Source organism: Eriocheir sinensis, chromosome 9 (genome assembly GCF_024679095.1).
Source record: "Eriocheir sinensis breed Jianghai 21 chromosome 9, ASM2467909v1, whole genome shotgun sequence".
Taxonomy (NCBI): Eukaryota; Metazoa; Arthropoda; class Malacostraca; order Decapoda; family Varunidae; genus Eriocheir; species Eriocheir sinensis.
In genome coordinates, this window is record NC_066517.1 from 15,365,639 (window position 1) to 15,506,222 (window position 140,584).

Here is a 140,584-nt window from a genome sequence, read left to right on the forward strand (position 1 = left end):
AGAAGAGTAGTTAGCATGAAAATATCGATAGATGATAGAAAGAGAAGCAACATGGCGGCGGAATTTAAGAGGGAGAAAGCTGTCAGTAAGAGGAGGAGAGCTGATGAGACGAAGAGCCTTAGACTCCACTCTGTCCAGAAGAGCTGTGTGAGTGGAGCCCCCCCACACGTGAGATGCATACTCCATACGAGGGCGGACAAGGCCCCTATATATGGAAAGCATCTGTGCGGGGTAGAAGAACTGGCGGAGACGATACAGAGCGCCCAACCTCGAGGAAGCTGATTTAGTAAGAGAGGAGATGTAAAGTTTCCAGCTGAGATAGGTGGAGAAACTGGGTTTTTGAGGCATTGAAGGACACAAGGTTTCCTTGGAAATGATAGCAAGGTCTGAGGTTAAGCGTTCTGCAGCCTCCAGTCTGGAGTCTTGTAATTCCTGTTGAGAGGGTCTTTTGTTGAAAGAAGTTGAATAATGCAGAGTGGAGTCATCATCGTATAAGTGGATAGGACAGTTTGGTATGGAAAGAAGATCATTGATGAATAACATGAAGAGAGTGGGTAATAGGACAGAGCCCTGTGGAACACCACTGTTGATAGGTTTAGGGGAAGAACATTGACCGTCTACCACAGCGGATATAGAACGGCCGGAAAGGAAACTGGAGATAAAGGAACAAAGAGAGGGATAGAATCCAAAAGAGGGCAGTTTAGAAAGCAAAGACTTGTGCCAGACTCTATCGAAAGCTTTCGATATGTCTAGCGCAACTGAGAAAGTTTCACTGAAACGGCTAAGAGAGGATGACCAAGAGTCAGTCAAGAGAGCAAGAAGATCGCCAGTAGAACGCCCCTTGCGGAACCCATACTGACGATCAGATAAAAGGTCAGAAGTGGATAGGTGCTTTTGAATCTTCCGGTTAAGGATTGATTCAAAAGCTTTAGATAAGCAGGAAAGTAAAGCTATAGGACGGTAGTTTGAGGGATTGGATCGGTCACCCTTTTTAGACACAGGCTGTATGAAGGCATACTTCCAGCAGGAAAGAAAGGTAGATGTTGACAGGCAGAGGCGACAGAGTTTGACCAGGCAGGGTGTCAGCACGGAGGCACAGTTTTTAAGTACAATAGGAGACACTCCATCAGGTCCTTAAGCCTTCTGAAAGTTGAGGCCAGAGAGGGCATAGATAACATCATTCTTAAGAATCTTAATAACAGGCATAAAGGAGTCAGAGGGGGGATGAGTAGGAGGAATATGCCCAGAATCGTCCAGAGTGGAGTTGTTACAGAAAGTTTGAGCGAAGAGTTCAGCCTTAGAGATAGATGAGACGGCGGTGCTGCCGTCAGGGTTAAGGAGAGGAGGGAAAGATGAAGAAGTGAAATTGGAGGAGATATTTTTGGCTAGGTGCCAGAAGTCACGGGAAGAATTAGAAAAAGCAAGGTTTTGACATTTTCTATTAATGAAAGATGTTTTGGTAAGTCGAAGAATAGATTTGGCACGATTCCGGGCTGAAATATAAAGATCATGGTTAGCAGGAGTGCGAAGACTCTGGTACCTTTTGTGAGCTGCCTCTCTATCTTTGACAGCACGAGAACAAGCAAGATTAAACCAAGGCTTTTTAGCATGAGTAGAGAAAGTACGTGGAATGTATGCCTCCATTCCAGAGACAATCACCTCTGTAATGCGCTGGGCACACACAGAGGGGTCTCTATCCTGGAAGCAGTAGTCATTCCACGGGAAATCGGAAAAGTACATCCTCAGGTCGTCCCACCGAGCTGAAGCAAAATGCCAGAAGCATCGCCTCTTCGGTGGGTCCAGAGGATGTACAGAAGCGATAGAAGAGGATACAGAAATAAAGTTGTGATCGGAGGAGCCCAACGGAGAGAACAGTTTGACAGAATAAGCAGAAGGGTTAGAGGTAAGAAAGGGGTCTAGTATTTTGGGCCGGTCTCCAAGGCGGTCGGGAATACGTGTAGGGTGGTGAACCAACCGCTCTCGGTCGTTGAGGAGAGCAAACTTGTAGGCTTGTTCGCCAGGCTGGTCAGTGAAAGAAGATGAAAGCCAAAGCTGGTGGTGAACATTGAAATGTTCCAAGATGGAGATTTCAGCGAAGGCAAAGTGGGTCAAGATGTGCTCCATTTTAGAGTTCAAGTAGTCAAAGAATTTTACATAGTTAGTAGAGTTAGGTGATAGGTAAACAGCACAGATGTATTTAGTAATAGGATGACAATGAAGTCTTAGCCAGATGGCGGAAAATTCTGGATAGTAAAGGTCGTGGGCACGAGACCAAGTGATGTCGGTGCGCACGTAGGCGCAACATCCAGCTTTGGATTGAAATTTAGGATAGAGATAGTAGGAGGGAACAGAGTAGAGATTGCTGTCAGTAGCCTCAGAGACCTGTGTTTCGGTGAGGAAGAGAAGTTGAGGTTTAGAGGAGGAGAGATGGTGTTCCACAGAATGAAAATTAGAACGAAGACCGTGAATGTTGCTACATTTGAGGGAAATTTTGAAGTATATCGCATAAAATGTACATTTTATATCACAGAGGTAATAAAATATCATTCTTCATGTAAAAAGGAAAAAAATCTAGACACTCAAGCTCCTGCAATGATTTGGCCCCTGAGTTATCTAACTACCTTCATCAGTGCGACTCTGTACGCAATTTTTAAGAATATGTTCTGCCTCGTACAGGCCTACCGGCCTCTTGCAGACTCCTATGTTCTCATGTTCTTATGTTACAGAAATAATAAAAAAAAATACTTTCAGAAATTCTATGGAAATTCACTGTTTGACATTTAATGGCCATAAGATGATAGTTCTATGTCTTTTGGTGCAAATTTGAAGACACAATAACTAGGGTTGCACCGATAAGCAATTTAGCCGATTACCGATTACCGATTAATCGGTAACCAATAATCGGCCGATTATTTAGAAATTGTAAATGTGATTAATCTTCATTAATTACTGGACACTGGTACCACAAAGTTAAAGAAATACCGTAACCCTCATATTTACAACTTTGTTTACTGCCCAACTGTCATTTCCTTTATGGAGAGCAAATACTTCTAGTAATTTGTTACTTATAATTTAGCCTTGCTTTGTGGAAACATCTTGGTTTTAATATGTTAGAATTTGCCAGTTTTCTCGTTCTTGTGGTGATCCTAGGTGCTACTAGAAATGGTAGTGTACAGAAAGTTTATCACTCTCTCAAGTCTTCTACTAATTTACTGTCTGTTACACTGTGTTTGCATGCTTCTATACTAAAAAAAAAACCCGCATGTTTTGATTTCTTTTATTAGTACAAAATATACAGTATGATTACTGCATATTAATGTAAAATAATAACTTTATGTAGCTACAGTGATGAAAAAGTTGAATAATGTCCCTCAATTAGGTAAAATTGAAAATGGTATAAGCGTACCGTACGATGTCTGTATCTGAACGTGTCCAGTACCATTACGGTGAGACTCGGTAAGAGTCCGTGAGACCCACGCCACAGGCTATCATTTGCCTGTCAGTAAGTCAGTGTGTTGCCTATGTTATGTAAGCTGGTGACGTTCCACATATTGTTTCTAAAAATTCATATAAGTTTTATGGGGACGATCTAGTGCTCAAGTAGTGACATAACAATGCGACACTTGCAGGATGGGTAAACGGAAAAACTCTTACAGCTGTGGAAAGTGTTCCAGTGCGAGGTGGGACACAGAAAGGCTAAATCACAGTGGCTTCAAATAAGTTTTGTGGGGACGATCTAGTGAGTACTGAGTAGTGACATAACAAAGGGACTTGTTTGAAATAAATGCTGTGGAAAGGTATCAGAGTTTTTTTTTTTTTTTTTAACATCAACATCCTTACATTAACATTATTAATATTGTGTTATGTACATTGTATTATAAAAGAGAAAAAAAATACTAATCGGCCCCGATTAATCGGTCAAAAAGCCGATTACCGATTAATCGACAAAGTGGCTGATTAGGCCGATTACCGATTACTTACCGATTAATCGGTGCAAGTCTAACAGGAACCATGCTTTAACATTTATTTATTTCAGCCAGGTTGCAGTGGGGAAAAAATCCCCCCAAAATTCGAGGTAAAAAAATGACACCAGCTTATTTCTATATATGTTTAAAGAGTTCAGTTCAACCATAGAATCAACACTGGCACCAAAATCGCACGGAATGACATCACAGACCCCACTATCACATGACTCCCCGCCAGAATGCAGATGTTCGCTAGTTTGTACGCTTCCTTCCAACTGGTACGCACATCGGGGAGAGAAAAGCCGGAAAGTTAAGGCAAACTGTATTAAATCGTAATCTAGGAGTTTAATTATTTCGTCGTTTGCTGCACATTAACGTCAAGATAACTCTGCTGTTCGATGTCTTGTTATCTAGGAACATGTTTAAGGGGTAGAAAAAGAAGATAAGGAGGAGATTGAGGCAGGAAGAGAGCATATTAAAAATAATGTGGCACATATACCGAGGCAGACAAGGACGGAAGGAAGGAGCGAGGAAAAGTTAAGACTGTCTTGCCATATCTGCAGCCCAACTCATGGGCTGTCACCCGACAAAGGTCCATGGTCCCGCGGAGGGACAAATGTAGGGATGGATGAATGATCGAATGGATGAGGAGGTCAGAAGATGAAAGAGGAGGGAGGTCTGCAATCCCCCGGCCGGGCTTCGGTGTTGCCATACCGCCCACACTTATCATATTCCTCTCAAAGTGTGCACATCTCATCATTTTATAAAGAAATGGATTGCCTCTACTCGCAAAGTTATAGTTCAATTTGAAAAACGCGATTTATAAGCATTTATACGTAAATATTATAATATATATATTTTTTTTACAACAAAGGAGGCAGCTCAAGGGCACACAAAAAAAGAAAAAAAAAAGAAAAAAAAGCCCGCTACTCGCTGCTCCTAAAGTAAAACAAAAGAGGTGGCCGAAAGGAAGATCAAATACAGGAGAAGAGGTGTCCTGATACCCTCCTCTTGAAAGAGTTCAAGTCGTAGGCAGGAGGAAATACAGATGAAGGAAGATTGTTCCAGAGTTTACCAGCGTGAGGGATGAAAGAGTGAAGATGCTGGTTAACTCTTGCATAAGGGGTTTGGACAGTATAGGGATGAGCATGAGTAGAAAGTCGAGTGCAGCGGGGCCGCGGGAGGGGGGGAGGCATGCAGTTAGCAAGTTCAGAAGAGCAGTCAGCGTGGAAATATCGATAGAAGATAGAAAGAGAGGCAACATTGCGGCGGACTTTAAGAGGTAGAAGACTATCAGTATGAGGAGGAGAGCTGATGAGACGAAGAGCCTTAGCCTCCACTCTGTCCAGAAGAGCTGTGTGAGTGGAGCCCCCCCACACATGAGATGCATACTCCATACGAGGGCGGACAAGGCCCCTGTATATGGACAGCAACTGTGCAGGGGAGAAGAACTGGCGGAGACGGTACAGAACGCCCAGCCTCGAGGAAGCTGATTTAGTAAGAGATGAGATATGAAGTTTCCAGTTGAGATTTTGAGTTAAGGATAGACCGAGGATGTTTAGTGTTGAGGAAGGTGATAGCTGGGTGTTGTCAAAGAATAGGGGATAGTTGTTTGGAAGATTGTGTCGAGTGGATAGGTGGAGAAACTGTGTTTTTGAGGCGTTGAAGGACACCAGGTTCTTCTTGCCCCAATCGGAAATAACAGTAAGGTCTGAGGCTAAGCGTTCTGCAGCCTCCAGCCTTGAGTCGTTAAGGTCCTGAAGGGTGGGTCTTCTATTAAAAGAAGTTGAGTAATGCAGAGTGGAATCATCGGCGTAGGAATGGATGGGACAGTTCGTTTTGGAAAGAAGATCATCAATGAACAACAGAAAAAGAGTGGGAGATAGGACAGAACCTTGTGGGACACCACTGTTAATAGATTTAGGGGAAGAACAGTGACCGTCTACCACGGCAGAAATAGAACGGTCAGAAAGGAAACTGGAGATAAAGGTACAGAGAGAAGGATAGAAACCGTAGGAGGGTAGTTTAGAAAGCAAAGATTTGTGCCAGACCCTATCAAAAGCTTTTGATATGTCCAGCGCAATAGCAAAAGTTTCACCGAAACGGCTAAGAGAGGATGACCAAGAGTCAGTTAAGAAGGCTAGGAGATCACCAGTAGAACGCCCCTTGCGGAACCCATACTGGCGATCAGATAGAAGGTCAGAAGTGGAAAAAAGCTTTTGAATCTTCCGGTTAAGGATTGATTCAAAAGCTTTAGATAGACAAGAAAGTAAAGCTATAGGGCGGTAGTTTGAGGGATTGGAGCGGTCACCCTTCTTAGGCACAGGCTGTATGAAGGCATACTTCCAGCAAGAAGGAAAGGTAGATGTTGACAGGCAGAGGCGAAAGAGTTTGACCAGGCAGGGTGACAGCAGTAGTTATTTCACAACAAATTTAGCGTCACACAGAGCGCGTTAAACCTTCAGCGCGCTAACCCGTGACGCCATCAATTAGTTGGTAGTTATTATCGTGCGAGCTTTGTGTATCACAATGTTCTCAAAACTACGCACTAAGCCTTTGTGAATCTAGCCCAGTCCTCCATTCCCTGATGTGAGAACTAAATTATTAGACTGGTGCTTTCTGCGAGGTGGCGAACGTCATTACCGAGGCCTCTCACGCCCCACCACCATCACCATTACCATCACCACCAGCACCATTCGGATCACCACCAACAACACCGCTACCGCCGCCGCCGCCACCACCGTCACTCGCAGCCATATATTTTCCACCTGGTCCCGTCGCCCTTTTTCCGCTTATCTTCTTCCTCGTGTTGTCCTTGTGAACCAGCGTCTTCTTCAGGTTCTCCAAGTCCTTTTCGCTGACCTTCCCGTCTTGGCCGATCGCTAAGGGAATGGCGTCCAGGGGCGGTCCCGGCTGCATCCCGAACCTGCCAAAAACGACGACGATAAAGTAATAATAATAATAATAATAATAATAATAATAGAACGACAACAACAACACTGTGACTTAACTATGAAGAATTTCAATTTGTCCTGTACTATGCAGAAGGTGATGACGGACAGACAGACAGAAACAGAGACAGACTGACCTCTTTATAACTTCCTTCATCTGTTTCTTCCTCAGCTTCTCAATGAACCGCAGCTCCGGCAGGATGTAGAGGCTGCATCCACTTCCTCCATCATCCGCGAAACCGTCCACCTGCAATCAGTCCCGCAGGTAAAGGACGCTACTAACACACTTAAAATGAAACTCTTTACCATCATCACTTTAGTTTTTCAAATCAATATTATCATTATCTCAAATTTGCCACGAAAATAATAACATTCGAGTGATTAGAATTAGGTAAAAGTGACAAGCTACTCATCTGCGCGCGCACACACACACACACACACACACACACACACACACACACACACACACACACACACACACACACACACACACATGGCGTCAAGGTGCTCATATATGTTTGTACATAATGACACACACACACACACACACACACACACACACCAGGTTAGACCACGGCCTCAGCGCGTTGTTTAGCTTGGTCGCTTCCGTCCTGACGAAGCCGCAGGTGTCCGAGAGCAGTGCCTTCATCTCCCGCAGCCGCGTCACCGCCGCCGCCATCCTCGCCCGCCCGAACGCCTCCACTTGCCGCTCGAACCTCTCCACGAAGTGTCGGTACACCAGGTAGTCCGGGGCGAGCTTCTGCTGCAGCAGCTGCCGCGTCGCCGGCGACAGCGGCTGCTTTAGCTGCACGCACGGGGAGAAGAGGAGTAATATGTAGAAACATCAGAAAAAGAGACAAAATTCTGTAACGAGTATTTGTGTTAAACATTCTCCATAATAGTAATCTAAAGAATAACAGAAAGGAACGAGAAGATAGAACAGGAAAGAACGAAGAAAGGGAATTATTGTGGAATATACAGAAGAGAGAGATTTAGGAGAGCGACAAAGAACACTGGTGCACTGCCTGAAGAAGGGTGACTAGGAAACACCTGCAGATTAATATAAAGAAAACTCCTCACCTCGTCCCTGAGGGAGTTGAGGCGCAGCACCACCATGTCGCTCAGCTCCCAGCACAGGTACTTGGCCAGCAGCACCAGCGACTCCTCCATCCTCTCAGCCACCACCACCAGCCCGAACTGGTCCTCCGCGCGCGCCACCTGCAGGCCACGAATAGAGACAACACACATTACAGCAATGGATCTCGGTAGCACTTTTTCACTTACGTCGAGTGGCTGGCTATCACCTGTTAGAATTAGATAGATGTCACCTGTTACTTGCCAACCTTACCTCTGACTGCAGCTCAAATACCGGAGCCTATAGCAGAAGACTGAGCCAAGAAGTCAAAATTAAAATCTGCTTTTGTCATGCGGTTTACCAGTGCAACAATGAAAGAAGGTAAACTTAAAACTAATATGGATTTGGAATTATACCTTGAAGGATTCATAAGTTACCGACCACCTAACGAACAATGGAAGAGCAAATGAGCGAAAACTACACATAAGATGAACGCTGATGACTATAAATGGCGTATGACTTTTGCAGATTTCAAATGACTTCACGTTGAGAGGTTGGATTCACTTTCCTAGCTAGCTGTGTACCATTTCACGGACGGCAGTGATGTTGTTGAGGTTCTTCTTCGGCATCCCAAAGTCCCACGTCATTTGGTTGTAGCCGATGTAGTGGGAGACTCTCTCTGCGTCCACCGCCACCTCCCTCACGAACTCGTCTATCGTCATGCCTTTCTTCTTCTGTCGGGAAGGAAATAACATCAGGGCTACCACTCCTGCCTCGGTCACTGTGCGGGTCTTCTAAAGGTACTTGTTTTGTTATTACCGATGCTATTGTTTTTAATGGCTATAAGTGTTGTTGCTGTTGCTGCCATGCTATTGAGGATGGATAGATAATTGGATTGATAATAGTGATAATAAGGAAGAAGAAGGAGGAGGAGAAGAAGAAGAAAAGAAAGAGGAAGAGAAGAAGAAAAAGGAAGAGAAGAAGAAAAGGGAGGAGAAGAGGAAAAGGGAGGAGAAGAAAAGGGAGGAGTAGAAGAAAGGAGAGGAAAAGAAGAAGAAGAAGAGAAGAAAAAGATAAAGAAGAAGAAGAAGAATACTACCTCAAAATCCGAGTAGACAAAGAGCGACTGGAAAAGCGCCGAGGGTTCCCTGACGATGGTGAAGTAGACGGTGTCCTCAGGCATCACCTTCCTCACCTGGCAAGGAGAGGACAGGTGACTCACATGATCACACAAACCAGTAAACATTTCATCCGACGCAGCGAATGTTTACACATCCGAAGATCAAGCCGAAGCACCACAACTCATTCTCTTAACTTTGAACGCCGACGCACCGAAGTAATTTGAGTGCATGGCCCCTTATACCAAGCCGTTTGAAGATGTTCCGGTAGGTGGGATTGAGACGGGGGCTGGAGTTCACCGCCTGGGGAGTACTCTTATAGCCTTAGGCCCATATCCTCAGACGCTTCCGGCTTTCACACCGATTATTTCCAAAGGCCATAAAGAAGATTATTCGGGTTTTAATGATATTTTTTTTAGTTTATGGTACAGAAGAATGGCCAAACAACCACCAGAGTCATAATACTATACCCATGGAAACGCTCAAAACTCAAACGAAAGCCTTGTTAAAATGTGTGAGCTTGGGCTCCGAAATGTTTAAGAATATGACCCTGACCCCTTGCCTTGACCTCCAGCCTTCGACTCCTCTGATTTTGCGAGGTTCTCTGCCTCCTAATGTTCATTTCTGTACCTCGTACCTCTTCTCCAAGTCCTTCAGAATCCCCTACCAATACTTACACAGTATTCCTTATCTTCATATAACCTTACACGTTACATTTTCAGATATCTGGTTTACACTGCATGCTCACCATTACCTAGTGCTAGGATAATGTACATTTATTTATGTTAATGCAAGAGTCGGACACTCATTAATCAGATAACAGGTGCGCCTGATGTGGCAGCGGCACGCACCTCGTCGTGGTCCCACTTGGTGTGTATGGCGAAGATGTTCGGCTCCATCTTGTTGAGGACCGACAACCTCACCATCTCGGCCTTGAAGTTTTGTCGTCCGCCGCCGAAGTAGTTCCCTCTGTCCGGCAGAGCGAAGTAGAGGTTGTGCTTGAGGCCGTAGCGGAAGAGGATGTTCTGGCGGGGAAGAAAGTCGAGCTATGTAAAGCTAGTCAAGAGTTTCTCAACCTAGGATACTATAGTTAATTTTATGGTGTGGCGGCTGCTATCAAGCACAATGCAATGTTTGAACGGCTAGGCTACATCACTGACGTTCCTGCATGTAGCTCACTACCACCCAACAGCCATATTTTAATGGTTTGCCTTCTAGTGACAATTTTGATTCCTTGTTTAGGGGAATTAGCACAATAAATCACAAAACATAATTTCCTAATACTTAATGGCACTGTAGCAAGTGCACAGTCATTGTAACAAAGTATAGGATGCTGAGCATCCTACGGCAAGGGATGCTGGACTGCCTATGTACAGGGGTGCCAGTGTCAGAAAAGCCTAAAAACAATCCAGTCTGCATGCCTGTAGATCATAACAGTGGCTGTGACATATCTGTATCAACTCGCTCAGGTGTAGTGACGGAACTATACCTGGATAGCGGAGGAAGCACACTTGTGGCTCTTGAGGAAGGCAATGTTGGTCCGCGGCGTGCAGTTCCCGGCCGCCATCCACACCGGCCTGCGGGACAGACAAAGGGATTGGCCACTGGGGAGAGAGAGAGAGAGAGAGAGAGAGAGAGAGAGAGAGAGAGAGAGAGAGAGAGAGAGAGAATGCGGCGGCACTCACCTTGTGGCAACGTCAGGACGCTTCCCGTCCATGAGCAGGGCGCCGAACAGCAGCGCCGCCGTGACCATCACAGCCAACAGCGCCCTGCAGCGCCACGCCCGCAGCCTCAGGAACTGTCCCACACGCATCATCCTGGCCCCGGCAGTACGTACACAGCAGCCGCCGCAGCCTTCCTCTCCTGCCGCCGATCTGGTGCCAGAGTGAAAAGAAAATGAGGTTAAAGCTAAGCTCACACTATAATCATTTGCATCCCTGGGCAGGGCAGTTTCGACTGGGCTGCCCACTCAGAGGAGCTGATTACAATGCAGTAAGAGCCAACCGCCCAGCCCAGGGCAGACCCGCCGCCATCATCAAAACAACAACAAACAGACGAGACCAAGGAACCGACTCTGGCTGCAGTAGCGCTTGCAACACATCAAGCTTCCGAACAATTACAACCAAGAAAAAACAATGACAGGAGTGGATGAGGCCGTGGATGGCCAGAAAGTCAAGGAATGTGCTCAATAACCTACTGAAGCCAGAACATCCAAACAAACCTTTGTGAAGCTGCTGAGCCTGGTGTCATTCCCCCCCTCCTCCCAGGAGCAAGACGCCCCCCTCTAGATGGCCTTGGTTTCACCCGCTCCACACCTTCCCATAACACTACGGGATTCGGCCATATGCAGGTATGTTACCGGAATAACGCTCCCATTGCATGGTACTTCACTCTTAGGTAACATAGCAAAATTATGTGTTGTCTTAAAACTCAACAATACCCAAGCTTGATGATGTTTACCTCTCAGGGTTAATATGTCGCTCAACAAACCGAATTATTACCAGTGGACCCACCAACCTGAGCCTAGCTTGCAAATTGGCATATTGTAAGCTGCTTTAGGACATCTGAAAACAGCGATTAATTGACTGATTTTATTTGATTCATACAATCTACTGATGCATATAAACGCTTCCATTGTGGGTGGCCCTTTGTGGTCAACATGCAAAAAACAAAATAATGGCACATATCAACATAATATCCATACAATATTTTACGAAAATTAATCACAATACAGTAGTGAAGAGCCTACACCTCCCCTTGTACAATACAGTAGTGAAGAGCCTACACCTCCCCTTGTACAATACAGTAGTGAAGAGCCTACACCTCCCCTTGTACACGTCGTGCCTCCACGCCGCTCCTCCATGATTACACACGCCGCTTCCCTCCCGTCATGACCCCTCACTCCTCAGTCTTGCCTTTCTCCCATGGTGTGCATCGGAATATAACGAACACATAATTACATCACACACACGGTGTGACGGTGACACACACACACACACACACACACACACAAGCCATCACGTTCTTCATCGTGACTTGACGTCGCTGAAGAGTGTTAAGCAAAATTATCCAAGCCTCCTCCTCCCTACCACCAGCCTCACCACACGGGGTAAGCTTGCCTAATAGCCACGATCGGCTGATGGCAGAAAAAAAAAAAGCGGGGTAAGCCACTCGAACTAATGGTTCTCGGAGGCGCACTAAACCACCTGCCTTGCATTCATCATTACCTTGGAGAATGACCTTCGCCTGGTAGGTGTGTGGCTATCGTCAATATCTGCTTGGGGGAGGGAGGGACAAGGAGTGGGTGACCGGCGGGGGTTTCGCTATCCTTGAATGTCTTGCTTCTCTAGTACACCTTTACCTTTACCACTTAAGAACACATACCTGAGCCGCTTTTAAATTCTCTTGCACGCGAAGCTTTGGGTCGTGTCTGTAATTTGCGCACACACTTTTTTGCTTCTCTAGTACACATTTTTGACGTATTCTCGCTAACCTTTACCTTTACCACTTGAACATATACCTGAACCGCTTTTAGATTATCTCGCATGTGAAGCTTTGGGTCGTGTCTGTAATCAGCGTTTTCACACATCCCTCCCTGTACACTCCATTCCACCTTTCCATCGGTTTTCTGCCATTAACACAGTACACAGCGCTCTTTAGTGGCCTTTGTTTCTTAGCAGAGGCTCACAGTGTGCCGTTATACCTTGGGAAACGAAAGTGACACCAGCGCCCACCACAGCCACCCAGCCGTGTTTATTGTCAACTGCGGACGTATACGTGGAGAGGTGTTTGTGGGGGTGCATTTAATTTCACTTCACTTCACTTAACTACTCAGAGTCTAGTCACGTCGCCTGATTTACAGGTCCAGTCGGTGTAATTTTTTTAGATTAATTATAACGGCCAAGAGTTATAAAAAAATCAAACACTTCACTGCTCAAGGTCTAACCACATCGCTTGATTGATAGGCCAAGTCGGTGTATTTTTTTTTTATTTTTTATTTTTTTTTTTTAGAATAAGGATTTTTATTTTATTATTATTTTTTTTTTTTACAGCAGAGGAGTCAGTTCAAGGGCATAAAAAAAGGTAACAAATGTGAAAAAAAAGCCCGCTACTCAAATAGGCTACAGACCAAGGGCAATGCAAAAAATCAATTAAGAAATGCCAATATTCTGCTACGACAACGAAAGCACATGCCACAAAAAAGAAAATAAATACTAATCCAGGGGTCAGTTTTTTTTTCTGTACCCTTCATGACTTATAGGGTCTGGTTAGTTAGGTTGGTGGGTAGCCGAGTAGGGATTTTGTACAGTAAAGGAAGCAGCTCAAGGGAAGAAAAAACACACACTGCTCCTATAAGAGAAGATAGAGAACAGTGCCCAAAAGAGAGGTCAATTTCGGATGGAGGGGTGTCTTGAGAGAATTTGCTACATTACCGTAGAAACATTGTCATGATCAGCGTCTGTGGAGTTTAGTGGTGTTATTCCCGATAGCTTCAGCAAGGTAACGCGTTCAGACCGTAATAACCAGACTGGGGGTACTGAGAGCGAGGCATCTGTTGACCAGTGCTTAAAACATCCTCTCATCCCAAAACAGATAGCTGGATAGAGTTCCCGAATGTCCCAGCAGCAAGGGTCGTGATTATGCAGCATCGTTTACTAGACTTTATGTTTATAGGGTGGGAAAGTACTTCTATCATAATATAAATTGTCAGCCCTTGTCCAGAGCTCTTCAGTTTCATACATGGCCGCTATTAGAAACATGCAATATCAGCAATGCCAGCACTTTAGATAACCGTAGAAGAAAGAAGGTGACGAGATTCTGCGGAGTCATGTTACCGCGTGATTAAGTCTAGGGACGAAAAAGATGAAAAGATAGCAAACACACGCTCCCAAAACGAACAAGAAGAATAGGAGCTTAAAATATAAACATCCATTGACAAATTTAAGTTGTAAAACACGTTGTCAAAATCAATAATGAGAATACGAACAAAACAGAAGAGAAAAACTGTAAACAATTCCATGGAGTTACCAACGTGGCCATGATTAGCATAGAGAAAGTAAAGAAGTAAAGCGATGAGACGCGGAGGGAGAAAGTATACGGAAGAGAGAGAGAGAGGAAGAGAGACTCACTTTCACTTCACTTATTTTTCCTCCTCCTCCTCCTCCTCCTCCGCCTCCTCCTGAAGCCATACTGGTCCAGGAATACAAGGATCCACGCACTACCATCGCCGGCTGGGGTTGTTTCCTCGGTCGGTGCACCACATCCTCCTCACAGACATAACCACCACTCCCGCTGCTGATTTATGTGTACGTACAACACCATCACGAAGGTTACCTCACGCCATCATCTCCTGGCTTCCCCCATAGATTTCATTTGCTCACAACAATCCTGAGCGAAGGTCTATGATATATATTTAAAAAAAAGTTTCTCTCTCGCTCATAAGCCTGATGCGAACATGGATGTTTAAAAGGTTATTTCATTCTTTCATACCAATCCTGATGTGAAGATCAACGATGCATATACAAAAAAAAAATGGTTGCTTCACTCGCTTACAATCCTGATGCAAAGATCGATATATTAAAAAGGTCTATTTCACTCACTCATAATCCCAATGCGAAGATTTGCGATATTACAGAGAGGGATTTTTCACTTGCTCACGATCCTGACGCGAAGGTTATGATATAAAAAAAAAATAATCGTCTTTTTTTTTTTCGTATTCCAGTGTCGAGTGCATCCGTTCCGTCTCTCAGGATCCCACTAACCCCCCCCCCCCCCCACACACACACACACACACTTGCACTCCCTTTAATTAGAACCCCTTCTGGTCCTGTGGTAAAGCAGTACGAAAGGAAGGTTATTCGCAAACACCCTTCACGTTATCTTACATCCCAATAACACCGTCATTAACACTCCTCACCTCAATGTTTGCAGATATTTAAGAACAAAACAGAAATCACAATCTTCCTCGTATCCGAAGAGCAGCGTTCACCCTCGGCAGGGACAGCAGGAGGATCACCATGAGTCACTGAGATGATTTTTCTGGATACCTCAGGCACATAAACGGAGCCCCAGTCGTGCACATGTACATGCCAACACTCTCCCCTTCCTTCTGAACTTCCCAACGAGGCACAGACACACGTTATCTAGACATTAAAACCTCTGCAGCTGTGTGAAGTTTGAGAGTGGCTCTGCCTCGCGTTTCGCTCCTCCCCTCTTGCAGGCTGAGTAACCTGTCTCTCCCAGGCCCCATGCACCTACCTCCCCAGTCCTCCTACCGCGTTACATTGTTTATCGTACGTCAGGCAGCGGAGCAGACGGTATCATGAGAGCAGCAGTCTTATCTACCTGCACTACGTTCGGCTGCAACTGATGTCGTACAGATCGGAGCACGGAGGCAGGCTTTTAACCCAACACGAAGGATTCTCACTCTTCGAAAGCGAGAGGATAAGACCGACAGCTCCTCCGTGTTTGTCATGCATCAGAAGCCATAATGACCTTACGTGGCGCATCTGCAGCGTTATTCTGTCACTGTGCTTTGTGTTAGACCGTTCCGTTGAGTGGCAGGAACTTGATGGGAAAGTTCGCCACTCGTGCCCTTAAATTAGTGGTTCCCATGGGACCAGGGGTCCATGGAAGAATTTCAAGGGGTCTTTAGAGATTCTAATTATTTTTAAATTTATTATACTGGAATTAAAGAGACATGTGGTTTGGAATAAAATTCATACTACTGAACACAATCCTTAAAACTGAATGCATTAGCTAACGATACCAGGTGTGTCCAACTCACTGCCCATTTGACAAATTTGGCCATTGGGATGGTCATGAATGGCCTGTGAGAGGACAGGAAGATGTAGGGGTCCACAGGTGACAAGGTGACTGGAAAAGGGGGAACGGGACGAAAAAGGTTGGGAACCATGCCTTAAATAGAGTTCTTCGCGCCTCCAGTTTCATTTAGCCACGAACCTTATGATTTTATCCTTACACAATATACATGACAAAAAGATGTAATTACTCTACACGTTTCAATAACTCGGGTGTGATAGTCAAGCCATTAGAATTTTGGGGAGTCGAATTTTGTTACAGACGTTTTAATCTTTTTATGCAAAGACGGCTTCAGAATCTACAATACTGCATATACATGATGATAAATCTGCAATGATAAGCAAAAAAACTGTATAATGTGAACAAAAAATGTCATGGAATATCTGCATGCAGTTTTGTTCACATTTGCATGAACATGATTACGCATGCTCTTCATGCTCTAAACAAGCATACACAGCATGCTCTGCATGCTGTGTATGCTTGCAATAACTCATTGTTAACATTTTCTTCATGCGACATAATTTTCCTTTCCCAATCTTGTCTGCAAAGATGCTCCACCCCATCTCCCCTCTTTTACGGCTTCTGTTGCTGTACTTTTTGGAGCACCTGAGCACCATCTCCCCATATTGTTCTATATTGTTTCCAGTTTCCTGATGTCCTCTTTTCTATATTTGGTTATCTCTGCCCCGTACAAGCATTGGGGTACTGTCATCCCTTTCCAAAGGCTTCTTCCTCCACTCATAATTATCACTCCCATCCGTTTCATGCCTTTGCTTCATTTATTTTACTCTGAGAGCTGCCTCCTATTCCTTATTTGCTTACTTCCATTCCTAGATAAATTTATCGACTTCTTCTTTAATGGCATTGCCCAGTCTTCTAGCGTGTTGAACTCCATCATTTTACATTTTTCTTTTGCCAAAAATTCACTTCCCACTACGTCCCATACTCACTAACGATCTGCAGTAACCTTTCCATTTCCTACTTTGATTCTGCCATGAACGCCACATCTTCTTTATTTTCTTTTTCTTTTGTCTTGTATCGCTTCGTAGCTCCTCCTTTTGATCCCCTCTTCTGTTTATCGTACTCGTGGATACAGTACGAATTGTAAACAAAGCGGCCCCGTTGGCATGTGTGAATCACAATGTAGGTACACGGGACTTATAATAATAACGTCCTTCGACGTGCAATATGATTAACTAATGTTACTTAGAATAATAGAGTGAATTATATATATATATATATATATATATATATATATATATATATATATATATATATATATATATATATATATATATATATATATATATATATATATATACATATATATCCTGTATGTTTTTGTTTCTTTTTCACAGGAGCTGTGCGTTACAAATTAAGGCCTGAGAAATCCAGTCACCTATGATATCAAGATCAAGATCAAAATTGCAAATAGAGCCTACCTCAGCCAGCTTGCTGACTTAATCCAGGATCCCTTTGTAAGTACAGGCCGTAGTGTAGGAGAGACCAATGAATTACAGACACTTGTTTGTTCCATAGCGAAGGTTGTGTTTTGTGTTATGCTGCGTCACAAACTTTATGCTCCAATTTTGAAGGTTGCTTTACATTTTTCCATCTTTTTGACAGCCTGCTCTTGGCATTTTCAATCCACTTGATAAACCTCTTGCTTTTCTGACCCATCTCGAGGCCATTGTCAATCGCGTCGCGACGACAAGTCACAGACAACATATGTGGGCGAGATGACTCGCTGTCTCATGACTCCTGTGATAGTCCGGCCTCATAACTTTCTAGTGTCAGTACCACAGTCACTCACTACTATGACCAAACTCTCTTACAATGACCATGCATCAGAGAACATGAATAGGATCCATAAAATATTCAATATTGCAATAAAATTAGAATTAAAGGTGTTTATCAATCACCCGCCTAAAGTGGGTGTGGCAGGGGGTGGATGACATTTAATTTTTAAATGACAGATCAGCAGCGCTTCATGACAGCGTAGTGCATCGGATGCACTTACCCAACACGAATGCTCAGGAATATTATCGTAAAATTGATTATTTTTCTCCCTTAAGTCGGCTGGCGTTGCGTCACTGGAAGAGAAAGCAGCGGAGCAGCGGAGCAGCGGCTGTAAAGAGTTGAATATTTAACCTCCGGCCGACCTATAGTCACGTGTAGAAGCTCAGGGGGAAGGAGGTAACCACGGTGGGGGCTCTTCTTCTTATTATTATTATTATTCTGCTGCTGCTGCTGCTGCTTTCTTCCCTACTTCTTTTTCTTCTTCTTCGGTTTCTTCATTTTCTTCTTCTTCTTCTTCTTCTTTTCTTTTTTCTTCTTCTATGGGGAAAAAGGAGAGTCTGGAAAAGGGTAGGATGGAGCCGTGAAGGAATGGTGTAGCCTCAAGTATTTTGTATCGGAAAACTGGTTAGGGGTGTTCGCGTGCCCGCGCGCGTACACACACACACACACACACACACACACACACACACACATATGGCTATACTTCTTTCCCATGTATTCAGTATACACACACTTTAGATCATTTCATTTTCCATGGAGCCAGTGAATTTATTGTGATTTCCCGCTATGTGTGTGTGTGTGTGTGTGTGTGTGTGTGTGTGTGTGTGTGTAATTAACCACGGCCTGATCACGAGTTGGACTCGCTTTAGCCAGCAGGTCCTCCCGACACGAGCAAGTGCATGCTCATTATCGTCGATCTCTGGGTACTGCCAGGACCTCACACACCACACACCCCATCCAAGGCCTTGCCCCATCTCCCTTGCTCAAGGGGGGACAGTAACCACTCCTAGTCAACGGAAAGAATCAGGCCTGAGCGGGACTCGAACCGCCGCCTGTTTGGCCGTGAAGCCTTGCAACGCGGCGCTCTAACCGATTGATTGATTGTGTGTGTGTGTGTGTGTGTGTGTGTGTGTGTTTTACCTATTTATATTTACGTATACAGGGATGAGCTCAAGCTCGGAAAGTCCTGTCTCCCAATCTATATACTGTCCAACTTTTCCTTCATTATGTGGATCCTGTGTGTGTGTGTGTGTGTGTGTGTGTGTGTTTACAGAAGAAAAGGTGGAGACTGGAGACCATCAATCCCTCTCGGAAAAAAAGTACTTTCATTATTGAGTTTCTTGGTTATTTTTACTCTCGAAACGGTGTGATGAGATTTTTTTGTTTTGCTTTTGTTCACCCAACATTAGTTTTAGCCAACTGAGCCAAAGCTGTAACGTTCGTATATACACACACACACACACACACACACGACTTTGAACAATGCCTTTCATTTTTGGAAAACAAGTATGGGTACCATTATTACTGCTTATATATAATTAAATATTACTGGTAAGTTTTATATGTTCATATATGCATTGGTCCACACTACTTAAAACCACGCAGTAATCTTTTAAGTCCACTCCGCTGCTCCCCATGACATTAGACCTTATGTGCTGCCAAAGGCGGTGGCCGAGTGTATAGCGTGACGGCGCCGCGTTCAGGACGATGCGAGTTCGATCCCACTCGGTGCCACATGCTGGGATTTTTCAGCCGCCGCCGAGTGGCCTCCCACATGCTGTCCATCAACCCGGACTCTAGATTCTAGGATTAAAGATGAGCTCCGGGGGGCAGCATGAGCCAATGCAAGATGGTGCCACTATAAACACTTGCTTGAGCCACAACGGGCTGAGCCATACCATCAGGTCCTGATACGAAGGAAAGCCTACCGGCGCAACAGGCGAAGACGTAAAAAAAAAAAAAAAAAAAAAAAAAAAAGGCCATTTTGATTATATAAGAAAATAAAGTTCCCACAAAGTGATCAACCTCGTCCAACCAATAACACCAATAAGATAACCGGTTGGCTAACTCGAACCGCATCTTACGTCTCGAGTCTTCCTCTCCCTGCCCAATACTTGTACGAGACAGGTTACCTGATGGTCACTCACACGTCCAACAGGCCAGGACCTGCCTGGTAACCCTGACCCCAAAGCACTGTCCTCACACTGAAAGCTCGTGACTTTAATATTTGATATTAACCCGCAGAGCACTATGTAGATCGACAACACTATAGGTAACGTCAAGGTCTGTATAATTATGTACAGAGGTCTTTGGCTACGTTTGTATCTAGTAAGACAAGTGTTACCACAGTATTTTTCACGAACCTCATGCTTAAGTAAAGCCCACTGTCTACTTCACTATTATGTCATTGATTAGGGTAAGGTGGGGTAAGTTGCCCCCCGTAAGGAAGATTGCCTGTTGTAGCCACATTTTTTGCAATAGAATTTTGAAAAAAAGTTATGTTGAAAGCTTAGGCTAAGGCCTATTTATGGTATATATTATATCTACTCATTATGATTTTGACTTTACTATAATGACAATTTTAAAAAATAATAAAGGGGGCTTCTTACCCCGCATGTGGGGTAGAACGCCCACTGGGTGGGCCTTTTACCCCACTCTGGCGTACAATAATGAATCTCGCAGAAACATTAGGAAAATATTTTTTTCATATTATAAAAATATAAAATGTATTCCCTTTTTTAATGACATCGTTCGCTGTACCAACAAGCTAAAATTTTTACTCTATGCCGATGACACCACTATTTTTCTCCAAGGAATGAATCTGGAAAATGTTTCACACACATTAAATAATGAATTAAATAAAGTTTACAATTGGATCACAAGCAACAGATTAACTTTAAATACCTACAAGACTCACCTCATGATATCTAGTCCTTTAATGACTCTGCCAATACGTACAACAGTTAAAATCAACAATCTTGAAATTAATGAAGTTCATGAATTTAATTTTTTAGGAATTATCATCGATAGTAAATTAAAATGGAAAGAACATCTGAATCTTATAAGATCGAAGGTATCGGTACTAACAGGCATAGTAAATAGAATAAGAAACTGTTTAAACGCAAATTGTATTCGGCAAATTTATCTAACATTAATATATCCACACTTTTTGTATTGCTGTGCTATATGGGGAGGAGCATACAAGACTTACATTGACAGCCTCTTTACCAATCAAAAAAAACTGCTACGAATAATGTCTTTTAAAAAACGCTATGAACACACCAATCATATTTTCAGAGATTTAAGACTTCTTAAAGTTCCAGACATTACATATTTACAGAGCTGCTTGTTTGTATGCAAATCTTTAAATTCCTGTGATATTGAGCCTGGCTACACTGTAATCACTAACACCACCACTAGAAGACAATGTATTTTACGTGTACCGTTATGTAGAACAACTCACGCCCACCAAAGTGTCATGTCAAGAGGAGTCAACATTTGGAATAATTTATCAGAAGAGTTTTTAAATTGTAATAATATAAATTATTTAAATGTAAACTAACAAAAGCATTGTTTGATAAGTATCAATAATTCTCAGAATATTTCGAAATGTTATATTTTTTTCTATTTTTTTGTGAGAATTACTTGGATTTCTTTTGTCCTAACAGTATGACAAAACTATACTGTGTCCAGTGTAAATAATAGTATATGTAGTGAATAGGTATGTCTGTGTATACTTGTATGTATTTTAACTATAATTTGTGTTGTATTCAATCATGAAATTCTATACATTCTCGGGTGGCCTAACATAGTCCCTTGCTATGTTTATTATATGTAAATAATTTTCAGGTCCTATTTAAAGCTTCGGCCTACATGGACCGAGCCTATCAACAATGTTTATATTGTATGCAATTTCTCAAACCTTATGGCCAATAAAGATATCAATATCTCTCTCTCTCTCTCTCTCTCTCTCTCTCTCTCTCTCTGAATGAAGTGAATATTTATTTTTTCGATAAAAAAATAGCATGTATAATTATTATGGATGTACTCGGTCATAGTCTAATAACAATAACAATATTTATTAGCAACCTAAAAAAAAAATCGGACATGAAGAATTATCAATAAATCCAATAAATAAATCCAAGCAATCTGGTACCGGTACCGAGCAATCTGGTACCGGTACCGTACCGTTTAGCTGGTACCGTTAGTACCGGTACTGGTACCGGTACCTGCCCACCCCCAGGGAGTGGCAGTTGAGGGTGGCGAGCGGAAGCGAGTGTGAGCAAGTCACCCCTGCTTAACACGTCCGCGTACAGGGCCAGGGTGTGGCGCATCTTCTCCGTCTGCGCCTCCATCAGGTTAGCGGCGCTCCAGTGCGCCAAATCCTCCAGGAAGTCGGGCAGCGGCCCCACAGCGGCCGACTCCTCGCTGCCCGACGTCTCCTCTGGGCGCTCCACCTCCTCACAGGTGCCCAACTTGGCACCAGCGGGTACCTTCCGGGCCTCGTCGGAGAAGTTAGCTACCAGCACCGTAACTAACTCCTCCCCCGCCCCAACGAGGCTCCGTCCGACTGCCACGCCGTCAGCCAGCCCCAAGTTTTCCGTGGGCTCCACCATGCCTTCCGCTCCACGAATCGCTCTGGACAGACGACACCGGACCCTGGCCTCCGTCTTAGGGGCAAGGTGCAGACGCTCAGCCGCGACTACCTCTGCACAGCCAACCTCCGGAAGCAAAGGCACGTCTTGACCGCGTACCCTCACCAGCTTCCGTCCGGGGTCGACGCAAGCCTTGCTCTGCGTCAGGTAGTCGAGGCCCAGCAAACACGGCTCGTTCAGATCGGCGACGTACACCGGCAGCCGCTCCACAGCGCTGCCCACGCCGATACGAACTTCCACTGGGCCCTTGAGCTGCACACAGTGCCCCGTGACGCCGCACAGCCTCTGTGGCGCGTCTGGGAGTCGCGTGGCGGCCAGCATATCAGGCCGCACCAAGGTCTTCTCAGCCCCGGTCCACTGTCAGGCGGCATGGCTTCCCGTCCACTGAGCCCTCCACCTGCATCGCACTGGTTATTCGGCGGCAGCTTACGCAAGTCGGGGCCCGGGGACTGGCGGCTGGGATTCGGCCCCCTTCTCCAGCTTGTCCGGGTTTCCCACCTGCGCTACCTCCTTTGGCTTGGGGCAGGCGCTCGAACGGTGGCCAGACTTGCCACAGTCCTTGCAGCAAGGCTGAAAGGCGTTTGAACTCAGTCGGTCAAGGGAACGTGTCCTTCGCCCCCTCGGACAACGACTGCGCATGTGCCCCTTCTCGCCACAGCCCCAACACGAGCCGAGAAAACCCTCCGGGCTCGCCTTCCTCGACGCCGCCTTCTCCACCTTCGCCTTCCGGCCCCGGAGGTCACGGCGGGGCTGGGCGGCCGCCCCTAGGCCGCTGGTCGTCTTCAGGAAGGCCTCGAATTCCAAGGCCCTCGCCAGCGCCACCTGCAGGTCCCCAGGGTGAGCCTGCTTAACGTAAATCTGCAGCTGCTGGTCGTGCAGAGCGTCCTAAGTCTATATATAACAAATCAAGTCAATTTTCTCCTTATTTTTTAAAGTAGCGCGCATGGGCGGAGCAACAGGCGGAGTCAGCAGTGACGTCACTTGGCCCAACAGTTGGCGCGCGGCACTGGTGGTGGGCTGACGTGCGTCATAGAGGGTGTTCGCCACACAGTACAGCAACTCTCAAGGGCACAGAGCAGTTAATCAGGCACACAGAGGAACGACAGACTCGCACACAGCTCACGAACGGGACATTCAGCTGAACCCCCGTCAGCCCAGACACGCGTCTTACATTCGCTTCCGCTCGCCACCCTCAACTGCCACTCCCCTGCCCGGCGGCCGGTGGCCCCGGGCTCCCCTCTGTCTCTCTTGTCCCAACACGTAGAGTTGCACCATGCTGAGCTAACATTGCATCATGCTACAATTTCATCACATTACACATACAATCATACACATACAGCACATTCGTAACAATATATTCTTTTTCATTCATTCATTCATTTATTAGGAACAAAAACACATTTATATATCCATTTGTTATTTGCAATATAATGAAATTAATGTTGGTTTCGCAACCTTATAAACACAAAATAAATAAGCAAAATTTGCTGTGTCTTAATGGTGAAACACTTCATATTTGCAATAATTTTAGTGTGGTTGAACTTTTTTTTTTTTTTTTTTTTTTTTTTTTTTTTTTTTTTTTTCGTTGGAGGAAGGCGGAGCATGCCGCGCAACCCCCCAGACGGCTGGTAGAGAGATACCCAATTCTTTCAAGGAGGAGGCCCAACAACGGTCGTAGTATTAATCTTCCCCATTCCCTTTCCGTTCCCATCCCCATACGCGGGTCTGGGGTATGAATAAACCGCCCCATCCCCTCCCCGTCCCCGGCGGGCCAGACAAGACCAACCCGCAGGTCATAATAATGTTGGCAGCACTTTCAAACCAATAATTACAGAAAACGAGATAAATAATGCATTTTTCGCACACTATTGTATTCATATACATTATATATCATAAAACAAAACAATAGCGTTGTTGATCTACAAGTCAATAACAGCTAACGCGGGTAAGTTAATTTATCAGACACTGGTTGGTATCCATGACTCGTCACACACCTGGGCAGCCACACCGGAGTTGCCAGGTCGTGTCATTTATGGCATTTTTGTCTTAAATCAAGGTGGTCGCCAAGAAATGCCCTTTTTTTATGGTATATGTTAAGTATTACTATAATAATGCCATATTTAGTTATCAATCTGCCGTCTTTTGCCATTCTTGGGGACAATTATAAATGAATCTTCAGGAATAACTGTACGTTTACAATCAAATGGAAACACCAGTGTCTTTACAAACTAAAAAATATATATTAACTTTAGCAAATTTTGCGATATAATATCAATCATACAAATATTCTGATGCTTTTCAATATATGGCCTTCTATAATAACAAATTGAACACTATTTACTCATGAAATATACGAAGGAAAAGCCGATGTCCTGCTCTCTACCCCGCGGAGTCAACACTTTTCCCACCCCATCCGCACCCTCACGGGGTAGCGTAAAACAACCCCAACCACATGGGGACGCTTTACACTACGGTTTATGGCCACGGGTAAGGGATGGGGATGGGATGGGAATGGGGAAGTCTAACACTATGGCTGTTTACCACGGGACCACGGGAGCCCCCCCCCCCAAAAAAAAAAAATATTGTATCACGTATATGTACTACCTTAGTCTTCATCGTCCGAATCTGGTAGGTTGCGAGAACACATGTCGCCAGCCTCATCTCATTTCACTGCCACAACACCTTAATTCACCGAAAGTATATGACGGTCGTGCCTTTATTGTATCTGTTTAACGATATATTTTTTTTACAACAAAGGAGGCAGCTCAAGGGCACAAAAAAAGAAAACAATAATAAAAAAAAAGCCCGCTACTCGCTGCTCCCAAAAAAGAATTAAAAGAGGTGGCCGAAAGAAAGTTCAATTTCGGGAGGAGAGGTGTCCTGATACCCTCCTCTTGAAAGAGTTCAAGTCGTAGGCAGGAGGAAATACAGATGACGGAAGATTGTTCCAGAGTTTACCAGCGCGAGGGATGAAAGAGTGAAGATGCTGGTTAACTCTTGCATAAGGAATTTGGACAGTGTAGGGATGAGCATGAGTAGAAAGTCGCGTGCAGCGGGGCCGCGGGAGGGAGGGAGGCATGCAGTTAGCAAGTTCAGAAGAGCAGTCAGCGTGGAAATATCGATAGAAGATAGAAACAGAGGCGACAACGCGGCGGAATTTAAGAGGTAGAAGGCTATCAGTAGGAGCGGGAAAGCTGATGAGACGAAGAGCCTTAGACTCCACTCTGTCCAGAAGAGCTGTGTGAGTGGAGCCCCCCCACACGTGAGATGCATACTCCATACGAGGGCGGACAAGGCCCCTGTATATGGATAGCAACTGCGCGGGGGAGAAGAACTGGCGGAGACGATACAGAACGCCCAACCTCGAGGAAGCTGATTTAGCAAGAGAGGAGATATGAAGTTTCCAGTTGAGATTTTGAGTTAAGGATAGACCGAGGATGTTTAGTGTTGAAGAAGGTGACAGCTGAGTGTTGTCGAAGAATAGGGGATAGGTGATAGGTGTATTCCAAGAACAAAAATCTCAGTTACCGCACCGCTTTGCGTGACCAACTTTGTGCACCACCAGAGTGACACTGATTACAGAAGGCCGGCGGGTGGAGGACTGCAGCAGCCTGCACTGCGGCAGGCAACCAAGAAGCTTAGCAACGCGAAAGCAGCCAGATAGCAACCGCCTGGCCAGAACTTGGTATCCAAAGCCGCGGAGGAGGGTGTTAGCGGGTTGCTAGCGCGGCGCTAAGTGCGTTAGCAACCGCCACCACTCAGTCTCCGCCATTCTCTTTGGATCGCGCCGAGGGAGGTTCGACGTTGGTTACCTTGCAACGGAAAAGCAACCGCAGTGCAGTTGCTTTCCCCCGCTTTCAAGGCAACCAACTAACAACCTCCGCTCGGCGCGATCCAAAGAGAATGGCGGGGACTGGATGGTGGAGGTTGCTAACGCACTTAGCACCGCGCTAACAACCTGCTAACGCCCTCCTCCGCGGCTTTGGATACCAAATTCTGGCCAGGCGGTTGCTATCTGGTTGCTTGCGGCCTTTCGCGTTATTAAGCTTCTTGGATGCCGGGCCCTGGGGGCCCGGGCCGGCCAACACATGTAAGCGGGTAGGCGGTGGCCGAACTGGTTGCGTACTGGCCCACATTCACCGCGTGATGGACGACGCGGGTTCGAATCCCCACGCTACCACTCGGATTTTTCAGTCACCGCCGAGTGGCTTAAAACTACCCACATGCTGTCCTGAAGACCACCCATCAACCCGGACTCTAGAGGAAGCCGTCCAAGCGAATCAAGAACGAGTTCCGGGGGGCAGCATGAGCCAATGCAAGATGGCGCCACTATAAACACTCGCCTGCGCCAGAACGGGCTGGGCCGACCATCAGGCCCCACCTGGAAGAAGCCTTGGGCCGACCATCAGGCCCCACCAGGAAGATGTAGTCTGTAATTCTTGGTCCAGTGTAACACGGTTGACTCCTTTAAAAACAAGCTCGACTGACACTTAATTCCTTCAACTAAATACTAACTAGAGTAGAATTGCAAAGTTTTGGAGCCATCTGATTAATGTAGAATCACTTAGGTGGACAGATCACCTAGTCTGGACCATGGAGTAAATTTTTTTAATTTCTTCTGCTAGTTAGTAAGACGATCGCCAACAGAGCGGACTTTGGCAAACTATGGCTAGCAAACAGCTGTTTGTTAAGTCTCGGTATCGGTAGCCTTAACAATTTCTGCTAGTTAGCAGTAAGACGCTAACAGAAAGCGGAACTTGGCAACTATTGGCTAGCAAACAGCTGTTTGTTAAGTTTCGGCTCAGAGGTGCCAACTGTACTATACTCTCGACAATCTCAAGTGTTTATATTCAATATTAATCTGCTGATTTCAGTGTCAATAATAATAAAAAAAAAACATAAAATATGTTCACTACCTGAGTCCTGTCATGAGTTTCCGTGGAATTACTGGCTGCAAAAGATGTTTTCACCTCGTTTTTATCTTAGGTATTCTTTTGTGTCTCCTAAAACTTCAACTTTCTCTCGCGCTGCCACAGAAGAAAACGGGAAATGTTAAACATTCACTAACATATTGTATCTATCCGCGAGGAACTATATCGTAATTTTCTTCGTAAATACAACAAGCACATCCATGTATCCGCGAAAGCCTTAATCTCCTATCATTCCCGATTAAAATGTTTTTTGGATGAAGAAAAAGGGTCAACAAATAAGGGAGGAGTTACAATAAGAACATATAAGCAATCATGCTAACAGCTGTTTGGGAAAAAGTGCTCCCTGCCGCTGTTACCCCCTTTGTTGTATTTTACAACAATAAATATTTCAATTCAATTCAATTCCTAACAGTGCTGTTAAGGCCTTAACAAGCTTTGTGAATATCTGTTAGCGCTTAACAGAAAAATGTTAAGGCTAACAGGAATATGTTAGTTCTAACAGCTGTTTGCTATAGTCTGTTCACTTAAGCTAGATTCCTGGGCGCCTTGGCAGGTTGGTAAGCTTGCAGTTGATTGGCTGCTCCGCTCTGAATCTAGCTTAAGTGAACAGATTATAGTGGTAACAAGTTTTATGTATATGGGCCCTGATTTTCTACGTAAATCTCTCTCTCTCTCTCTCTCTCTCTGGCAACACTGTTGGCGGACGTAAACAAACGCCGTGAACTTACAAAGTTCATATTTCGCCTTCCCCTGCGTCCCCTGCCTCAAGATACCCAGGGAACAGTGTGTTAAGAGTGTGCAGGCACCCGTGGTGGCCACCATGGGTAAACACCGCCCTCCTGTGCCCAGGAACACGCAGTTAGGAGTCGGCAAGGGCAAGCATCACCGCCGTTCCTCCACCTCGTCTGCCGCTTCCAGCGACCACCCCTCCCACTCCAGCCCCTCCAAAGGACTCCCTGCCGCCCCCCCTGCCCCAGGACGACCCAAGGCTGCACGTACCCACGAAGACATGGACGCCACAGGTGAGAAGGTTGCCTCTGTTAAGCCTGCCGCATGTAACGGTGCCCTTGCCTCTGGGTCCACCTTCACCGCTAGCGATCCCTCACCTGCACTCCCTCCCACCGCTTGTGATGCCGACCCTGCTTCCTCCACCGTTTGTGGTTCTGCCCTAGCACCCACTTCCACTGCTTGTGATGCCGGCCGTGCATCCACCTCCACCTCCACCGCTTGTGAAGCTGCCTCTGCATCCACCCCTGCCGCTACAGCCTCACCCCCTGTGACAACCCTTGCCCTCCCCCCTAACCCTACCCAGCATGACCTAAATAAGGAAGATGATGATGGTTTCACCCTAGTCTCACACAAAAACAAGCGGAAGGGAAACGCCTTCCACCCTGCATCTCGCTCCACTCCCCTTCCCCTTCCAACAGTGACAGTGGCCCCCTCAGCCCCACCAACATCCAACTATCCTGCTTTCAGGGTACCAGCACAGGCCGAGTTCCCCTGCAGCTACGACGCCGTGGCAGCCCTGGAGGACGAGGAACCCTCTCTCAAGACGCACAACCGCATGGGTCGAGACGGGAGCTCAGTCCTCATTCCGCTCGACGAAATCAGCTTTCGCTTCCTGGAGGAGACAGCCAACGATCCTGGGGCCTCCATCAGGGTGATCAAACTCGCTCCACAAACCCAGGTGACCAAAGGTATCGTCATGGGATACCCACTCCGTCTCCCTCTCTCCATCCTCCAGCGCCATCCCCAGGTAGAGGAAGCGGTGCGCTGCCAGACTTCACGCCACAAGGAGGACACAAGGCAAGTGCTGGTAACTCTGAGAGGCCCGCTAATCCCGTCTCTCACCCTAGGCAACTGGGGAACGTTCTACCTCCGCCCCTATGTGCCCGAACCCCTACGATGCCACCGCTGCCAGAAGTTTGGACACCACCGGGCGACTTGCAGCAGGAACCCGATATGCGGTGTATGCAGTGGGCAGCACGACACCCAGAGATGCCTCACCCGCTACAAAGCCAAGGAGGATGTGACGCACCGCTGCCCAAATTGTGGAGGCCCCCACCACGCCTGGAATCCTTCCTGTCCAGTAAGACTGTCACACATCCACCATGGCAGGGAACTCCAGGTCAACTGGGTAAAGGAGCAGCAGACTACTACTGTATCCCCAGCACCTCCAGGCACTTTTGTGTGGGGACAACAGCAGTCCTCAAATCGCCCATCACCACCACCTCCAACCCAGGCCGACTTCCCCCAACTACCGACTCCGACGCCTACGCCACCTCTGCCGCCTCCAAGACAACCCACACCATCGACACACACTCCAGCAACAACTCCAGCAACACCGTCTGCCACAGCACCCCTGCCTCTTCCACCTCAGGAGCCCCTGTTCACAACAGCAGACCTCAAAGAGTTTGGGAAGCAACTGGCCCTGGGAGTAGCCACCAGCATTGCCCAACTCTTAGGGAAAGATGTGGATCAGGACGCCCTGGAAAAGGCCATGGAGAAGACGGTGACGAACGCAATGGAGACGCTAATCTCCAAGCGCTCTCGACAGCCCCGGAAGCCATCACCTGTCCGGGTAATGAGAGTCCGCATAGAGTCATCCTCCCTTCCACGCACCTACAAGACACCTCACCGCCCACCCAGCCAGCCTGCACCAGGACCCAAGACCCCAACCCAAGGAACAAAACCCAAGGCATTACCATCCTTCAATGGAACTGCCTTGGAGCCTACTCCAAGCTACCAACACTGATGGAAACTGGGAAACTGGAAAACATCGATGTCTTCATGCTCCAGGAAACACTGCTCTTGCCCAAAACCCCCTTCAGAATTTCAGGCTACAAATCCTTTCTACTGCCCAGAATAAATGGGGCCTCACGTGGGTGTGCCATTCTTGTACGACACCACATTGCATGCCAGGAGCTAGCAGCACCACCTCACTGCGGCGACCGGGTGGAAGTCCAAGGCGTGATCATTCAGCTGCACTCAACTCCACTAACCCTCTTCAACATCTATGCGCCACCTCAGTCTACACCTGAATTGGGAGAATTCTTCACAGCAGCCAGCGAAGAACCAACCTTCATAGGGGGAGACTTCAACGGCCACCACCCTCACCTAGAGTCTCCCTCTCCTCCCAACACAGCAGGCCGACACATCGCAGAGCTGCTGGAAGAAGCACGAGGAGTAGCTCTACTGAACGACACCTCTCAGCCAACTCACATCAGGGGCGGGCGACTCGACCTCTCCTTCATCTCCACACCCTTACGACCTGTGGCCTCCTGGTCTGTCCACCCCACCATCACCAGCGATCACTTTGGTGTCACCACTCACCTAGCCTTGGACAACTTGCCCCAACCCCAGCTGCCTCCTCCTCGCTACAACATCAAGCGAGCTGACTGGAACGCCTTCACCTCTGCCTTGGATAGGGCACTCGCAACTCCACCTGCCACTACCGACCTGGAGGTGCTAGAGAGCCACGTAACGCACGCCTTCCAACAGGCTGCCAGCGAGGCCATACCACTAACGAGGCTCTCAGGCACCTTCCACAAAGATCACTGGATCTATGGTGAACGAGTGCGGGAGCTCAACTACCGCCTCAACACAGCCAGGAAAACCTACCGCAAACGCCCCACCTCCCCCAACAGGCGTTACTTGCAGGCTGTCGCCAAACACGCTTGCGTCACCAAGCGGCGATTACGAGAAGAGGCCTGGCTCCAGTGGTGCCAGGGTCTGGATGCACACTCCACCCTGGGGGAGATGTGGACCAAACTACGCTCTGTCTCTCGCCCTTGCCCCCCTTGTCCACCAACTCACCCTAACCCACAAGAAGAAGCTGAGCGACTATCAGCCAGCTTTGCAGACCGCACCTCGCCCCACCAACTCCCACACACCACCAGGGAGATGCAGGAACTTCTGGCAGCAGGGAGGGCAGCTCTTGTGGAGGAAGCCTGCACAACTCCTGATGCAGCTGATGTTCCCTTCACCATGCAGGAACTGAAGGGCTGCCTCAAACGTGGTGGCGACACAGCTCCAGGAGCAGATGGAATCTCCTATTCCATGCTTAGACATGCTGGCTCAAAGGGCGAGAGCACCATACTACACCTTATTAACCTCTCCTGGTCAGAAAGCCGCATTCCCCAAGCCTGGAAGACAGCAGTGATTCAGCCCATCCCAAAACCCAAAGATCCCGGCTCCTTGCGCCCAATCTCACTGCTCAGCTGTTTAGGGAAGACAGCAGAACGTATGGCACTCCATCGCCTACAGTGGCGAACAGCTGACCTCCACCCATCCCTCTTTGCATACCTTCCACAAAGAGGCGCCACTGACTGCGTAGTTACCCTCCTCACCCACATGCGAAGAGGCCGGGGTATTGCTGTCTTCCTGGACTTGGAGAAAGCATTTGAGCTAGCCTCCCCTCTGGCAATCCTCTCTGCCCTTGCTCGCAAGGGGATCGGGGGAAGACTCCTTGCATGGCTGAGAGAGTTTCTCCATGGCCGTGGAGGGCAAGTCCGCTTCCAGGGACATGTTTCGAGGCGCTTCGACCACATCAATGGCACACCTCAAGGCAGTATCCTCAGCCCCTTCCTCTTCAACGTTCTCATGGAGGAGCTGATGAGCGTTGACTACGGAGAGGGGGCTAAGCTCCTCTGCTATGCTGACGACCTTGCCCTAGTCCTGAACCACCGAACCTGTCTCCATCAAGTTCCACACGCCCTCAACCAGCTCAACAGGAAGTGCACAGAACTAGGGCTCAAGATCAACTTTGAGAAGTCCAAGGTCATGCCAGTTGGCATGCCTTCCCCTGAACGGCCCTTCCAAATAGCAAACCAGGACCTCGCCTACACTACCACCCACCAGTACCTGGGTGTCTGGCTGGACAGTCACCTTCGGTTCGGCACTCAGGTACGCTATCTAAGAGAGCGCGCAGCAACTCGCACCAACATCCTGCGAGCTCTGTCCAAACAAAACACGGGGGCATCCTATCGTGTCTTACGCGCCTTCTACACACACGCCATACGGTCTATCATAGACTACTGCGCTCCTTGCCTGTGTTCGCTCTCCCCTGCACTCACAAAGAAGTTAGAGGTGGCACAAAATGACGCTCTCCGGGTCATTCTAGGAGCCCCGCCATGGACCCACCTGACCAACCTTCGCCTGGAAAGTGGCTTCCCATCACTCCACCACCGCATCCTTGCCCGAACATCCACTGTAGTTGGGAAGTTCATGAAGCAGCAACTACACGGCACAGTCTCCACACAGCTGCTTCATGCCTTCCAGAGACCACCACAAGCCACTCCAGACGGGGACTGGATACATGATGCCGCCGACGCAGTCCGTCACTTGGAAGTGGAGAGGCTTGTCTGCAGTGGCTCAGACCTGCCACACCCTGGCTACCACTCCCCTCCACCCTGGGTTCCTGGTCCATTCCAGATGAGCCTCCCTACCACCTCAGCTCCTAGGGCCTCTCACCCCATCACCCTCCGCCAAGAGGCTTTGCAGCGCGTGGCTTCGATGGACAACAGGACTGCCAGCCACCACTACACCGATGGCTCGCTGGGCGCCGATGGGTCTGTGGGGGCTGCCTTCGTGTGCGGAACCCAGACAGGACTGTGGCGCCTGCCACCGCAAGTCTCCATCCTGCAGGCAGAACTGGCAGCCATCCTCTGTGCCCTGCGTCACGCCACTGCCGATATGAACACCACCATCATCATCCACCTGACTCGCTGTCAGCCCTCAAGGTCCTGCAGGCAATGAGCGTCAGAGACAACACTCGGCTCATAACCACCATCCTCCATGAAGCCAACACCCTTGTCTCACTGGGCAAGAACATCATCCTGGACTGGGTGCCAAGCCACGTTGGTCTGAGAGGGAACGAGAAGGCTGACCGTGCTGCTGCCACGGCTCGGTCCCTTCCACAGATCACCTTCCCTCTTGCCCCCAGCCTGTCCTACATTAAGAACAAAGCATCCCAGGCGGCCCTCTCACTCACCCGACTAGAACACGAGGCCGTCCTGGCTCAGGGCTCTGCCTCTGCCTCGTGGTACAGCACGGCCACCCACCACAAGCCTGTCATACAGCTCCCCAACACCACACCCAACACCATCCTCGCCTCCATCCGCCGCCTCAGACTCGGGTTTGCCTGCTACGAGGAGGTGGCAAACAAGGATACCCCACCCTGCCCCCACTGCTGGCAAGCCACCCGGAAACCTCTGCTGCACTACATCCTGGAGTGCCCCCTCACCACCCCGCTGCACCCGCCCGGCCCACAGCTCCACCCTGACGACGACACGGCTCCCCAGACAGCAGCAGAGCGAGTGAGCATCACCCAAGACTCCACCCTAGCAGAGGTGGTGGCAAAATTCCCACCTCCTCGATAAGCTGAAAACTGAAGACATCCTCTGACGGGCCCGCCGGCCCGTGCCCTCCCCTGGGAGGACAAATCAACAACAACATCTCTCTCTCTCTCTCTCTCTCTCTCCCCAACACGGATCAAACAACAGATAAACAGAACCTCTTCACAGACGCGGACAAGCACACATGCAGACTTAATTACACTTATGTACAAGATCACAAACACTCACATTGACATTGATTCACATACATACTTACACAACGCAAACAGTCAATTAACGTACTCGAAACACACACAACCAAAAATCCCAAATATATCACACTTTAACACTGACGCATACAAGCACTCATATTTGTATACTTAACACGCACCATACGTGACTGGAACAGCCTCCCCTAACAGATTTTAGACTGCGGTACAATAGACTCAGAAAACAAATACACGTCACTTGATTAATTGTCACCACAACACACACTTAATTCACTTCCCCCCTCTGCACATTCGGCTCCCCTGTACCCCAACAGCCAACACAAATATTCGCGTTATGCATCTGATAGGTGCCCCGCTCATTATTATCAAGATCAAGAAGAGAGAGAGAGAGAGAGAGAGAGAGAGAGAGAGAGAGAGAGAGAGAGAGAGAGAGAGAGAGAGAGAGAGATTCAACTGCAGGGATGAGGAAATTATGTGGAATATAAACTTAATAATGATAATGTGTTGGTGCAGGTGGTCGCTGTGTGCGGGGCCGCTTGCGAAATCGATGGTGATTATTCTACAAAAAAAAAATAGTGAACGAGATGATGGTGGTGGAGATGGTGATGGCGCGCCAATCTCGATGTGATGACGGTAATGGTGATAAGAATAGAGGTGCACCACTGAGGGGCAACTTTACCTAGTGATCACTCGTGTGTTCCAGATGAAGATGATGATGAGGAGGAGGAAGAATAGAAGGGGAAAGATGTTGAGGACTGAACCAAAACAAAACAAAATACACAACACGCTAGAGTTCTCAATTCTCATATGGAGTAGCCCACACCGAATTAAGAGGAGTAGCCCATTTAAGATAGGGTAATTATTATCATTATTATTGTTATTATTATTATTATTATTATTATTATTATTATTATTATTATTATTATTATTATTATTTTTATTATTAATTGTAGTAGTAGTAGTAATTAGCAATAGTAGTAGTAGTAGGAGTAGTACGTAGTAGTAGTAGTAGTAGTAGTAGTAGTAGTAGTAGTAGTAGTAGTGAATAGGTGTTAACGTGAGTTATGCATCATTATACATCTGTGTACCATAGTCTTGGCCCACTGCCTGACCTTCACATGGTAGTATATCACCGTTGGCTCAATCCGCCGCGTGCCATCTTTCCCGCCCACTAGGATATTAATCATACCATTTATCCATTGCTTCCTATAACTTTTTTAAGCCTCTATGTTTTCATCGTATTTTCTTTGTGTCTGGCGGAGCATTGCCTGGAGGTGTCATCATGCAGGCCCGGGTGGTGTTCTTGCCCTCGGAGATGACATGCACAAGCTGCAGAGTATAGGCGCCGTGCCCCCGTCAGGGACATGGAGTTTGAACCCACAACAAAACCTCCGCAAACCACTCTGCAGACGCACGGAGAGGCTTCGAAGGCAATAACGCGATGCTCTTCTGTTTTCTGTAGCCGCCGGTGTTTGTTGTGGGTTAATAAATGGACATTATAAATAAAAATCATCAAGTAACTATCATCATATCAAGCAGTCAGCAACCTATGAACTTCACTCGCAAAGATAAGTTGAGGGAAAATAAAACAAATTAACCATAAATATTTACCATGCATGAAAAGCACAAAATAATTGCAGGATTCCACGCCTCTGAAGGGAGAAAACACGGGGGCAGACAACGAAATATGACAAAGTATACCAAAAAATAGAACAAAACCACAATGGGAGAGCCCAGCATGTAGCAGCAACACAAAACTAAAGGAAATTATAGGTGTTTGTTATGGGTTCAGAGGGCCGAGATTGTCGTACTCGGCCTCTACTGTCTACCGATTTCCGACCCATAAACTGTCTCCTCTACCCTAATAACTGGCTTCGTATACAGCTATCGTTGAAATGGTTAATTATTGGTGTTTCCTGGCAATAGTAATGGCTCAGAAACCGGTAAATACGATGCTCTGAGTACGATAATCTGGCAACAGGGGTTCTGGCGTCTATGAATCCCGGACCGTGGACACAGACAGATCCCAACATTCGCTGCCATGGTGAGTATTTCGTCCATATTTCTCCTATTTAACCTCAACATTAGGACACTGGAGCCTTTAAATCATCAAAAGAGGGAAGCATGAGCAATTGAGAAGCACCAGAGCAGCCGTAGATATCTGGGAGCTGAGAATACTGAGTGGTTGACTTACGTGTCCTCTCAGTGTTATTTTTTTGTCTTTTCATGTGGAGTGTGTGTGTGTATGTGTGTGTCCTACATTTTGTTTATTTTTGTGTCCATTATTTCATGTCCTGTGTGTGGCATTTGTTTATTTATCCTGTGTCCTTTATTCTAAGGTGTCTTGTATTTGAAGTGTCATGCATTATTTATTTTTATTGTGTGTGTGTGTGTGTGTGTGTGTGTGTGTGTGTGAGAGGTCTCCTGGCGTGTCAGTGATAGGCGTGGGTGAAGTAGAAACAAGGAAAGAATATGTGAAAAGACTGGACTACCAGCAAAAGAAAAACAAGAACTTAGAAGTCATATCCAGGAAAAGGCAAAAAGAAAGAACAAAGGAACAGGAAACAAAGAATAAACATCTGCTCAACAAGGACTTCACAGGGGGAGCCTTGTGTAGGCTTGAAGCTGCCTTGTGTAGGACTTAAGCTGCCTTGTGTAGGACTGGAGCTGCCTTGTGTAGGCCTGGAGCTGCCTTGTGTAGGCCATTAGGCCTCTTGCAGTCTCCCTATGTTCTTATGTTAAAGGCTTATCCAACGCCTACTAAAGGGCTGGACTGTTTCCTTTGTTGGTTCCACTTCTGTTCCCTATTTAACCCTTGTGAGGATGCTGCCACCTCTCACATTATCAATTTGATAAATATGGAGAATCACTACGCACCTCCAATATTGCTCCCATGGCAATAATAACTTTCCAAGGTATCGCATACTGTCGTACTACTCTAGTTTTACCGGCGCATCAAACATATACTGTGTCTACAAGTGATGATAAGAAATAACAGATAATGGTTAAGATTCGTTTTAGTACCGTGCCAGTATTTCATTACCTACCTTATGAAACATCACTAGCTCGTTATATATCTTTTCTACAAACGTTCAACAATCATGGAATCACTTTCAAAATCCAATTCAAGGACTATTTATTGTTGAAAATAGGGGATAATATTCACGAAAGCGTAGCCTCCTCTGGCGGCAGCCGCGGATCGTAAAGTTCGGTTGGAGAAGTTTAAATATGCTCCCCCACCCTAATACCCCGACTTCCCGCAGGTCCCCCAAGATCGTTGGGGGAAGGGGATTAATTTTGCCTTTTTCTTTACTTTAAATACTTGCGCCTTCATGATATGATTAAGGGACATGTATTTAGTCCCTTAACCATAATATGGAGGCATAATATCGTATTTTAGAGGCGCAGAGTGATTCTCCAGAATTACTATCATTTTTTCTCACAGCAGCTTTCTCTTGTCAACTATTTCTCTCACATGAATTATATCTCTTGACAAATATTTCTTTCACATCACCTAAATATTTCTCAACTGTTTTTCTAACATCAACCCTTTCTCTCACATCTATTTCACACATCATCAATTTCTCTCTCAACAACTATTTCTCTCGTCAACAGTATCTCATCAAATATTTCTTTCACATCAATTCTATATTTCCCCACCATTTTTCTCACAGCAGTCCTTTCTCTCACATCTATTTATCTCACGCCAATTATTTCCCAAGGCCGATAAGGAAATGAATTAGGTCCTCATGATTGTTTTTCTCACATCCATGGTACAGGAGTTTTGTCAAACCACTACAAGTAACATTAAAGTACCCATGGAATTGCCCGTAACTCCTATGAAAGCCTTGTCAAACATGTGTCTTTAGGTCTAACCCCTGTTTTTGTCAGTAATTGCTAAACCATGGTCCAGAGAGAAACCTAAGATGTTTGTCAGGAAAAAAATGCACATTCACCCACTGCTCAGTAATTCCTGCATTGCAAAAGAGGAATGTCTCAGGAAAGGTTGCCCCATATTAAAAGGAACTAGATATTTCAGTTCTAGACAAGAGGCTACAACTGCTAGTACTGCATCTCTGAAGTAAGGAGGCTCTGCTAAATAGAGATTGCAGGGAAAACAGCTTGAGGGACCCCCAATGATTATAATCCATCTTTTTACCTCAATGATCCCTAATTGTAAGCTACACCCCAGTATGCATTGAGATAAACAAGACATCTTTTTATCCCAATCAACATTGGGTACAGTTGGCAATTAGGTAAAGGTAGGTAAAGTTGGAGGCATACGCTATAGCTGCACATGACCTTGGTGCGCACCTCTTGGCCCATGAACCTCTGGTGGGAGGGAGCCCATTACCCCGGGACACAGGGCCAGTGTGACATCAGGGTTGCCACAGTTTACTTTCCCCAGGTAGAAACCTAGTTACATGCGGCCTTCAAATTCCAGATAGCTTCTCGCTCTCCGGCGCTGTCGTCATGCTCGTTGCCCACGTTTGATAGAACTATATGACGGCAACGGCATCATCGTCATTAACCCTTTCATGCACCAAAAGTTTGATAAGTTTCTCTTTCCACTGCGACATCCGTCTGGGGCTCTCAGCCTCGCGGAATGGCCTGACCGTGCAGTGAAAAATTTTATCATGTTATCGATTTCACCCACGAGTATTCTTTATTCCTGGCATTATTATTTATCATTGGTTTGGGAAGAGATTATTCTGCCTTAGGAAAGAAAAAAAATGACAAGAAATGCAAATAAATAGCGAAGTTTACCGACAATTTAAAGGGATGACAGTCGCGCTCACAGGCTGCCTGCTGAGAGGCAACTAAACCACGGGCAATTATCGCTTCAAATCCAACGGCACGAGAGAGTCGACAATCAGTTTATTTTATAGGTCTAGCTTGGATCTTTGACACAAAAAAATTTGACGTGATTCTGAAAGATACTTTATTTTTGGCGAATTTTTTAAAGTTTTTGATGCGATTCGAGTCAAAAACTGATGTAGCCAATTCTGTTTTGCCGTGAATCACATCATGGTGTGTGAAAGGGTGAAGGGGATATTCTAACCTTTGAATGATATTTTTCATTCATACATTGATTCCTCTGGAAGAATATCATGTAAGAGTAATACACAGAAAAAAAAAAAATCAAAATGCATTGTTTTGTGTTCACAGGTTAGCGATATTAAATGAGTATTTTGATATATTACCTTGATCGAATATAAATAATTTCATTGTGCAGCTGGCCAGGTATACTCTCCAACTGTGTAGTATTGTAAGTGTTCTGTTTTGTGTTTGGCAGCTTGGTTTCTCACCTGGTTGGCTACCCCATGCACATAATAATCAGCCTCGATAGGCATGACCTTATACGTGGGCAGTCAAGAATTTCTGGCACGCCAGCCCATCAATGAAAGTTATTCCAGAGTCAAGTGCCTCAGGAAACATGTTTGTGGGTGTGCATGGACTAAATGATTGGCTTTGAGTGGCCATATATCTAAAGGTCAACATCTTTAAGGCCTTTGAGGCTACTGAGGGGTGATGGAAGGAACTTCTGCAGAGTGAAAAATTTATTTACTAAGCAGCTTAGCAAAGTCATGAAAAGCATTTACCTCCACTTCGTTCTTAAGATCTCATCATTAACTAACAGAACCCCACCTTTGCCTAAGAGATAGCAGCCTATCCCTATAAAATAGTGACAGCAGACCTAAAATGCTTTTTACTTGGTAAATATCCACTCAGATTTTGATATGTAGAATAAGGCATCTAGGATTACAAAAAAGGGTAGGAAATAAAAGTAGATAGATTTATTCTTAGCACATGCACAAGATCGAGCTTTCCTTTGTGTATCAGAATGGCAATTTACCAAGCAGAGTGCAGTATTGGCTTTGTCTTACTGTCACTTAACTCACAAGGTTACTATTTTTTTTTTTTTTTTATTGGTTGTTTTTTTTATTTTTATTTATTATTTGTTTTTAGTTTTAGTTCTTGACTGGTTAAGTAGTAATTGGTTAATATTTTTACAGATTCTGCTTAGCTCCTCAGTAAATAACTACAACAGTGACTGGTTTGCTTAGCTGATCGGTAAATAACTGTACAACATTCGATTGCAGTGAGTAAGTAAAGGGGAAAAAATTCGCACTAGTAAACAATTTTCAACAAATTATTACAGAGACGGACAGTACTATAAGACCACTCAGGTAAAAAAAAAAAAATAGTAGCAAACACTGTAGTGACGAGTCCTGTAATAGATAAATACCTTATTTGGGCAGGGGGTGAGGATCACTGCTCAGTTGCAGGACACTGTTGGGCCATTTTTCTCTGTTCATGCCATTATTCCTGTATTGCTACAAATACAGCTTATTAAAGCCGCAAGGGAACAATGACTCATGTCCTGTGAATTATTTCAGATCATTCGTGTGCAGTCAGCAGATGGCACCAAGAGAGTGGAGGTGAAGCCCACGGACACCACCAAGACCTTGTATGAGAAAGTCCATGAACTGTATGAACTTTCTTCCTTTGATTTTTCCCTGTCCACATCCCGAGACCTCAAGACAGAGATTGCATCATCCAACCGAAAGACCCTCAAGGGCTGCAAGTTGAACCATGGGGACATGCTCTTTTTGCACAAAATTGGCAGTGAAGGTGAGATTGTGGCTCTTGCTTTCATCCTTACTTCACTCAACCAAGAAACATTACTACTGTTTTTAGTTTATGCTGACAGACGGTAGTCCTGTCACAGGAACAGTGAGGTGAATAGGTTGATTCATGCATGCTGTGGTCATCCTGCTTCTTCCCCCATCCCTAACTAACCTAACTATAACCCAAACAGTTACCCTGTGTTTTCTCAGTAATTTCATATAGTACCCTTCCTCAGTAATGAGAATTTCTATCTGACAAAGTGCCTCTTTCTTTGTTGATTTATTCTATAAGTTGCAACCTATTAGTAGGGTTGTTATTTATTTATTTATTTTTTATTTATTTATTTATTTATTTTATTTATTTATTTATTTTTTATTATTATTATTATTATTATTTTTTTTTTTTTTTTTTTTTTTTTTTTTTTTTTTTTTTTTTCACCTACTGCCTATTGTGCTCATATGCTTTCTTGAGGGGCCTCTAGGGCAACCCCAGTCCATTGGTGGTGCAGGCAAATTTTATTTATAGTGGCTGCTGTGATATATGACACTTGCTTGTTACAAATTGTGAACACATTTCCATGAAATATAAGTTTCTGTTACATTCCAACCTTATTGCCATTTGCCATTTTGCTAAATAAGTACGTGCAAAAATGTGAGTGAGCACCATAGAGTAAGTCTGACAGTAAAAAACTTTCAAAGTGGTTTCTGAGCTTCATTTTTCACCATTTTTTTGCCAGGGAAAAGTACTACCAGCAACAGGAGTAAGGTGACAGAGGTATTTGGCCACCCATCCTCTAGCAGCAGTGTCAGCCTCCCCAGCACAAGCAGTGGCCTTCCCAGTACTAGCAGTAGCAGCAACAACAGCATTAGCAGCAGGAAGGATAAAGTGAAGAGCAGCTCTTCCTCAAGCAGCACACAGCAGGTAGCATCAAGCATCAAGAGTCAGGCGGTGGAGGATGAGGTGGACTGCATCCTGGCAAAGGAGGACGGCCGCATCCCCAGGAATATGAACTCACAGCTGTGAGTGTCATTGGGTTGGCTGATATCTGTGTATATTTTCCCCTGCAATGTTTATCACAGTGCATGATGTGTGCATGATGAAGAAAGACAGGGGTTATTAGGGACACCACTGGTAAGGAAGTGTGATAAGATTGAGATATGCATGAAGAAGAGAGGTGGAAGTAAATGAGAGATAACTGGAGACTGCCATGGCCACCCCTTAATGGCAGGGAGCAGGGTGTCAGAGCTATGGATAGATTGACAGGTAGAATTGTCTCGCTATCAGAGCATTAAGATGCTCAATAGCAGAATAATTCTAGTATGATAAAGTGCCAAAGTGATAAAGAATCATTAAGTGAAATTATCCAAAATAGGTAACAATACTTCAGCTCTTCGGTTGGATGACAGATATAAAGTAGGACCATACAAATGTTGTGTGGTTGAATGCAACTTGTTTATTAGCCAGATATTTTTTTTTTCCCCCCCCCCCCCTTAAGGTGTCGTCATGGGGCAAGCAACAAGTGTGTGCATTGCATCCCACTCGACCCCTGGGATGAGAATTACCTGAAGGAACAGAACATCAAGCACCTCTCCTTCAACTCTTACCTGCGCAAGTTGACCTCAGGTGTTGACAAGGTGGGTGAACGTGGATGCCTTTGTTTTGACATCTCGTATATTATCGAGGCCAGTCTGGCGTAGGCTCCCACGGGTCCTTTCCTCCCCTCTGCTCTGCCACACAGTCCCAACACCTATCTCTTCCTCTCATATATAAGCTATAGGTAACATATGAGAGGAAAAAAAAGGTGTTGGGACTGTGTGGCAGAGCAGAGGGGAGAAATGGATCCGCAGAAGCCAACGTCAAAACGGACTCGACAGTTTGGTTTCACTATAGTCTTCATTTATCCTCCTCTAAGATCTATATAAGCAGTGTGTTTTATGGCATTCGGATTATTGGACTTTTATTGTATTCCTTATTGAAATACTTTCACAAAATTGAATTTATGCTACTTTTTACCAACTTGTGTAAAACGTGAGTGGACTGGGATGAACAATTCTCTTCATGAATTATCAGTATCATAAGTTCAGTTTGTTACTTTTTTCAAACCCCAAGGTTTTTTGCTTATGAAATTTTTGTTTCTAGGCCTAGGATCTATGCTGAGTGTGCATTTACTCTGTATTGTTAAGGGCTATCATTGCATGGTGCAACATTTTCACAAAACTTAATAGTTTTTGTGCTAAGTGAAAAAATATGAGTGTCCAAAGTCACCCCATGTCTGGGGGTACTTCGGACAGTGGCTATACAGTAATCCCTCGTTTATCGCAGGGGTTAGGTTCCAGAACCCCCGCAATAGGCGAAAATCCGCGAAGTAGCGACCTTATACTTATTTTATTATTTATATAATTTATATATTATATTTTATATATATTTATATAAGCACACATATCTCTGTGAATCTCGCCTCAGCCCATGTGAATAAGGTCACCCAACCACTAGTTTCTCGAGAGATTCAAAGTCGTCTGCATTTCACGGGAAACTCATCGAAATTCTAGTCAAACATTGTCACCAACATGTCGGTTACTCATGTGGTCGTTAATTTGTGGTCACAAGAAGAAGAAAAGCGTATTAGCTGGTCGGTTCAGTAGCTCTCCACGTGTTTATTCCAGTACCGCAAAGAGTTCCACGAAACTAGATAAGCTTGGAGTAATCATTTTGAGCAAGTTTAGGACTTTAGTCTTGTTCAAGTGTAGTCATTGCCTCATCCTGTCTGGGTCCTCACTGCCAATTTCTCAAGCATTTAACGGTAGCAAGCTGTAACACACTCTCCCTTTGTCTCCGAGCTAACCACTGACGAACCAACAAATGCTACGGTCGCTGAGCCAATCAGCGCCCAGGATACAGAACACAGTGCTCTGGTTGGTCGCCTCCCATCCATCAGCCAATAGTGTGCCGTGTGCGATCACACGTGGACAAACTAGCTCAAGCGGAAGCGGCCGTAGCTGTGTTTTACATACGTGCGAGTCTTTGCCTACTCATCTGCTGTGAGCTACATATTTTATTTCAATTTAATATTATTTTAATATGTTCTTATTAATACTTTCTTAATTTTTTTTATATTGTTTACAATTTTTTTAGGCAGGAAAATGCTTCTTTTACTGTAAAATAATAAATATATCAAAATACCACGATATAGCGAAAAATCCGCGATACGAAACTAAATATTTACAATTTTAAAATCTGCGATACAGCGAGGCCGCAATAAGTGAATCGCGATATGGTGAGGGATTACTGTATTTCATTGGGTTTACGTATATGAGCCTGTTCGCACATTCCGGGGGTGACTTCGTACACTGTTGAACCGGGAAAATAAATTGGCAAAAATCTTGGGAAAGAAGTTCCCACATTTCAGGTCAGTAGTAGCTGGGAGTTGAAAAATGGTCAATAATTTTGAAAAAAAATATTATTACAAAAAAACGATTAAGATGTAGAGCACAGTTTTAGTTTTTTGGGGGGAAGCTTAATGATCACATAATCACCACAAGAAATTTTTATAATGTTAGGGCAACATTCAAGTGTTAGGGCTCTTTGAAGTGCACACTATTTTACATCTCATTTATCAGATTTTATTATGATGCATTTCACTAGAAATTTATTTGTATGCTTATTTATCTACTTTATATGATTGCTTAAATCAAAATATTTTTTTTAACCAAAGTGAATGATAAATAAACCAAAAAATGTATATATATAATTTTGCCTTCTTGGCTTTTTAAAAAATATGTGAAAATAAAACAGTATTACTTTCACATGTGAACAAAAACATTGTTTTATGAGAAGTACCTACAACTCCTATAGCCACTGATAGACTTTCAATTTAAACATCTTTTACTCCCTTTTATCTAACTGAGGTTCTTCTAAGAATTTGACTATGTCTTCTTCATCTATGTCCCACATATCATCTGCACTGTAATTTACAAACACATTTTTGGTGTCTTTTACATGTCCGAAGTCACCCCATTTTGAGCCATTTTTCAACATGCCTCCATTCAAGTGACATTTACAGGTGTAGGATATGTTAAGCACCCCTGAATCATTCTAACTGTTCTAGTTAAGCATGTTTCTGAGTGTTTTCTCTAGTTTTGATGTTGTGTGTAATACAGATCGTTCCAGTCAGAAGTTTTCCAAGGGGGGTAAATTTTTACGAAATTTCAAAAACACATATTGTGCTTGCTTTCAAAACAGCAACGTGTCTCAAGAAAACAACATTCCTATTCGAAAACTTGAAGGCAAAAGACAAATTCTGACACTAAAATCATCTACTTTCTTCCAACTACCTACCACTTACCAACATGTCAACTTTTTATCCACTTTTTGTCCGAAGTCACCCCGGTTGACAGTACCCATATCTTTGGTGAGGCTGAAGATGGTCATCCAGAACATATATCCCTTTCTCCTTAAATATTTAAGATATCATAAGAGTTGAACCCCATGAAATATTGTCACCATAATCATTTTCCTTCTCTTGACAGGGCAAGTTTGTCAGCCTGGACGACATCAACTGCCGGATCAAGGCTGGCTGTAAAGACCATCCACCGTGGCCCAGGGGTATATGCTCCAAGTGCCAGCCGTCAGCTATCACACTCAACCGCCAGTCCTACCGCCATGTTGATAATGTCATGTTTGAAAACCCCAACCTAGTTGAGCGCTTCCTCAACTACTGGCGAGTGACAGGCCACCAGAGGCTTGGGTTCCTGTATGGTCGCTATGAGACCCACCTCGACGTGCCGCTGGGCATTAAGGCGACTGTGACAGCCGTGTATGAGCCGCCGCAGGAAGGTTCCAGGGACCACGTCAAGCTGCTTCCTGACCCCAAGAAGGAGCTGATAGATGAGGTGCTGATCTACCCTGTTATAGGTTGTGGGTGGTGGTGGTTTTGGTGTTGAATGTTATTGTTGGTGGGTTTTGTTTGTTGTGGTGGTTGTGGTAGGGATGTTGCATTTGTGGTTGTTGTAGGTGTGGTGTTTCATTTTGTGGCTGGTAGTGGCAGTGGTGGTGGGTTTGTCGTTAGTGGATGTTTAAAGGTCTTGTCTTACTCTTCTTTTTTATTGACAGTCTTGAAAGAACTTGATCAAATTCTTAAGTATAAATTAGCATGTGGCATCAGTAATATTTTAAATGAATTAGAGATACAAGCTGAGTATAATTCTAATGTATGTCCTATCATCAAGCTTTAGCGGTGTCGGTGGAGGTAGTAGCATTCTTTATTAAAAACCAGAGTAGCTTGTGCAACTTTCTCCCCCCCCCCTTTATTACTTTTATTGTAAAAAATTAAGTGCAGTGACTCTCTGGAGGGTCAAGATGCTTACCTCTAATCATTTCCCCACAGATTGCCAAAGGGTTGGGACTGACATGTGTAGGGTGGATCTTCACTGACCTAGTTCCTTTGGATGCTAACAATGGTACGGTGAGGCACCTGAGGCATGCTGGCACCTACTTCCTCTCCGCCCACGAGGTGATCATGGCTGCTTACCTCCAGCACCTCCACCCTAACCCCTGCAGATTCTCGCCAGAGGGAAGGTTCGGGTCAAAGTTCGTCACAGTCATAGTCACCGGAGACCAGGACAACCAGGCAAGGGAAACATCTTTGTGTAGTTACTTGGCTTTACTCATGGTCCTTTTGATGAAACATGTACATTGTCTTCGCACATACACTGATGCTTATTTTATGAAGCTCTACATTTGCTTCTGCCCTTACCCAAAAATCTGTGTGCTTTTCTTTAACTTGTGAGGGCTTCTCAATTCCTTCCTTTATTACAACTATTATTATTATTAGTTATTATTACTGTAGAAACCTGAGCAAGATACAGGTAAATTTAATGGTCCATGTCCTCATATGACAGGTGCATATGGAGGGGTACCAGGTAAGCAACCAGTGCCAGTCTGTGGTGAGGGACAAGTGCCTCATACCCACCAAGGATGCCCCAGAGCTGGCCTACATCAGAGAGTCCACTGCAGAACACTATGTCCCAGATGTGTACTTTAAGGTAAGTCTGACAGCATCAAAATTCAAGGTTTTATGCATGTTCATATCGATATTGAAAAGTGAAATGTGATTTTATTTTATTTTTATTTATTTATTTAATTTTATTTATATATTTTTTCCAAGTACTATTTGCTGTATATCTGATTTCTGTTTTATTCTTCCACAGGAAAAAGACCAGTACAACAATGAAGTGATTCGTTTAGGAAGACCTTTACCTGTAGAATATCTGCTCTTAGACTGTCCTGTTTCCACGCCTAATGAACCTCTTTATACGTTTGCTGTGAATGAAGCCAGTTTTCCAGTGGCTAACAGGTAGGAGTGTGTTGCCATACAAAGGTTATTTTGAAAGTTATATGTTTAAACTTGGTCCATGATGAGTTAATTTGTTTAACCCCTTCACTTCGGCCGGGCGACAACAGTGCCCCGCACCATATGTGGTCAGCCTGCGTGCGCCAAATTTCAAACGTCGCTACTGAATATAATAAGTTTTAAGCCACAAACTCAACTTAATCATCATGTATTATATATTAAAATATGCAAGATTAAATGGTGCATATAGAGAATCATAAATTAATTGATAATTTTGAGATGTATGCATAAATATAGAGAAATTTGCATTATGCATAGATGACATGTATCTGCTGAATTGTATTTTCTGATGTTAGTTGCGATAAACAAATAGATTTGTGGAGGAGAGGGAAGGGAAGGACACAGACGTAAGAGCATGGAAAATATCCCACTGATTCACCAGCAATACACACAGATTTCACGGAGTAAAAGGCTGAAAGGCTGTCCTCCCGGAGGTGGGTCTTTTGTGTGTGTGGGGGGGGGGAGAGGGGGGGGGGTCAAAAGATTGACACCTCACTGATACGAAAGGAGAGTAAGATTTGACGCAACTGCAACTTTTCTTGAACCCATAGCTGTGGTAGCTCAGTCGGTATTATGCTCATTTCCACCTGGGAAGATCGTAGTTCGATCCCTTCCTGTTCAGTGTAGGTGGTTAGCAGGTACTCATGTGTCATGGCAGAGCACAATACATCACTGAGCTACAGCGGCTAATTTTCATATCACACAAGATATGAAGCTACATCAGTAATATTTTCCTTTCTATTCTCTCATTCTCTCTCACCCTGAAGGTGTGGATGACAAACCACAGAAAACGACTCAAGCCTGTTCCTTTGGTGGTAAGCTATTTTTTTTTCTCTCTCTCTCTCTCTCTCTCTCTCTCTCTCTCTCCATAAAAAAGAATAGACAGGCATCCACTGCCAGTTTTCATCAGTAGACGAGCTGCCTGATGTTCGATAATGCATCAGAAAATACTGTGCATACATGTGTGTGTGTGTGTGTGAGAAAAATTTTTTTTTACTATAAAATAAACAGGCTTGAGGCATTTTCTACGGTGGAGCAAAATAGGAACTCAAGGGCAATATACGGAGTTCCTAGGTACAGCCAGAACAGAATATGGGATCACTCAGCAACAACTAAAACAAAATGTAATTATGATGCCAACATAGGGGTTGTTGTATATGCCACTGGCACTTCATGACGTCGGTGTCACCGTACATTGCACTAGCGCTTCATGACGCCGATGTCAGCATCACCATATGGAAAGGGTTAATTAACAAGTCATACCCTTCTATAATCATAGTTAATATTTTCTTTGTCCTCAACAGAATGGTGGAGGGTCACCTACAGGACTTCAACACCTTAGCAACATATCTCAAGAAGTTCAAGGATGACCAGTTCTTGGAAGCCATGTCAGACTTCCACGTGCTTACCTACATTGCTTCGATGGACATGCTTCCCCTCAGGGTATGATGCATAAACCTTTTTCAATAGAGGAATGATTCCAAGTAAGACAGTAGTTTTGGGGAGTGCAATATTTCAAGGCTTAAGCCTACTTTGTAAATTTCGAAGATTTTATTCTTCATAACTTCTTTGTTATTTTAACAATTATCACAATTCTGCTTTCACATTTTCACACAGAGGCTATTTTTGTGATGATCTTGACCAATTCAATAACTATAAATTGCCTGGTTTGGAAATGATTTTGTTCAGTCTTCCAAATATGCTTACATAGTGGTTACATTTTAATCCCTGACTTCTATATTTGTGTCAGCTATACTGTGTGTGTGGGTGTATATATATATATATATATATATATATATATATATATATATATATATATATATATATATATATATATATATATATATATATATATATATATATATATATATATGAAGGGATAATCAGGAAGGCCTATATGTGGCTGGGGGGAATGTGTCTCTGGGGTTTGTCAACATACTGTGGGGATACATCCTGTGGGTTGGTGAGAGAGAGTGCATCCATTTTTATATTTTCTTATTTATTTTATTTTTTTATGTTCAGTCTATGGCACCAGTAGGCTTTCTAGGTGGGGCCTGATGGTCAGCCCCAGCCCGTTCTGGTGCAGGCAAGTGTTTATAGTGGTGCCATCTTGCTTGGCTCATGCTGTCCCCCGGAGTTCATCTTTTATCCTCTTTTTAGAGAGAGAGACACAATTCAGTCTCTTCATGCTTGTGGTTAGGACATCGAGGTCACCAAAAGTTTTACATACCTTGGTAGCGTAGTGCATAACAGTGGTGGGTCTTACCAGGAAATCACTCACAGATTGGCCTGGCCATGGTGTTATGGACTCACTCAGCAGGAGTCTATGGTGTCGATATCTATGCAGACGGACAAAAATTTGAATCTTTAAGTCACTCGTGCTCCCTGTCTTACTGTGTGGCTATGAGACATGGACACTGAATAGTTACTTGAAGAGGCATGTTGATGCCTTTGGTACTAAGTGCCTTCACAGGATCATGGGGTGTCGCTCATAGCTGGGCGTTATCGCGATAAGTTATCGTGATACTTTATCGCTGATAACAAAATCGGGTTATTGGCCATCCGCTACTCATTTAAATATATATCAGTATCTTCGTTACTTATCGCGAGCTAGTATGGGAATTGTGGATTTATATCGGGTATCGCTTATATTTATGTCTCCAGTTAACGAATATCGGTTATCACCGATAAGGTTTTCCATTATCAGTTATCGGTTATCAGGAATAAGGTTTTCTGTTATCGTGCCCAGCTATGGTGTCGCTGGTATGTCTTCATGTTGAAGCATGAAACTGAATCAAGACCTTCAACTTCCTTTCTTCAACACCAACTGCAGCCATATAGGCATATGGTACATTACCTCATAGTCAATTCTGCTTATTGGGTTGTTTTGTACCCTGAGTGGAGGAGACCATTGGGACTCCCATGTAACTCATGGCTGGGGCAAGTTGAGCAAATCTGCTAGGAGGGGGCTTGAAATGGATAGTGTAGCTGCATGGAAGCTTGCTGAAATGGACTATCCGGGGTGGAGGCGATGAGTTGCGGAAGTGACATGCCCCCTGGCATATCCTTCCCATTAGTTAGTAGTTGTTACTTTTGTATTAGAAATTTTGCTATGGCTCCTAGAAGTGAACCCACAGCCAGTTACTTCTGCAGTGATTGGTTTGTGAGTGGATAATGTTAGCCTTTATTTTGTAGTAGTAGATGCCTGTTACCCTGTGGAAACAACTAAATTTATTACTCAATTACATTGGTTAGTCTAAAAAGGTTTTATATAAAACATTTATTAAAAAAGTAACAGTGCAACAATAAACACTCCTCTCACTTTGGTGGTCATTGAGTCACAGTGCATGTGTTTGATGTTACCTTTCTCTTTCAGGAGTACATAGGGCCATTACTTGAGGCGGTGAAGACACACAACCGTGCGGCCGCACTGGAATGGAAGCAGTCCGGGCAGTGGGCAACAGTAGAGCAACTGGTAATGGCCTCAGGAGCAGAGGCCCTGACTGAGGGCCAGGGGGCCGACGTGGTGGGTGCGGGGGGGCCCAGCACACAGTCCGCAGCAGCTGCCACCTCCTGGACCTGCCAGCACTGTACTTTCATTAACCAGACAGCAAGTGAAAGCTGTGATATGTGCCATCTTCCTAAGTGAAGTGGCCACCATTAAACTAATATAACTTTCAGTGCTGATGCTGATATTCAGTATCATGTCTCTCCTAGACAAATTCCTGTAATTTGTTGGGTAAAAGCTCATGTTGTTCACTGAACAGCTGAAATATTTCAGATATATATAATATATTATACACAATGATTCGCTTGTATCTTATCAAGCACCGTAGTGCATCCTCAGATGAGGGTATTCAGGTATTAAACTAATTAAAATTGATGGAATTCTCAAACACTGCTGACGCAAGTAAACTATTCAGGAGGTTTTCACTTTGCTTTCAGGGACAAAATTTAAATGACATACAACTAAATGTGTGTGACATGATAGGAAAGTGTAAGGAATGGAGGAATCTGTAGCCCAGCTGCCTGTTTGCCTTCAAAATCTATTTTATGGCACACTTTGTAATATTTCTCTCGATTAAAATTTTTTTACATAAGTGAAATGTTGTTTAATTTCAAATTTTCAGGAACATTTTAAGAGTACTCTTGAGATAAAGGAAGTTTTTTCTGAATCTTTGAAACAGAGAAATTATTAAACATTGTGTGCCTCCCTTGTTTAAAGTATTGTTATTCAAGTGATACCAAATCATTATTTTTAATATGTACTTCATAAGAGTTATACCGTGGCTTGGTAATTTTTCACTACAATTTTGACATAAAAATCTTAGCACATACTCATTATATAAAGTTTAATTTGGCCTGAAGGTGTGAATGCTAAGAATGAATGACCCTACAAGAGAAAATATTCCTCAATCATTTAGCCTCCACGATATCAGCAACCATTTGTTAATGCAGATGGACAAATAAATATTCAACTTTTCAAGGGCATCAAGACAACGGACACGCTTTCAGGCTGAACCACAGGAACTGGAGACTAGAGGCACAAAGATCACCATAGATGGACATTCATTGAATATGGAAAACACTTGTATTTGAGCTTGAGTGAGGCCTAAGCACAGCTAATCTCAGGTCTCACAGAGCTTCCAAGGGGTCAGTTGGGTTTATGAATATAAAAAAAAGCAGGATTTCTTCTAATGAGTGTAACCTTCTTGTGTTGTGCAGAAGTTACAGGTTTTACTTTTTGTGCAAATGATCAACAGGTAACCCTATTTTTTTTATGCTTACTTTAGTTCTGAGGGTTACCTCCATTCATTGCAAAGAAAATTATGAGAAATATTTGCAGTGTGACATTAGAAACCACTTCCAGTGTTAGCCTTACTTAATGCCCCATTTTGCACCTGTTATTTCTAGTTTGTACAGAACCCACTATGGTTAAGTAGATTATTAATAAAAAAATCTTAAATGTTTTGCTTATCAATATATACATCCTGAATTAACCCTCTCACGCACCATAAGTTTCCAATAAGTTTCTTCTGTTCCACTCGCCATGCATTTCTCAGGCCTGACAGGCCTTGCTTGCCGCCACGATACTCTACATTCCCGGACGTATTTTACCCTCACAGATATATCGTACCCCAATATATTTGGTATCAGTGGCTTCACAAAGACTTATACTAGAACACGCGCAAATAAAAATAGAGGAAAATAAACAATTAAAACTCGTTTCAAGTCTTCGTATAGAGCAGTGTTTCTTAAACTTTTTTGTGCAGCGGACCCCTTTTATTAAAATTACTCATGTAGCGGACCCTTTATTATTATAATTTTCCTCTTGAGTTTGAAAGTGTTTGCAGGTCATAATATACTGAAATTACAACTGAATTATTTATTACTGGCTTATCTTCAATGTGACTTTGCCACTGTAAAAAGCCATCAGGATTTGGTGCTACAAAAATAGGAATTTATGACGTTTTGGCCGAAAATTTGACTGAAATCGATATTAAAAATTATCCTGCGGACCCCTTGGAACATTCCACGGACCCCTGGGGGTCCGCGGACCACACTTTAAGAAACACTGGTATAGAGTATTGTAGACAATAAATTCTAAGTATCAACTCTTCCCCACTTGCTAGCTCAAAATTTTGTGGGCCATCTTTTTTAGCCGAATATGTTTCGAAGCGGAATTTAGTGAGGATTCTTATGGTATCCTTAAAACCCTCATATGCCTATTAGTTTCCGAGTTACACCAAGAAAACTATATTTTTTCCTCTCCTGTTAGAGTAGGATAACTAAAATTCGCTCCACGGTCCTCATCTACGCTCCTTAGAAAGGTTGCCATTTGTTACCATTAAGAAACTTATCCTAACAAATGACGCTCCCAAATTTGATGAACTTTCACTGAAAACTTAATTTTTAATCAATTTTTAAAACTTTTATAATGTTTCGCATCATCGTGCGCCAGGACCCTTGATGACGCGAAACGTGTCATCGTGCGCGACAAGGTTAATATTATTATTTAACCTGGTAGCAGTGACGGGTCAAATTTGTGGCTTTACCGTGTATCAGTGACGGGTCAAATTTTTGCCATGATATAAACCCCCAAAAATAGATGATGCATAAACTGATCACAAATGCGTTGATATATATTATGAAATGGTTTGTGTGAGTGATGATTTCTTCTCATTTTTCTCGCTTAGAGGGGCCTTTAAGAAACATGATCCCCGCAGCTACCCGGTTAATCTCCTGATATACAAAACTACTCTCATCTTCTACAACAATTATTTATCTGATAATGAGAGAGTACTTAAGAGGAGAAACTGCCATGAAAATATGAAAATAATTTTCAAAAAATATGAAATTGAGATATGGTCTATGGCAACACCCTTTCAAATGGTAGAATTTTTTTCAGTCCGACAAATTTAAATGCCAGTAGCAAGGCGATTTAAATGGCTACTGCACGGGCGTGGCATGCTGACTGTGGCGCATTAGCTGGCATGCCAAAGTATGGAATAAATGTTGGAAAATCAAACATGCAGCAATCTTCACGGTGAAGTTCGTAACCCATGTAACAGTGTTGGAACACAATTATGGATATGATAGGTGCAACCTGCTCACAAAAATGTTTGGAACAAATGAAAAAGGATTAGAAATGAGAGAAAAGAGAAGATAAAGATGGAATGTCTAAACAGTGAAAACTAGATACTTCTGCCAAGGCCAACAGCTTGAAGGTTTGCCAAAGAGAATGCAGCTACAGATATACCAGTAAGAAAATCTACTGTCCTCCCTCGCTATATGGGTGGATTTTATTCCTCAAAATATGGGGACTATCATATTACGGGTAGGGAATGCTCTCCCCATGTGGTGTAATGATCACATGTTTAAACCACAAATCACAGACATTGTATATCATCATTCATGATCACAAATCACAAACATCGCATAGCTGGTTGTAATGAATTATATGTGTATTTTGGAAGAGAATATTCAAGAAAGTATAAGCAATTGATCCTATAGCTTTGGCTGCCTACACTCCTTTCAGCAGTTCTTAAAACCACCCTTATAGCTTTGCAGAAAGTGACATAAAACTGTACTTGGGGAAACAAAACTGACTCACCTCACACTCCCTTGAAACCAGACAAGTTGATGGCAGTGGTGGTTACTGGCTGGAGGTCAACACCAGAGAATAAGGTGTGGTAGGTGGAGGTGAAGGTGGTCAGCTGTCTCTGCAGAGTTGAATTCCTCAGCTGAATTTGGTCCACTTGCTCTTCCAACTTCTTGATTGTGGAACGCAGGGACTTCTCATTGTGTTCCTTCTCAGTGCGCAGAGCTGACATCTGAGCCTGGTAGCGGGATGCTTGTGCTTGTGCCTCCAAGAACTGCTTGTGAGAGGCAGTCTCCCTCTCACTCATTTGTGTTTGAATGCGGTCTGTGTCTTGGTTCTGCTGCAGCTTGTAACGTTCAGTGAGTGCAAAGAGACTTGCACATTCCCGAATCCTCTCTTCTAGTTGGGCCGATGTGTGTTCCAGGATGGCATCCTTGGTGGAGAGTTGTTCCCGCAGCTGACTCATCTCCCTGGTCACCTCCTCCAGCTGGTGTTGCAAGGAGGATGCAGACTCATGTGCCCCTGCCACCTCCCTCTCCCTGCTGATGCTCAGTTCACGCTCTGCCCTCAACTTGGACTCCTTCTTGCCCAGCTTCTCTTCCAGATGCTTCACTTGGCCCTGTAGTTCTTGGTTTTCTGCCTGAGCCTTGTATAGCAGCTCTTTTGTGTCTGACAGCTGCTGCTCTACCTCCTGCACCTTCTGGGGCAAACCACTCAGGATGCCCAACTGTTCTGTGGTTTGTGACGAGGCCATCTGTGCAACAAAACAGCTGTACTGAACTGGAAAATACTCATCTGACTTCAACCAATGCATATATAGATCCTAAACTCCCATAACAAGACCATAAACATTAAGAAAAACAAAAGGATAAAGAATATTCTAACCAACAAAACTTAATAAAAGTAAAATTACCAACACATTTTCGTAAACCTCCTACTTCTGTATGAACTGAACAATCTGCGGTAATCTCATTACCTTAAGAATAAATACAGGTCACATAACTAGTAGTTAATACCATTTTTTTTCTTACAGAAAGTTATCTTTGTTACATTCCAAACAGTTAGGCTACACCATCATGTAGTCATTATGGCCTCGGGAAAAATTTAACTAAAGAAACATAAAATAAATAAAGACATGGATTTGAGGAGAAAACAAAAAGTCAGAGAAGGAAAGCTCCCCAAGTGAAATTAGCCCCAATGCTGCATGCTGCTAGTAGAAGGTAAAAATATTATTTCAAACTAAATAAAAAAATAATTTCTGTAAAAATAATGTAAGATACAAAAGTCCTTGACCCTACCTCTTGATATTCAAACAATGGCAAGGCAGCAGGACTTCACTCACCCGGGACTCCAGGACAGAATGCTGGTGGAGCAACTGATCATTTTGTCGCTGGAGGTCCTGATTCTGCCTCTGCAGCGTCTCTATCTTCTTGTTCTTCCCCTTTAACTTTTTCTGTAGCTCCTCATTTTCTCCCTGAAGTTGTTTTTTTTCCTCATCTTGTGCTCTGGGTTGATGGAAGTTGTCTCTCCACTCTTGCAGGCAGGTGCTGATTGTCCCTCTGATAACCTCAACCATGCTCTCCACATCCTCTCCACCTACCTGGAGGTTCTCAAGCCTCCTCACAATGAGTTCCAAAGCTTCACCATACATCTTCTCTGTCCTTGTTGGTGGTGCTAATTCTGCTTCCCCTTCACCATCTCTGCTGTGACCTATTGTTGCTGTTGCTTGTGGGCAAGTGTCACCTCCCACATCCACTCTTGGACCCCTCTGAGATGCTTTGCCTCCACTGCCATTCATGTTCTTTGGGGAGCCATTCACAGATAACTCAGTCTTCTGATGCCTGGGACTTTCCTTAGGACTAACCTCATGGTAATGCCCCTCCAACTCTTCTTTGTCTCCCCCCATCTGTCTGGCATGGTCTTGTGTCTCTTCCATCACCCTCTTGTGTCTTTCTTCCAGCTCAGACTTCTCTTTTGCACTGACCTCGTCCTGGATCTTCCCCAACTGCTGCTTCAGTTCTTCCACCTGCCGAGCATGCTCCTGTTCCTCCTCCACCAACTTTCTCTGTGTCTGCTCCAGCTGATCTTTATAGCCCTGGATTGCTTCCTCGTACATCTCGCGCGTCTCAGTGAACCGCTTCATCCACTCCTCTTCCTGTACTGTTGTCTCTGGCCTCCTGCCTTCTCCGGTGCCTTGCCTCTTGCGGGACTCTTGAAGGGTGAGGTTGTTGTCCTTCAGTGTCCTCAAGTGCTGTTCATACTGCCTCAAGGAATCATCTTTTTCCATGAGCTGATGAAAGGGATGGTTCAAAAAATTAAGTAAAAAATCACGATAAGCAAAAATGAACAGTAAGTGTGAGGCATGATAATCTCACACCCACCAGAGTTGTTGGATTCAGAGACTTAAGAAAGAAATATAATAGTCAGAGTATGGAAAAAATTAATTTGAGTCACATCACCAACCCACACACACTCTGCCAGTTCAGCAACACACGTACATTCAAACAGCAAACCCTAGACAGGAACAGGTTTGGATTCCTAAAGTGACATTTTGGAAACAAGTTTGAGGGTCAAACAGAGTAGGAATCAGGGTCACCACTTTCCAATGCAGAAAAAAAGAAAGGCACATGAGTTCAAACAAAACAGTCTACGATGAAAAATCAGGATCAAAATCTATAAATAAAGCATCATTCCATATCAGTATCTGTGAGTGAATGGTTTGACAAGTTCACATGGTACCAACCTGTCCCCTTAGGGTCTGTATCTCCTTCTGAAGGTCCTTTATGGTCTGCCTGCTGGCCTCAGGGTCTGTGTCATTCAGTGAGCTCCGGCGCTCTCCAGAAGCACCAATCAGGCTGTTCATTTTCTGGTTTTCTGCCTCAACCTGTGGATACAAAGTGCAGCAGCATTATTCCCTCCCTTCCTTCTTCCTTCCCTCTTTCCCATCTTCAACACTTCAGAGCCAATTCCAGCTCATCTTTTTAATCTATATCTCTCCCCAGTGTTATATTGATATTAAATTTTACTCTCATCATTCTTTCCTTACTGAAGTTTCACCAGGCTTTCTCCACTTATGGTACATTTCATCTTTCTCTGTAACAGTCTTATAAACCTTTTCACAAGAACTAAGCAAAGTGACAGAAAACTCATGGTAATACTAAAGGCGGTGTCACACTTCACGAGCTTTTGCTGGTAGCTTTTGCTCGCAAGCAAGTCCCTGTTGTCCTCACACTGACGAGCGATGAGTGGCAAGTGACATTGTAAACAAAGCCTCAGCCATGGTGCCTACTACATCTACACTTCGGATTACGGCTAAGTGTGCAGCTGTGACGGCATTACTTGCCCATAACTCGGGATGGTCCCTGACTCTAGCTATTAAAGAGCTAGGAAGAGCAGAAGTGGCCATGGCGAGCGTTTATATTGGCTGGGCGGTCTTGGTCTTGGAAATAATAAAAAATAAAAAAACTACTTTTCACAATATTATAAAATATTACAAACACCATTAAACATAAAACGAGTATGTGAATAAGTTCTCTAAAATAATGGATATATGGATCCAATACACTAGGTAATATATATTATTCACATATCGGTGCACCAAAGAGCTCATTTGACTGCCTGCTCGCGGCTCGCCGAGCTGCTCCCCGTCCAAACAGCGGGCTAAACACAGGAGCAAAAGCTCGTGAGCAAGCCATCCCGCGAGCACAAGCTGCCAGCAAAAGCTCATGCTCGCCAGATTTGGTCCAGTGTGATGCCGGCTTAAGGGATGTATCAGTTTTCTCAAAACACAAAGTAAAGTGAATCTGACAACTTCCTAGAAATACACACAACCAATGCCAAAACTACCTTCAGAACATACTGCAGAAGGTCTTCATACTTCTTTTTGAGGGCAAGAATGACTTCATCCTCCCTTGGGGCTTCCACACTCTCCCTGCTGCCCCGGCCAACCTCCTCTTGCCGCTTGGCTCTCTGTCTCAGCTGCTGTACCTGGTGAAGCAAGGAATTACGAGCTCCCTCTTATGACTGACAATGATGACTCAGACTAGATGGTAAGGACATGAAGAATAACCCAGACTAACTTCATCTAAATGCCCATGTTCAAGTAAAATGATAACACAGTTCAGATGGAGAAGTATTTAAAATCTTTCAAAAATGAAAGAACTTGTGGGTTTCTCTCTAAAACCTCACATGCTGAAAACTGCAGCTATCAGGATGCAATAATTCCCAGACAGAAACATCACCATGGAAAAATACCAAAAATAGAGAATGTTGAAAATATTTAATGTTTGCGTTAATACAGGAGGTTCATGTTACCTTCCTCATGAGCCTCTTGTTCTCCTCCAGAAGGTAAATATTGCTCTGTGTCAACTCTCGCATATTTTTCAGCTCCTGACGCAGTTCTTCCTCTTCCTTCTTCAAATCTTGCTCACTTGCCTCTTTTTTATGTCCACTGTGACTTGTGGATTGCTTTTTTTCCCTCCTCTGCCCTCGTCCCTGAAAATAAAATACTCAGAGCATACTTTTTGATAAATATGTTTGGCATGGCTTGTCAGTACAATGATGTGGGGGGCAACTCACCCTAGACACATCCTCTGCCTTGGGTGACATGCTGCTCCATTTCATAACAGTGTTGTACATGTCCTTGGGCAAGGGATCACCTTTACAGACCCTCTTCTGTGCCTCCTCCATCAAAGAGAAAGGAACAGTTGAGTTTTCAGTCATCATAAGGTTATTTCCTACTGATGGAAGATAAATTAGAAGAAAATAATATCAGGAGGTGAAATCACTACTTTTTTATGCTTAATACAAGATTAGTAATGGCATAACATGTTCAGTTCAATTACTTAAAATCCCTACTTCAGGCTAATGTTCACTGAATTAGAATATAGTCAGAGAGGGACATAATCCTTGGAACAGAATTACAGTACAAATAGCAAAGTTACAGAAGTGACAGGAACAGTGTTATGCTGGCCAGTGACTCAGCAAACTGTAAACACCTACCTTGAGGACATCTTCCTCTCGGTGAAGTTGGTCAAGGTAGTGAGGCTGCGTGGCCCTGATGCCTCTCCGACTTGGTGACCTATGCTCCATCATCTGCCAGCAGAGAGCGTGGGATCATACTTATACTGCCTTTTCTTAATTATTAGCCACTTGTAGATGTATGACGCTGAGACTATATAAAAAAAAATAACTCACTATGGATATATTGAGCTGGAAATATAGGATGAAAATATTATGAAAATTTCAGCATTTTGTGTCCTGGCAGGTAAGGGAAGCTGTCTTAGAATTTTGTTAGCACACATCTTGCTCTTCACTCTGTACCAGTGGGAATAAGTCAATGTTCTTGCTGTGACGAAAAATGCTACATCATGAGAAGTTTGTTGAGTGAGGCATTAATCTTCTTTACATATGCAGGCAGTAGTGAAGGATTTGAAAGATATCATACAAAAATTGACTGAGATGCATATCCAACTATCTCCAGTGGTATAATTACAGTACCCTGAGGCACACCATTCTTTCTTCACTCACGGTTTGGTGGGATGGGGATGCCAGAAGCTCAGGATTGGAGTGGAACCTTCTCGAGCAAAGAAGAGGCGGTTCCTGCTCGAATACATAAGCAACTACATCTTAGTATTGACAAGTAGGAAAATTTGCATGGAGAACCTTTATATAATTCTATAGATGCTTAACTATTCTTTTTTTCAGTAATAATTGTAGCCTAAGTTTGATTATTTATATTTAGGATTCTCTTTCTTTAAGGAATGAGAAAAATTAAGACGCACAGATGGGACAGCCTTTGTGCTGACCTCTTCTTGGAAGTTAGAGTAAGAAAAAGGGAGAAGGCAAAGAGAGAAAAGAGGTCAATAGCCAAATAAAAACAAATACATGCAAATAGACTGACTGAAAAACAAAACTGAATAAATAAGCATAAAATATGTATATGATAAAAACTTTTACAAGTAGAGCGAGGTAACACACCCCATAGGGCCTGGAGGTACGGCACGGCGGGGGTACCCAGGGACGCGGGTGCAGGTGGAGGGTACACAGGCACAGCTTGGGCTCAGGCCGCCTCAAGGTCTTCAAGAACTCTTGGTAGCGACGAACCCTCCGGCTGCGTAGCATCTGGGAAGACAAACACTTTCATCATCTTCATTATCAGTCATTGCTAGTCTCCTGCAGGACAAAGGCATTTCCAATGTCTCTCATCTCTGTCTGATGTTAGTTTACTTTTTCAAGCTCCAGTAAAGGTTCTAACTAGGGTTGTAAAATTCCTGGAAATTTTTAATTAAGAAACTTTACATAGGAATTTCAAGAATTTTTGGGAACTTTGAGAATTGAGAAAAATTTACGTTTGCTAATGGTGCCTTTAGTCTTTTTTTTTGTGCCTGAGGTTATTGTTACCTCAATAGACTTCAATTATAGGGGGCTGTTAGTGAATGTCCCTTAGCACAGGGGTGGCGCAGGCAGAAATTTTTAAGTGACGCCTATTGAGGCACATGCCTCATTAGGCATGTGCCTATTATCATTTGTTAACCTGACTCCTTGTCAACCTGAATTTTTCAGTATTATTCCAGAGGTCCACCTGTCTCACTTTGATGGACATTTTTATGCTATAAGGTGCTTTGTGCACATGCAACACACTGCCATCACAAGTTACTATAATATAACTTACTAATGTCCGAGATAAGAACAACTTTATATGCAACGATGTTACTATGTTCGGCGATAGGTTATTTTTTCAAATGCAAAAGGTTACTATTTCCGCAGCAATAGATTACTGTCTTTAGCACTGATAGGTTTATATTGAACAGCAATAAGTTACTATCAGTTAGTTTTTTTTTTGGGGGGAAGTTAAAAAGAAAATAAGGAATGGCAGTGCTCAGGTTAGTAAATATTCATCAGAGGTAGATAACTTAAGGACTTCATGGATGAGACTGCCATTTCCAAACAGATTTTGATGTGCTTTTCAAGAAAATTACAATCTTTCCTCTTGCAAATCACAGTAACATTCCCTCTAAAATAGCAACCTGTCATTCATTAAAAATCATACGTCTAACCTAACATAACATAACCTTACATCGATAAGAAAATATCCATTACAAAGCCAGGGGAATATTGACGAAAGTGTAGCCTACTAATTTTGAGATGCTGACTGCTTATTTCTGGACAAAATATGAGGTAAAGATTTGTTTTAGGTCCGTGCCAGTATCTCATAATCTACTTTATGAAACATCACTAACTCTTCATATATCTTTTCTACAAACCTTCAACAGTCATGGAAACGCTCTGAAAATCCAATTCAAGGACTTTTTTTTTACTCTTAGAAATAGAGGATAATGTTTACGAAAGCGCGTCGCCTTCTCTGGCGGCTGCCGCGGTGACGCTGTAGCCGCCGCAGCCGTAAAATAGCTCGCAGAGGATTTAGGGTCAGGGAGCATATTTAAACTACTCCAACCGAACTTTATGACCTACTAACGCCCCCCTCGACCCCCCCTTCTAACCAGGGGGGGCATAGCTCCCCCCCTGGACCCCCCCCACGTATATGTGACTTATTTCAGCGAGGAGGTATTTCTCGCAACACCGGCTGCAGTGTCACCGCGGCCGTCACCAGAGGAGGCGACGCGCTTTCGTAAACATTATCCCCTATTTTCATGAGTAAAAAAAAGTCCTTGAATTGGATTTTCAAAGCATTTCCATGACTGTTGAAGGTTTGTAGAAAAGATATATGAAGAGATACTGATGTTTCATAAGGTAGGTAATGAGATACTGGCACGGACCTAAAACAAATCTTAACCAAATATGATGCTGTTTATCATGGAGATAGTATTTTTTTCCAGAAATCACAAAATAATTGACTTTCAATGCCTTTTGTGCACCCGCTGCCGCAAAATAGCTCGCAGAAAGGTTCAACTTGGGGAACTCGTCGGAAATTGGGGATTTTGAGTGGGGGAGCATATTTCTCCAACCGAACTTTACATAACCTAACCTCTAACGCGGGGTTTGCCCCCCTCGAACCCCCTCCTAACCAGGGGGAGGGGGGGCTGTGACCCCCCCTGGACCCTCCCCACATATGCAACTTATTTCTGTGAGGAGGTATTTCTCACAACAACAGCTGGACCACCGCCGCATATGGGTGTGCTATGTCGTGCTTTGGTTTCATTAACATTTTTACATCATTACATCAATTTTCTTTCTCTTTTCCGGAAGTCACTTGTTACTGCACTACATTCTGGGACCAAAACGAAACCCATGTTGTAAGTATTAACTTTGCCAGAGGTGGCTACGCTTTCGTCAATATTATCCCAAAGCCACTGTGTTGGACTATGAAATTGACTCCTAAGGCCAATAATAAAACCAGTCTAAGCCCCAAAGAAACTAAATCCAGCCCCGAAACAATGTACACGGCACCCCCTGAGGCCGTGTGGTGCAGGGAGACCATTCCACCGGCGAGGACCACGGGGTAACTCACCTCATCGCCCTTCCCCTGTGGCTCTCACGCTCCTAGGGCTGCGGATGTTTAAATTTGAAAGTGGCAGCGGCGAGGAGAGACGGACAGAGGAGGATAGAGCCAACTGTCAGGTCGTGCCGCCCCCTCCTTGGTTTGTTGACGTTCGCGAGGATCCGGATTTCTACACCACCGTTGCTAGATTATCGTACTCAGAGCATAGTATTTACCGGTTTCCTGACGCCTAACTATTGCCAAGAAACATCAGGAATTAACTATTTTAACGATAAATATAAGTGAATCTCGTTATTGGGGACCAGGAGACAGTTTTTAAGTCGGAAGTCGGTAAATATAAGAGGCTGAGTACGACAATCTAGCAACGTTGTTCTACACCTTCCTTTCTTTCTTTGACCTTTGTATTGATTTGTAGGTCCTTCTCTTGATCTTGTCCTCCTTTTCTTTTTCTTCTGACCTGCATTGCTTTGTAGGTCCTTAATTCTCCCCTTGACCTTCTTCTTTTGACCTGTATCGCTTTGTCCTTCTTCTCTTCCTTTTCTTTTAACCTGCATTGCTTTGTAGATCCTTAATTCTCCTCTTGACCTTCTTCTTTTGACCTGCATCGCTTAATGTATTGCTGTGTAGGTCCTTCTTCTCTTTCTTTTAACCTGTATTGCTGTGTAGGTCCTTCTCTTCCTTTTCTTTTTCTTTTAACCTGCATTGCTTTGTAGATCCTTAATTCTCCTCTTGACCTTCTTCTTTTGACCTGCATCGCTTAATGAATTGCTGTGTAGGTTCTTCTTTTCATTTTCTTTTAACCTGTATTGCTTTGTAGGTTCTTCTTCTCTTCCTTTTCTCTTTCTTTTAACCTGCATTGCTTTGTAGATCCTTAATTCTCCTCTTGACCTTCTTCTTTTGACCTGCATCGCTTAATGTATTGCTGTGTAGGTCCTTCTTCTCTTTCTTTTAACCTGTATTGCTTTGTAGGTTCTTCTTCTCTTCCTTTTCTCTTTCTTTTAACCTGTATTGCTTTGTAGGTCCCTCTCTTCTTTTTCTTTTGACCTGTATCGCTTGGTATTGTTGTGTATAGGTCCTTCTCTTCTTTTTCTTTTTCTTTTAACCTGTATTGCTTTGTAGGTCCTTCTTCTCTTCCTTTTTTTACTTCTTTTGACCTGTATCGCTTTGTATTGCTGTGTAGGTCTTTCTTCTCCTTTTCTTCTTCTTGTGACCTGTTATTGCTTTGTATTGATTTGTAGGTCCTTCTCTTCTTCTTTTGACCTGTATCGTTTCGTAGGTCCGTCTCCTCTCGACCTTCTTTTGACCTGTAGTTAATTCGTAGGTCCTCCTCGTGCTCTTCTTTTGACCTGTATCACTTCATATGGGTCCTCCTGCTGCCCTTCTTCTTACTTTGACCTGTATATATCGCTTCATAGGTCCTCTTCCTCTTAATTCATCCTATTCTGCCTATATTCACACACTGCTTTTCAATGGCATTACCGGGTACACTTTTCTCTCCTCACTATAATACACTTCTTTTCACTGCCCCATTTATCATATAATTCCCCCTAATAGAGTCCTCAACTTTGTGTATGAAAATGTTTTCATTGTTGTCCGTCTGTCTAAGAGTTATCAAAATATCATAATAATAGCAGATTGAGTGTTACCAAATGCATGAGAACATCCTTCATTCTGAGTAGCTTTCTTTACATAAACTTCGCTCAGTTCGCTTTGTATAATACCTATATGTCTCACAAGGCCTACGTAAACCCCTATATGTCAACCCAACCTAAGGCTTGTCTTTCACTGCATGTCTTTTCAACACTATTTATTAGGAATCTATCTACCCTGTGCACAAAGGCATTCGTGAAGACAGCAATCCACTCACCACACAAGCCTGTCACCTTATGTCATGTTTAGTGCAAGGATCAACTATAAAAAATAAACTAACAAAACCCTGGGAAAGCCTGGAACACCCAACCCCTCCACTGAGACTGTAGGCTACTATTCTAATACTAAGCAACCACAGGAGCTCAGATTTGTAATAAAAAGAAAAATAAATTAAAAATCCCTTTATTTAAATCTCTGTTGTCAAAAAATATATGTCCATCATCTTTAAATCCAATGTCTTCCGAAGTCACTCCTTGCGCAGCCGTTTTAGGCCACTCTGGTTATTACCACTGAAATAAATAAATAAATAAGTAAATAAATAAATATAAATAAATAAATAAATATATACAAACAAATTAACTGCAAATATATCATCACTTTACATTGATCTATACCAAAACTTGGATGAGCATACACTGATGTCTCCCATTCAATAAAACAACTAGGCAACAACATGTACCATCATCAGTAATATAATTTATAACTCCCTACAAAATGAGTGCACAAACTATATCAGCAGTGAGTCAAAATAATATTACTAATCAAATTAAAAAGTAAAACAGCTTCTCATTCACCTAAGAGAGAACAGAAAAGTTTTAGTGACTGATAGATTCCTGAAGCAGCTGTTAAGTTTCTGGTCTGACATCAAGGAGAGCAGCAATGTTCCTGATCTTACCTCATGGACAGCAGCAAGTCTTTGTACTGGGAGATATAATGGTCCTCTTCCTCAGGCAATGGGTCCATTATGAGATAGTTGTTGATGAAGATGGGCTTGAGGCAAGGGATCCCCCTGGCCACAAAAGGCTCCAGATCCACCTTCTCGGGGGCCTTATCCATCTCCGCAAAGAAGTGAGTGATGCCTTCCAGCTCTACATAGGGAGGCCTGAGGGAAACGATATGCAGAAAAGAAAGTAACAGAGCGTAGAGACTAAAAAATTACACTACAATTAAAGATTCAAGTAATTTTAGAATTTCAAGATTTTCAGAGGCCATACAAGAAGCTATGATGAGAAAAGATTCCTAGAAATAAAATGTGGACTACAATGAGTTCATAGGTTGCAAGAGTTTACAAATTCAAAAGACTTCAGGGCATTTGAAGTGAGGCCCCAAAAAAAACAGAACCATAAAACCTTGGGCTGTATATACCCTGGGCTGCACAGTGCCAATGGGTGTGTCATAGCTACTTACTTGGCTGTCACCACCTCTCCTCCGCCTGCCTTAATCATGCGTGTGAAGGCTCCCACTCGGTCCTTGCTGGAGTGGATGAGGGCCACCATGTGCTGAAATGGTTGTTGTGCAAACCCGTCCGGGCCATTGATAGCGGCCCTCCAGCGCCATGCAGCCTTGGCCAGCTGGGCGCGGGTGTTCTCCGGTGGCAGTGATGGCAGGTGCTGGGCTGCTGGGTTGCCCCAAGCATACAACTCCTCCTAAAAGAATTTGGTGGAGAGTGTACAGGGGAGCAAGTGTACACTGATTCAACACTAATGACATTTTTCATTGGTACTTTAATTCAAGTGTAAATTATAAATCACCAGAGGGCAAGGTCATCTACCCAATCCTTGACATATACCCTCAAGTGAGTCTCATAGCAGGCAGCCCTTATAATGTGGAATATTGTGTGGGCGTTCGCTTGGTCTCCCCTATTGACACTTGGCTCTATGGATACAGTCTACAAGTAAAACTCCATGTATCCTCAAACACATTCACAAGTATATGATTGAAGGATGATATCATGGTACCACAGAATATGAGTCAAAGGATAGGCTCTAGTGCTACTACTTGAAACTTGATACTGATTATAAAATAATATGTCCTAAAGTTTTTCCACCCACCTTGAGGAAGTGCCCAGCTCGATGTGAGTGGTCAAGGTAGGAGTCATGCAGCACCCATTTGCCAGACGCAATGGCCGCCAGTGTCCTCTCTGAGCGAGACAATGACTCTGCAACCAAGTGGGTGACTTCAGGGTTGAAGGTGGGGGAGAGGGTGACGGTGGCGCCAAGCTCTTCCACCACCTTGCTGTAGTGTTGCCGCTTCTCCTCACTCATCCCCACCAACACGAACACCAATTGTTGAGGGTCTGGAGACTTGGCAACATTGGCAACAGTTTCGTCACTGATTGGTAATGCTCCTCTCTCTGCTGTATGATTCTTCTTTACTTCCTCCATTTCTTTCATGCTTTCATCTGTGTCGTCTGCACTCACCTAACAAAGAATCATTATAGATCATTGAAAAGATGTCTCATACAAGTATTTGTGACAAATTTTCAGTTGCAGACAACTGAGACTAATTGCTAGGGGGAAAATTGGGTTCTGGCAGCAAGACATGGGCAACAGCTCACAAGGTTATCCCTTATAAGTAGGTGCCATTACCTGTCTCACATGCTCCTGGGTGTCCCCATTCAGCTGGTTCTGCAGGTGGATTCTTGCCTCACGCTCCAGTGGGTCCTCCCAGGTAATGGCAGTGCCCTGGGACTCTAGTTCCTCCCCTGACACTGAAAGGAAAACAATGCACGTGAGAATTTTCTGATGGTGGTGATGGTGATAGTTGTGGTGTTGCTAGTTGAGGATGATGATGATAATGATGAGGCTGTTATAGTATAGATTCATATTCTACTTTAAAATGCATAATAACCTGAATGGGAACATAAGTCATCACATATCTCTCTATAACAGGTGTTCCACAGCCATCTCTTGCCACTGGTCCACAAAATTTTGTGATGGACAGTCCACCACAACTATTAGAGGTCAATTTGTTTCTATAGCATAGTTTTTAAATATTAGACAAAGTAAAGCTGACAAAAAGCTGTATAAGTAAAGGAAATAAAATGACAGCATCACTCACTTGGCTGTGTCTCAATATCAACATGCCTAGAGGTAGGATGCCTGTGCCACTCCCCAAAGGCTTTGCTCCTCCCCCTTGTTCCGACAGTCCTCTTCCCAGTAAGCTGGGCAAGAGCTCCAATCTCCTCTAGTTGTTTAGAAAGTTTTTCTTTTTCCTCTTGTGTTCCATCTTTTTCTTTACTCTTTTCACTGTCATCTGTTGTGTTCTGTTCCTGTGAGTACTCCTCCTCCTCTACTTCCCCCTCAGGGCACTTCCTCTTGGCCTTGCTCCTGTTGTTGGGTGAACCTTCCACTAGGGCAAGGCTCATGTTGGGGTTTTGTGTGTGTGGAAACAGCATCTCATCCACCTTTGTGCCCTTCTCTTGACACATCCACAGCCAGTCTGGGGCCACGATAATCTTCCCATCTTGCTTTGCTCTGCGGAACTCCCTGTTAATGTCATTGAGACGACCCAGGAAGAGGAAGTGGGTGACCTCTGGCCCGTAGCTACTCAAGTACTGGCCACCTAACTGTTCTACAGCTGCAGACATCTCTTCCCACTGGTCCACAAATTTGCGTGATGAACAAACCACAACACCTTTCAGAGGCCCCTCAACTTGCGTCCCATTTTCTTGATGCTCTTTTTCGCCTTCCATTTCTCTATCCCTATTATCTTTTGTGGCTGCTTTCACTGTCCCACTTTCTTGTAGCAGTAATTGGGGTTTTCTTTTATACTTCTTCATTGTTTCTTTGATGTCCTCATAAAACTTTTTGTAAAACTCCTTGGCTGGAGTCTCCTTTGCTGGGTCTTGGGACAGGAAGGAGTCATTCATACGTCTTAACCTTTTCCTGTGAGGAGGATTGTGGCTTGAGGTGTCAAGGGCAGCTTCATCCTCCTGACTTCTTGATATTCGGAGACTTGTGTGAACTGGTAGATAGAAAAATATAATTTTTACTTCTGACTAGTACAACTTAATCATTCTCTTTCCCAGCAATGGATGCATACATGAGGTAGGTATGCATTTACAGTAATCACTCCTGTATCCAAACTAACTGGGCCAAAGGCAAGTCAGATACATAAAGTTTCCAGATAAAAAAGGTCCTGAATACTACAACTAAAAAGGGGTTATTATTCCTGAACCATTGTGCCTCACTCTGCCCTGGCCCTGCACAGGCCACCTGCCTTGTACTGAGCATCACAGTTTCCTTAGTTATTCCCAGCAAAATATTGCTAACATAAGAAAAAATTTCATCATATCAGGAGTCTCACCACCCACTCACCAAAATTATTTATTTTCTTCTGCATTTGCATATAATTTTACCAGGCACTTTTAAGGAGGCTGCATCATTATCAAAGAAAGGAATGTGAATGGAGATAAAAAAAATTAAAAATCAATGTCAAGGTGAGCAAGCAGCAGAGCTCCAGGCAGGGCAGTGTCAAAGACTACCTGGCCATGCTGGGCCTAGGAAAGAGGTGAGTGGGTATGGAGGCACATGTCACATCATTTTCGTATCTTTTCCTATATTCCCAAGCAGAGCAATGATTTATTCACTTACATTTTTTTTAGTTTGGAAAGTCTAAGTTCAGATATGAGTGATTACAGTAACTTCTTTCTCTTTCCAGCCAACAATACAATCCAACAATGGCCTCAATAGGAGTTTCATGCATATGTATCTTATTAGAATACTTTCAAGAACAAGTACATCAATCCACAGAAAAAAGTCACCCATGTAAAACAAAAATATCACACAACAAAATTCTGGCAAGTCTGACTGATGCAGCAATGACTTACTCTCTGCAGTGATGCGAGAGTGATGAAGCTTGTCAGGTGAGGGAGTGCAGGAGCCTGACTTTCTGTTCCTTGGTCTGTGGATTGAAGATGATGTCCTGAGTCCTGCCTCCTCCTCTCTGCTCTTCAGTGTGGTACCTGATTGAGGAATTTCTCCCAATGATTACAAAAATATCTCATGCACAAAATATGATGCCAATATATTTGGGCATAATTAATGAGGGTAAGATGAGACCACCAAAGTCTCCACATACAGGAAAACTACTAGAACTTTAGACAAATCAAATTTAAGTGTTGTCCTGTCATTGCCTTACCTAAATGATCTTTGAAAACTTTCTTCTTGTCTACTTTAGGGTGGTTGGAGGAGTTCACCAGAAAGGGGTCCTCAGGCACTCTACCGGCCACTCTGGCACACTCCACCAGCCAATCAGCGGAGACAACAGGCACTCCCCACTTCCTGGCTGCCTGGTACTTGTTTCCGCTGGGCAGGGGGCAGACAAGGTGTGTGGACGGAACCACATTCTTCTCTGGGCTGGGCTTCTTGGCAAACATGTCTTGGCTTCTGCAGCAGGCATAAAGTGTCATATTTCAATAACAGTGTGGATCAATAGGGTGAGTGAGTACTGGAGCAAGAATTGGAAGTAGCAGGATTGAGTGTGCTGAGAGGGAGTGCCAAAACAGGGAAAGATGGAAACACTTCTGCTGCGGCCACCCCAATGAGGGAGCAGGGTGTTGGAGATACAGATAGATATAGTATAAATTAAAAAAGAGGTGCCCAGTTACATAAGGAGTGCTCCTAAAGATAATGAGCTTAATAGAAACATGAGAAAATTGAGTTCCAGACAAGCTGTCCTATGGGTGCCACTGTTTGGGTCATCACCTTGCTCCAAGAAGGATTGACAGGTTTTCCAAGAAGGTTCTCTCATTCCTGGTGTAGGTAGAGATGGTGATGCAGCAGTCCTCCAGAGGGAAGGTGTCTCCCGGTGGCAGTAGAGGTACATGGTAATACTCCACAGGCACCAGCTTCTGCTCACCAGAAAAGAAGAGTGAGGTCAGCAAACTGATAAATTTTTAAGGTCTAAAAAATTAAGATACCAAAGAAGTGAATCAAAATATAAAGTACGAAAGTGACACAAAGAGTAGGAAGCCACTATGTAAGAAAAATTATATATTTATCAATTTTTTTTTTTTTTTTTTCACATACAGTATAACACCCAAAAAAGACACTACCCTACTTCGAGGACCAAATCAGTGGCTCCCACCTTTGCTGTGATACAGTCCTCAAGGAAGTAATGTGACACAACCTCTTCTGCCTTGGGGTGGAACTGGCCCTCAGAGGTGATCAAGGAGTAGTGGACAGGCCCCGGGTGGTCCAGAGGTACCACATGGCCCCCACGCTCCTCCACTACCTCAGTCAGCGCCTCCTCCATGTCTTGGGTGTATCCTGATATTGTAAACGTCTTGTCTGTGGAGAGAAAGGTGATGAGTGAAAGTGAATAACTACCTCACAAAGAAATTAAATACACTTAACAAAGGCAAGAGCTGCACATGATAATAGTATTAGCAATAATGAAGTGATATAACAATTTTATCAAAACAACTTCACATATCTTTAAATAAGAATTTTTCTCATGAAACCTTTAAACTTCTTCATAAAACAAGAGAACAGAAATCAGAGTACAGGAGTGGATACTTACTACTGAAAGCCTTGCAGACCCGCCGATCCTGTGAGTCACTCAGGGCAACACTACTAGAAGCAGCAGCAGTGGTGTTGGTGGAAGCAGCTTGCCCTGGCTTTAAGTACTGCCTCAGCACTTCATCTTCATGGGGCACCTCACCGTTGCATTGTGATGAAGGGGCATTATGAAGTGAAGAAGTGGTGGCGGTGGCAGTGGTGGAGTGTTGGGGCCTCCGTACATCCTCCACGACTGTCTCTTCTTCTAGTGCATGGGTAAACTGTCCCTCCTCTGCTGGACGCCTCAGCTTTATGCTCTCAGTGATCCAATGTGCATACACCAGGTGGGGTCTGGTGCTCCACCTACTCACCAGGGCCAGGTGCTCCTCCACGGGCTTGGCTGTGGGAAGAGGAAAATTAAGTGAGTAGGAGGAGGAGGAGTGAATGAAGAGCAAGACGAGAAGATAGGTATAGGTATTTGTACGCCCCAAATTTAGTGGGAAATATTAAAAAGATAAAAAAGGCAGTTACATGATCCTCTAAAAACATTAAAATGGGTTTGCATGTGGTGTGGCAGAAGGAGAGGTGCCCCATCTTACCAATAACCACATGGGACACTGCCTCGGTGAGCTGGCTGAACCTGGTTGCTCCCCCGAAGTTGAGGACTCGTCGCAACTTTTCCAGGTGGCTGTTGCTGAAGCCTGAGAGGAAGATCTTGCAGCCATCTAAGAACAATCCTGCCTTCTGAGCCTCCTGCAGGTCCAGGGACTCCATGGCTTCCAGCGCAAGGCTCACTGAAGACAAAAGTAAAAATTACTTACCTACTCACTTTAATATGTAATTATAAAATCAGACACTTTACTTACAAACTTATTTTCCCATTAGAGTTTTCATCTTCACATCATCAGCCACATAATGCAAATTTAACTTTTAAGAGTACATATGGTATAAATACACCAGTAAAGTGAAAATGTCTCATCTTATGACCAGGTACTTTTACATTTCCCTCCATAAAAATGAAGAACAACCATTAAAAAAATAATGTCCTTCATCCAACATACACATCTTCCCTGTCCATAGGACGACAAAAAGTGAGAAGTTAAGGTGGCAAGCAATTTTCACAGTTTTGTGTAAAGCCCATTATGGTCCCAGTCACTCTGTTCTCTTATTCTTGAGCAGCACACTTACCCTCCTTAGAGAATGAATTCCTCCTCTCCTTGGACGCTGGCTCCTTCAGCTCCAATGTCTCATCAACACTGGAGGTCCTCAGCACCGTATTCTCACCTGTGATAGCACTACACTGGGACAAGTCAGACGGCAGCACTGCAAGAGAACATACCAACTAATTGATCAACTAACTAATTGAATTTTCACATCAATATCACCAGAAGTTTATTATAACAAATGCTGAGAGCTTCTGGTGATGTATGTTTAATGACAACAGAGCTGATAAATGCAGCAGATAATTTAGAAGTAAATAAGGTGTCTGTGCAGACTATGATGAAAACAGTAATATCAATCTACCTATATCATGAGAAAGATAATGATTATACTGATTGATTCTTTTATTGATTTGGTTCATCCCTCATTTTTTCTTGAGTTTTATATGCAATGACCAGTACAGAAGTAAAGCAACACCAGTTAATTAGTTGAAGGCTTCTGAGAGTTAGAGAAAAATATTAATACGTTAGTCAGACACAACACTCACTGCTGGGGGGGTGAAAGTTATTGGGAGTTGAGTGCTTCCGTTTCTTCACCTCGTAATTTTCCATCTGGAGAGCATGGCCACGCTGAACCGAGTCATAGATCCAGTCAGGGGTGAGGCACTTGATGCGCCACTTACATGCATGAGTGTACTTGTCACCCTCAGGAGCAGACACGATGAGAACAGAAGTTTTTGACATCTCAAGCAAGGGAGAATATGTCCCACCTGTAACATAATGAACCAAATGGCTGACAAAATGGAGACATCTAACAGGCACTCGCTTAAATACCCCTTTGATAGCTACATGCAATTATCCCTTTTTTTCTGTCATGCAAATTACAATGCTTCAAAAGGAGAACCACTGAGGTTTGCATAAAAACGTACATTATCAAGACTGGCACAGGAATCAAAGCTAAAACATATAATAAAAATAGAATATGTTGACTGTTAGACACCCATATGAAGAAAGCTCAGCACCACACCACACAACACAAGTATCCAAAGTTAGAGAACAATCCACTATCCATTCAACACAGCTAAAATGCAGTCACTCGCTCAAAATGAAAACTTAAAATAATACAACTCACTCACCATTTTCCTCAATGATTCCCTGAAGAGCAAGCTTGGTGGCACGATCCAGCTGGGAGACACACACCACCATGCCATACAGCACTGGACACGCATGGGAGAGGAAGCGCTCATCTGTGGCCAGGATGTGCTGGGTGTGGTCCTTGGCTACTGCATTCCACACTGCTGACACCCACTCCCCTGTCATGATGGGTATCTCCTGATCCACTGCCACCTGACACCACACAGGGAGGCAAAAGGTAAAGCTGGAGGCATACATTATGGCTGCATGTGGGAGGTGAGATATATGAACATTAAGGGGAAGTGAAAATACAAATGAAAGGAAAAGTATAAAAAATCAATATGAGTTATGAGGAAGCTCAAACTGAAAGATAAGTTTTTTCTATGCTTCAGTGTTTACTTAATCAAACAAAATAAAAGTAAAAATCTCAGGTGTTAACAGCATCCTTCTACTTCATATATCTTTTAATTCTTTTCTTTTTACTCAAGTTTTTTCTGTTTCACTGTTTTCTTTATCAAGTAAGATATAAATCAAAATATCATATGTTTGTATCATCCATGACTCACCTGGTACTTTTTGGTGCCCACCTCATTGGCCACCAGGTGGGTGATGCCCATGTGGTAGTCAGCTGAGTATATGCCGGCCATGCGCTCCACCATGGACTTCAGCTCTTCCTTCCTGGCCCTCTCAAAGCCTGTGGTGGTGATGACTAGCCCCCGCATGGCTGTGTTGTGTATGGGGGACGGCAGCTGGGGGATGGGCTCAGTCCGGTACAGGCAGGACAGGACGCATCTTGGGCCCACCACACTGAGCCAGCGGAAGAAAATGTGCTTTATCTGTGAATTTTTTTTTTTTTTATGGGTGTTTGCTAATCTGTATAATCCTTCCAACAAGAACTCATATCAGGATGAAAACTACTCTGAATGGTGAGCTTTGGTTTGTAATTCTAAGCTCAAATTACAAAACTTTTGAGGGAGATGTAGTTAGTCATACAATTCTGAGTGTCTGTAGGAAATGGTGCTTAGGATGTGAATCTTTATATCTATCAAGCTACTTTGGGTATTTGCAAGTAAAGATACAAAGGGTATGAGGTCTTTACCATGCTATTTTTGGTGTGTCCTACTTCATAAGTGATTGCCTGTCATTGTTTTATCACTTATTCATTACAAGAAAAACCTAATATCACGTTCACTCGGAACAGTAAGAACTATAAAGATAGTATATAATGCTAGCTGCCCACACACACACACACAACTATATCAATGGCAAACTGAAACAAAGAAAGAATCAACAAACTGAAAGTGAAGGGAAAGGTCTATGAAGATGCAGTGATGCAAGTCTAAAATAATAACAAAAAATTAAACTAATTTTCACAAAAGAAAGCAACTTCATGGAACAGAAGGGAGTGTATAAGAAACTTAGCTAATGCTGAAGGACAAAATTATAAGTGAAATAACTGAACAAATGCAGACAAACACACGAAAACATCAATTTCCTTTCTATGCAAGAATAATACTCACACACACTTAAACCCCGAGGTGAGGTGTGCGAAGGCCTTTCCCTCAAATGGGTCACACACGAACACTTCCTGCTTGGTAGGGCTCATCTGGAGACAGTCCTTGGCAGATATCCACTTGGACTTGAACCTCTCACATGCCTACAGGGAGGGAGGCTGTTAAGATGGTGATAGAAGGAAGGAGGGGAGTGTGAGGAGGATAACTAATGAAAGAATGAAGGAGTTTGTGAGAAGAATGGAAGGAATAAAAAAGGCTCTAAGAAGGACATATGAAATAGATGGATGCGAGAATAGAGGGGAAAGGATGGTGTGTGAGGAAAGGATGAGGGTGATTGTATGTGACAAGGATTATAGTTCTTGGGGAATGGTATGAAAAGAGTGGATTACGAGAGTGGTGGGTGTACACAGGCACTGACAGGACACATTCAATAAGACATCAATAAGTAAAGTATCTTATTAATTAATCTGTTATCACAAGCAAGTTTAATTCTTGAGTCTCATATTTATCTGTGCAATACAACTGATCAATTAACTGCAGCTAAACATATTTCTGAGTGAAGATTATTTGTCTGAAGTCCTGCTAAGTTTTCAGTGGGAGGCAATTTCCATTATTTTGAGAGAAGGAATCAATTTGGCACACATCAGAACCTCTTCGTAATGTGTTATAAGATATATACAAATAAATATAAAAAAGTTGCTTAGTAAATCTGCACAAACTTATACTTAATTCATGATGACAGGCTTTGCCAAAACATGATCTGCACACTACCAGTCCACGCTATCTTAAAATAACAGAATCTCAGGTTAACCTAAGGAAGAGTATCCTATTGCCCCTGAGGACTGTAACCTATCACTGCTAAAATAGTAACCCAGACTTGAAGATAGGGGCCAAGATGACAGCCACAGGGAGGATACAGCAACAGGAGTGACATTTGGAGTTTATTTGGAGATACCATCAGGATTTTGTAATATTTTTAAGATTTTTCCTTTTTGTATCTACTTTAACACAGCACATAACCAAGGGGTCATAATGCAAGCAGATTCGATTTCTCCTCACAAAACTGCGGACAATTACGTCTTTCTATTGAAAATTTAGCGGGATCTGAGACGCCCCCTATTTTGCCCCGCAGGTCACCTGGTGGGCGGCGAGGAGGCAGGGGGAGGAGGCGCCCTCGTCTGGCCGCACGAAGTACAGGTCCACCGTCTTGTCCTGGGAGCATATGCTGGCCTCCATGCTGCACCCGAGGGCTGGGAGGAAGGGCAAGACTGTATAAAGTACACCCCTGCAAGGCGTGGGGGCCTTGCTGACAGATCAAGTACTTTGTAAACAACTCGAAAAAAAATCACGTTCACCATCTTCCAAAGGTCGCTTCTTTTACCTTCATCAGTTTCCGCGTTCTGTGACACCTCTCGCCCCGCAGCACACTACACCCGGCCCGTGCTGCCCTCAGCCTTCAGCCTCAGCGCCAGGGACAGCGTCAGCAGCACAGCACACAGCACACAACACCGAGCCGTCAGCCGTCCCGCCAGTCAGCTGATGAAAAGTTTCCCGCGCTTGTTGATCAAATTACTATTTAAGTATTTATAGACACGGTAGACCCTTATCAAATAAAAAAAAATACTACATTTTGTTAACTTCGGGAAAAAAACACGACTATACAGTTATTTATTTGTTTTTAGCATGGGAAAAATCCCAGACCACTTGCCATACTCCAAACGTTTTCCCTGCTGGTTTTTGTTTGTGTGCTTGCCATTGACTGCTTCCTCTGATATTATGTAAAAAAAAAATGAGAACAGATGTGAGGCAGTGTAGGCAGAATCGTTTGTGAGATACGATAGGATATTTCATGTTCAATAAAAAAGTGACATTTTTTGTCCTGCATGGATTCGGATAGAGGCGTTCTTGCAATGCTTTATTCCACGAACCTCTTGATAAGCCACGGAAATGAAAATGGAGTTAAAATGACAGCTATAAAGGTGTTAGTTGTAGCTGGTATATGATAGGAAGTACTTGCCTCCCACTTGCATATATCCCTCAGGAGCGATAGAGTATTATTGTGAGAAAAGATTAATAGTATGGTGCAATGGAAAAGCAAAGTGTGGGAATGAACAGAAGAGAGGAAAGAAGAGAGTGGTGCAGGATTGGAAACAAGAACAAGAAGAGATTGAAAGAAGAACAACAAGAAGTGGGCTCGGAACAAGAAGTAGTGCAAGGATCGGGACGCAGGTGTTCGATCAGCTGGCCGGAGGTAAACACACACTTGGGTGGGATCTGCTTATTTTCCACACACCTGCTGCCCTTCCTATTTGTGCCTGGTGGACGCAGAGTTACCTGTGTCGAGTCCCAGTCTTCTCAAGGCGCTGCCAAAATGTGTCAATTTCGATGAGCTGCGAAAACTTGACGTGTGTCCTGAAGGTGTGGCGTCGTGGGTTTTCGATCATCGAGTCGTATTTTAAAACATTTCGTCGCCCAAGTTCACATATTTGCCATGGCTTTCGCAGGAGTTTTGGGCATTTCCAGTAGTAGTTTTATGACCTTGGTGGTAGGTTGGCCCTTCCTCTACCATGAACCTAGAGAAACACTCATTAGAACCTGATTGACCCCCTCTTTGACCTTTAGAAATAGTTGATGTGAGAACTGAAAGCGTCTTATAATACCGACCAATGTGGCGTGTTGAGAGTTCTTGGAGGTTGGTCTTTGGTTTACTGCGCGTGACCACTACGCTCCTCCACAGGTAACAGACGATACCTACATCACGCCTCTGTTGGCGGTATGGGCTGCCCCCTGCCTTGGGTGGATATTCCATTCCTCGTCACAGGTGGAAGGGTGAAGGAGCCCAGCCCCGTGTGGCTTCACAACATGGGTTACCCTTTAATAGTTAAATGTCATGGAAACATGGAAATGCAGGCAACAGAAAGCCTATTGGCTCATTACGAGGTTGCCCACTTTGGTGATTTAATCTGCTCGACAGCCACTTGGGGCCTGGGGAGCAGATGAAAGTACCTCGACATTGAGGAGCAGATGAAAAGCACCTCAATATTGAGGAGCAGATACAAGAAGCTAGAAATACAGGGAGACTGGAAGATGACAAGTGGCCTACACAGGGCAGCCCCAGAATCCCCCCTAATACTCACAATGGGTGAGGTGTAGTTTCAGGGGCACAGGTGGAGGCTTGATCCTCGTTTTACCGGTGGTACTAGGCACGCACCAGTAACCTGTCACCTTGCTACACCCACACCTCACTCCACCTGTCATGTAGACATTAACTGTTGCTTTACTCTATTGTTGACTTATGCTACTTGCAATCTAGGTTGTGGGGGAGAATTATATGAATATAGGTTGAGGTCTTGTTGCAATCTGTCTGAAAACATGCACCTCAATATTCAGTTCACTCATGACAGCGAAGTGACGGTCGATTCTATATTTGAAGGAGTTGATGGTATTCGCATTTACTACTGAAGGAAGATTGTTCCAGTGACGAATGACTCGGTTTGAAAAGAAACTCCTTCCAATGTCTATGTTACATCGACTCGACTGAATGGGTAAACCGTTATTTCTAGTTCTTAGGTTGGTTTGCAGTTCAAAGAATTTGGAGTAATCGACGTTATTGAAATTTTTCAGATACTTGAAGACTTGAATCATATCCCCTCGCAGGCGCCTTTCTCCAATGTAAAGAGATTGAGTCGCTTGAGTCGTTCCTCGTACGGTTGAGCCCTTAAGGTTGGAATCATCTTTGTGGCGTGTCGTTGAATCCTTTCCAATAAATCAATGTCCTTTCTGTAATTAGGAGACCAGAACTGTACTGCATACTCGAGGTGCGGTCTTACCATGGAATTATACAAGGCTAGCATCACGTCTGGCGTTTTACACTCAAAGTTCCTCGCTATGAACCCGAGCATAGTGTTGGCTTTGTTGTAGGCTTTTTTACAGTGATTCGCGTGTTTCAGGTCACTGCTGATAGTGACTCCAAGATCCTTTTCCTCCTGCATCGCTTGCAGAGGTTTCCCATTCATGATGTATGTGTGGTTACTATTTCTGGACCCAATGTGCATGACTTTGCATTTGTCAACATTTAAGGACATTTGCCATTTTTCTAACCATTCGATAATGTGATTGAGATCTTTCTGAATGACTTCGCAGTTGGGCTTTGTGAGGGCCTTTCCACCCACCTTGGTGTCATCAGCAAATTTTGATATTGTTGATTTCAATCCTGATTCGAGGTCATTGATATATATGATGAAGAGAATAGGTCCCAGCACTGACCCTTGTGGCACTCCACTAGTGACTGGAAGCCAATCGGAAGGCTGTCCGTTTAGTAGTACTTGTTGTTTTCTGCCGGTGAGCCAATCTTTTATCCACGCGATCAGATTGGCTCCAATGCCCTCTGAGTGCAGTTTCTTAAGGAGTTGCTCGTGCGGTACCTTGTCGAAGGCTTTCTGAAAGTCCAGGTATATAACATCACTGGGGATGTGGGCATCCCAGTTATTATATATACCTTGGAAGAAGTCTAATAAATTTGTTAGGCATGAGCACTTGTTTCTGAAGCCATGCTGGGTGTCGGAGATTACATTATTGTCTTCTTGAAACTTGACAAGTATGTCTCTAATAATCTTTTCGAGTATTTTTCCTGCCACTGATGTCAAACTTATGGGCCTGTAGTTTAATGCAACGCTTTTGTCTCCTTTTTTGAAAATCGGTATTACGTTCGCCATCTTCCAGTCTTCCGGGACCTTATTCAATTTAACAGACTGGTTAAATATGTTAGTGAGTGGCTGAAATATTTGGTGTTTAAGCTCTTTTAATAACCGTGGTGATAAACCGTCGGGTCCCGTTGGCTTGTTCGTGTCGAGTTTGTCCAAATACTTTTAACTTCCTGGTCGCATATTGTGTCAATTTCCAGGGGAGTGATCTCACTCAGCGGGTCAGGGCTCTTGGGAATGGTTTTGATGTCCTCGACTGTGAATACGGATGCGAAGTTACTGTTGAGGATTCTGGCCATCTGTTTACTGTCCTGAGTTACAGATCCAGTCTCATCTGTCAGGGGACCAATATTGGATTTTACTTTCTTTTTCGATCTGATGTATGTGAAGAATTTTATTGAGTTTGTTTTGATGTCACGCGCTATTTGTTTTTCGTAGTTGCGTTTACTACTTCGAATAACGGTGCGACAAGCTCTGAGGCTGGTGTGGTACTGAGTACAGGCTTCGGCCGTGTCATTTTCTTTCATCAGGTTATAATTCCTTTTTTATAAGTTTACCGCCCTTTTTATTTCTGTGGTCATCCACGGTGGATCCACGGTACCATTTACTCGCCTGGGTTTCGTAGGCACTGTAGCCTTCTCTACCTGCAAAAGCTTATCTTTGAAGTTGTTCCACACATTGTCGATTGTATTGTCGGTTAGGTAAAGTTGGTCCCAGGTCTTAGGGGGAAGCAGCTCACGGGTTAGGTTGAAATTTGCTTTTTTGTAGTCTGGTATCACTGACGGATTGTCTATGAGTTTGTGACTTATGTTGACATTTAAACGGATTAAGTGGTGATCGCAACCATTAATTTTTTCACCAACTTCACAGTCGCGAATGAGGTCGGGGTCGCTTACTAATACCAGATCCAGCAGATTGTTTTCTCTTGTCGGTTGAGTTACAACTTGAGTGAGGAATGAATCCTCCACCATTTCTATAAGCCTGTTACCCTCTTGATCTCCAGTCATCAGTCCTCAGTCAATGTTAGGGCAATTAAAGTCCCCAATTATTATTGCTTCTTTGCTTTGTGTTAAAGAGAGAAGCTCTTCGTACAGGTCTTAACCCTTGGTCTTTTACTTTGGGTCATGAGTTTAGACATAAGGTTTAACTCCTGAAACTGCGCATTATATATCCAGATCTAAATGAAGAGATGGAAGGCACCTGAATGTCAACAGCCAGAAAAGCACAGCATTAGGGAAGGTAAATTTAGGGGCATATGCTAACCTGTATGTGGCCTCTGTGCTCATCTGACTCATTAGCCCTTGAAGCTGTGGTTGGTGAAAAAAAATAATAAACAGGGCAAGTATGGCATTGGGTTGCCACCAGTTTACCTTCCCCAGGCACCCATTTGTTGGCCAGGACTTGCTAAATCAAAACTGTGCTTTTGTGTGGCCTGTGATTGTGGCTCATTTCAATTGGAGTGGCAGTATACTTAAACAAATCAGCTAGCTTGGCAGTGTAAAAGTACAGAGTTACTTATTACTTAGCATCTACTGTAACAAAAACTACTGTAAACTGTATCAAAAGCTGAAGAAGTGAGGACTCAAAAGCAAATTAAAAAAACTGAAATTACATTCATGGCAGTTGTCTTGAATTTTTTTCATTATGCAATTTTTGTTTTGGGATTATCACTCCAGCAACATTTAAAACTTCCTATATTATATGTGGTAGCATGTCCTCACATGTGCTAATTTGTCTCTTTCCCTATTTTTGTGACTTTTCAGGTAATTGTCACTGACACTGAATGCTAGCCCACAGGCTTTTGCGACTGTTCTTGGTCACTGGAGTCTACTCCCAGTCGAGCCTTCGCACCATCATGGCTTGGAGATCACACGGCCGAGACAATGCTGACATGGTGCGGCATTTGAAAGGTGTGTGTGTGTGTGTAAATATATAGATAAATAGACAGAGATGCAGAATAAGTTGCCTTTCATAATATATGGTAAAACATCATAATGGAAGAAAAAATAAACCAACTTGATGTAATTTTTAAAACCTGATTTTTAAACACAACTACAGCCAACCAGATCATTCGTTCTGCTGAGGTGGAGAGAGTCATGCTGCGGGTGGACCGAGGGAAGTACTCCAAGAACAACCCATACATGGACTCCCCACAGGGAATTGGTTTTGGGGTGACCATCAGTGCACCACATATGGTATGTCATGATCACTTTTTTTCTGAAATAGGAGCATTTTGATTTGCATCTTTTTCTCCGTGTAAAAGTAAAAAAAAAAAGTCAAAGAAATTATCCTGTCAAAAATGCTGTTTATACCTGCATCTTGTTACCTGTGGTCCTTATTAAAGGTTTTGTGTTCAATTAATAATCTTAAACCAGTCAGGTTAAATCAACTTTCTACCATATTACTCATGATATGCCGAAGTATCCTCACCATCTCTTTTTTCCACTTCCAGCACGCCCATGCCCTTGAGCTTCTGAGTAACCACCTGAAGAAGGGTAACCGTGCCATGGATGTTGGATCAGGCAGTGGCTATCTCACAGCTTGCATGGGACACATGGTAAGACTTATGTGATGGAGCAAAGGAATTTTGGCTGAAAGGTACAGGAGGAGGAACTTTGGCTAAGGAAGGGAGGGAATTAGACTTTAGGAAACCGTTGTGGTGAAGGAGCAGGAACAATGATGATAGTTAATAGGAAGTGTACATTGGGGGAATGCATGAATCAATTAATTACAGCTTTGCTCCTAACATTATGCCAGAGTGAATGACCGAAGGTGCTACCATCTGCTCTATAAGTCACTTCTTGCAGGTGGGTGAGAACGGCCGAGCCGTGGGGATTGACCACATCCCTGAACTCATCAAGATGGCGCAGGACAACATTGAGAAGGACAGCCCTGAACTATTGTCCAGTAACACCGTTAAACTTGTTGGTCAGTGACTATATCCATTCTTTTGTACACTGTCAGTTAAACCGTCTATATTTGCTCTAGTACCAGTGCTAATTGCTTTTATTGTAGCTTCAAGCCTGAACTCATGAGTGTTTCCTAAATATATTGCCACCCTACGAATGCTCCACTTTAAAACTCCATCAGTAGTGTCCAGAAAGATTGAGATTTTTTTTTTTTTTTTTTTTTTTTTTTTTTTTTTTTTTTAGTTACTGAATGTATTACTTGGATATGTATCTCAACAAAATAAAAATAAATTATTAAAAATATTTAAGTAGAGAGAGAGAGAGAGATTAAATCCCTGAGTAAGTATGAGGTGGACGAGGTTAGTCATGTGATATGAGCTTCATTTGACTGGCTTTGTTACATACAGTTGGTGACGGTCGCCAGGGGCACACTGACGAGGCGCCCTACAATGCCATCCACGTGGGAGCTGCTGCCCCCACCCTTCCCCAGGCCCTTGTGGAGCAGCTGGCACCAGGGGGACGTCTCATCATCCCCATTGGGCCAGAGGGAGCCAATCAAAACTTGGAACAGGTAATTAGTCATAGGAGAGGTTTTCCTTCATTACTGATCAATATTATTGGATATGTATCATTGAACTACACATATTTTGAGGTCATTTGATCAATGAGCAGAAAGGAAGAGATTTGTGCTCTCCTGAAATGTCCCTGATCATAGGGCTAACAACAATTCTGAATTATTGAGTAACATTATAGTCACTTTAAAGATTGCTGTATATTCTGAACTACTACATACAGTTGATACTATAAACACTATACCTACTACTACTGCTACATTCCTTTACACCACTACTACTACCATAGATATGCATTTTGTCCTGATTCTCCAGATTGACAAGCTAGAGGATGGCAGTGTGAAGCGTCAGGTCCTGATGGGAGTTATTTATGTGCCACTCACGGACAAGGACTACCAGTGGCCAGGCAGGTTAGTGCGCAGGTGGAGGGCCAAAGTGAGGATCCGCAGGGAGAGGAGAGAGAGGCAGGCTGCAGCTAGTGAACAAGACTTGGGGAGTGACAAGACGGAATGAAAGTGGAGGAAATTAGAGACCGTTATTAGAAGGAAACAAGGGGGAGGGGAGGTTACAATGATGATTATTGGGACTTGCTGGAGAAAAAACTTCAAAAAAGAGAGAAGTTGGAAAGATTGGCTGTTGGAGGCAAATCAACTTAGAAGTGGTAAGCCTTACAATTAGTCCTCCAAACAATGCAAGTAGTTTAATAATTTTGAAATATTGCTAAGCTGTTGTAAGTAAATAAAAGGGTGGTAGCCAACCTTGCAATGCAGCTTGCCTTGACTGCGAATGTCAATGTTGCTCTGGAAGTTCGTTCTTGAGTGACTGTAAAGTGCTGTTGTTTAGTTAATTATGAACAGGTAAGTAACTCTGCAGCTGCAGAAAACTAAGTCTGTGCTCGATACATATTACTATCATCATATTACTATCATATCATATTATTGAAATTACATTTAGTAGTAAATTAATAAATATATGTTGAATATGTATTATATTGTTAGTAGATATATTTTACTATTACATATTCAGTTATGTATCCTTGTTACCAAAGATGTTGCCACAAATAGAAAAATGTTTCTGTTCCTATTGAAATATCCAGTAAAACCTCTTTAAGTCAGCATAATTAGGGCATAGGCCTTGCAAACTATGGGAGTGTCCCCCCAAAAAAGCTAAAAGCATGTACCATGTTTGCATTGGGAATAAGATGTAATGGACCGTATTGGCTATACAGGCAGCGCCACAAGTGGCCAGTCGGTGAACTGTCAAAGCAGTACTTTCCATAGAATTCAAGTTCTGTACTGAGTGCGTCTGAGGCTGCCTCCAGGATACAAGGCCTTGGTGCTGCCACCGCTCCAAGGCAACAACTGCACACACTTACTCATACCCGATTTCCTGACTACTATTTGACATGGAGAAAAACTGAAATTGTTAGGAGTGAAATGTGTGTATGTAATCATCGGCTTGGAGCGATGGTGGCACCATGGCCGTGTGTCCCTGAGACAGCCTCAGACGCACTCTAGTCTATAACTTGAACTCTATGGAAAGGACAGCTTAGAGTTGAGTGACCACATGTGGCACTGCCTATAGAGCCAATACAGTCCATTCAAGCATGAGGAGGGCTTATTGGTAAAATGTAGAGGTGTTAGGGAGCTTTAATGGCACACCAGTGACAAGTTCTTGCTTGTGCCCACTTGAAAAGACGAGCGTCTAAGGTTGTGTGCTTTGCTGGCCTGATCATCTTAATCTTCTTGGTGATACTGGGCTCTTCTAAGGTAAGGGCATGAGCACGTATCTGCTCTTCTTGATGTCGTAGATGGTGCTGGAGTTTTTATCAAAATTGGTGCATGCCAAGTGCATGAAGGCCCCAACATCTATTTTTGGCAAGATTTTCAGCTTATCTTGAAGGCTTGAGTTCTTCAATTTCATCCTTTTCCTTTCTGAAGGAGCCTTGGTTTCATGAGCATACATGATGACAGTGTATGACACAGTATTCACTTGAACAACTTGGAGAGTGCTCAACACTTTGTCACAATCCTGAACAAGTGAGGGACAGATGCATCATGTACAGTGGTGGGAATAAGACTGGGACAGTGACTACTTCCTGCCCTGATCTAGTGACAAACCACAAGATGTGTCACATGGTGGGAAGCAGAGTGTAGGTCTCCAACAGATGGCACATTACAGACTAGAGATCAGTAGCGGATCCAGGGGTGGGGGGGGCACCTGGTCACGTGCCCCCCCAAAAAACAAATATTATAATTTTTAATAACGGAATTATTAATAATAATAATAATCGTCATCATCATATTATTATTATCATTATTATTAAAATGCATAAATAAATGTTATTACTAGTTCTTGTTAACATATGTTTTAAACCTAAAAAGAAAAAAATGTGAAACACTCCCCCAGAACAAGTATCTACAGTTCTACACACTGCAGTTTATTCACGCTCTGCGGGTTTCGCCTCGCTTATCGGGCGGATACTGAACAAGGGGGAGTGAGAGGCTCAGAGATCAAGCTGCAGCTGGTCGCTATTGATGTACAAAGACTACCTCTTAATAAATGATCCAGTTCTGGGCCTGGATGATTTGCATGATTGTCACTAAATTCAGAATGTTGAGATTACGTTGGCCTTCTGTACCTAAAAGCTCCTTGCCAAATACTGTACTTGATACATATGAGCAGTGCTCACAAAATTATCTTGTTACAAAGAAATTATTACTTATTTATGCCACTTTGCCCATTTCATCTGCTACAGCAAAACAAAGATATTCTACACTTAAACACATAAAATCTTCAGACGGTCAACTATGGGTGAGGAGAGATTGGATGGGCTTGGTAATTCACCATGAACTAAGCAATGGTGATCCGATTGAAAATTTTGGTACGGTTGTCATTGAGCGGCTTCTGGGGCTTCCTAGATGGACTAGCTTATCCCTGGCCTTCACCGGTCACGGGATGAGCTGTCTGGCTGTGCTGCGTCACCACGCCGCATACAGTATTAGGAGTAGAGTGGAACAATCTGGGAACTCCATCATCACCTCCGTCAAACAGAGCTCAGCCTACGTGTGCGGATCTATGCTGCGGGAGTGGCTGGGCCTTCTGTTCATGTAGGTTGCGCATAAGTGTGCCGTGCACACTCATATATATAAGCTGTCAATTATTTACGCGCATATGTATCTCGGTTGATCTCATTCGTTTACATGTCCTGTTTATATATATATATATATATATATATATATATATATATATATATATATATATATATATATATATATATATATATATAATATGGATGATATATATAATATGGATGACAAGCTGGGATGGGATGGGAAAAATTAGTAACCCAGAGACTAGCCTACAATGTCTGCCTAATAAAGTAATACTCGTAGGTAAAGTGGGGAGCATATGATGCTGCTGCGCGTTGCATCACTGCTCATTTCCGCCTCCTTGACCTTTTGAGCCTGCGGTGGACTCGTATCCCTATGTCGTCCGGATTCCCACAATTTATCTTCCCCAAGTTTCCCCAGGTACCCGTTTATCAACCAACCCGAAAGGAAGGATGAACAGGAGCAATAGCTGGGAGGGCTGTGCGCCGAAGGCACCTAATCAGGCTCGAACCGGTGCCCCGAGGAGTGGTAGGCGGTCACAGAAACCATTCAGCTACGGAGGCACAGGGGCTGGGATGTAAAGAGAGAAAACCCATTTTAACTCTCAATCTGCCCGGGTAGAACCCAAAATCTCTATCTCTATTCAACCGAGGAATTTCGGTTGCGAGCCGAGTGCCTAAGGCCCCCCCCCACCCCCAAATTATTTTCTAGATCTGCCACTGCCAGAAACTGCTTTTTCCTAAATTTCTTTTGTATATGTCACATTGGCATGTATGCTGCCATGCAAAATTTGGATCACCAATAGATGGAACACTGGTGATTTAAGAATAATTCTTCCAACTTTTTCAACTTTTCATATTTATGATTTTTTTTTTTTTTTTTGGGGGGGGGGGGGGGGGGCTGTGGTGACTTAACTTCGATTCTGACTTAAAGAGGTTTTATTATATTGTAGGAAATATTCTAATTATTTATCAAGTTATGTTGCCTTCGTTAGTACTTTGGATACTAATTAAATTAATTAATGCAGTCACTTTTAATGACCATGTTAACTACCAAGTTTTCCCCGTAGATCACATTTGAGTTTTAAATTCAACCAACTTCCTTGGTCTCTATGGCATGCTATATTCAGTTTCTTTTGTATAATGCCTGATTAACTGAAATTTGTATCTGCTACAGTGCTTCACCAAGGCTGTAGTGTAGAATTGTGTTGATTGTACTGACCCATTAATCACAGTTGGAAGCAGTATATTGTGGAAGCAGTCTTTTCACCATTGTTTTAGTGCAGTTTTCCTTCCCATCACTCATACACTAGGTGGAGGTACTGACTGCATCAGGCACACATCACACGGTGTGGCGGGAGAGTACACCGCACCGTTTGTCTCTCATTCCACAGGCGGGAGCTGTGAGTCATGCCACCAGCTGAATCCTAATTCCTCCCAGGTGCTGCTCTCTCCTATAATTGCCACCACCAACGCCTACTGCTCACCATCGCCCACCACCACCACCACAGCACCTGCATCCTACCACCAGTCAACATGTGTTTGCCCCCATCGCCACCCACCACTGCTGCTGCCACGCATCCCTGTATCTGTTGGAATGCTTCATCCTACTGTCCATGTCTATCCCTTCATATCCTAGCCAGAGATTACTACTGTAGCAGCACAGAGGTTTGCGACCAAACTCTTCTGCTTGAACCTTAAAGAGTGAGCAAGAGACCTCAACTCCATCACCTTTTTTCTGGCTGTTTGCTTGTGTGGGTGGCCTCAGCATTTGGACAGAGTTCTTACAACTACTAACCATTTAGACTGACATGATCAATGAGCATTGCACAACGGTGGAGTGAAATCATGAGAAGCTTTGCCATTTGAGAGAAAAATATTTGCAACAGAAGGCTTTATGCAACTGTTTTCAGTGTGGGAGTGATAGAGTTGACTTTACACTATGATCACACCTCAAGCTTGCTCAAGGTTGCCTTTCGTACATTTGGGGCCTACACTGTATATGTTTATCATGCTCCAGAGGAGACAGTGGTTGTCTTGAGTATGGCTGAGAACAGCCACTGGTTGGTTTTACACTAGTATACTTGTGTAAGTGATGAGATGTGTGGCCCCAAGAACAGATAACTTTGCATGATGTAGGTATGTCCAAAATAAGGCAAAGTGATATTGCTTTTTTCCCCACAATGGGAGTGAAACCATGTTGAAGACTTGAAGAGAGAGTATATTTATATTTGTGGTGTTTGAAATATTATGGAATGGAAGGATGTTTGATTTGCTTTGCCCTGAATGTTTTGCAAAGGACTGTTTCTTTTAATTACGGTACTATGAAAGTACATTGAAGATCTTCTAAATGTTGTTATTCTCAAGCTAGTAGCACCTATTTTTAACTTACCCAAAGTTTATAATTTTCACTAAAGCATTGAAAATTACAGCAAAAAAATTAAGTGTAAACCCATAGTTGATGATGCTTAATAAAACTCTCTATTAATGATGTTATTCACTACATAATCATCATCTTATAAGTGATGAAGAACCAGAGAAATTTAAAAAGCTGTGTCCAAACTGTAGCCTTTGAATATACCAATATATTAGCCAGGATAATTCATAAAGTCCTACTCAGACCTTTTCAGACAGCTGTAAAATATCTTGTACTTAGTAAAATGTAGTTGCCAGCTATGTATTTCAAATGTATAATGTAAAAACTAGGCTGTGGAGAGGCTCCAATGAAAAGCTTATATCTTGACCAAGAAGGAGTAAGCATGAGAAGTATAACCATCTTTACAGTGTCTTATGTTTCCTGGTTACAGAAATTTGCAATTGAAAAGCATCTGCAGTTGTGTTTTGTAACTTATGTAAACACTTAATTCAACAAAATGATGGACTTAAAGCTGTCATTTAAATATTCCTTCAAACAACTAACTGGTAAAGCATGAACGTTAGTAATGAAAATTGTCTTCAAAAGTTTGGAACAAGATGAAAATTGTTTTTATCCTTTACAAGACCATGGAATGATAATAGCTGAGAATGCAAAAGGTGATCTTTGCTAACACAGCTGCTATTTCTAATTAACTAAAAAATCATGGCAGTGTTTGACCACCAGCTGAGCTAACTATAACAAATGTTGAAATTAATAATATGGACATTACTTTTGTGTGTGTGTGATGGGAGAAGAAGAAATTCAGGAAATCATGAGACTAACTATTGTAAAAGTATTGGTCATTCAGTATAAACCAGTGTTTAAATAGTATGGCTGTGATAGTAACATGGAGATATAGTATACACTATATTTGTTCATATATAGCTTTTTCATATGTAAAGACTAACATCTAGGGAGGGCTGATTTGATTTAAGTTATTCTGTACACCCTCAAGAAGCTGCTTGCATTTCCTGTCTGGACCTAGGAAGTGAATGATGTGTAAATAGAGTACATACATACATAGCAGTATGCCTGTAGCCTATCTAGCTCTTAGGTAGTGGAACTCATTTTCTGTTCACCAAGGAACACTGTGTTCTCAAAAGTTGCATGGCTGTAAGGCATATTTTTTCAATTCTTTATGTGGTCTGCTCTTCTGCATGTTCTGTTGATTTAGAAATGTTGTCACACAACGCAAGACCCATGAAGCTGACTGTAGTTTCATGAGCTGTTGAGACATGCTGCTTAAGGCTGAGGCTTACAGATTACTAGGTTACCATTTACTATTGATAGAAAACAACACATAGAAGAGTGACAAGGATGCATCTTACTTTACAGCATATAAAATTTGTCTCATTTGAAGGAAAGATTATGAATGTACAATATAATGGTCAATTAAGCATAATACAACTTATGATTAGAGTTGTTTTTAATTTTTATACATTTGGCCACTTTGAGCGAGTTGCCTGGTGTTCAGTGCTGATAATAGCTGTGTCATTTCTCACTTCAAACTCTAAGCAAAGGATTACTAGAGGTAGTTCCACTTTTTTATAATAGTCTATGAAATCATGGCTATTTTATTTTTTGGCATATATATATATATATATATATATATATATATATCAGTGTCAGTGTTCTCCATCAGGCCTGTACTGCAGGATTAATGTATTCAGTTCAAACTTGGGTCAGTCACCTGCCTGCCCTCTACAAGTCAAAAACTATTGACATTTTGTCCAAAGAAATAGAGATGTGATGACTTGAAGCACTATTACTACATTGCAATACCACCGATAAACCTTTTTGAAGAGAATTTGTAATTTCCAGTGAATGACTGGACCAAACAGCTCTTTGCAAAGTGCTTGGTTTATGCCTGAAAAGTCACACATTCAAACACCACTTCTTGGTGACACTTGGAGCTCCTGTCACCATACCTAAGCTACATGACCTTTCCTAGTCAGGATTATTTCATTGTTTACTTTACAGTAAGTACTGTTACAGATGCTGTTCTAGATTACTATTTGTTATGCAGCAACAGCTTGTTTACCACATGTTATTTGATCTATGTGTGCATGTAATTTGCAAGAACTAAATTTTCGATGTTAGAATAGAGTATTAAAAAAAGTATGAATATCTAGTGCATTAGGGTGTGTGTAAGATCATGCTCAGATTTTTTTCATTAGTATGGATTAGTTGCCCATGAGGCTTGTAACTAACTAATTAGGCAAAGTGCCTGGTGCTGATAGAGTTTGGCAGTGTTCATTAAGCTCTTTAGTAGTGCAAAGCATGTTCCATCTACTGAACAAGAATGAGTGAATGCTGGCAGGTTTGTAAGTCCACACCCTTAGAAGCTAGGTTAACTACCATCACTTCTACGACTTTCAAGGAATCCCAAATGCAAAAAACAGCAGTAGCAAGAAGCATACTGTTTAAAATACATGAAACAAGAAAAAATTGGAGATTATAAATATACATGCATACTTCAGTTATTTCTCGTAACAATAACACCACTAAAAAAAAAAAAAAAAAAAAAAAAAAATACAAGCTTCTCATAATTGCAGAGGAGTGGCATTAGGACACTAGCAAAGGAGGGAGGCTGCTTATTTTCTTATGTACACAGTAGTATGTACTGGCCAGATGGCTTTGTTATTTATATTGAAGGTGCCTATCTGAAGCAAACACTAAGATTGGTATTCTTGCCAAACAAACATCAAACATCTATTCCCAATCAAGCGTCAGTAAAGGACAAATGCATCCTGCGAGGGGAAGTGCCTGGATGTAGCGCCAACACTGTACATTTTCATGGAATGATTAATCAGAGTAACAAATCACAAGAGCACCTGTTGTGTGTATTTCTGTGCATAACATATAGGAATATTTGTTGCTCATAAACAGTCCCACATTAACAAAAACATCAATGTTTCTTAGGCAGTTTTTCTTCATGGTTATGATGGAATGGCTTGTGTATTAGGGTCACTTACATGACACAAATGATACTCCTGCTATTATTTAATGGATTCACGATTGCTTATTTAGTCCAGATGCGACACTGAATGTTTCAAATCAGATATTCCTGAGAGCAAAATATTTGTGAGTAATGAAGCAGCTGGATATGGTGAGTTTAGTGTAGTCACCACAACAGTATTTCAACAACAGCAGCACAAAAGGGAAATGAACGAGTGGTATGGAAGTATTGCTGGCATATTTTACCCACCCTAAAACAGGATGATTGTAATATACTTTAAAAAATATTATTGACATGAATGTAAACTCCTTCACTTTGCATGACACAAGCTGTGAATTAAAAAAAAAATGTGTTAACAGGAACTTTCATAATTCATGGATGACCTTCACTGAACTTTTCAACAGCTGTCACCTTTTCTCCCTGAGATGTGTGCATGCCAGCCTGACTGTTGCACTCTGTGTGTCACATCCTCAAGGAATGTTTGGTGTTCCTCTCCTCTATTCAAGATTCATACTCATGGCTTTGCTTTAGCACAGAACTCATATATTTATAGGTGATTATAATTAAGGAAGATTTGTACCTGGAAGATACTTACTTACAGATATGGAAATAGTTTATCAAACTTATTGTGATCTTTATGTAATAAAAACGTCATTTTTAATTAGAACTAAAGTTAGAATTAGGCGAGTAGATAATAAATTATAATGTATTAGTGCATTAAATGATGTTTGGTCTTGGGAATATGAAACTATAAATGCTGCAGTACTTTCAAGCTTTCATATGTAATAAACTTAAAACAGCAAACTGATAACATAAAGATTCAGTGTCATGGCATACATGACAGAGCAAACACAACCTTATATTAAGACTATACAAATAATGTTGTAATTATTAATTTTAATATAATGAACATTAACTGACATTTGATACAATTTTCATAAAAGAACTTTGTGTTATGTTACAACTATAAAAAATATTATCATCCATGTAATAATGAATGTATTAATAAATCTGAATATGCACTATACTATATATTCACAAAAGTGGGATACTTAATTACTTACTAACATCCAGGTGCTGGAAACACTAAGCAAGCCACACACAATAAACACTCCTTTGATAAAGCCACTATGAATGACCAAAATTACTCAAAAACAATGGCAGTATGGAATTTCAGTATGATCTTTGATAAATCTTGGATGAACACACTTATGATGAACACAGTTACATCTGGATCAAAATCGTGCTGCCATTTCCCAGTTGAATGTTGCATGATCACGTAAAACAGGATAATATGGGCCATTAAGCTCATGCTCATTGTACTACTAACACTGCATCACATAAGGCTCCCTGACCCTAAAGGAGACTGTAAATCCAAGAAGTGCACCGCTTGGCTGATATTATGATGAACTATTATTTACCTGAGAAGTTACGAATGTCTGTCTGATCATGGCAGCACAATACAAACCTGTGGCACCATGTAACAACTGTCAAGCTGGTAGTGATGTCAAGTCACTACAAGTCACTGTGCCTCTGCAATGCCAGTGATATGAGAGGCTGGCATTAGATCATGGTCAAAAGGATGGACTTGGTAAGCAAAGTTACTTATACTGTAGTAAGTACATAAATTTGTCACTTCATTAACTTAAATTAATGTTAAAATATATCTAAGCAAAACACTTTTAAAATAGCTGCAAGGCTGCCCATTACAACTATCTACCAGTTCCATGACTGTCCAGTTCCAGTGTCCTTGGCCAGCGTGTGTCAGCGTACTCCATTACTAGCTCCTGTAGAACTTATCAATGTACGAAGTGAGTGACATCTCAGGTACGTGGAAACACTTATTGGAATTTTCAACCTTAGTTCTTCTTGCTCCAGCTAGGGTAGTGCCTGCAATTATGCAAACTCATATACATGTGCCTTAAGAATAATGTACCTGTATATTTCCCTTGAGATTAAAACAACTTTGGACTCTTTGTAAAGCACTGGTTACTAATACATTACAATACTACATTAGACATAATTATTACATCTGATTCCCACTACAGTTCTATGGTACACAAAGCCTTAAGAACTTACTTTTAGAGCGGAGGAAGTTGTACTGGCAGAGGGCATGCAGCAGGAGGCGCTCAAAGCTGCTTAACTCAGAGGTGATGTAGATGGAAAGTGGATCACTAGCAAATATCTCCACAATTTCATCCTCAAGGTATGACAGAACACCCTGCAATGAAAAAAATCTTTCAAGAACAATATGCTGACTGCAATATTGCCAATACTGTAACCAGCAAAGTGAGTCCACTATATATTGCTGATGAAGCAAAGCAATCATCAGACTCATGGGAGAACTAACATCAGGAGTCCCCTACACAGGGGAAGGCTATCCCAACCAGTCCCTTCATGTTAGTGCCTCTAATTATTCTTCATCTATCTTATTTAATAAAAATAGCACAGGGATCAGTGTGACCATCTGCAGTAATTTTTATTCATTTTATACCATTCAGGGGTTACCAACATGTAATTGCAACCCCTCAGGGTGTTGTGGAGCAGTGACAAGGGGGTTGTGATGCCTTGGGAAAATTGAACCCTTTGCCCTCAGGCCTATTTGTATAAAAACAGGCAGTGCACAAAGACTCCCTCTGTATGTGGTATTTAGTATCAAATGTAATTGTATTAGCAGAGTTATTATATTAACCCCTTCAACACGAGGACGCATATACTGCATCCTTGCGTGCCCCGTACCATATCCGAGGACACGCATACTGCTTCCTGGCTCACTTTAGCCAATATACGAATTATATCTCTATATTTATGCTTACATCTCAATATTATCAATTAATTTATGTTTCTTTATGTGCACCATTTAATTCTGCATGTTTTCATAAATAATACATGATGATTATGTTGAGTTTATGGTTGAAAACTTGTTGTATTCAATAGCGACATTTGAAATTTGGCGAGCGCGGCGATCCCAGATACGATGCAGGGCGCTGTTTGGGCCCAGCCATAGTGAGTTTCTTTATGTGCACCATTTAATTCTGCATGTTTTCATAAATAATACATGATGATTATGTTGACTTTATGGCTGAAAACTTGTTATATTCAATAGCAACATTTGAAATTTGGCGCGCGCGGCGATCTCAGATACGGCACGAGGCGCTGTTTTGGACCGGCCGTAGTGAAGGGGTTAAGGGTAAAATGAGAGATATGGCAATGAGCCTTACCAGAGGAAGGTGCTTCTTCTTAAGGAGTGACTGCAGTTGAGTCTCCATCATAGAGAATCTGTGCACCTCAGTGTATGCTGGGTGAAGGTTGCGGCAGTCACTCATCTGCGGCACCACTGTGAAATCTGCAGCCACGGAAAATAATGTTACCTCAACAATATACTACATTTTTCAAAATAACATGACAGTGAACCTGCACCATGAACTGCGTAAATACACACACACACACACACACACACACACACACACACACTAATAAAATAATACATACCTTCAGCACCAGGAAGGTTTTCTTCCAAGGTTTCACTGTTTATCTGCGTGAAGGAGAATCCACTTGGTCCCTTGCCATTGTTCCTGTGGTGAGTCTTGGGTGACACACTCTCCAGGTAGTCCTGCTGCTCCTGTTCATTACGGGTAATGAAGTATTGCCACACCTGGGAAAAAGTAGTAAAAACTTGAAACATATGATGCATCTTTGATGACAGACATTCTCATACCAAGGTAAAATGAGAGGTTCTGTTGCTCAGTAAAGAGGTGTATGATATTTTTCATTGTTATGCTAAAGGGAGGAAATTTCTAAGAGATTACTGTAAGAAGTGGAAAATTCCACTATGGTCAACTATTAGGAGAAAAACATTGTATGCCCATCTGTAAAAAATATGCAGTTCTAGTATGCTCTACCAGGAAAATTTAAACGTGCCTCCAGGTTCTCTCTTAGGATGAGTAAAATATCTCCCAAAGTTTTGCCATCTGAAGCAGAAGAGTTCTTACCTACTTTACCAGAAATGTAACATTACTACACTCTCTTCTAGACTTTAACGGTTCCTGGGTGAACACTCACCCGCATGTTGTTGGAGTCCGTGAGAAGTTTGGTGAAAGCATTTTCAGCCTTGGGGAGAAAATCAGCAATAGTAGGCTCCAAGGAATCCTCAAGCTCATCTTCTACAAGTGTCTGGAGTGCCCGGGCTGCCCACAACACAAACATTTATCACCATGGAATAATAAGCAGCAGTAAATACTACAGACATGAAGACAGGAAGCACAATGAAATTTATAGAGTAAGGTTTTGCATACCAGTCCATCAATGATTTGGAGGAACAAAATTGTCTTTAGGCACACTGAAATAAATGCCTAAAGAGGGAACCAAAATCTTCTAATCTGCTTAGTGGCCAGTACTGAAATGATGCTAAACGTTGTTAATCTCATCTCTCATATAGTGCCATAAGCCCCCCAAGCCCACCATTATTGGCTCTCCTGCTGCGCCTGGCCCCACTGTGGCGGTTGTGCTGGTGCTGTTCCAGCCGCTGCAGGAGCTGTGCTGGGTCACGCCGCTGGGGCACAAATGGCACAGCAACATCCCCTTCTACTGTCTCAGGCTCAGAGGGAGGGGTGGCAGGCTGGCTGATACCAAGTCTGGTGATAGGTTAATTCTTTGATAGTATATTGGAGGATTCCAATTCTAGTGACAAGTTAGTAAGATTGCCATTCCACATTATCTCAGACCTTCAGACGATCATTTCTTGTGAAGTAGTAACCTTATCATTGCTTTTTTTTTCTCAGAAACTGGTACTTTGCAATAGAAATGGTTATCAATGATGATCAGCAGACTAAAATCTATCACAAAAGTGTCAACTACCTGAGTTGGGTGTAATTTCTGAGTAACATCTTGCGCAATAACAAACTGTAATGTGATTTTGATACTAATATGATGAAACTTGATTTTCATATGATGCCAATCCTGATAAAATGTCATTCATCAGCATTTTCCTGTAGAGTCTATCACCCTGCCCAAAAGTTCCCCCCCTCACTGCTATAACGGGGGCCCACAGCACATCAAACACTAACATATGTCAGTTTCCCTTGTCCTTGAGAGATGAAAGATGCGAAAAAACTCTAGGGACACCAAAAGTCACGTAATAGTAAAAATACAAACACTCCTATTCTATTCCCTGGCTACTTACGAGTTAATTGATTCGTCGCTGAAGCTGATGACCGGAGCCCTGTTCATTGAGTTCCTGATAACACCCATGACGGCAGAGTTGAGCTACACACCCACAGAGAAGGGAAACACTGAGATAAAGGAGACCGAGGACGCCCTAGCGACAAAAGTTGTTTACAGTGACCAGCTGGGGAGATGTTGTAGGAATGAGCTCGCAGCCGCAAAATAGCTCGCAGAGAGGGGTTCAACTTGCTTACTTTTTCCATATTTCACTCACTGCTATCGTTTACTTGTCCTGTTTCGGCTCCAATACGTGGCACAAACGTCAGAGAAACATTTATAATCAAGAGAAGGCTTCATAACAAACAAATATGGCAGGCATGTTGATATTCACTTAGTTCTTGCTTGTTTGGTCTGTTGGTCTGGTGTGTTGTTTTCTTGAGGGCAATATCAACCATCACAAAGATCACAAGTGGACAAACTAGAACAAAATCAGGCAAACTAGTATGTTTTCCTGCTGTGTATTCCCCAGTTCGCATGCGCGGTGGATATCAGAGCGACTTATTTCTCCGAGGAGGTATTTATCGCAACAGCGGAACGCGGGAGGGTGAGGGAAAAGGGGGAGGGGCGGGCGAGGGCATACTGAGACAGCACCTCTCACTAATATAACCTCGGCAGCAAGTGTTTCTAGAGTGCATCGTGAGAGTTTGTTAGTGAGGAAAGGATTGACTGATTGATTTAGTAATTATCTTGCTGCCAAAAAATGCAACAGAGATCGAAGAGGGCCTAGGATATATGTTTTTTTTTTTTTTTTTTTTTTTTGGTATTTCGTTGGGGATATACCCCATGGGATATGTTTGTCATCCCAGTTAATCTGATATAAGAATGCACAGGGATTGTATTAGACCTAGGAACTTAATTATTGCGTAATATTGTGGAAAGTAAGCGCCCGACTGGTATCAGAGAGAGAGGACGATACACCTACTGGCAGGATAGTGAAAGTGATCGATACACATTGACTACAGGAAATAAATGTTGCTCTGCCATGCAACCACCAACCTGGCACGCGGGGCAGCAGGACATTTGGCAAGTTTCCCGAATGAATGTAACCCAAGGCCTTTCCAAGTTCGGCAATGAAAATATGAGTACTACTGCTAGAGTACGACCCTTGCATGTGATTATGGATATAGAGGGTGTTAAGGCGCCCATTCTTCAACTGAGACAACCTATATCTAAGCTGCTAACCTATCTGCCGCATTGCATCAGCCATTGGGTGCACCATGAACCAAAATACACGTCATAAGGATTGTTACTCCTTCGGTAGATCGTATTTGTGCGTTTTTGTGTCATGAATTTAATTGTAATGCAAGTCTGCACACTCACGCGAAGATCAATTGAGTTCACCAGCTCGTAAAAGGCTGAAGGAGGGGGCAGCGGTGGAGAGAGTTTGATGGGGCAAGTGTTTAATTTGCTTGGCCATTGTGCGTAATATCTGTAAACTGGTAAACTCTGGAACAGCCTTTGTCTGTATTTCTTCCAACCTATAACTTGACCTCTTTCAAGGAGAGTGTATCAAGACATCCTTCCACCCGAAGTTGACCTCTCTTTTGGCCACTCTTTACTTTTCACTTTAATGGGAGCATGCAGCGATCAGCGGGCTTTTTTCTACACTTTCTTTTTGCTTCCCTTGAGTTGCTTCCTATACTGTAAAAAAAAAAAAAAAAATCATGGGACGAGTCAAACATATTTCTACAGCTCCGACGTACAAATGGGCCGTCCCTCAACAAAGAAGAATGAATACCTATGCCTTTTTCCGCTTGGTGTGCACTTAATTGCTACAGAACAGGATAAGATAGCTATAAAAAATAGCTACCTTTACCAATCTTTACCAATTGGCTACAGAGAAAAAAATAAGTAATTTCCGACAGGTGTAGTACGTGGCGTGGCGGCAGCACTGACCTCTAATAGCCTATAACAGTTATAATAGAGATCAGTGGGCGGCAGTAGAAGCATGACAACTATATGGTGGTTTGCATGAGTAGTTTTTTTATTTTTTTTATTGTTTCTTCATTTAGAGCAAAAATTCTAACAGCTTGTCAATGGCAAAAGTAAAAATAAGTATGTAACTACCTCACGCTATATAGGCTATGAGCTCATGGACACCGGTATCGCTGCCACGATCTGAACGTCATGGATGGTCTAAAGTAGTGGTTCTTAACCTGCAGGGGTTCGGTGAGCCAGGGGTTCGGCGAAAGCTCTGAACACTGCAATTTTGCAATTGAATTTTAAGCCAGTTTTTCTTTCATTTTTGTATTATAATTAACATGAAATTTACTTTTTGTATTATCTAAATATACTCGAATTTTAAAGCCATTTTTCTTAATTTTTGTATGATTTTTTTTCATACTCGAGGGGTTCGCCTACTGTATGGAGGTTTTCATTAGGGTTCGACACCTCTGAAAAGGTTCAGAACCACTGGTCTACAGCTTCAAGATGATTTGAATTAACATGCTGTATGAACGTATGCAGAAACCCCACTGGCCTATACCGCGAGTGGCAGTAGCACCCATCATCCACCTCCCCACGCCTATCTAATCTCTTGAATGCAGTAATCTTGCCACATCCAGCTACTACACGGCTACCCAGCCTATTCCACTCGTCAACTACGGGGATGCCCCTCTATACAAGACTAAACGGGACACTATATATATAGCTTGGAAGGCGCAGGGCGGGTTGGTAGAGGGACTGCTGTGTCAGAGGACTTATCGCTTCAAGACGTGTGCATGCATGGTACGTTGGTACGTATGCGTTTAATCTCGATCTACGATATAGGAAACGCCGGTGATAAAGATATAGCCCGCATGGGTCGTTGGATCATTTCCCAAGGAGTGTTTATATACATACAGATTATATGCATATATCTTAATTACTGACTTCAGTCAACCAAGGTGGAGAAAGCTGTGCGGCTGCTCAGTTTGCACTGCATGTGGGAGGAATAATAATTTTCCTAGGATACACGCAAGGGAAAATATAGTTAGGTTAATCACTGCAGCCTACTTGCTGGCTATCTGCAGCCTCCATTCTGTTTCAAGAGTTTAATGAAATACTGATAAGACAAAGTTGAGGATCACCTTTATTCATTTAGTTTTCTTTTTTAATAGATTGACACATAATAATAATAATAATAATAATAATAATAATAATAATAATAATAATAATTATAATAGTTTTGTTCATTTGTTCATTTGTTGGCAGCCATAATTATTAAGGCTGAAAATATACAACGTTACTAATTATCGCACCATATATGCGTGTGTGTGTGTGTGTGTGTGTGTGTGTTACAAAAAACAAACAAACAAAAAAAAAAAAGACCAAAAGCCTTATAATATGATAGGCAGAATCTCTAACATATCAACACAAAATCGATGAGAGGCTCTCGATCCTCGTCACTTATCTTAGAGTGAGAAAGTAAGAAGATCCCCCCCCCCCACACACACACATGACAGATGACGCAACACTGCAGGGTAACGTATCCATGATCCCAGTCACACGTCTCTCTGCGGCGCCCACAATTCTAGGAAACTAAACTGAAGGACTCTCTCTCTCTCTCTCTCTCTCTCTCTCTCTCTCTCTGTTTTTATCTGGTTCAATACAAGTGCTTGTCGTGGTTGCATAAGGCACATCCTTCATAATCAAGATAAACACATCAGCATTAAAAACGTGGGCAATCACAGCAAAACGTAATAATTGCACCATGTTGGACCAAGGTGAGTGCACAGTTCTCCTCCCGCTCCCACCGCCGCTCAGAACACTGCCACTAGCCTACGAGGACGGACCCACAGCACATCACAGCGTTTTAAGTGCTTCTAATGACGCGATGTGGTTCTCAAAGTGATCATTCCGCCATGTGTTAGTGTGCATTACCCGCAATATGAGGTGACAGGGCAAGAAAAGCACTGTTATGCCATAATATAACAGTGCCTGTACTTGTTGCCCCCCTCCCCTCCCCGTCCCCATGAAGCATTCCTGTATCTGCTGGTGTTGATAAGTAAACTTTGAAGAGGATAATATAAAACTGTAAAAGAGAAAGGAATACGTAAAGGACTGTAGCCTCTGCCGTGGGTCTTGACAAGTTGACACAGGAGCAGCGGACAGTGCGCCTGCCCATAGCGGGAGGCTGGCTGCTCCTTCCCTACCAACTATTTCTCGGGATTTAGCCATGACCACGTCCAAGGCCACCATGGAGAAGGCGGAGATCAAACCAGAGGACAATGGCGGTAAGTTAGAGTAGCCTATGTCTTCCATACACAGCGGGTGAGAGGTGTGAACGTCACGTTTGTGGGGTGAGTCCGTGTGACACTTGTGGTGCGTCACACCACCAACACAAACACCTACACACGTCAGATGCACCCAGGGACTCCAGTCCCCAGACTCCTTGCCTGCACCTCACAGCCCCACCACCCGGCCATGGGTCACCTCAGCATCCATGGGGGGGGGGAGCCATTCTCTGACCTTACTCAATATATACTGATGCTGTCCCACATTCTTAGGGTAGTGGCGCCAAAGGGGATATGGATAGGTTGTCAATTGTTTTTAGATTTCCTTTTTTTTTTTTTTCGTTTATCTCATATCAGGGTAGTTTGAACCCTTGTCAGACACTTGCTGTACTCGCTCCTGTATGTTATTCCTGACACTCGGCCAGGAATCAGCCATGGTCTTCACCCAAACAATAGCTTTGCAGTGTTTTCTTCCCAGTCCCCACAAGTTCTTGGACATTCTTACCTGGACAAAAACTGTGTGATGTCTCCAACCAAAAATGCAGCTGATGAATTTTCATGAAGATGGTCAGATGGTTGGCTAATATGACATCACAAGATGGCACGGACAACTTCCAGTTTTTAATACCCAGTTACCAAAAGAAACCATTACTAATCAAAACTGATGTATTTGTCTTCCACAGAGTTGCCAGTGCCTTGTATGACACAGGCTGAGTTCACCGATAAACTGGAAACACATCATGCCTTTGTGAAGGCCAAGTCATCTGAATTGGTAAGTTATCATCAGCTTGTGTGTTGAAAATTTGCAGAACAGACACCATAATAATTTGGTGTTGTATATTGCAGGCTCAGTATGGTTCATCTTACTCTTAATCCGGTAGCAGCGATGGGCCAAATTTGTGGCTTCACCGTGTAGCAGCGACGGGACAAATTTGTGTCATGATATTTACCCCCCAAAATAGATGATACATAATCTGATCACAAATGCTTTGATATATATTATGAAATGGTTTGTGTGTGGGGTAATTTTTTTCTCATTTTTCTTGCTTGGAGGGACCATTAAGAAACATGATCCCCGCTGCTACCGGATTAAGGTTATAAGAATTGTATTATTTTTCAATATACGATATACACTGCAAAATGAAATTAAATTATTTCCTCCTAATATAAAATTATATGGTTCCCTATGAACTGAAACAATGTATCTTTCTGTATGGTAAATACATTATATCTTGCAAATATGAAAGATTTGGAAATTATTACCAATATAATGCTTATTTTGTTACTGCCCCAACAGACTCACTTGACAGAGACCTTGAAAGCAGTGCGTGAGAGAAAGGAACCACTGACACAGGTCAAAAACACACTACAGGAGGAGATTAACGCCTGCAACAAGGCAATCAATGCAATCTCCGAGGAAGTTACTCATCTAAAACAAAAGGTTTGTGTGTGTGTGTGTGTGTGTGTGTGTGTGTGTGTGTGTATATTTACCTAGTTTACTTAATTGTGATATACAGGAAATGAGCTACTGTGTTCTTCTGGAGTCCAGTCTCTGGATCTCATTCATTAAAATTTGTCCTTGTATTCATTCAGGTTTTTTGGACTGTACAATTTCATTGTCCAGGCTGTTCCACAGTTCAATGCTTCTTAATTGTCTTCATTATAGAGGAATTAAATTCCATGTCTCATTCATGCTTCCACAAATAAAACTTATTGAAGTCGTTCTGCAGAAGTGGAAAGAATTTACCTTTCCTCTCATTGTAGATCAATCCCTCACTATAAGTTCAATTTCCCCACCAACACTATTAAATATTTCCACTCTTCTCCCTACAGCTAAGGTACCACAGTGTGCGACAAATCCATGATAATATAGAGAGGCTGGAGTACCAGCTACGCAACAACAACTTCAAACCAAGGGAAGAGCAGAAGATTCTTGATGAAATTTCCATGCTCCGGAGATCTGTTCGAACCCTCACAGAGTTTGAGGCCAAGCAGGTGAGACCAGTGCTTCTTCTCAAACAAAGTTTGTTTGTGTCGGATTGCTAGGGATACTAATAGATTTTTTGTGTACCAAAAAATTATTTGAAGCCATTATTTTAATGGTGTTTGTTTAAAGATCTTTACCATTATGTTCACTAGGAGATGCTGCTCTGTTATAGTTAAAAGATCTAGATACCACATGCTCCAGAATTCTTAATTTTAGATTTTATGTGATGGACATAGTGTACAGGGCTGATATTCAGTTTTATTGATATGTGCTGGAAAGAGGAAGCCGATGGCAACAAAAAATGCTTTCAGCAGGTATGGCAGCCAGTTCCTTGTGATGGTGAACACCATAGCTAGGCGCTATCGTGATAAGTTATTTGAATACTTTATCGCTGATAACAAAATCAGGTTATCGGCCATCCGCTACTTATTTAAATATATATCGGTATCTTCGTTACTTTTGTAACCAAACTTGCGATAATCGCTACTTTTTTCCGCCTCTTTGAAAAAAAAAAGTCTCCTCCCTACTGCGCATGCGTGGCCCGGGCGCCCGGTGTTGTATGAAAAAACTTAGGGGTATGAAATATCTTCGGTGAAGAGATTTCATATTTAGATCATCAACATTAAAACACTAGGTTATTTTTTGTTAGACTCAAAAATCAATATATCAAAGAGTAAAATCATTTAACTTTGCCCCCAAAATTATTATTCACTGCCTCAAATTTGATATTCCATATTCGTTTGTGAGCATGCCATGGTATTGAAGGCACCCAGTGTTGTGTTATTTGGTGTCCCATCGTCAAAAGCTGGCACTTTTGTTTACAAACTCTGGTCTCTCGTGAACTGCGCATGTTCAAACCAATAAGCGTAGCCCTGTACAGTCTCAAAGCTTTTCAACACATTAACTTAAGAGTTGCTGGAAGGTTGAATCAGACATACAGTACCACCATCTTCGCTGTTTCTAGAATGACACTCTGTAAATATATAAATACAACTTGTGCAGAGTGTCGTTATAGAATCAGCAGGGATGGTGGTAGTGGTACTGTATATCTGATTCAGCCTTCCAGCAACTCTTAATTATGGTTAGAAAGCTTTGTGAGAGTGTACAGGTCTACGCTTGCTGGTCTGAGCATGCACAGCTCATGAGAGACCAGTGTTTGTAAGCAAAAGCGCCAATGGTGGGGACGCCAAATAACACAACACCGGTTCAGGCGTTTCTAGTATTACTGTCCATAGGTACGTGTTAACGTGTGGTTTTCAGGTTTTGTAAGTCTTCTAAAATACAGATAATGAAAATTTGAATTCATCTATGTTTTTCATTTGAAATATCAATATAGTATCGTTTTCGCCTATCGGACTTATCGCTAGCTAGTATCGGAATTGTGGATTTATAACGGGTATCGGTTATCGCCTATATTTGTGTCTCCAGTTAACGAATATCGGTTATCACCGGTAAGGTTTTCTATCATCATCATCATCATTTCATCGACGCCTGCTCCTAGGAGCTCCCACCAGGGGATGGCCACGGCAGAAGAGCTTCCAACTTTCTCTATCCAGACACTCCCTCCTTGCCTGCTCAAAGCTTCTCAAAGATCTTTCCCCCCTCTCCCCAAGGTACTCTTGCACCCTATCCCTCCATTTCATTGGAGGTCGTCCTCTTGCATTCCCTCCCTCTATCTCACTCACGTACACCCTTCTGGTCATCTTACTCTCCTCCATTCGCTCAATGTGGCCAAACCACTTTAAGGTCTGTCACTTCACTTCTTCCACCACTCCACACTTCTTTCCTTCACCCCTGTGACACATTCCAAAATGCTCGTACACACTTTCATTACTCATTCCATCCATTCTACTCACACCACAAGCACTCCTCAAGTAACTCATTTCCACTGCCTGCACTCTAGACCTCTGACTTTCATTCCAGGCCCATGTTTCACTTGCATATGTGAGGGTTGGTACTATTATTGTATTTCTCAAATCCCTCTTTACTTCCATGCTCACACTTCTGCCATTCATGATTCGTCCCAAAGACCCTACCACCCTTCTTCCTTGCAATACCCTTTCTCTTATCTCTCCCTCCATACCACCATGCTTACACATAACTGATCCAAGGTACTTAAACTCATTGACTTCCTCCATTTCTTCACCATTCAAAATTATTTTGCATTCTTTTTCACATTCAATTCCCACTCTATATGGGCATACAAAATCTACAACCTCACTTCTACTTCGCTCACAAACCATCACTTTACTTTTGTTGACATTTGCTTTCAGCTTTCTCCTATTACAGACACTATCAAAAACACTGACCAAATAAGGTTTTCCATTATCAGTTATCGGTTATCGGGAATAAGGTTTTCTGTTATTGTGCCCAGCTATGGTGAACACCTCATATACTTCATATTGTTAAGAAAACACACTGTATCAGCCCTCTTCATTATGTCAATTACTACTTAAAATCAGAAATTAATTCAGTCATTATGTAGTATCATCTTGATCTTTATAAGTAATGCACAGGGCACCTATACAGGTGCATAACATGCATATATGGGTTGGCTATTGGGTTGTGCATTGCCTTGCATTAGTAGAGGCTGTGGTGTACGGTCATTAAGTTTGTGTTTTAAATTTCAGGCTGAGAACAAGAAGTACCGCACTGAGCGAACCAGACTCATAGAGGAGAGGAACAATAACTACTCCAAGATCAGAGCTCTGTATGTCAAGGAAGACAAGATTAAGAAGGAAATAGCCGCTGTGCGTGGGGAGATCTCTATCAACAGGAAATGTAAGACACTCAAAAAGTACAAAAGAGTTATGCCAGCATGGTATAGGGACGAGGGTGTTGTTCAGCAATTTGGAAAATTATCCCTTAATACCAATAGATGTGTCACTTCTGCCATAAATAATTTTGGTTGTGTCCTTCCACATGTCCAGCTATTGACCAACTGCGACAGCTGCGGCCAAAGCTAGAGCAGGAGTGGCTGGCTCAGCAGCAGAAGCTGCAGGCTGCCCGCAATAAACGCTATGAGGAGAAAAAACGTGTGCGGCAGGAACAACTAAGGGACCGGCAGGAGGCGAGACGGAGATTGTGGTGGGTTTGCTGGCATAGTTCCTCCCAATTCATGAGCTTATACTTATATTCACAAAAAATTCAAAGTCTCTCCTTCAAATTTTAGAAAGATCATCAAATAGAACTTTAATTGTAAAGTAGAACCAATCTTGTTTTATAATTAAATTAGATTTGCCTCTTGAAGATGGAAAAAAAAAAAAAAAAAAAAGAGAAAGTCTCATAAGTTTGTAATAAAGAGAATACAAAATGAGAATCAAATTTCCTCTTGTTTAGTTTCACTGGTCATAACTCTACAGGGAGGAATATGAGGCAAGTCGGGAGCCTTATGAGGAGGAGAAGAACATGTGTCGCGTCCTGATCAATTACTTGCAGTCCAGCTTGACTGGTGGTGCTCCCACTCCCAGTACCCCAGCCTCCACCTGCTCACAACAGTCATGGTCCAGCTGCTCCAGTCTCACTCCTGCTACCACTCCCTCATTGCCGCCTCCACCATTCCCTTCAGCCAACCCAACAGAGCCACCAGGTACTTCCTCTAAGTGTGATGACATGGTGCCACCAGAGTCATCTGGGGCATACTATTGTAAATCAAAGGAGGAGGAAAGTGGCTCGACCCGTCTCAGCAAGCGAGGGAAGGCCAAGGCAAGGAAGGAACAAAGGTTAGCAAATCGCACAAAGGAGCTGCCCCACACGCCTGACGTGCTCCTTAAGTTCAGCAAGTTATCCATCACTCCACCGAAAAATACCAATGAGATACCTGCAGTAATAGTCTCCCTGCAGGACCAGCTCCAACATTACTACTCCTTAGGGCAGAGCAAGACTGACATAACTCAGACTGATAGTTGTTGTGGCACCACAGAGGCCAGGGGGGTGAATAAAGGCTGCAGACCCAAGAGCTTGCCTGTGACATCCTGCTCCCAGTCTTCTGCTGCAGACACCCTCCCTGGCAATGAAAAAAACTCCATTAATGAAGGCAAGGAAAATGACCAACCTCCCTCCACAATCACAACTACCATCACCTCTCCCACCACACCTTCCTCCACCTGCAGTGTATACAGTGCGCTAAACATTTCAATACCAGCAATAAATGTAGTGTCACCTGATATATCATGGGCAAGCAGTATCCTCCCCAGCCACTCTCCCACAAACAGTTCACAGGAAGAGGGTAAAAGTGCAACAGAAACTGAGCCTATGTATAATGGTGTTCCACCCACAATAAATGGAATCCATCCCAGTGTGAGATCAGTGACAGAGCTACAAATGTGTTCGGACATTTTATCATCCACGGGAAACAATGAGTCCTTCTTCTCTGTGCCAATATCCTACACTTGTAACATGGGTGAAGGAAAGACTTTAATGGAGCCAAACAATAATGGTGACTTCAGTTATGCAGCAATCACAGCAAAAGTAAAGCCACTGGACTTTTAACAGCACACAACTAACATAAGTCATGAATATTTTTCCACTGCTACCTGGCCTTATCATTTTTGTTGTGCCAAGTTGTATTGGTTCACCTATGTTTTGTTATGTATATCTGCTTGTTATCAATATGTATATCTGTAACTAATGCCCTCTGGGAATCCTCATGAGGGAATGGCCATGGGAAAAGTCTATAGTTCTTGTTCATAAACTCTCTTTTACAACATTTACACACCCTTCCTCCTCTATATATTTATCAATTGATAGATGCTACATTCACACGCTCCCTCCCACCTCTCCCCTTCAAATATTCCTCAGTTCTGTTGATTCACATTATTGGTGGTCTCCCTACTGCCCCAATCCTTGTATTTTAATCATAAGCCCTCTACGAAATCATTCAGCATTCTTATGTTTGTATTTTATGTTACTCATATTACATTCACAACTAATCTAGTCATTAAAATAAGTTATACTTTTACTAAGTTATACCTTCATGGTATGTATATATATACATAGATTATTGTGCTGTTATCACATTAGGAATTGTTTTATATTTGTATTGTTTTATACGCTGAAATATATATGAAATTGTTATTGAGAAAAATATCTTCTATACTCTTCCCCTCGATCGACTCTAACTTGAGCCTTTAGGCACAACTCTGCTGAGCCACGCTACTGTCACATCACCCCATCACTCTCCTCAGAGGAGCTCGCTACCCCCCCCCCCCCCCACTCTCTCTCTCTCTCTCTCTCTCTCTCTCTCTCTCTCTCTCTCTCTCTCTCTCTCTCTCTCTCTCTCTCTCTCTCTCTCTCTCTCTCTCTCTCTCTCTCTCTCTCTCTCTTATTTACATTATATATAATATCTTTTGCGTGGCTGTGCAGGACCCGACGCGAGTCTTCCATGGTGGCAGAAGGGTGAATTGTGCGGCACCATCGCATGAGCCACGTTGCCAAGTGAAATGGAAGGCTTACAGAGTCGTCTTTCCCCCAAATCCCAAGCCATTCATAACACCATGAAATCGTATTATGAACATATATATATTCCATAAATAGATAATGTACAGACTAACAGTGAGACAGATCGCCATGCGCAGGTCATTGCTAGATGTGTAAACAATGGGTGGTTCCCCGGGCCAAGCCACAGGGCTCAAGTTTGTGTCAAAAGACTAAAGATGTGCCTCTCATGGGAACCTTTATATAGTTATGGCTCAACCCTCCTTCTTACTGCCAGCACAGGACAAAATGCCCTCCATATGTGTACAGCCGATCCAAGTAGCATCAACTGCTTTGCCACTAGCAACATTTGAAATACCAGACAAAAAAGTAAAACATAGATGTCTGACATTTTTGCATGTCTGCTGTTTCTGCTCATTCTATTTCCGTATATTTCAGAATTGGATGCTTAATAGACTGACTGTACCTTTGCACCAAAAGGCAAATTTATATATGACAGAATTTACAAGTGTGATGTTTCTCTTTTCTTTTCAAAACTCAGTTTATTGGAATGGATAAACCATAAGAACAGTATTCATCAGTATTTGAAGTTCTCAACTTCCCTCTGTTGTTAGAGTGAATAATATATATATATATATATATATATATATATATATATATATATATATATATATATATATATATATATATATATATATATATATATATATATATATATATATATATATAATATGTTTGCAGTGTGTGTGTGTGTGTGTACTATTTACCTAGTTGTAATTTTACAGGGCTTGAACTACGCTCGTGTGGTCCTGTCTCCATATCTGTACTTGTCCAGTTTTTCCTTTAAGTTGTGCACACTTCACCAATACTACATCCTCACTTAGTCTGTTCCAAACCTCTATGTTTCTTTGCGGGAAGCTATATTTTTTTATGTCTCTCAAGCATCTTGCTTTTCTCAATTTTTTACTGTATCCTCATGTGTTGCTGGTGTTTCTTACTTACTTACTTACCACAATTTATAAATTAGTATTAGGTCTCCACTTTCTCTTCTTTGCTCCAATGTTGGCAGGTTCATTTCCTTTAGCCTTTCTTCATATGACAATCCCTCCAGTTCTGGAACCATCTTTGTTGCCATCCTTTGTATTCTTTCTAGTTTTTTCACGTGTCTCTTCTTATGGGGAGACCACACAGTTTCCGCATATTCCATCTTTGGTCTAATCATAGTGGTAATCATCTTTATCATCATATCTTTATCCATGTAGTGGAATAATATTCCTATATTTTTTACCGTTCTATACGTATCTCCGAATATCCTATTTACATGACTCTGACTGTTGATTATCCTGTATTATCACTCCCAGATCTCTCTCTTCTTGAACTTTTAATATTTTTCTATCTCCCATTTTATATGTCCATTTTGGTCTCCTTTCACTCACTCTTTCCCATTTCCATTACATGACACTTCTTCACATTAAACTCCATCTCCTATTTCTTACTCCAATCCCAAATCTTATTTAGGTCCTGTTGCAGAATTTCAGTCTTTACTATTTCTTATGCGTGTCATTAATTTCACATCGTCCGCAAACAAGCTCATATAACTATTTACTTTCTCCGGCATATCATTTAAATATATTAAGAAAAGTATTGGTGCCAGTACCGATCCTTGAGGCAGCCCACTATCTACATTTCTCCATTCCGATTTCATGTCCTTAACCATTGTTCTCATTTCTCTTCCCTTTAAGTAACTTTCCGTCCAGTTTTCATTTTCTCTTTCAATCCTCCTCTGTTTTCCAGCTGTGTGTGTGTGTGTGTGTGAAATCATATTACAAATTTGTTTCATTGGTTTAACCATTGAAACAATAAATCCATTCACTAAAAAGTATAATTCAGGTGCAGCATAAAAGCATTTAATGTGCATCCACAATTTTTAGTGCCACAAATAAAATGAGGTTCGTAACAAGTCTGGTGGTACATGTTGGTAACATGGCAGCTGCTATATTCAAGCTAACTCAGGAACTTAGGGTTCAACACAATTACCTTTAAACTTGATTGTGTGAATTGCATGTTAACATGCATTAGCAGTTCAGCAGCAGATGTACATTATTGCAACCTCTGGTGTCTCTTCAGTTATCTATCCTATTTCATATATTAACCATGTTCAGCTAATGATGAAGGAATATAATTAACTTTCCTGTTTATTTCTATAGGTTGACTGTAGCACCCTAGGACTCAGCTGCTTTAGCAATGTATGTAACAATGCCTTGGACAGTGGGAAAATTCCTTACGTGTTAACAAACTGCCTTGCATCTTTAGTTATGGTAACTCATTAATGTAACTTTTATACCCAAAATGTTAAAAATATGTTGTAGGGAAATGTGTAATAGGAGTCCCATAGAAAATTGAATGGGTTATTTGCACAAAGATGCAATAATCACACTTTTTATATTCAGACCAAACTGCCTGCCTATGGAATAGTGCGCCTCCAAAGCTGCAGAAATTACCAAGCTAAATTTCTACTGCCTTGTTGAAGGGCAGTCATGCTAGTACTATGAAAAAATGTACAAAAGTGTTTAAGAAACAAAAACAACTAACTTCTGTTGAGTAAAAACATTGATGATATTAGTTTGATACAAAGTTTTCTGTTTATTTTTTTGTGTGATTAATGATTTTCTTAAAGTTTCCTATTGCAATATCAAGTTGCAGTGTATTGTGGATCACAATATGTATATTATCAGTGAGACATTTCTAGGGCAGTAAGTAATATTTGAAATATAATAGTAAATAGACTTTAACTTGTAAGGAGTGCACATGAAGCAGTCATAGTCATATACAGTAACCAATTATTTTTGCTCACTGACTGAATTTGCAGTGTGCATTCTTTATATCATAGAATTTCTGCACATAATTGCCGTGGATCTTTATAAGGTCTTTTGGGTTATGTGGATGCAGTGTGTCACTTGACTTGGGTGGTTTCATGAGTACACCAGACAACAGTTTTGCTTACTCAACTTTGCTGTCAGTTTTTGCTAATTAGTTAATGCACATGCTCAACAAACATTTAAACTACCATTAGTGAGAAGTGAGTGGCTCAGCCCTTAAGTATATACAGTAGAATATCCCCATACCAGGAAAACTGCAGTTATGTACATATTAATCAATTGTAGACTTACTCCAATATTTATATTAGTTAATATGTTTTAACAATACCTGGAAACATTTGACCAAAAACATCTTATGATGGTATGTGACAAATCACTTTGATGTTGGTAGTGTATGAGAAAGGGACTGAGAGTATGTCTGAAGCAGTACAAGGAGGGGACATTACAGCATATAAAATAAAGATCTTGTTACTCTCTGGTGGACTAGAAGAAGAGGACAGTGAGGATGCCCTGGTGTGTAAAGTATAGATCATGTCACTGCCTGTTGTGATGTGTGAGGCAGGAAATGTAGTGAGCATGTCAGGTGCAGCACTGGTGAGGGCATGACAGTGACACAGAGGAATGTATTTTTACAAATGTTGTACAAAATCATGCAAAATTTTCACAAGTTGTGTATATTGACAAATATTTAATAAATATAAATGAGTTACATGAAGTTTAATTGAACAATGAGTGTAAGTGTGTCAGATAAGAAAGTTGCCTAGCTCAACCTTCCCTAAAACCTCCTCCTCCTTGACCTCCACACCCTCCTCCTCAACCACCACCACCTCTTCAATCTACTCCCAAACCCCACAATCTACTCATCAACCACAACTACCAACTCTTTAACCTTCACCACCTTCTCCTCAACCTCCACAATCTAGTAGCCTACTTCTCGACCCCAACCACCTCCTCCTCAACCCCCACAACCTACTTCTCGACCCCAACCACCGCCTCCTAAACCCTCACAACCTATTTCTAGACTTACACAACCTACTCAACCTCTACAGCCTTGACATCTACACTCATGCTCGAACCCAACCACCTCCTCGTCAACCCTCCCGAATGTATGGATTTTGGGGGTCTTTTCCACATCAGCGGGTCACAACCAAATTCTCGACAACAAACCCCTCCGCCTCGACCTCTATAGCCCTCGAGACCTCCTTGCACATGACCACCACCACCCAAAAACAAATAATTAAAAAGAAAAAAAAAAAACATAACTCAGATAGCTCTAAGATACAGGCAATCCCTATCACGGTCATTATTTCTATCCATTTTTTTATTACTCATAATAAATCAAATTAAGATAAAAATTTGCAATGTTAACAAGCCGATATCTCGTTTTCTTCTACACCAACTGCTCTTCTGTTGTAATGTACACTTCCTCACAGCCTTCAGACTTCCAGGGAAACTAGGAAAGAATGTACAGGTTAAAACAAGTGTGAAAATAGCCATGAAATGTGTAGGTAGCTACTTACCCGCTCGGCAGCCAAAACGCGCGGCTTAATACCTCAGTGTACTCACCAGTCTTCTTTTTCTTTTGACCTGTTCCGCTTTGTGTCGCTTTTTAGATCCTCCTTCTCAACACTTCTATACTTCACACCATGCACTAATTAGTTACTTCACAGTGCACACTCATACACTTCACCCTGAACAGTGAACACCACAGCAAAATCCGTGTGCTCACTCTTATTACGAACGAGCCCGGGTGCTTCGGTGTTTCGTCCCCCTCGACCCCTCTTATTGGCATTAAAGAGATCTCAAAACACACTAATGAACTATTAAAAACTATCAAATGGAAGGAAAATAAGAAGCGGGAATAAAAGAGACACCCATAGAAATAGATAAAAAAAGAAGAAAAATAAGATACTGTGACTCCTGCAAATGTAGTCGAGATAGTGCTCCTCCCTTCTCCTTTTGTGCCCTTTTTCAACAATAAACCATCAATCAATCAGTCAAAAAGGGTATATATATAGGGTGAGTGGCTGAGGAGTGTAACTTTGACTTCGACTTGGCTGGCGGCTTCCTCCTCTTCTTCTTCTTTTATCGCTTCTTATTAGGTCCTCCTTGGTACTTCTTTACACTTATATACTTCACTACGCACACTTCTTAGTTACTTCACTGCATACACTTATACACTTTACTTTGACCAGACTTGTTATGTTCACTTTAAAATTGCTTCCAGATTTTGGGTTCTATATTTTCTTCATTTTAGCTTACTTTGGCCTATTCTTTTCGCATTTCCCTTTCATGTTGTTCTGTTTGTTTTCCCACTATTACATCTGTTCTTTTTATTTGACTTTTATTGCTTTATTTCGTTTTTCCAAGCCTTGTGCAAGAGTCGGGACCCAGTGTTGTGATGGCGGCGCGGTGGGGAGGACGCCGCCGAGAATAACCTCCCTCGGCCAAGAATAACCCTTCCCGCACCACCCCGCGGCGACCTTGGCGGGGACGCTGACGAGGACTCACTCAGGGGGCGGGGTGAGTGCCTGCAGGGGGCTCTAACGGCTCCTAGTGGGTGTAATGTGCGAGCTTCAGGCGGGACATAAGGGGTGGTTCCTTGACTTTCAGCCGAGGTCCATATTCTAAAATATATCAGTCTCCCATTACGACTGTTCTTAAACGACTATTACGACTTCTTATTAAAAGACTATCGCGACTATTCTTATTAAACGACTATCGCAACTATTCTTAAACGATTACGACTTCTTAAACGACTATTACAACTATTAAACGTGTCAAGTCTCCCATTACGACTGTTCTTAAACGACTATTACGACTTATTATTAAACGACTATTGCAACTATTCTTATTAGACAACTATTACAACTATTAAACGTGTCAAGTCTCCCATTACGACTGTTCTTAAACGACTATTACGACTTATTATTAAACGACTATCGCGACTATTCTTATTAAACGACTATTGCGACTATTCTTAAACGATTACGACTTCTTATTAAACGACTATCGCAACTATTAAACGTGTCAAGTCTCCCATTACGACTGTTCTTAAACGACTATTACGACTTATTATTAAGCGACTATTGCAACTATTCTTATTAGACGACTATTGCGACTATTCTTATTAGACAACTATTGCGACTTCTTAAACGATTACTTCTTGAACGACTATTACAACTATTAAACGTGTCAAGTCTCCCATTACGACTGTTCTTAAACGACTATTACAACTTATTAAACGACTATCGCGACTATTCTTATTAAACGACTATCGCAACTATTCTTATTAAACGACTATCGCAACTATTCTTATTAAACGACTATCGCAACTATTCTTATTAAACGACTATCGCAACTATTCTTATCAAACGACTATTGCAACTATTCTTAAATGAATACGACTTCCTAAACGACTATTACAACTACTAAACGTGTCAAGTCTCCCATTGCAACTGTTCTTAAACGACTAGTATTACGACTTCTTATTAAACGACTATTGCGACTATTCTTAAACGATTACGACTTCTTAAACGACTTACAACTATTAAACATTGCAAGTCTCCCATTACAATTTTTTCCTAAGGCCACAGAGAAGATCAGTCGGGTTTTCAGGGGTGTTTTTCCCGTTCAAGATGCAGAAGACGTGTAATTTTCTCTTGAAGGTCTCTGTGCTGCAATTAGTAGTGTCCCTGATGTCCCTCGGCAGGCATTTGAATAGTCTTGGTCCCTCGTTGGTAAAGTTGGTGGTATGTATGGACCTAAGACGTTGACTGACAGCTTCAATGGATGTTCTGGAGCAGGTGCAGCCAAATTGGGGGGATGTCTGGCCTGTAATCCCTCCTTCAGTTTGCAGTGATGGGTTTGGAATTTGCTTCTCCAGGATTTTCCAAGTGTAAATTATGTAGTATCTCTCTCTTTAACATATCAGGCTAATATTATGACTATTTCCCAAGGCCACAGAGAAGATTAATCGGGTTTTCATGGGTGTTTTTTCCCATTCAAGATGCAGAAGACTTGTAAAAGTATCACTAGCATCACAGAACAGTCCATGCAAAGTCCTGCAGCTTCTATGAGAGGCTTTTCAAACAGGGGAACTAAGGCGCTTATATGTTTGAAAATACGGGCTTGAGTGTCCACGAAATTATTGTCTGTCAGTGTTACATGTGGACCCTTCTTGATGTTTTAACGGGTCCTTTTGGTGTATCTGCTCGTAGATTTACTCTAGTATCAGGGCTGTAATTTTGAGGGGGCAAAGTCTTCTATATCAGCCTCAAAATGCCCCTTAAAGTGCTAAATTTTTCAAAAAATTTCACAATACTGCACATGCTTACTTCGCTCCCCCCCCTTCATGAACCTATGATGCCCTCTAGCTCCCCCAAAATCAGCCAAAATTACAGGACTGGATGGTGATTGTTAATGTTTTATCAGGCACCTTGATGGGTGAGGCTGTTTCCCAAGCACCTCACAGAAAATAAATATTATGTTATATAGTCATTTACCAGGCAGCTCAGCACAATCTGCAAAACTAATGTCCAGTTGCTGCTTAATTACGCAGCTTTGTAAGCTCACAGGATTCATTGAACATCCATCGGACTTACACCCTGCCACACCACATTCCCTTGAACAACTCCATGTGTAACCTAATGGATAGTAGCTTGTTGCTGCTAAGGATAAGAACCTAATGGATAGCAACTCATTGCTGTAAAATAATGATGCAATTATTCAACATTCACTGAGCACTATTTGGTAATTAGCTAATCTGTTCACTAATTAGTCCAGTTTGTAGTTCATATTAGGAGAACCAACTCTCCCATTTTTCTTATATAAAGTATGTGCAGGGTTCTATGATATTTGCCACTGATTTAGACCACGAGAAGAAAAAAAGACGAAAAATTAAACATCGTAGCCCCCATAGGACAGGGTTTAATTAAAACTTTAGCTGACATGTGCACTATTTCAGAAATACAGATGCTATATTTCTGAGTAAAGTATGGTGCTTTTTCAAATAGACATGATTTTATCCTAGTTAATTGCTATAAAAGAAAATTTACTACAGAAATTGCTCTCTCTCTCTCTCTCTCTCTCTCTCTCTCTCTCTCTCTCTCTCTCTCTCTCTCTCTCTCTCTCTCTCTCTCTCTCTCTCTTTTTTTTTTTTTTTTTTTTTTTTTTTTTACAAAATATTTTACCACCACAATTTACTTTCATACTTAAAAAATCTCATCAATTTTCAGACAGTACAAAAAATTGGGCAAGATGTCATCAATCAGTGAGACTTCAGTTTGGCTCAAGTTCTTCACGGAGGCCGGCATCCCTGCTGGCGAGGCGACCAACTATGCTATCATTTTTACTGACAACCGTATCAAGACAGACATGCTTCTGGACTTGAACCGGGAGTATCTCAGGGATATGGGGATCACAGTTATGGGTGATGTAATTGCCATCCTAAAGCATGCAAAGGCGTACTCTGGCCAGTTGTCCCGCCAGAAGGTGCTACAGGCTACCCCAGCCACTCCCGTTCAGCCGGAAGTTTCTGTCCCACCCCCAGTTACTAAAAAAAGCACTCCAGCCACCAGGATGCTGGAGCATTATGTCAGAAAGGAAGGGCCACCCCCTTCACCACCCACCACCAGCACCAGTCTGTCTCAATCTCTCTCTTCCCGGCTCAGTTCTGGTACCAAGCGGCCTCTGGAGGAGGATGACTCAGGAAACAGCGGCAAGAGGAGTTCAGTGTTCAACAGGCTTGGGGACAACTCAGTCACCAGCACCACCACAGAGAACCCCAAGATCACTATCACCATGCATGGAAAGGATGTTATGCTCCGGTCTCCTCCAGCAATGGATAATGGCTCCAAAAAGTCATCCTCTGTGTTTGGCCGCTTAGTATTCAATGAGGACTCGGACACACCCACAAGCGAACGTGATGTGAGCATTGGCAAGCCTCTAGAATACCAAGGGATACTCAAATACACATCCAAGGAGGGTAATGAGAAGGTGGCTGCAGCTAAAAAGCAGCTGGCTAACAATGACTCTACTACAGCTGTGAATGCAGACACTACGACTAGTGTAAAGAGCAGGCTGGGTATGCAAAAGGTTACTGGAAATGTGGCATGTGCTAGTGCTGGAATATTTGCAAGGGAAACACAAGAAGCCATGAAGTCAAGTAAGCCTACCAAGCTGTCTCCTGGCAACTCACTAAAGGCCAAAGTATCTCCTGCCAGCTCACCAAAGATCAAAGCATCTCCTGCCAGTTCATTAAAGGCAAAGGTATCTCCTGCAGCAGAAGCGAAAACGACAGTAGCCAAAAGTAAGCTACTGGGAAGGACTGTGGTGACGGCACCTGCCACTTCCTCCTCCATGCCCCCAGTGGGAGCGAAAAAGTATGTGAAAAAGATTGTGAAGGTCAATAAAAAGACTGGTGAAATTGTGAGTGAAGAAATGATACCTTTAAAAACAGATGTGTTTAGTAGACTTGGAAATTAATGTATAATGTAAAAAGTTCTCTAATTACTGGCTTACTTAGCTGGAGTTTGAGATATTATCTTAAGTTGTTACTCAAGGCAAAATCTAGTCAGTGTGAGAATATTTTACCAGTCCGTAAAACCAATATGTTTAAAGGTTTCAGAAAAATTTGTAACAAAATATTAAGGATTAACTTCATAGTTGTGAAGATAATCTGCTCTTCATTTTTGTAAAAAAAATTCAGGACTTTGTGAATGCAATAGTTATATCTCACAACTTTCTATATGGATTTTGATCTTGAATAACCAAAGAATTATTTTAAAAGTAAAAGAGAAAATCAGAAAATGTAAATGTAAATATGCTTGATTCAGGTGGTGTCACGAAGTTTGTGTATTTTTGTGTGCGCGCATGTGTGTGTATGTGTCTGTGTGCGTGCATGCCTGTGTGCATGTGTGTGGTCAACACATTTGTTTTCTTGGGTTAACCATGTCAAGAAGCTGTACAATGATAAGTATTAATGCAAACACACATAGATTATAATGATACAGTTATTATATTTATGAAATTGTGTTAATTACTGATTTTAGTTGAGGGTTTAAAGGTTGATCAGACATGTAAAGATGGTAAATGACCCACAAGTGTATCTAATCTTCCCTGACCAAGAACTTGATGTATGACCAATAGACTGAATTACTGAGTTAAAAGTAGACTTGTTTTTTATGCTTCTTGTAATCCACAGTTATAGTTTTGTTGCTTATTTACAAGAGAAGGAAGCAGCTAAAATATTGGAGTGATGAAAACTAAAATGTGAGGAGTATGTGGAGGTTGTAGACAGTCAGCTTTATTATATCAGAGAACCTGTGCAATATAGGTCACTGTTGCCTTCTCTGAATTATTATTTGAATTGTTAAGTTACATTTTTTGATTGATGAATTACTTTATCTTTTGGTAAAGGCAAGGACAAAGAAAACTTGCTCTAGAAAATTTGAACATTTACCAATAGCCACATAAAAACAACATACCAGGAGCAAGCATGTCATTTCTCATACTACCAGTGCAAAACAGAATAAAAAAAAATTAATGCAAAGTTACTCTTGACTTCTTGAGGCTTCCACACCTACCTCTATGCACCTGTTCATGACTAACCCCCTCATGCCCTACCTGCTTTCTCTAAGGGGACTATAATGGGAGGGATGGTGCACTTCCATCATCAAGGGTGTTGAGGAAGAGGACCCAGCAAACCAGGCAAACCAAGATTGTACTCCGTTGTTCAGTGCTACAGTTCTTGAATTTCCAGTGGTCTGTTAGTCTATACACTGCCAGCCTGATGACCCACCACTTAGCATTTCAAAGTGTTTATCATGGTTCATTGTAATAAAGCTTGGAGTAGCACTAAAAGAAGTACATAATACTCAAAGAGCCAAATTACTACCACTTCAGTTAGTCAATATACCGAGTGAGGTGCAGGTGGAAGCCATATGAAGATCACCTGTACTTTTTTTTTTTACTGGAAGTCAGAAAAAATAATTTGTACTGATGGTTATTTTTGTTAATCATAAATTGACTTTGAGCATTGCACACCATTATGAAAGCACAGGCATCTCTGGGTAATACTTCAGGATTGTGGTTATTGATGAATTGAAAGTGCTCAGCACTTTTATGAAGGCATAAAATTATTTTTTCATATTACATACGATACATGGCAAGTACCTATTTTCATTGCTTGATATTTTTATAATCCTAAAAGTAGACTCATTATGTTCAGGCAACAAGGCATTGCTCAGTGATTAAAATGAAGCTATTATATAGAACCATCCAGTATCTTTTTACCTTTGAGAATGTTTTATGTTTAGTCAAGTAAATGAGAAATATCGAGGATAAATAAAACTTATACGGCCAGTAGGAAAAGGGTAATTTATATTTCACATTTAATACGAGACAGTAATCACTGTGTTCCATCGATCCCAGTAAATAGGTGAACAATTTTATTTCTACAAAGCATAATTCAATGTTATTTACTGGGTTGTGATTGCATGTAAAGGAATGCAGGGTCCAGCCTAATATTTAACTAAGGTATCAAGAGTTCACAATAGCTACACAAATTTCAGTATTATCAAGGTATTCTTCCTGTTTAAGTAAAAGTTCCATGTCTGTGACAACAATACACTAGGAATGCCATGTCTCAGCCATTCCCTATGTCATAGCTTACTGAACTGTCGGCAAGATCATGAGTGGCACAAACCCGAATCACTGCAAATGCCAATAAGTTCAAACAGCATTTGGTAAAGTTCACCAGACCACTCCTTGAACTCTTCAATAGATTGCTGTTTGTATCAATGGAAAAGGAATATCAAGAAAATAATAACTTATAATGTACACCTAAGATAAATAATTAGGAACTTTACTGTAAAAAGAAAACTGAGATTTATATGACTTTACAGAAATAGGAAAAGAGGTTTACTAAGTGTAGATTAGAAGTCCAACAGTCTTTGTGGAATAATCTTCCACATGGACATGTCACAGTTGTGGACACAAACACCTATGACCCTTGGCTTGTTGGGCAAATTTTCATGTACCTAGTCAAGACTTCTTTCCTTCTAGTATTCAATATTAGTTACCACTGAAATTTTGTTGAATTTAGCCAACATTGTCTACTTTTCATTCCCCTCTTGCCTGTATTTCAACAGACAAAGCATGGAGAGAACCAATATCCTGACAAATATTGATAAAACAAGTCTTAAGAACATCAGTCTGACTGATGATGAAACTTCTGTAGTTGTCAGAGATCCTATGTTAAGTAACTGATATAATTATTTCATGTTAGCTTGGGCATCAGAAAGTCATTATAAGTCACTGAAAACTGATGAGCCCAAAGCTAAGAAAGATACAACCACACATCAAAATCTATGAGACGTGTGAAGCATTCCTTAAGTTGTAGAGCACAAGACTGAGATATATTAGTAATGTAAGTAAAGATACAGCAGCAACCACCCCTAAATACATTCCAGTGTCTATAAATTGTACTGTATTAGGAAGCTGACGTCCCCATCCTCTAACTCCCTTCATCAGATGCTAACATGGCACTCAGCTTAGCCTATAATATCATCACAAAGAGAGAACAAAAGTGGATGTCTTGTGTTGTCCTTCAGGTAAGTTTCTGCCTATTTTGAATAATAAAATCTTTAACTTTGTATTATGTATATGTACTTACTTATATAGCTGACAAAATATCCTGACACCTAAAAATCCCGGACCCCCCCTCTCAAATAAAAAATCAAACTAAAATAAGTATATAAGTAGATGTGTTCTCTATGAGGTGTCGAGTGCAACAATGGGACAAGTGTCATGACTAACCCCCAAAATCCTCAAATTGCGGCTTATGTATAACTACACCACAACTTTTCCTCTTAGCTCCAGAAAACAATAAAAGGTCCTACTATCGCAATGCTTGTAGGGCTGAGAGAGGAAAACAAGCAATGCATTTCCTGTTTCCCTGTCTCTCATAGCTTTGACTCATGGAAAGACAGGCCCCTCCTCCTCCTCTCAGTAGCACCTCCCTCTCACACCTACTCGGTATTCTTTGGTCTTATAGTTGATGGGGGCAATTTTTATCAGTTGCCACTTATATGAAGTAAATATTTTCACTGGCTGAAGTTCTAGCACGCTGAAATGACAGAAAACTTCAACACTTATTTTTCCCCAGTCCAGACTTTAGGCGCTTGGCCCTTTGCTGTTTTCGACGCCTCATCAAATTTTTTTTTTTTTTTTTTTTTTATTCTTTTTGTCCCTAAATGAAATTTCTTGAAATTACATGTGAAATATGTAAATACAATGTACATATTAATGTCAAATATCAGGTTCATCAATTTTTCATTTTGCAACCCCCCCCCTTTAGAGACTCCACGACTGAGTATGAGGCAGGCAATGCACATTAAACGGACCAGCATATTTTCATAAATTGCTGCACTAAATAAAACACTAAGCCAGTAATTCAATATATCCTAAGGGCAATGGTCAACAGTATTAACTATTATTATTGTAAGTCAATTGATTTCGAACACACACATACATTTAAGTTAATAGTTGTTATTGAGAGAATCACAGATTGAATTCATTTCAAAACCTGGTTTTAAGACCCCAAACTTTGTGCCTAAGCTTCAGTTTTCTCCATTGTCCATTTTCAGAATAAGGAAGCTGCTGGGTAGTCACTAAGCCAACGTGTGTGTGTTCCGGCACTCGCGTGGGCCAGCCACCGCTGCCACCACCACTTCCATCACCACCTTGTACTAACCCCATCCACAACTTATGATCTCTGACCCAAGAAAGCTGCTAAGTGTTGTGATGGAAGTCTTGTGTTACACAAGAGAATGAATTAAATAAAAGTTAAACGTATCCCTTTTTTAATTCACCATCAACAAAACTCAAACAGTTTACATCACAGACTAAATGGTAAAGCAAACTTCTGATCATCTAAAATAGATGAAAAAGAAACTGCTACTATACAAAGTAAATAGTTTGTGCATATAAAAAATAAACTTTGTGTAAAACTCAAATACAAAATCTTTTCTAAAAGTAACGCAAGGAGAACAGGGTGTGCCACTGTCTGCCACACACTGCCAGCTTCTGAATCTTCTCCTAGTGTTTATATTATGCAAGACTTTGATTCTCATCAGACTTGCTGTCTCTGGCCAGCTCTTTCCCCCCATGATGGGGAAAATGTAAAGGAAATTCAGTCTCTGTCAAAGCTTCAGATTTAAAATTTCTATGAAAATCTTGATTCTCCTCACAACACACCTAGAGGAATATCTTACACCCAACAGAGATACAATATTGCTACTGATGCTACACACCGAGTCTGGGGTTGTGGGGGGCGCACAAGTGGGGCGCAATGCGTGGCCGACACACTCATCATCTATGGCTCTACGGTGAGTAAGCTGATCATGGTAACGACAACTACAACACCCATTTCTTTTGGAAGTTGAATATACTGAATACTTGAGGGTTAAAGACATTATTATGGTAATACTTGGTACACAGATGAGGAGACAGAGGAGGGCAGAGAGGAGGAGACAGGGCGGCCAAAACCCTGCAAGCCACATTCGTCAACTCCAGTCTTGAGCAGAGTGACGCTGGCTTGATGCGGCAAAGCCAGCAGGAGGCCCACGGGCCCTACCCCTGCCCGGGCCATAGCGCTGCCTGCTACCAGAACCCTTAGAACCCCTCTTTCCACTCCCACCCCCTCCCCCACCTCTTGCCCCAAAGGAAACCTCTGTCCTGTTGTCCCCAGTGTGGTAGATGTTACCATTTTCATACCTGCCATCGTCATGTGGGCGACTGTGGCCCTTGGTGGCTAGGCTGCTCTCTATCATGCAGTGACCCTTCAGGCTCAGAGCATTGTATTCTTGGTGCTCAGGGATGATCCTAGAGGAGCCATGATTGCCTCCCCGCCCAGTGCCCCGTCCACGGCACCCACTACCCCCTCGCCCACCTCGATTGCTAGTCCAGTGGCGGCCATCACCTCCATGATCTGTGTTCCTCCAGGGCTGACGGCCGTAGCCTCCATGCGCCTTGTGTCCCTGAGGCCGTGGCTGGGTGGGACGGCTGCCCCTGCGGGAGGAGGGTGGTGCGACAGGCAGGGGCAGCTGGTCCTCTAGTGGGACATCATCAGGGGAGTCTGGCAGACTGAAACTTGCCTCCTCCTCCAGGTTACCTGCAAAGCCCTCACAAAAGTCCACCTGGGAGAAAGAACACACAATGCACACACTTATTATTAGTCATAATTGCTTTGTTATGTGTTCAGCTTGATCTGAGCTATAAAAAGTAAATTCTTCTTTTATCCAAGGTTTGAACAATACATAACACACACAGCCTCACCCTATTAGAAGACAGCAGAAACTTGTTTTTCTCCTCCTCCAAGTTGATTATGCCTCCCTTTTCCTTCTGCTTAAGGTACAGCTGTGCCATCTTCTGTTGCAGTGCCACTAAAACTGGGTCATCTGCACTGAAAGCTGCTGTATTCTCCTCCTCCTCAGGTGGGGCAGCCAAGAGCAATTCCTCACTGTTGAGCTTCAAGAGGGAAATATGTTGTTAGGTGTATAACAAAACAGGTCATCCTGTCTGTTCTGTGCTGCAGGGAAAGCATGCAACAGAGGTCACTATTAAGTGGGATAGTACTAACAGAGGCAGAAATAATCTTACTAAGTCATATAAAAAAGAAAGATATTGACAGATTGACACTCGTCACAGATTTTATCCCAGAATATCAGATCCTATACCACAATAAAATCATTCAAATAATAAATTTATGATGGTTGGGTGTTAATTATTCATAACCACTGTGTGTGTGTGTGTGTGTGTGTGTGTGTGTGCATGTGCATTTGCATGTGTGTGTGTATGTTACCTCACTCTGGATGGGGTCCCGGCACACAGGACACATAAGTTGCTTTTTCTCTCGGGCCATCCAAGCAGGCTGTGGTTCCTCCTCCTCAGCTGCTGCCTCCTCCTCACAGTTGACAATATACCTGCAAGACAACAATTTGACCAACTTTATCAATATAAAGTATGTTTGTCAATTTGTACACTCTACACAGATTCATGCCTAACTACAAATCTATGGGCCTGGGATTGAATCCCAGCCTTGGCAGCTGGCACACAACCCATCCATCTGTTCATTTTTCCTCTTGGGATGGTCAATAATTGGCTACCTGGAGAAACCTGGGGAAGGTAAATTGGAGTAACCTGGATATTGCACAGGCCCTGTGTTCCAGGTTCATGGCTTCTCACCCACCACAGGCTCAAGGGCCAATGTGAAAGAGATGTGCACCGAGGCCACGCGCAGCTATAGCACATGCTCTGCCCCCAACTTCACCTTCACCTCAATTTAACAATTCTATTTAGGAAATTTAATATAGCATAAAACCTGAATTTGTGACATATTTTTGATACATGAGTATATTATTTCTAGTATGAGTCATACTAAGGTCATAACAAAAAAGGAATGTGGGACAGTGAGGCAAATCAGTTGAACAACAAAAAAACAAGCACTGATAATGTAAAATAAACACAATATTATGTGAAGACACCAAGAAGAGTGTGGCACACACTCACCGCCCAAGACAGTAGGAGTGGAAGTAATGGAAGCACTGAGTTTTGGTGAAGGTGTCTGTGTCAGTGAAATGGTACAGACAGATGGCACATGGGCAGCTTGGAGTATTGTTGGCAGTCAGGTTGTCCCGCACGACCTGTAACCAAGACACTTTACTGTATTATGCAACCTTGCAAATTTAATCACACTCAATGAACAGCAGCATAGGTATATAACATTTCGTCAACATTAACTGCTTGACTGCGAATTTCCTACAAGCAGACATCACCAAGCTACAGAAATGGAACAAAAAGTGGCTGCTACAATTCAATTAAGAATATAGTCATGTACCTTGGGAGGGGATATCCAGTATACCAATACCACATGGGAAACACTCAACTATCCACCATGGAGGAAGAGAAGGACCTGGGAGTATATGTTACCAAACTACCAGTGAAAGTTAAATCCATGCCAATCGCAGTGGACGGGTTATAACTGGCCTGTCTCCTCAGCAGCCTACAAGCTGTCAGATCACAAATTACTTTTTGATGCTGATCTACAGACAGAGAGGTATGAAAATGGATCCTGTGTGTGTGTGTGGAGCCTCACCTCAATCAGCTCATAGATGACAGGGCAGCCCAGGTACTCCTCACACCTTTGCTTGCTCTCCTGGTGTATCTTCTCCAGCACGTCGTCATCCACACCACGAGGGTTCCTGAAGAATGAGACAAGCTACTACACTGCCTGCTCTCGGGTGAAAATTAATGCAACAGTGAAAGTGAATAAATGTGAAAAACTGTAACATAAAAATGATTATAAGTACAGGATACAAACAAAATAAGTACAGAATGAAAACTAAATTACTGAAGTACAGACGGCAAGCACAGTCAATACAGTGTCTGGAGATTTAACTCAAGAAATTTAGTTCACAAATCTAAACAGGTTAGACAGAGAGAGAACACAATAAACATGGTGAAAACAAGAGTACGAACCATGAAAGAAATATAATTGCAACTATGAAAAAAGTGAAAGACCGAGAGGGAGAAGGATACCTTAGAGTGATGCTAGGTGAGGCATCAGGGTACTCAGGGGGGAGTGAGATGACCAGGGTGACTCGCACATGCTGCTCTTTAACGTTCTGGGCTGTAGCCGGCACCACCACCACCTCAACCCCTGACGGCACTCCACTGGTGGGGGTAACGTCCAATGAGAAGGTGAGAAAATTTGCAGATTTTCCACAGTTCCACGCAGTTGGTTTGTAAGCTCCCAAACCAAATAATAAAGATGATAGTTTTTTACAGTGCTTGGTGTTGGTATAGAAGCTAGAAGTTTGAGGAAGCTATATTGGAATTATAATTAGTATTGGGTGATGAGAATAAAGCCTGCCCAGTAGGGAGTGTATAGGACTGTAGAGTTTAGGCACTTATATGACTGTGTTGTACTGTGGAGTTGGCCCTTTAGGTTTCTTTTTTGTAAGCATACATAGCTACATATGAAAAATCACTTTTCATTACTAACCAAAGACCTTCATTTATACCATGGAGAAACAAAAATATATGTATTATAACCACAGTCACATTGGGTTTTCCTTTACACATATATAAATGGCAGGCTAATGTGTCCCCAGTGCTTTCAGTAGTTCCTATGTGTGGTGAGACCCCAGAGAGAGCCTGGTGGAGCAACTGACCTGTCTCCATGAAGCACTGTGACCTCATCCAGCATGATGGCTTGCAGTGCCTCAATCTCCTCCATGATTCTAAAAAGTGAAGAGAATAAAGTCATCAGTGTTACACTATATTCTTTTAGTGAAATGGTTCATATATATACATAGCTTTTCTTCTTTAACTTAGAAATCAATACTTATCCTTACTTTTAAAAGTGAGATACATGGATAGTATAATTCATACAGCCTAAAGTAATATGACATTGAAATTGATATCTTTTTCAATTTCTATTAAAATTGTTATGGTTTCAGGTCTGGCAGATCAACAAGAGATCAATCTTCATTGGTTTGGAATTAAATCAATATTTGAGTGGATAAAAACAGATTTATGTGGATTAATTTATTAGAGATACCTATTAAATAATATATTTCACAAAACATATATATGTATGGAAATTTTGAAGCAGAGGATATCCCATAATACTAATCTTAAAACATTAAGACCTTAATATTTCTTCATCCTATGCTAGGTGTACATACTATGGCAGTGTAATGCATTAACTGGAAACATTACTTAATATAATGATACAAACCAACCATCAAAGTAATTTCCAAGAAAACATTAGAGGGCAGAACACTACTACATTACTAAAACAAAAATCTATGTAATGAAAAAGAGATCAAGATTATCTACAGAATCTAGCAGTCAACTAAAGAAAGAATGAGGAGCACCAGGAGAAAAATGAGACATGGGAGGGAAAGGGAAAAGGAGGAGGAGGAAGCACTGATGAAGATGCAAGCTAAGAAGGGCTAGAGTAAGATAAAAGAGAAGACATACAAGGTGGACAAAAAATAACAACACAAGAATAAGCTAAAGATTAAGAGGAGGAGAATGGACTAAAGGAGAAAGTGGTCAGTAGACAGGAGGAAGAAAAAGACGCTATACATAAGTAGGAGAAAGTTGATGCGACAAAAAAGGAGGAGAAAGAGAATCAGGAGACAGATGAGCCAGATGACATAGGGAATGAGGATGGATAGCAGAGAATATAAGAATGAAAACAAATCAACCTGCTTATACACTTCTACTCAGGTCCCAAACATAAAACAACATAGGGAACAAGATAATTTGAGGCTAGGAGTGAACCTTTTGGAACAGTCTCCCATGAAAGCTAATATAAAAAAGTGGCTATATTAAAAGCATGAAAATCTAAGCATAACTGACATGGCACAGAGAAAAGGAATACTATAAGACCACTGATTTAAATTGTCTCATCACCACCTCCATGTAAAATCACCCCTTCCAATTACATGCCTGGCTCACCTGACCTACATTAACACCTGCCGTACCAATATGGGCGGGTTAAACGACTCTAATACCTTAATTCAAAAGCTAAAGGAGACAAACCAACACCTGACAGCAAGAAACAAAAGCAAAACAACGAACAAAAACATGGAACTAGCAATTACGATTCTGAAATGTTCATCCAACCACACGTAGAGTTATTGACATATCTCCTTGGTCACCCTTTTGAGGACTCCCAAAGCTTGTAAGGAAGGACATTAAGGACTCAGGAAGGTGGAAAACAGATAAATAACTACTCACGCCTCGTTGCTGGCGGCCATGACGATAAAATATTAGGTCCTGCAGGCTTGAGTTGCCCAGAGTGAAGGGAAAGAGAGGGGTGTTTCAGGCTTTACGGGCGTATTTTATCTTCCACCGGTCTTTTCTTGGTGTGTTTCTCCTCCTTGACCTTCCTTAGTCACGGCAGTAAGAATGGTAGGTGGGTTAATTTCCGGTATTTTGTCGATTTTTGTCCCGTCACAGCCAGGCAGGAGATGATGGTGGTGGGGGGCACAATAATGTCTTCGGGTTGACCTGCTCTTCGGCTCCTTGGCTCCCGATAGGCTGTTTTATCTCGTTTTTTGTAGCTTATTTCTGCTTGTGGTATCTCTTCCGTAAATTAAGTGTATATATTTCATCTTGGCTTCAATTTCTAAGGGGTGTTATCAATTTTGCGGTCAATATTTCGGCTTCCCTCATCCTCAACACTTTTTATCATTATCATTATTTCCGGGGATAACTCACTAAATAATATGTGTAAGCTTAACAAAAAATTCCATTGTGTCATGAGAAACAACACTCACTCCATGGGAATACGCAAATCGAAACCGTGCATTTTATCCCCTAGGACGTTCTCTTCTCATAAACCATTCTATTTATATTTCTCTGATCTTTTTACTAAGTTTATGCTTTTAGATATACACCTGTATGTCTATTTATGCAATATTAGCTATACGGCGATTAACCTGAAAGACCCCATGAAAGGCTCCAATCCCAATCCTTTCATCAGTATTTAAGATATGAAAAGCATAACAAAAGGTATAATATTCCCTGTGTTATGCCAAGTTCAGTTCAGTTCAAGGTTTATTATTGCAGATGTTGATGTGGATAGAATGACACATTATTACCACATCTAAAATTTTCAGTCCTAATGTTATTTCTTAGGTGATATTGAAAAGGATAATAAAACGTATCATAAGTAGTATGCTAGTAGATGTAAGAAGGCTTTAATTGTTATGTAATGTTAGAGGTCTTATCGGATATACGCGGCAGTAGATACATTCTGATAAGGCGATAAGTGAAAGTTTGTGTTGGCAATACATTTGGTTTGTTTACATGACCTCAGATGTGTCAGGAGGACCACAAAAACAACAACAACAGCCCCAGGTGAGGCCCACAGGTGCACGGCCAAGCCCACAGGGGTCACAGAAGGTTAATTAGTGCGTAATAAAAAACAAGGATGCCAGACAGGGCTCGGGCGTGCCACCAATGTCATGTTAGGTGAGGCTGTGTCGAGGGTGACGGGAGGGGCAGAGCTGACCAAAAGGGGGGGGGAGGGGGGGATGACAATGTGATGACTCATATTTTATTGTTATCCTACGTTATCAGTGCTGTCATTATTTTTTTTTTCTCTCTTTTTCAGTGTGTGGTTATTTGTGTGATCTTGTTTCCTCTCTCTCTATTTGTATGTATGTAATAATGTCTATCTGCCCGTCTGTCTTTGTATCTCTCTCTCTCACTTTGATTTTGGGGGCAATAAAGTTCATCAGGTGAGTAAAACTTAAGTGTCCAGCATATGTAATAAAGTATGTATCTCCCAGCAATGCGTGGAAGAGGCCTAAGGAAGAGTAGATAGAGATGTCTGGGGTGCTGGAGAAGACCCTGAGTGGCTTGGTGCACAGTGTGTTTGGGGCGAGCAGCAGCAGTGGCAGCATAACTAAGCATGGCGCCGTTGGTTTGCTTGGCCTCAAGAATGTATCCCTTGGCCTCATCACCTTTGTTGAGAAGCTTCAGGCTGCTCAAAGGATATCTAAGCAGGTCAGACCAAGAGTTTCCGTTATTCCTCCAAACTAGTGGTGAATTTCTCATTAAAGTCTCCCATTAAAGCAGACAGGTCATGATTTATATAAAGTTAATAAGGATGAAAACACTTTGGTGGTGTTTTTGTTCTTTCAGGATAATGAATCTTTGTGTCTGCATAGTATGTATGTACGTATTTCAGCAATACTTTATAAGAAGTCCGCCTCCCCCTTCGCCACTCCAGCCCCCCCTACCCCCCAAGACAAGCCTGGGGAACTGTGGGGAACCGGGGTTTGGGGGGGAAGCCAAAATCACTGAAAAATAGGCTTCCAAAATTTCCCTAGAAAAATCCCTAAATGAAGGAAAATTCCCTAACCTCGAAAGTAAGGAAAGTACTAACTTTACAACCTAACAGCTCCCCTCGCCCCCCTGCTAACCAAGGGGGGCTGCGCCCCCCTCTGGACCCCCCACATGTATGATGCACCGGAATTTTTTTTTTTTGTTTGTTTTGGTGGGGAGCATATTTAAATTACTCCAACCGAACTTTACGACCTGCTAATGAGGGGGCTTCGCCCCCCTCCTAACCAAGGGGGGCTGCGCCCCCCCCCCCATGTAGGGAATTTTCCTCAATTTAGGAATTTTTCTAGGAAAATTTTGGAAGTGGGGGGGGTCCAGGGGGGGCACAGCCCCCCTTGGTTAGGAGGGGGGTCGAGGGGGGTAAAGCCCCCTCATTAACAGGTCGTAAAGTTTGGTTGGAGTAGTTTAAATATGCTCCCCACCGAAAAAAAAAGATTTTCCGGCGCATCATACATGTGGGGGGGGTCCAAGAGGGGCATGGCCCCCCTTGGTTAGCAGGGGGGCGAGGGGGGCTGTTATTTATAAAGTTGAGACTTTCCTTACTTTCGAGACTAGGGAATTTTCCTTCATTTAGGTATTTTTCTGGGGAAATTTTGGAAGCCCATTTTTCAGTGATTTTGGCTTCCCCCCCACAAACCCCGGTTCCCCACAGTTCCCCAGGCTTGTCTTGGGGGGTAGGGGGGGCTAGAGTGGCGAAGGGGGAGGCGGACTTCTTATAAAGTATTACCCGTATTTCTTGCCCTCCAGAAGGAGGACTGACACACACCACCTAATATCTCCAACGTATTTTACAGGAAGAAGAGCATTGTGTGGAACATGAGAGCCGCGAGTGGGTCAAGCTCGTCTCCTCCCCTGGAGTGAGTGGCGCAGTAGTGGCGGATGTGTTGTGTCGAGCCCTTGTGGTGGCAGCACGTGGCTACTCCCTCCCCAGCCTGCACATCCATGCTATCAAGCTAACTCAAAGCACAAACATCCTATATAAAAAGATTGGTGTGTATCTATATGTTGATGCGAGATTTGTTATTTATTCTTTTATGTATTTAGGAAAATTCTTCATGCTCAATTTTCATGTTTTTTAAACTATATATTTCCATGTATTTTTCTTGTCAAAACTCAACATTCCATCCTCCATCATGACCACCAGGGGTTGACAGATGATGCCTTGTATCATTTGCTCAGGAATGGCCCAATGAGGGGTGTTGCAGTTTATAGATTAATTTATTGGGTTAAATGTTTGTTTTAATGTTCCCGATAAGATCAAGCAATAAAAATATATTTGTAACAAGAAAACAATTCACCAGGATTTTTATCTTCATTTAATACCAATGGCATAACATAGCTCTTAATTCATACTTCAAAGCAGTTCTCCGTTCTCATTCTTTGTATTTTGTAGGGTACCTGTTCGTGAGTCAGTCCCTGGGACCTGGGTCAGAGCTCACTTTGCTTCTAGTCAACACAATTCAGCGTGATTTAGCATCCCCTAATGCACTCCACGTGGCAGCATCCCTTGCTTCCCTGCCCACCGTGCTCACACCAGACCTCACCCCAATAGTCATCCTCGCCCTCACACACTGCCTCGCACACCAACAGGTACTGAGGGCAGTGGCAGCTTTTGCTTTGCTGGTGTTAAGGATATATGAGGGATGCTGGTGTAATTTGTTTTGATGGTAGCATGTCTTTCCTCACTCTATTGATGGAGGAAGGATGAATATGCAGAAGGGTATGAGTCGTTGCTATTGTCTTTATTTTGATTCTACATAACATTAATTAAAATACATCATCTAAACTCCCTCTCCTTAAAATTTTAGTTGGAGAAATCATAAACCCTTGTTTTCGTTCAGCTTACTGATTGAAGCAGTGATATTTGATACAAATTGACACTTCTACGAGCAATTAATGAAATTAGTTTGGCTAACAATGACTAATGGCTTATTGCATTACTGTGCATCACCAGGTGTACATAAGGCGGCGTGCGGCAGCTATGGTGGGCGTGGTAGCAGTCAGGTGTGGCCAGGAGCTCCAGGAGACAGCAGGTGACCAGGTGCCTCACCTCCTCCACCTCCTCACTGACCAGGACCCAGCGGTGGCCCTTGCTGCTGTGTCTGCGTTGGCCAAGGTGTACAAGGTACCATGCTCTTGTCTGTGATGCTTGTTGTGTGGCCTATTTGCTGTCTTATCCAGCCATGTTTTTATCTATTGCATGGCTTTTTTTCTTTCTCTTATGTAGTCTATTTCATATTTGAAGTGTGACCTTGTTTTATGACTACTTTGTGGACTGATATTAAAAATAGATTTGAGGAATGTTTAAAATCCTACTGAGGTAAATTCATTACCATAGGCATCTTAACATTTCCCTCTTTTGAAGGAAAAAGGAAAACAGTAGAAGACTTTCACAGCTTCTTAAGTTTTCATTAAGACCATGTCATCTACCATGCAGGTGTGCAGTCAGAAAGCATCTCTGCGTGACCAGCTGGGCCGCAGTGCTTCCCACCTCCTAACGCAGGCTCTCAATGGTACCCTTCCCAAGGACTACCAAGTGAATGCCCTGCCTGCCCCCTTTGTGCAGATCCAGATGCTCAGGTGACAAAATGGGACACTAAAGGGTTGCTGCACAAAAGTTGTTTGTGCTATATCACAATTACTGTAGAAGAGTAGCATCTGCTGTTTGGTGACAGAAAAGTTTGGGTAGCTGTATTTTCAGCCATTTATTCTTCATTCAACTTACTCTTGGTCTCCTTACAGGGTTTTGCAGCAGCTTTCATCAAAAGAATGGCAGGTGCCTGAGGAGGTGATGGAAGCAGTGAATGAGGTGCTGAGCCAACCCTGGGGAGGCAAGGAGATGGCCTTGTATGCTGTGTTGTTGGAGTCTGTGTTCACAGCTACAGCGCTACCCTACCGTGGTGAACAACTCACCATCAGCATACTGAAGGTGGTGCTGGGGTGAGTTTGGGGTGCATCTTGCATAGCAGTGTAATTTACTCACAGTCTAATCAAATGCTGGACTTGTGATAACCAGCCAGTACCCTCCCAGAGAGAGCTTTATAGCTTGTTTGTCCATCTATGAGCAAAGATGGGACCTCATGCACTGCACACTCCAATCCCCCTCGCTCAGGGAGGACAGTTATTGCTCCCTGTCAGAAGAAATACCTTGCAGCCTGAGCAAGGCACAAATCACAGTCAGTTGCATTGACAAACTGAGACCTTAACCACTACACCATGGGAGGAGTGTGGGTATAAAGTGATGTTTGGATGACTTAGACTGATGGTTTTAATAATAAGCAATTCTGGGTTAATTTCAAAGTCAGTCATTGCCTACTTACTAAACATATATTGTTTATGTATATCTAAGCAGTTCTAAACCCTTTCATTGACAGACTGTACGTAGTATATAACTATAATCATCCTTAGAAAGTTTTCATAAACTTTTACCATCTCCAAATGTGAAATGTTTCTTGCTTAATCTTGTAAAGGTTTGTCTTTTTTCTGCAGCTTCCTGAAAAGTTCAAATGTGGACCTCAAATACGTTGGGTTGAAGGCTCTGGCCAGCGTGTTTTCGGTGCTGGAGGAAACCCTCACACCGGGCCACCTGGAGGCTGTGCTGGATTGTCTCTACCACTCAGACCAAAACCTGCAGGCCAAGACACTTAAACTCCTCTGTTCCATGGCTAATATATATAATTACCAGGTAGGCTTTGTTCAAGTATTATTTCCCCTCTTAACTATTTTGTTTGATATCTAAATAAAAAAAGGCAGATCAATTAGAGGAAGGCCACAGTTGAAGTATTTTTTTCTGATCTTCACCCAGGCTGTTTGCACTACCCTCCTGGAGTTTTCTGGACGCATCAAGGACGAGGCCACACAGAGGGTCATTGTGCAGGAGTTGGCAACCATCCTGGGCCAGCACTGCCAGGATGTAGCATGGTGTGTGGAGGTGGTGTCTCCTGTCATGCTCACCAACCCCAACCCAGACAAGAGGATCATTAAAGCACTCATTCAAGTCATAGAAAGAGGTAATGCTCATCAAGACTCTCTATCACCACTCACTGATTCCAGTACATATGGAATAAAGGAATGTTTGTAATCTTAATCGTAATGGCTGGAATACATTTGTGAATTGAAATGATTAAGTGGGAATTTCGATTGCACAGATGTTGATAGATTAAATGACTAATGATGGATTTGGTTTAGGATTTCAGAATGAGCAGAGAGTCCAAGCATCAATAGAGTCATCTCAGGAGCTGCTGTTGAAGCTGCTCAGTTATAACTCTCTCCCAGAGGCCTTTATTCTGTTGGTTGCATCAGTTCTCAACCTGCACTATGCCCGAGATCCAAGACAGGTCTCCAAGTACTTCACGGACACATTTTTGGAGAGGCTCAAGGATTTTAGTCTTGGGGAGAGTGACATGGCAGTCTTCCAGTGCCTTAAAAACATCGGACTCAATGACGAGAGTGAACGCCCTGAGATCCTGTCCTTCCTGAGGCCGTACACAGCCAATGGAAGCTGTGATGCCGCACTCTTGCAAAGGGCAAGTGAGATTTGCCGCTGGCTGACCAACCCTAAACTGAGTCTGCGAGTTCTTCAGAGGCAAGAGAACATCCTCAACCAAAGGGTGCCCGTGGACCTGACCCTCAGCTTCCTAGATGGGTATGTGGTGGAGAGTCTGGAGCACGGTGCCACCCCTTTCAAGCCCTTCACCAGTGAGGCCCCAGGGCCCACCAGTCCACATGAGGCACCCGACACCCACTGGGGCAGCAGCACCACCACTGGCTCTGATGATGGCCGCTCCTCCACCAACACCAGCCTCACGTTCACTAGTCATGGCAGCACTCTACTGAACAGGTATCAGAACACAGCACCAACATATGAATTCCTGGTTGCTTCGACTCATCTCTCTATCAATGCCTTTTCCATTGACTTAATATCTCCTTAACCCTTTCCATCCGTGATGCAGACGTCGGAGTCACAGTATCGAAAGGGTCAAGAAGAAATGGAAGAGGATTAATCCTCTTCTAAACCTCTCAATCCTCTTCCATTTTCTCTTTAGAGGTTTAGAAGAGGACTAACCCTTTCCATAAGGTGATGCCGTCGGAGTGAAGGGGTTAAAGAGGCTATGGCAAGTCTCCACCTGCTTGTGTTGGCTTAGTGATTCCATATTCATATGCTCTAGTCCCTGCTCATATCCTCTGCCTCTGAATTATGCTAAAATTTTGTCTTCTCATTTTATAGGGGAATCCACTTGCAACTATTATATCTACATTGTTCCTGTAAATACACCTTTTAAAATCAACTCTTTCCTTTCTCTTCTCCAGTTGACCAAACCACCTGGGTCAATGCCTGATCACCTCAACCATTCCATAAATCACCACTTTACTTTCCTCATCTATGCTAAACCTATCTGTATACATTTTCATTTAAAAGATCTTGTTTGGATTATCCTTTCCTTGATTTTTTTTACCTCTGACTTATGGAGAGAGGGAATGGACAGGATGGAATAAATGTAGACTTTCTTTTGTAACCTCCCCTATAAGGAATAGTCAGAGGTGTTAGGGGGATGAAGGATCTGTGAGGTTGGAATAATTGGTCACTCCTTGGCTTGGCAGAGGCAGCAGCAGTATGGTGGTGCCCAGCCGCCGGGTGTGGAGCACAACTGGCCGTATCCGCCAAGGGTCAGAGGGCGAGGACTTGAACCGGACCCGTAGTGACCCGATGTCCCCCCCAGAGGGCTTGCTGACTACTCTCCTGAGGGCCGGGGAGGATGAGGATGAAGACGAGGTAACAGAGGGAAGTGTTGAGATGGCCGATGAAGCTCAAGAGGACCGGTGCGAGACAGAACAAGACAAGACACCTGACCCTCGATCCCAACTGACTCAGGCACTGCTGGCTGGCCTAGGCATGGCGAGGATAAAGTAGTGACCCTTTGTGTGTATGTGTGTATGTATGTGTGTTGTGTGTGTGTGTGCTGCTTGCTCCATGTGATGTCATTTAATGGTCCTAGATTTTACTTGTGTGTGGTTTTCTTGTGATAACTGTTGCCAGTATACATTGTAAAGCTCCCTTTTGTACTATATGAGACTTATCTGCTTGATACTTATTATTTTATCAAGTTTACATATTTTCACATAAATAAGATTGGGAATTTTCTTTGTGTACTGTTATTTTCATTAAATTTTTAATATATTTAATTCACATTAACTTATTTTCCTTAGATATATTTAAGTTTTTAATACAATGAGTAGCAATCTAACCAGCTTGAGGAGGTAAACCCAAGTTGTTAGTGAAAAAGGTATCAGTGGAGTGTTAGTGGAAACATATTTTTGCCAAGGGAAGACTTCCTTTGGTTAACCTAGAATAGGAAGGACATCATACTGTTCTACACTAAGGCTACTCAAGTAAATCCCAAGTATAACTTTGATTCCTGTATTTTCTTCCATTTAAAGAATAAATGTACATTAAAAAGTGAATGTTGAAAGCCTAATTCAAATAATGGTGTAATATTTTTCCTTAAAAAGCATAACTACAATATTTTAATTGGCCCTGAAGGAACTGTATACACTGCAACTTTCACAGAGTACTGATAAAGTTATGACTGAGTAGGACCTAAAAGTGGGAGGGAACTCTCCTTGTATATCAAATACTTTATTAACTTACTGATGACTTTATACATATGCACATACGCAGCATGGAAATGGTTGCTTTCCAAACATTACATCTTACATGATGATGGTGAGCCATATTTCTGGAATGAGGAAAGATAAACCTCATAATTTTTTCTTTACCCTCTTAATTAAGGTTATATAAGACACTTAAATTAGGCTAACCTATAAACTGATCTCCCAACATCCAATCGGTGTCTGTGATCCTTAGGTAAGCAGGAATGAGTGAATAGCTGACTCATATATCTTCCACTTAGTGTGAAGGATTATGTCCACCAAACCATTCAGGGTTTCTTCCACAAGATATATCAAAATTTCCACATTTATCTTAACTTTTCTTACTCATAACTGAAAGCAACATAAGTAAACAAAATACTACACATACAAACTCACCCACCTGCATGACTAGGCCACCCAGCTGAAGTGGTGATCCTCAGGGCCTCTTACTCCTCCGCCTCCTCCTTGAAGCGGCCACCATAGAAGGGAATAAATTGACAAACAGCCTTCCAGTCTGTCACGTACAGCCCCAGACCTGCTGCTCCTGCTCCAAAGCCAGCCAGTGAGGGAATCCTGAAAGACATTGGTGCTCATGATTTTTCATTGAAGAAAATCCAAACCTATTATAAGACATTCAGCAAAAAGTGACTAAACCAAGCTTGTGGAGAGCCTTTCAGATAGCCATTAGCTGACATCTTTTCAGTCTTATTAGATATCAAAGAGCAATCACACAACTGGAGGAAAGCAAAGGTGACATGCATCAAGAATGAAGAAAATAATAAGGAAAAAGTAAAACAGGATAAGTAAAATTAGGCACCACAGGACTATGAGGCCATAGTCTGAAGGTCAATAAACCATATTAGTGCAGCTATTTGCTGAGCCCAGTTTGGAGTGGCTGTTCACAGCAGCAGTGATAGACAACAATTTGTTAGGCTATGTTAATGGTGGAGGTCCACTCTAGCTCATTTAATAAATATTTTTAGTTTTAGGAAATTTGACCCTATAAAAGGGTACCCAAGGTTGTGGGGAACAGGCAGGGAGGGGTGGTCAGTGGAGTGCCCCAGGGTTCAGTTCTTGGTCCACTTCTATTTCTTCTATATATTAACTTTCTTACTCATGACATTAGTTCCCATACAAAAAATTTTGGTGATGACCTTAAATTGTATATTTCAATTGAGACTAACTGTGTGCATACTGCTCACCAAAACATGGCATCTTGTCAAAGAGATATTGATAATCTTTACAAAGCTGCATTGTCTTGGGGTTTATCCATGAACATTAATAAATGTGTGGTTGTCAAATTCCAAAGGTGGACCGTGGACTTGTCGGGTTTACCGGCCTCTGGTATGTATTATCTAAATGGCATTCCTATTCCAGTTAAAGATTCTGCAATGGACCTTGGGGTTAATGTTGATTCTTCCTTAAAATTTCACCAGCACATACAGAACGTCGTCCAGAAAGCAGGTGGCATGGCTCAAAATCTACTTAACTCTACAGTTAATCGCGATGCTTCCTTTCTTGTCCCTATTTATGTGACGCACATTCGGCCTTTACTTGAATATTGTTCAGCTGTGTGGAATCTGGGATATATTACTGATCTCAACTTACTTGAGTCAGTGCAGAGACGTTGGACCAGGAACATTAGAGGTATGGAGCATCTAAGTTATTCCCAGAGACTGAAGGCTTTGGACTTCTACTCTGTCCATGGTCGGCTGCTACGACATGACATGGTAAAGTATTGGCAAATATTTCACGGTTTCTGTGCTATTGCCCCCAAGGATATGTTTGTCAGTCCACCTCTAGGCACCACAAGAGGCCATCAGTATAAGGTTGCACACATAAGAACTGAATTAGAGATCCGCAAGAGGTATTTTGCTGTGGAACTCTCTTCCCCAGCATGTTGTTGCAGCTAATTCACTCTCGGCATTTAAAGCATCCCTTGCTGCTTATCTCGGTGACAGACTTTTTACATTTTAGTTTATTCATTTACATATTATTACTTGATTATTTACTTTGCTGCACATGATGCACAATTCCAGCTCTGTCTATAGCACATGTATTTGTATGTAAGGAGGTTACTGAATTAGTCGGGCTGGCGCATCAGCAGAGTGCGGCTTCCTTTTGGGCCCTGTGTCTACCGGGTTCTGGGAAGCCCACCAGGTGAGAGAACCAGGTGAGAGGAGAGATAACCGGTGTGGTGCAGCCCTCGGTGACCCCTGCCTTGTACAGGGTAGCCCTTGCAACGTTTACCGGCTACCAAAACCTGAACAATATAGTCTCCGCGTAGACTCATTCAAATCATGTACATGTTTTCTAATAAGGGAAAGCGGCAGCTTTTCGTACAACAAAAAATAAAAATAAAAATAACCGCCGCAACCGATAAACGGGGTTAATGATGCAATCCTTCCTGACGGATAATACACACGATTATGTTGTTTCCTGAGCTTATATGTTACTAATGTGGGTCATTTAGGGGTCCCTTACCACAACTGGAGCTGTTGGACTTGCCGCGCCCCGATGGGCAGCATGGAGAGGATCTTATTCATCATTTTGAGAGTCGAGGAGACTTCCAGAGGCCGGAGAGTAGTATGGCGGATGGTCGCTCAGCTGTTGGACGGTGTTGGTGCGCCTGTCCTGATGGTGATGATGGTGGCGAGGGTGCATGAATGGCCCATCCAACGGCTCTACTGCTGGTCAATTTAACAGCCTTCTTGTTCGTATTCTATTTACTAATTGCTGTAAAAATAATAATAAAACATCGGGAAAGGTTGATTTAGGTCTGATAGACATTTAAATCTACAACAATTTAAAGGTTCTCAAAATATATAGGTATAGCTATACCAGAGATCCTCTAGTTACTTATCTGTGGTTACACAGCGTTCCTATCCTAACCCTAGCCCCGACCAAAGACAAGGAGAGCTTCTTCCTTGACCTTGACAGTAGAAAAAAGAACGATTCGATGCTTCGAATGGTTCCTATTAAGGATGTTTTGCGATTGTTATCTTGTGATAGACAGCGGACCGTAGATGCCTATCTATGCCTCGATCTGGGAAGGCTAACTTCTTGAACTTCATTAATTCCCACGCACTGGAACCATGGAGGTAAGTGCTTGGAGGCGAGTCTCAGGCGACACGATCCATGGTCAAGATATCATTAGATAATGCATGTGATTTTTTTGCCACTTTACATCAGGAACATTACTTCCACAACCTCCTTCTTAACCACCACTTCCTCCCATACACCCTATAACACTCCTTCCTCCTATACACCCTATAACACTCCTTCCTCCTATACTCCGCAAGGGCCGCAATCTCCTCTTCGACCTCCATAACCACCACTTCCTCAATCCCTACAATCTCCTCGGCCTCCACAACCTCTTCTTCAACTCGATCCTCTTCGTCGGCCTCATCCCTCCCCCACCCCCTAGCTCTTTCTCGGACTCCAAAGCCTTTTCCTCAACCATCACAACCTTCCCCTCAAACCCCATAACCTCCTACTCGACCTCTACAACCACCCCCAGTTTCTGCTCAACCTCCAAAACCTCCTCCTCGACCTCCACACCCTCCTCCTCGGCCTCCACAACTTAACCTCCTCACTACACCTCGATCTTCGAAACTACCAACTTAATTTTAGCTTACGAATCCCATATTTCACTTTAAGTACTCCAGTGAAGGACTTTAAACTCTTCTTCCTACACAATAGTCACATAGACTTCATTGCGAGGCCAAGACGTCAGCGAGAAGTCGAAGGTTGGACGAGCCGAGACCCAGACCGAGCCCAGCCCACTAAATGAACAGCTGTGACGCAATAGCAACAATAACAACGAGTCCACAAGACCCTCTACAAGATGTTGGACTTCTTCGCCGTCATTACCAAGGGCGGCCTGGTGCTGTGGTACTTTCAGGATGTGGCACAGCAGCTCAAAACCTCCATAGATGCCATAAATGCCCTCATCAGGAATGTGGTGCTACAGGTACGCAGGCCTATCTGATAACAACCATTTTTTTCCTTGGGGGGTTCAGGGATGAGAGTGAAACGTTTTGCCTTGTATCTAGCACTCACTACCAACAATGAGCTGGCTTGTAACATGCTAGCGTGCCCAAAAAGGTGATATATGGGGACTTATAGGGTCAGTAGCATTTGTA

General features: G+C 42.6%; 11 protein-coding genes and 1 long non-coding RNA gene across 25 annotated transcripts in view; 6 read left to right on the plus strand and 6 right to left on the minus strand.

The window, feature by feature from the left end:
- Positions 1-3,793: 3,793 nt before the first annotated feature.
- LOC126995947 (galactose-3-O-sulfotransferase 2-like) lies at positions 3,794-15,333 on the minus strand. The gene is made up of 10 exons (XM_050855866.1): positions 15,267-15,333; positions 10,795-10,983; positions 10,599-10,686; positions 9,961-10,134; positions 9,091-9,186; positions 8,576-8,725; positions 7,997-8,134; positions 7,479-7,721; positions 7,054-7,163; positions 3,794-6,891 (listed from the first exon to the last, which is right to left on the minus strand). Exons 2-10 carry the CDS (start codon positions 10,923-10,925, stop codon positions 6,618-6,620), a joined length of 1,404 nt encoding a protein of 467 aa, XP_050711823.1. The 5' UTR covers positions 10,926-10,983; positions 15,267-15,333; the 3' UTR covers positions 3,794-6,617.
- A 20,449-nt stretch (positions 15,334-35,782) lies between these two features.
- On the plus strand, positions 35,783-51,892 carry LOC126995950 (nuclear protein localization protein 4 homolog). The gene is made up of 10 exons (XM_050855871.1): positions 35,783-35,926; positions 40,284-40,518; positions 41,252-41,534; positions 42,011-42,149; positions 45,042-45,404; positions 45,899-46,141; positions 46,413-46,556; positions 46,722-46,867; positions 48,229-48,367; positions 50,301-51,892. The coding sequence occupies exons 1-10, from the start codon at positions 35,924-35,926 to the stop codon at positions 50,571-50,573; spliced, it is 1,968 nt and encodes a 655-aa protein (XP_050711828.1). The 5' UTR covers positions 35,783-35,923; the 3' UTR covers positions 50,574-51,892.
- LOC126995949 (trichohyalin-like) lies at positions 50,354-62,598 on the minus strand. Of its 2 annotated transcripts, none has more exons than XM_050855870.1 (11): positions 62,497-62,598; positions 60,006-60,149; positions 59,556-59,627; positions 59,028-59,120; positions 58,605-58,709; positions 58,341-58,520; positions 57,873-58,013; positions 56,770-56,910; positions 55,369-56,316; positions 54,039-54,780; positions 50,354-50,503 (listed from the first exon to the last, which is right to left on the minus strand). In XM_050855870.1, exons 2-10 carry the CDS (start codon positions 60,147-60,149, stop codon positions 54,040-54,042), a joined length of 2,565 nt encoding a protein of 854 aa, XP_050711827.1. In that variant the 5' UTR covers positions 62,497-62,598; the 3' UTR covers positions 50,354-50,503; position 54,039. The 2 variants fall into 2 exon arrangements, with proteins under 2 accessions (XP_050711827.1, XP_050711826.1); XM_050855869.1 differs by having other exon boundaries at positions 50,364-50,512.
- Positions 62,599-64,523: 1,925 nt separating this feature from the next.
- LOC126995948 (DNA topoisomerase 2-binding protein 1-like) lies at positions 64,524-76,925 on the minus strand. Of its 2 annotated transcripts, XM_050855867.1 has the most exons (20): positions 76,783-76,925; positions 75,830-75,984; positions 75,586-75,698; positions 74,455-74,591; positions 73,501-73,741; positions 72,937-73,147; positions 72,349-72,570; positions 71,829-71,963; positions 71,240-71,434; positions 70,663-71,040; positions 70,228-70,430; positions 69,846-69,991; positions 69,280-69,527; positions 68,969-69,103; positions 67,198-68,103; positions 66,726-66,847; positions 66,189-66,557; positions 65,545-65,783; positions 65,033-65,239; positions 64,524-64,646 (listed from the first exon to the last, which is right to left on the minus strand). In XM_050855867.1, the coding sequence occupies exons 3-20, from the start codon at positions 75,682-75,684 to the stop codon at positions 64,604-64,606; spliced, it is 4,236 nt and encodes a 1,411-aa protein (XP_050711824.1). In that variant the 5' UTR covers positions 75,685-75,698; positions 75,830-75,984; positions 76,783-76,925; the 3' UTR covers positions 64,524-64,603. The 2 variants fall into 2 exon arrangements, with proteins under 2 accessions (XP_050711824.1, XP_050711825.1); XM_050855868.1 differs by lacking the exon at positions 67,198-68,103.
- Positions 76,534-89,579, plus strand: LOC126995954 (protein-L-isoaspartate(D-aspartate) O-methyltransferase-like). 5 transcript variants are annotated; one of them, XM_050855879.1, is made up of 8 exons: positions 76,534-76,699; positions 80,915-81,061; positions 81,210-81,346; positions 81,604-81,708; positions 81,959-82,079; positions 82,468-82,631; positions 82,948-83,042; positions 87,058-89,579. In XM_050855879.1, exons 2-8 carry the CDS (start codon positions 80,935-80,937, stop codon positions 87,068-87,070), a joined length of 762 nt encoding a protein of 253 aa, XP_050711836.1. In that variant the 5' UTR covers positions 76,534-76,699; positions 80,915-80,934; the 3' UTR covers positions 87,071-89,579. The 5 variants fall into 5 exon arrangements, with proteins under 5 accessions (XP_050711836.1, XP_050711833.1, XP_050711835.1 ...); XM_050855876.1 differs by having other exon boundaries at positions 87,186-89,579; XM_050855878.1 differs by having other exon boundaries at positions 76,535-76,699; positions 87,139-89,579.
- Positions 89,580-90,116: 537 nt separating this feature from the next.
- Positions 90,117-96,838, minus strand: LOC126995953 (R3H domain-containing protein 4-like). The gene is made up of 7 exons (XM_050855874.1): positions 96,302-96,838; positions 95,581-95,753; positions 95,182-95,306; positions 94,612-94,774; positions 94,341-94,465; positions 93,199-93,340; positions 90,117-93,009 (listed from the first exon to the last, which is right to left on the minus strand). Exons 1-7 carry the CDS (start codon positions 96,367-96,369, stop codon positions 92,900-92,902), a joined length of 906 nt encoding a protein of 301 aa, XP_050711831.1. The 5' UTR covers positions 96,370-96,838; the 3' UTR covers positions 90,117-92,899.
- A 3,006-nt stretch (positions 96,839-99,844) lies between these two features.
- On the plus strand, positions 99,845-111,567 carry LOC126995952 (uncharacterized). 2 transcript variants are annotated; one of them, XM_050855873.1, is made up of 7 exons: positions 99,845-100,046; positions 101,240-101,328; positions 101,854-101,997; positions 102,390-102,551; positions 105,174-105,324; positions 105,474-105,630; positions 105,906-111,567. In XM_050855873.1, exons 1-7 carry the CDS (start codon positions 100,034-100,036, stop codon positions 107,032-107,034), a joined length of 1,845 nt encoding a protein of 614 aa, XP_050711830.1. In that variant the 5' UTR covers positions 99,845-100,033; the 3' UTR covers positions 107,035-111,567. The 2 variants fall into 2 exon arrangements, with proteins under 2 accessions (XP_050711830.1, XP_050711829.1); XM_050855872.1 differs by lacking the exon at positions 99,845-100,046 and adding an exon at positions 100,058-100,556.
- Positions 111,568-113,215: 1,648 nt separating this feature from the next.
- On the plus strand, positions 113,216-121,715 carry LOC126995956 (uncharacterized protein C19orf47-like). 2 transcript variants are annotated; one of them, XM_050855883.1, is made up of 3 exons: positions 113,216-113,381; positions 116,096-117,241; positions 121,508-121,715. In XM_050855883.1, exons 2-3 carry the CDS (start codon positions 116,118-116,120, stop codon positions 121,533-121,535), a joined length of 1,152 nt encoding a protein of 383 aa, XP_050711840.1. In that variant the 5' UTR covers positions 113,216-113,381; positions 116,096-116,117; the 3' UTR covers positions 121,536-121,715. The 2 variants fall into 2 exon arrangements, with proteins under 2 accessions (XP_050711840.1, XP_050711839.1); XM_050855882.1 differs by having other exon boundaries at positions 116,096-121,715.
- LOC126995955 (E3 ubiquitin-protein ligase RNF25-like) lies at positions 119,219-127,942 on the minus strand. The gene is made up of 8 exons (XM_050855881.1): positions 127,674-127,942; positions 126,095-126,163; positions 125,460-125,594; positions 125,017-125,122; positions 124,431-124,564; positions 123,724-123,844; positions 123,198-123,389; positions 119,219-123,058 (listed from the first exon to the last, which is right to left on the minus strand). Exons 1-8 carry the CDS (start codon positions 127,691-127,693, stop codon positions 122,426-122,428), a joined length of 1,410 nt encoding a protein of 469 aa, XP_050711838.1. The 5' UTR covers positions 127,694-127,942; the 3' UTR covers positions 119,219-122,425.
- Positions 127,943-128,631: 689 nt separating this feature from the next.
- On the plus strand, positions 128,632-135,971 carry LOC126995958 (AP-4 complex subunit epsilon-1-like). 3 transcript variants are annotated; one of them, XM_050855887.1, is made up of 11 exons: positions 128,632-128,798; positions 129,233-129,449; positions 130,583-130,778; positions 131,182-131,378; positions 131,743-131,913; positions 132,226-132,368; positions 132,531-132,728; positions 133,278-133,473; positions 133,594-133,798; positions 133,977-134,628; positions 135,390-135,971. In XM_050855887.1, exons 2-11 carry the CDS (start codon positions 129,270-129,272, stop codon positions 135,697-135,699), a joined length of 2,448 nt encoding a protein of 815 aa, XP_050711844.1. In that variant the 5' UTR covers positions 128,632-128,798; positions 129,233-129,269; the 3' UTR covers positions 135,700-135,971. The 3 variants fall into 3 exon arrangements, with proteins under 3 accessions (XP_050711844.1, XP_050711845.1, XP_050711846.1); XM_050855888.1 differs by having other exon boundaries at positions 128,794-128,912; XM_050855889.1 differs by lacking the exons at positions 128,632-128,798; positions 129,233-129,449; positions 131,182-131,378 and having other exon boundaries at positions 130,631-130,778.
- A 438-nt stretch (positions 135,972-136,409) lies between these two features.
- On the minus strand, positions 136,410-140,108 carry LOC126995961 (uncharacterized). Of its 2 annotated transcripts, none has more exons than XR_007750849.1 (4): positions 140,094-140,108; positions 138,924-139,175; positions 136,840-137,012; positions 136,410-136,525 (listed from the first exon to the last, which is right to left on the minus strand). It is a non-coding gene; the product is annotated as an uncharacterized LOC126995961 (long non-coding RNA). The 2 variants fall into 2 exon arrangements; XR_007750848.1 differs by lacking the exon at positions 140,094-140,108 and adding an exon at positions 140,078-140,092.
- A 76-nt stretch (positions 140,109-140,184) lies between these two features.
- LOC126995960 (signal recognition particle receptor subunit alpha-like) overlaps positions 140,185-140,584 on the plus strand; it is a 7,441-nt gene continuing 7,041 nt past the window's right edge. For 2 of the 3 annotated variants that reach the window (XM_050855890.1, XM_050855891.1), the window contains exon 1: positions 140,185-140,412. In XM_050855890.1, the coding sequence (XP_050711847.1) occupies positions 140,287-140,412 (126 nt within the window). In that variant the 5' untranslated portion in view covers positions 140,185-140,286. The remainder of the gene's footprint in view (positions 140,413-140,584) is intronic. The other variant, XM_050855892.1, reaches the window with a different exon arrangement.

What these genes read in the sequence shown, in the direction of transcription:
- LOC126995949 (XM_050855870.1), bottom strand. Translation starts at nt 60,149, where the DNA reads ATGCTACGCAGCCGGAGGGTTCGTCGCTACCAAGAGTTCTTGAAGACC. An exon ending in TTCTGCAGTATGTTCTGAAG is followed by an intron (nt 56,911 to 57,872) that starts GTAGTTTTGGCA and finishes TTGTATCCACAG; the next exon opens with GTTGAGGCAGAAAACCAGAA. An exon ending in TACAGACCCTAAGGGGACAG is followed by an intron (nt 56,317 to 56,769) that starts GTTGGTACCATG and finishes CCCTTTCATCAG; the next exon opens with CTCATGGAAAAAGATGATTC.
- LOC126995947 (XM_050855866.1), bottom strand. Translation starts at nt 10,925, where the DNA reads ATGATGCGTGTGGGACAGTTCCTGAGGCTGCGGGCGTGGCGCTGCAGG. An exon ending in CGTCCTGACGTTGCCACAAG is followed by an intron (nt 10,687 to 10,794) that starts GTGAGTGCCGCC and finishes TCTGTCCCGCAG; the next exon opens with GCCGGTGTGGATGGCGGCCG. An exon ending in TGAGGCCGTGGTCTAACCTG is followed by an intron (nt 7,164 to 7,478) that starts GTGTGTGTGTGT and finishes GACTGATTGCAG; the next exon opens with GTGGACGGTTTCGCGGATGA.
- LOC126995953 (XM_050855874.1), bottom strand. Translation starts at nt 96,369, where the DNA reads ATGGGTGTTATCAGGAACTCAATGAACAGGGCTCCGGTCATCAGCTTC. An exon ending in AGCGACGAATCAATTAACTC is followed by an intron (nt 95,754 to 96,301) that starts GTAAGTAGCCAG and finishes ACCTATCACCAG; the next exon opens with ACTTGGTATCAGCCAGCCTG. An exon ending in AAACCTTCCTGGTGCTGAAG is followed by an intron (nt 94,466 to 94,611) that starts GTATGTATTATT and finishes CCGTGGCTGCAG; the next exon opens with ATTTCACAGTGGTGCCGCAG.
- LOC126995958 (XM_050855887.1), top strand. Translation starts at nt 129,270, where the DNA reads ATGTCTGGGGTGCTGGAGAAGACCCTGAGTGGCTTGGTGCACAGTGTG. An exon ending in CATCCTATATAAAAAGATTG is followed by an intron (nt 130,779 to 131,181) that starts GTGTGTATCTAT and finishes TGTATTTTGTAG; the next exon opens with GGTACCTGTTCGTGAGTCAG. An exon ending in CATTCAAGTCATAGAAAGAG is followed by an intron (nt 133,799 to 133,976) that starts GTAATGCTCATC and finishes GATTTGGTTTAG; the next exon opens with GATTTCAGAATGAGCAGAGA.
- LOC126995948 (XM_050855867.1), bottom strand. Translation starts at nt 75,684, where the DNA reads ATGGAGGCCAGCATATGCTCCCAGGACAAGACGGTGGACCTGTACTTC. An exon ending in GAGCTGGGCACTTCCTCAAG is followed by an intron (nt 65,784 to 66,188) that starts GTGGGTGGAAAA and finishes AAATTCTTTTAG; the next exon opens with GAGGAGTTGTATGCTTGGGG. An exon ending in GACTTGCTGCTGTCCATGAG is followed by an intron (nt 64,647 to 65,032) that starts GTAAGATCAGGA and finishes TATTTATTTCAG; the next exon opens with TGGTAATAACCAGAGTGGCC.
- LOC126995955 (XM_050855881.1), bottom strand. Translation starts at nt 127,693, where the DNA reads ATGGCCGCCAGCAACGAGGC. An exon ending in CACTCCTACTGTCTTGGGCG is followed by an intron (nt 123,845 to 124,430) that starts GTGAGTGTGTGC and finishes GTTGTCTTGCAG; the next exon opens with GTATATTGTCAACTGTGAGG. An exon ending in TTCTGCTGTCTTCTAATAGG is followed by an intron (nt 123,059 to 123,197) that starts GTGAGGCTGTGT and finishes TCTTTCTCCCAG; the next exon opens with GTGGACTTTTGTGAGGGCTT.
- LOC126995950 (XM_050855871.1), top strand. An exon ending in TGACCTCAGGTGTTGACAAG is followed by an intron (nt 42,150 to 45,041) that starts GTGGGTGAACGT and finishes TTCTCTTGACAG; the next exon opens with GGCAAGTTTGTCAGCCTGGA. An exon ending in TGGACATGCTTCCCCTCAGG is followed by an intron (nt 48,368 to 50,300) that starts GTATGATGCATA and finishes TTTCTCTTTCAG; the next exon opens with GAGTACATAGGGCCATTACT.
- LOC126995952 (XM_050855872.1), top strand. Translation starts at nt 100,499, where the DNA reads ATGACCACGTCCAAGGCCACCATGGAGAAGGCGGAGATCAAACCAGAG. An exon ending in TTACTCATCTAAAACAAAAG is followed by an intron (nt 101,998 to 102,389) that starts GTTTGTGTGTGT and finishes TTCTCCCTACAG; the next exon opens with CTAAGGTACCACAGTGTGCG. An exon ending in GAGGCGAGACGGAGATTGTG is followed by an intron (nt 105,631 to 105,905) that starts GTGGGTTTGCTG and finishes ATAACTCTACAG; the next exon opens with GGAGGAATATGAGGCAAGTC.
- LOC126995954 (XM_050855876.1), top strand. Translation starts at nt 80,935, where the DNA reads ATGCTAGCCCACAGGCTTTTGCGACTGTTCTTGGTCACTGGAGTCTAC. An exon ending in CCATCAGTGCACCACATATG is followed by an intron (nt 81,347 to 81,603) that starts GTATGTCATGAT and finishes TTCCACTTCCAG; the next exon opens with CACGCCCATGCCCTTGAGCT. An exon ending in TAACACCGTTAAACTTGTTG is followed by an intron (nt 82,080 to 82,467) that starts GTCAGTGACTAT and finishes TGTTACATACAG; the next exon opens with TTGGTGACGGTCGCCAGGGG.
- LOC126995956 (XM_050855882.1), top strand. Translation starts at nt 116,118, where the DNA reads ATGTCATCAATCAGTGAGACTTCAGTTTGGCTCAAGTTCTTCACGGAG.